This window comes from Lacerta agilis, chromosome 8 (genome assembly GCF_009819535.1).
Source record: "Lacerta agilis isolate rLacAgi1 chromosome 8, rLacAgi1.pri, whole genome shotgun sequence".
Classification (NCBI taxonomy): Eukaryota; Metazoa; Chordata; class Lepidosauria; order Squamata; family Lacertidae; genus Lacerta; species Lacerta agilis.
In genome coordinates, this window is record NC_046319.1 from 20,128,438 (window position 1) to 20,269,906 (window position 141,469).

Sequence of the window (141,469 nt, forward strand, 5' to 3'; positions counted from 1 at the left end):
TAGAAACATTTATGTATTTTGCTGTTGCCGTTGTTGAAAAGGTAGAACCATCTTGTCAAGCAGTATAAACGGTACCATGGGGGAAAGTTAACGCAACCTTTTCACATTTCGAAAACTTTCATTTTCAAAGATGCATTTCTGGTTTTTCATTTTTCTCTCCCCCAATAAGGAAAAGGGGTCTTGGGGAAAACACAGTGGGGTGTCTGCTTTGTGTTTTTTTTTTTTAATGTCATCGCTATAGTCACTTTGGTCTCTTGGATTGAAAAGCTCAGGCCCAGAACCATGTCTCTCTCTTCCCCCCGAAGGCATTACACGGACTGATCTCCCCTTTTTACAGGGGGCCTGAAAAATGAAGGGGAAATAAAAAGAGGGCTGTTAGTTTCAAGCCCCCGCAGATACACAGCAGGTGGGTGGGAAACATATCACGAGGTTGGGACCCCCTTCCCACCGCTCACACGGGCCCATCTGTGATGCCATTTTGCAGAGCTGTGGGTGGGGGAGACGTTCCAAATCCCTTCTTGTGCATGAATCTGAGAAGGAACCAAAAATAATAATAGAAACAACAACAACAACCCCTGAGATATTGTGCCTCTGGGCTTTCTAGCCTGCTTGGAGCTGCAAGAGGCAACTTGGCCCTCTCCATTCCACAGACATGTAAAGGAACCACCCGTCACTTGTCTCCACTCTTTCTTCCCTTGGGATTCAGACGTACTCTCTAGCCGTGGAAGGCTGCGACTGCCGGTAGTACTGCTGCCCTCTCTCTTCCGGTTTGGGGCAGGAGCAGGACAGGAAGGCTCCTCCCAGCACAGTCAGGCTGCCTGCTGACCACCCCACAAAGAGAGCAGGTCCAAATTCATACCTAAGGCCAAAAAAAAAAAGAGAGTGAAGATTATAACAGCAGACATGTCAAGGTGTGCATCCTGATAAACCAGCTCCACCTCTTTGTGGGAACGCATTGCAGGCGAGCTGCCAAGCCTCCCCCCTCAGTATGGGGCGGAGCGGGACTGTGTCCCACCTTATGCTGTGGAGGCCCGGCCACACCAGTTAACCAAGTAGCCAATCAGGCAGCTTGGGGGGCATGGCTGGGGTCAATTTAAACCACAGCGCAATGCTGAACCGCCCCTTTTCAGCCTCACGCCGCGGATCTCCCGCCCTCCCACCCTTTGTTCAGGTTGCGTCATTGGCCTTGCTATGGACTTCAGATGGTCGCCGTTGAGGGGCCTGGTAGGACTTTTCCCACCTGGCAAATTGGCACTGGCCACTTGGTTTTCGCCTACCTCGTAGCAATCGTCACAACTTTGTAAGGTTAGGCGGTTCAGCATTGGAATAACAATGTATGGGGGAGGGGAGGTGTGGCCATCACCTGTCCCTCCATGCTCAAGGGTATTCCGTTAAAGGAATCCGGGGGTGTGGATATCGTCCGAAGCCCAGGGAGGGGCTAGGGAACCCAGGGGATGCCCGAGTCGATCCACATTGGCGGGGCTCCCCCTACTGGCGGTTTACCTTTGCCAGACTCCCTGCAAGGCGGGCAGGAGTCATATATAGTCTGCTGGTGCCAATGCCTAAGCCAATACCGCTCACATTCTATAAGCAATAAAGTTGTGGCCTAAATTTTGCCCAGTAACATTAACCTAAATTCTGTGTCCTTGTGTCTTTATTCCCTTGGGGCTGGCTTGGGGCTTTGACACGCAAACTCAGTTGCTTCAAGATGGCAAAAAATAAAGGGCCACACAGTGGAGTGGCAGAACAACAGAACACCCGCTTTGCATGCAGGGGGTGCTGGGAATCGTTCCTTGGCACCCCCAGGTAGGACTAGGCGACAACCCTGGTCTGGAACCCTAGAGAGATGCTGACAGTGACAGTACTGAGCTAGATGGTGTGAAAATCAGCTTCCTGTTTCAGGAATTTATAGGATTGAAGTGCATACCAGAATTTGCGTTTTGCGCAATTAAAGTGGGTTAAAGTGCTGTGTTGCCCTGGTGAATTAAATCAGCGCTGATTTCCAGCAAGACCTCACACAGCGATGCCAGTAGGACATGGTGCCAGCCCCGTAGAGAGGGGTTTGAGAGTGTGTATCAAAATTAGCCTGGTGTGCAAAGGTAACATTTTCATTCATCCCTTTTCTCTTACGGTCTCTCTCCCACCGCTGGCATGTGGCCCCTCAGAAGATTGTCCAGAAGGCAATGTGGCCCTTGGACTGAAAAACGTTCCCCACCTGTGATTGAGGGGGGGATGCTGTACACAACTGGAGCAATCTCTCTGGGTTTTGAAAGGCACAAATCTGCTGCTGTGATTTCTGGTTTGACAAGAGGTGTAAGAAAGCACACTCTGGGCTGGCACAGCCACCCCTTGCCCAGGCCCTGCTCTCACCTGGCATTAACCGGCGTGCTGGGATTGAAAAACTCGTATGTCACCCGTGCTGCATACCACGAAACAGCTGTCATAGTGCACAGACCTGGGAACAGAGAAGACAACACAAATGATCCAGTTAATAGGATTGGGGGGGGGGGCAAACTACACATTACACTCATGTTCCAGGATTGGGAGTCATCATGAGAACATTCTGCTGAATCAGACGAGGGACCCACCTAGTCCAGCATTCTCTCAGTCCCTGACTGCATGCCCGTGGGAAGCTCGCAAGCTAGACACGAGTGCAACAGCACTCTCCCTTAGTTCAACTAGGGGCTGCTTGAAGGAGGACTTCCTTTTATCTGTCTTGAATCTCCCAATATTCAGCTTTATGGGATGTTCTAATGTAGTGAGAGAGGGAGAAGAGCTTTTCTCTGTCTGCTTTCTCCATGCCATGCATTGTGTTATAAACAAGGGAGGGAGGGAGGGTGTGGGAGGAGAAATACAAGCAAGCCCAGGAACCCGTTCTTAAAGTGACACAATAGCTTGAATGGAAAATGTTTGAGGGGAGGAGCAACCAAATAGAGATGGTCTCTTAGCAAAGGCAATGAGAATGGGCCCTGCAGTCCTATATGTCTTATGGCTGCTGCTGTCTTGTCTCCAATTCCCCCATCCCCGAAAGCAATATTCAGTGGTTGATGTACTTCATAAGGCTTACTGGCAGGCACAGGACCAAGGAGAAAGTGCTATGTGGCCTGACCTACTGCCCTTACTAAGCCTCAGAACAAGCTGACATATCTAGCTTTTTCCTTTACTATCTTGAACACATGCTTGTGTTCCCCAAATCATCATTTAAGCACCAGTATAACAAGAACATTGATGTGCATTTCATGCTCCAAACCAGGATGTGCGCAGAACAGGTGCACCCGATAAGCCTGTTATTGAGGAATAATCCACCTCGTTAACTTGTTTCCACAAAGTTGTATTTGTTATGAGCTGCTTCCAGTCCACCTAATAAAGCAAGGGTGGAGTGTATTTTTCAACCACATTCTCTTCTTGGCAACCTTCTGGGGGCTACATGCCAGTGGTGGGCAGCAGACCAGAATCAAAAGTGAGTGGAGCAATAAATATTACTCTCGTCTTACTATATAATGACAATGTAAGACTGTCGTCAGGCTGCAGTTCACTTGGCCACCAACAGGTGTCACTGCTCACTTCAGTGTAGTGAGTGGTGGCAGATAGGCAGCCCAGGGAAACCCTGGGGTGACAGCAAGAGCACGCTGCTGCAGCCACCCAACTCCACTGGCTCCCCCACCTGCCAGTTGCTACTGATTAACAGGAAGAATGGCAAGGAGGAGCAGAGCAGAGAGGTGGAAGATGTCCAGAAACATAGTCTGGCCTTGAATACTGCAGGAGGAACAGCACAGAATGGAAAGAGACAAGGAAGGCACTCAGCTGTATCTGAAGAAGTGTGCATGCACACGAAAGCTCATACCAGGAACAAACTCAGTTGGTCTCTAAGGTGCTACTAGAAAGAATTTTCGATTTTGTTTGCACTCAGCTGTGGCAGCCAACCAGCCTCCAGATCTGCAGCACAATCCAATTTTCACATGTTGTCACACACACATGTCTGTCCTCCATCCAGGCAAGCAGGAGGGATTATCAGAGTTTGAGGACACAACCCAGCCAGACAAAAACACCCAAGGAGAGTACAAATAGAGTAGGCGAGGGACCAGGGAGAGTCCCCAGGTCAGATGGAGATGCCCAGAGGGCCACACCTGGCACCCAGGCTGGGACAAGGCCCACAGGGTATATATTAGCCTTCAGCTTACTTACCTGCTAGTAGGAAGAAGACACCCCCCAACACAGCGATCCAGCTTTTCACCACGGGATTCTCGTCTCCGACTTTGGTGCATTTCATTCCGATCACGCTGACAACAGCCCCCACGAAGCCCAGGAGGATGGAGACCACCATGAGTGCCCGGGAAGTCTGGATATGAACTGGAAAAGAAGAAAGTGCCTTTCTTTGGGGTGTCGGGGGGGGGGGGGAGAGGCAGGTGCAATTGTATAGTTGAGTTCCTTAAAACATAGGATTGCCATATTTTGTAGAGCATAAAAGAGGTCACATTTGCTGACTTCTACTTTTAACTATGGATCACTATGATGACTCTACATGGCGGGTGGTGCTGTGATCTAAACCACTGAGCCTCCTGGGCTTGCCGATCTGAAGTTTGGCAGTTCGAATCCCTGCAGTGGCATGAGCTCCCGTTGCTCTGTCCCAGCTCCTGCCAACCTAGCAGTTCAAAAGCACGCCAGTGCAAGTAGATAAACAGCAGGTACCACTGTGGCAGGAAGGTAAACAGCATTTCCATGCACTCTGGCTTCTGTCACGGTGTCCCGTTGCACCAGAAGCGGTTTGGTCATGCTGGCCACATGGTCTGGAAAGCTGTCTGTGGACAAACACCGGCTCCCTTGGCCTGAAAGCAAGATGAGCACCGCACCCCATAGTCGCCCTTGACTGGACTTAACTGTCCAGGGGTTCTTTACCTTTACCTTTTTACCTCTACCCATGAAAAGGAGGACAAATGGCAACCCTTCCAGGAACTATTTTTTAACAAAGGTGTTTTATTTTATTTTATTTTATTTTATTTTATTTTATTTTATTTTATTTTATAAAAAAAAAGCCAATTAAGAGTGCCTTGTTCCAACCTCTGATGTCTGGGCAAAGGTCTCCCTTACCTGTTAAAGGCCTCTTTGACACATTGGCTAAAGGCTGTTTACCGCTCTACCCAATGACTCTCGCCCACTGACACATAGGCAAAGGGCTCCTTTAACACTTATACATGCAACACTTATGAAAAAGCTCTGACACAGAGGTGAAGAGCTATTTAACCTGGGTTCTACACCTTGAATCAGATCCACTGGCACACAGGCCAAAGGCTCCATCTGCTGTGTTATGCAAAGGTCTCTTTCAGCTAGGAAAGGGGTCTCCGATGCAGAGGCTAACGGACTCTCACACACTGACACATGGGCGCCATTTTGAATCCATCTTGTCAGGCCCAAACTCTGCCAATTTGGATGCCTCTGAAGATCTCCTAATTCCGATTTGGCGTGACGGGCTCCCGATAGCGAGTAGTGGGTTTTGGTCTATGTTTCTTAGATTCCTGGGGCAACACCGTGCATACTGCCAGCTAGCTAGCTAAATAAATAATAGTTAATCCTCAGCAAGCAGTTGCACCCATGCAAGAACATCACACACGCATGCGCACAGTTACTGTTTTAGATCTTCGCTCTGTTAGGGGTTGCTTTGCCCATGCAAAGCACTTAGAGAAGAGCGCTCGTAGCAGAGCGATCTGTTGAACAATCAGCGTCCCTACCGACTGGCAGCTTTCCCCCTCTTCCACAATCAAATTGCATTAGTCAAAGCTGGCCCATCCATGAGGCGAAGCGAGGCAGTTGCCTCAAGGTGGCAGGCTGCAGACAGCCACAAGGAGTGGCAGATCCAGCTGCCAGGGAGTGTGCACCATGTGTGTCAGGCTGCTTTTCCACTGCATGCCCGCCTGGCAGGCTAGCACACAACAACGGGCAAACAGCAGTGGAGAAAGCCTTTTCCACTTTGTCTCCAGCAGCAAAATGTCCCAGCCTGGCCCTGGCGTTAATGTTGGTTTTATTCTAGAAAGTCCATACACCGCTGCTCTTTATTTGTTTGTTTTTTTCTTCAATGCATCTCCAACATTACTGCATGGAGGGGTGTTCTTGCAGAGCAATGACAGTGGGACACGCCCCACCCCCATCCCCACCCTGGGCTTCCTTGGAGACAAGCCTCACCAGGAGTCAGTTCCACCCAAGTCCGCCCTGGATATTGAATACTGCAAAATAATAAAATTATCAATAATAATAGTTTGTATCCAGAGTTAGTTCTCACTCAGAGTAAACCCGCTGAAGTTAGTAGACATGGCTAACTTAAGTTCATTACCGCATTGGCCTGAATATACAGTAAGCCTCGCTTTCCCCCCAAATTCCAGCCCTGAAAATTTAAAGTGCGGCTTATATTTGCGACCTTACGCTATGCAGCCAGGAGCAAGGGGCAAACAGCGCCAGGAGTGCGCCCGCCCCATGAGTAGTCCTCTCCCCCAAGGCAGGGAAGGGAGAGAGCAAGGAAGGGGAAAGGCTGCTGGCAACACAGTGCCCCCCCCCCTATGCAGCACTTACTTGGAGGCAGCCCCCAAATAATAAATAGCCACCACTGTCACCCCGAGGCTTCCTTTGAGGCAAGGTTCGCCAGGGGTCACATCCAGCACCTTTACGTGATGCCGAGGCTCAACGTGGCTAGGAAATAGCACTAAATGTTAAACAGTAATAAACAGCCACCACTATCACCCTGAGCCCTACCCTTGAGACAAGGCTCACCAGAGGTCACTCGCCATGTCTTGATATGATGCCAAGGTTCAGCTTGGATATGAAAGAATATGAAAGCTAACACCGTTATAAAAATGAAAGCAGAGGAGGGTATATCAACGTGTGTGGCATTTTAACAGATTAACAAGAACACAGGTCTCTGCCCCAAAGAATGTACAATCCAAAATTCAATTCACTGGAGACAATGGAAGGCGCGGGGGGGGGGAGGCTTTTTCTTTTCTTTTTTAGGAGGAGAGAGAAGCAGAGCGCTCAGCCGCCACCACTGCCTAACTAAAACCCACCACACACAAACACGCAGCGCGTTTGAGTGGGAAGCGGTTCCAGACCCAGGGATGCGGCGATGGGTGTAGCCAGGATTTATAGGGGGGGCAGGACATCCACCTGTCCTCATCCTCTTTCTAGCAGATTCTGAATCAAATGGCTCAACAATACTCGTCGACCTCCCCCCAAGTACTCAGAAAAAAAATCTGTCCAAATCTTTCTACAATGTCTACTTTTAGTAAATTGCTTTTATTTATTTACTTGATTTAGAGGGGATAGTTGCCCCCCCCCAACGCCCATGGATGTTGCGCTACATCCCGTCAGGCGAGAGCCCCGCTTCCCGCACCCACCCTCAGGCTGCCTGCTGGACGCCAGCGAGGCACAACCGCAGCCCCGGCTCTCCCTGTGTGCCCGCCTTCCCCCCACATGCACCCGTGAGACGCACCGTCGAGCGAGAGCAGCGACTCGTGGAGCTTGCACTGGACCTGCCCGGTGCTCTGCGAGGCGCAACTCATCCAGAGGCCCTCGTACAGCCCGACGGCCGTGATGATGGCGTCCCCGGCGTACGAGCTCTGCTTCCACTGGGGCAGCGCCGACGAGCAGATGGAGCCCACGAAGCCGGCCAGAGCCATGAAGTAGCCCACCAGCTGCAGCCCCGCGCTGGCCATGGAGAGGAGACGACAGCGGGGAGCGATGGCAGGAGGAAGGAGGCCGAGGAAGGAGGAGGAGGAGGAGAGGCGAGCTCGCCTCTTCCGACGGGGCGATCTGCAGCAGCGACTGCAGCGGCGGCCGACGATGCCAGGGGCCGCCCCCGCGAGGGAACACGCTCTGGCAGCGGACGAGCTCGCCCGCCCGCGCTCTCTTGCTCTCGTTCTCTCCCACCCACCCCCCCGACCCCATAGCAGGGCTGGCCCCGAAGCGGGAGGAGCCAGCCCTCCAATCCAGACAGCCTGAGCTCCGCTGGGCCCTTCGTAGCGATGCGCAAAAGGCATCACACAGAACCGCAGAATGGTACAGTTGGAAGGGACCCCCAAAGGCAGCAGGTTCTAAGTGCCATGGGATGTGAGTAAATTTGTAGAGGATAAATTTGTAAGGAACATTCTCATGCACACATAGAATGATGCCCAAGGGCTTCCCCTCCACCCCACACAGATATGCATCACAAACTGGTGCATGCCAAGGGTATCAACTTGAATAAAATATTTGGGGGGCAGGCAGGCATGGGCGTAGCCAGGAATTAGGGGGGCAGGACACCCACCTGTCATCATCATCCTCTGTCTTGCTCTGTCTAGCAGATAGGAAGGACATTTCTCAACAACTGTTGTTTTAAATGACTTTATTTTGCCCCCAAGTGCTCAGAAAAATCTGTCTGAAGCTTTCTACAATTTCTGCTTTTAGCTAAGGTTTTTTTAAAAAAAAATAAATAATTTTTTTTTTTACTTGATTTAGGTAGGGGGCAGCTGCCCTCCCTGCCTCCCTGGCTACACCCATGGGAATCACATAATCAATCACAAGTTGCAGCACGCACATGCGCGCGCACACGCACAGACCCCATTTGAATGGCAATAGCCATGAACTGGGGAGGGTGGGGGGCAGTGCCAGATTATCAAATAGGAAGAGTAGGCACCGTCCTATGGGCCCCATGCTTTTGAGGGGCCCCAGAACAGCAGATCAAAATAATACTGATTTGGTCTTGAAAGAAAACTACAATCAAACCGAGTAGAAGCTTTGAGATAACTTGCGAGGGCCCCTCTGAGATTTCGACTGTCATGGGGCCTCCACAGGGTTTAATCCGGCACTGGGGGGGGGGCTCAAATATTTTAGGGGGGGTGAAGGGAGCTGGCTCCTGTGGTGCATGGGCACCATTGGAGTCAGTGTCAGGTGCCTCGTTTAGCAGGATCAGGGCCTCCGAACACAATGGCATTTGGAAAGTTTGACCTGCCCGGCTCTCATTTCTTCAACTCCTGCCCTTTGTCTAGTAAAGTAGCCCTGAGCTGCATGCTAATGAGCATAACCTTTCCCTCTCCTTGTCCAAAGGCTCGCTTTGTGCCTAGGCCCCCGTACGTGGGGGGCGCTTGGCATTTGGGCTGGAATCCGGGTGGGCTCCGTCCGTAAACAAAAAACCTCATTGACACGAGACCGTTGGGAGTGTTCGGCTTCCTGCTGATTAAATTGACTCTCCCCACCCCGCAAGTATGTGTGTGAAAGAAAGAATGCTTTAAAAATATATATATTATAATAATCCTGGTGGGGGAAAAAACCACAACCCAAAAACCACAGTCACAAACAGAATATATCTTGCAGTTCAGTGCACGCAGCCTCTGCTGCCCCCAGCGTGCATCCTGGCCCGAGGCCAGAACTCAGTTCGCGCCCTGCACATTCCTGCCTAAAGCAGTTTGGAAAATTGCTCTGCAGGGCTGCCTTTGAGAGAATTGCTGGTGCGCTCCAACAAGACGCGTTGTTTTTAGAAGTCCACAGAATTACGCACGGGGTAGAGACAGCAAAGAGCAAAACGTTTCCCTCCCTCTTCATTAACACCAGAACTCCGACAGACGCTGGATGAAGCGATTCCGGGAGGGATAAAGGAAAGCACTTTGTCATTCAGCGCATAGTTAAACCGTGGAACTCACACCCTCAGGAGGCAGTGACGGCCAACAACTTGGATGGCTGTAAAAGGGGACCAGGCAAATTCATGGGAAAATGTTATTAACGGCGGCTAGCCATGATGGCCACGTTCTGCCTCCATGGTCGGAGGCAATAGTGCTTCTGAAACCATAGAAGGGGGACAGGCCTCTTGGGCTCAGGTCCTGCTTGTTTGTTTCTCCCAGGCATCTGGGTGGCTACTATGAGAACAGGGTGCCGGGCTATAGGAGCCATTTGCCTGACCCAGCAGGTTCTTCTTAATGTTCTTATGTGCAAGAGGAAGGCCTTTCGGAGAAGCCTCAATGTGAGGCTACCCTCTAAGATCACAGAATCCTAGAACTGCAGAGTTGGAAGGGACCACGTGGGTCATCTAGTCCAACCCCTGGCAATGCAGGATTTTCTTCTGCCCAAGGTGACACTCGAACTCATGACCCTGAGGTTAAGAGCCTCATGCTCTGCCGACTGAGCTGTCCCAGATGACTTGGAAACGTCAGCTGACACAGAATATATTCATAGGCTAATAGGTGTGGAGAGGCAGGTTTTCCGAGGGCCTATTTCACATGGACGGTTCTATCGTGCATCCCTCCTGACCTGCTTGCACACAGATTATGCAGTGGTTAGTTTATATCCAGCCTTTATTGAGCATTCGTTCTGATAGGTGTGCGGGGCAGTTATGCAACAATGAGCACCTGCAGTCATGCTCTGATTTGCTTGTGGGGCACTTACACGTTCAGTCGTTGGTTCATTCCAAACTTTTCAGTGCATTTCCTCCCCCCCCCCCCCATTTCACTCAGGGTGATTTGCAAAAGGAAGGGCTATAGAGCAGTGGTGGAGAACACCTGCCTTGCATGCAGAAGGCCCAAGGTGCAATCCACAGAATCTCCACCGAAAGAGGTTGGCACATTAGCAGACCTGGGGAAGAATCTGGGGAGGCAGCAGACAAAAGTGGGCGAGGTATCATCGGAGTTGATACAATGCACACCTCTGTATCCTTCCTTGAGGGAGGGGCATAGCTGAGGAGCAGGACTTTGTATTCAGAAGGTTCAGGGTTCCATCCCTGGCATTGCCATGTCCCTTACCTGAAGCCCCGGAGAGCTCTTGCCAAACAGCACAGAGCTAGGGGGACCTGTGCTCTAACATGCTACTCTATAAGGCAATGTCCTTAGGAGCATACACGGCTCAAAGGAAGAGCACCTGCACTGAGTGCAGAAGGTCCCAGGTTGCAACAGCTTGAGGCAGCTATGTCCCTATGAGGGAGAGGGTTGTGTGCAACTGTGTGTGACAATTGTGCAGCTGGAATACAGTCTGTTGCCACATTTAGAGAGGTAAGAGTCTTATCAACTGACCTGCCCACCTTCAGCACCCAGCCCTTGTCCACCCCTGGAATGTGGCCCCCAGACCGTTCTCCACAAGGGAATGTGGCCCCCGGGCTGCAAAAGCTCCCCACCTCCTTAGAGCACTTGCATTCTTCTCCTTTCCTTTTTTTTTGCAATGTTCCCAGTCGTGAGCTTATTCCTTTTGGGGGCCCAACAAAACATCACCCACCCAAAAAAGCTGTCAAGGAGACTCGAACCACAATCCGATCCCCCTTCCCCGCAGCTGAGAAATGGCCCCTGGCCGAGAGCTGCCCTCTGGGCCCGGTCCTCGCCTGCCTTCCTCTCTCTCCTCCACCTCCAAGCTGCAAATATTTAACTCTCCCCGCTCATTAGCAATCTGCTCACGCTTTGCAATCTGGCTTTCACCTTCTTTCCTCGCAAGGAGAGCGCGGCGCGTTCGCATGTGCTGCGGGGAGGCAACGTAGACATGATAAAAAGAGGATTTTATAGAATGATGTCTGGCTTGGAGGAAGTGGAGAGAGATTCTCCCCATGCCCTTGTTCATTTGTAATGCCCCAAAGCAGACCCACCTGCTTTGCAGAGGTCACAAAGGCAGAGGGGCTGCTACTCTATATTTGAAGTGCGGTGAGGTCCAAATCCAACTTAAAGGTAGAGAACCCCGAAAAGAAATAGGAGGGAGCCTCACAGGTGCTCTCCATAGCTGGCACCTGGTCACACAGAGGATGCTTGGACAGAGTTTTCCCCTATGTGGGACACAAGAATCTGCCTTATGGAGCCAGACCGCTGGTCCATTGTTTATTATTGTCTACACCAGTGTTTTTCAACCTTTTTTGGGCAAAGGCACACTTGTTTCATGAAAAAAATCACGAGGCACACCACCATTAGAAAATGTTAAAAAAATTAACTCTGTGCCTATATTGACTATATATAAAGTAATTCTCTTGAATTTTTCAATTTTTCCCACGGCACACCAGGCAACATCTTGCGGCACACTAGTGTGCCACGGAACAGTGGTTGAAAAACACTGGTCTACACACTGACTGGCAGGAGCTCTCCAGGGTTTCAGGCAGGGGTCATTCCCAACCCTACCTGGAATGCCAGGTGCATCCTGAGACCAGATGCACTAGCCCTGACCTCTGGTCCTTCCCTTAAACATACAAGATTTTGGTCCTCCTGTTTCTGGATAAAGGGCTAATTCTGCTTTCTGCTAAACAAGACCACTGGTCTGTGTTTAGCTCAGTGTTGTCTATGTTGTTTGGCTGTGACTCTCCCGAGTTTACTCTCCCAGCCTTACTTGGGAGATCGAACCCGGGACCTATTGCACGTGAACCACTTGCTTTGCTGCGATAGCCCCTTTGTAACAGAAAGACATTGCATTCCTCCTCTCCAGGCTCCCATTGGGCCTCGTTCTTTCCACTGCTCTCTTCGCTGTCGCTGTGTTTATTGTCCTTTCTTCTGTTCACTAGAAACATCCCTTTTCTGCTTAAGAAAGCGCTTCTCTCCCCTTCATCTGCTTCTACAGTCCCTTTGTGTGTCTCTAATCTTGCAGACCTCCTCCTGTTTCGTATAACTGCTTATTTTCTGCCGCAGCGCCTTAATTACGAAATGCCGTTCCTTCAAATATCTGCACCGCTCCACCTAAAAACTACTTTTGAAGAAACCTCCTAGAACAGGGCAGTCCAGCTTTACATACCAAGTGGACACAAGAGTATTTTGGCAAGGAACCTATGAGCTACGTGCCGAATTAAATTGTCCCTATTGTAAATTGAAGGGTTTGCAATATATTTAAACTCATTTAATACACACCATGTATTTAATTAAATACACGTTTAAATACAAAACTAATAAGATTTAATTATTAAACAAATTTAATACACAGATTGCATGCGCTTCTGTTAATAGTGCATGACATAAAAAATAAAAAATTTAAGGCTTTAAGATTATTATTTTCTTGAATGTTGCCGAGGGCTGTCAAAAAGGCTGCAGGTTGAACCACCCTGTCCTAGAACATACATTTTCCTTCATCTCACTGAATCTTTTCCTTTTTTGAACTCCTTTTCCCCATTTCATGTCAGCTCATCATCTCATTTCCTTCTACCTCTACTGTCTAGTTTCCTCTTGTGTCGTGTCTGCTTTAGCCTACAGGCAGAATCTTACAATACTTAGTTTTACATAGAGTGCCTAAGCCACTGGGGGACACTCAGAATCATAGAATTTTAGAGCTGGAAAGGGCCTTGGAGGTCATTCCGGAATTAAAACCCCTTTCCTCAACAGAGGACTCAACTGCAGTGTCCCTGACGGATGATCATCCAGAATCTACTTCAAGGTGGGGAATATTTTCTTCAAGCCAAGGGCCACTTTCCATTCTAGGCAACCTTTCAGGGGCCACATGCTCATGATGGGTGGAGCAAGAGGGCGGAGAACAAATGCAAATTTTACCTCTGTATGAAGACTGGTTTCTACCCACATGAGACACTTACTTGTTCCGGAGCAGGAAAGTGGTATCCGTCTTATTTTATTTGGTACATTTGCATCCCCCTCTTCCTCCACAGATCTCAGGCAGGCCCTGTTGGGCTGCCCCTGTTTTTATCCTCACAACAACCCTGTGAGGTAGGTTAGATTTGGAGACGGCAACTGGCCCACAAGTCGCCTGCTAAGTTTCGTAGCCGAGTGGGGATTTGAATTCAAGTCTCTGGGCAGCAGAGCTACCCCTGCTACCCCAAAACTGCCTCTCCCTTACTGTAAACGGCCTCAAGTTGAACCGAAACCCCTTTAACCGCTTAAAGGGCTCTGGACCTTTAAAAAAGAAAAGGAAAAAAGAAAACGCAGCTGGCGGTGTGGCCCCCTTTGGAGAAACAGAACATGGGGGGGGGGGGAGAGAGAGAGGCAGACGGAAACAGGAAGCTTCCCCCTTCTCCAACCCAATAAAATCCCCTGGGCCACAGCAACCATATGTAAGGCACTTGGGAGGAGGTTATGTTCAGTCTTGTTTGTGTCCCGGATGAGGGTCACAATCCACAGGCAGGCAGTCCCGCTATGCTCAGCACCGTAAAAGTTCGGCCTGTTGCCGCCTCTCGGGCTCCCTTGGTTGTGTGCATTTGTGTACTGTATCGGGGTGTGATAGATTACAGCTCGTCTTTCCCTAAAGTGGCGTCTTGCTCGGGGTCTTCCGCTGGGGCTGGCGTGGAACTCTCCGCCACGATCTCCTTCTCCACCACGATCTTCTCCTTCTCCGCCACGATCTCCTCCTTCTCCGCCACGATCTTCTCCTTCTCCGCCACGATCTCCTTCTCCGCCACGATCTTCTCCTTCTCTGCCACGATCTCCTTCTCCGCCATAATCTCCTTCTCCGCCACGATCTCCTCCTTCTCTGCCACGATCTCCTCCTTCTCCGCCACGATCTCCTTCTCCGGAGGCAACTCTGCTTCCTCCGTGTTGAACAGCATCCGCACCAGGTCGTCGGCCTGGACTCTCTCCTGCGGTGGATGAGGAAGGAGACTTTGTTATGGGGGGTGGGGTGGGGAGGGTTTCAGGCTCTTGCGAAGAGCCCCGGGGGTGCTCTCATTATCCATTCTACAACAGGGGCTCCCAAAATGCACTCCGCCTGGGACCTTCTACATGCAAAGCAGGTGCTATGACCGCTAAACTGCAGCCACACCCAAAGCAGCTGCCCATTGTGCTGGATATTTAAACGCAGCCCAACCAACGGCGCATGTTTTGCCAGAAGGCGCATGAAGGGGCTGAGGCTCACAGAGTGTTCCTGCAAAATTGCTAGAGAGACCTCGCTGAGACCTCCCTCTTGTGGTCCTGACAGGAAGAAGGCATAGCTATATATCCTCCTCCCTGCCTGGGCTCATCCTCTTTCCACCCTTCTCAGTCATGAGAACACCTTCAGACTCCATCTTAAGCTAGACTTTAGCATGTTTTAGTAACCGAATTGCCACTTTAAGTAAGCCTGTCTGAACAAACCGGCTGCATCTGTTATTCTTCATGAGGCATACTGAGTGACTCGTGTTATTTTTACCCTTTACAGGACTGTGTGGTTGCTATTTTAAGGGGGAGAAAAGAGGGTAAATAATAGGAAAACCCAGTCTGCCTTAAAACATCCTGGATTGCTAACACTAAAAGGCTAACACTCGCCTATCTAAGCTTCCCTTTTAAGCTGCAAAGGGATAGCACTCTGCTGAATGCACAAATGTGAGGAAGGAGGAGTGATACAGTATCTAATAAATATATCCTCCCTTAGCATCTAATTGGTACACCCCAACACATTTCTCCACAGGGCTGCCTGGGACATTATGAAAGGTATGAGAGGAGAACAAGGTGAGCAAACTAGCAAGCCTTTCGTAGAACTGTATCATTGGTACATCCCTAAGAGGTCATCCATTCTAGCCCCCCCGTTCGTTGTGGGGTGCAGCTTCAGCCACCCAACCAGGTTTAAACACCTGCAGGCGAGGAGGACACACCACCTCCCTAGGCAGCTTGGCCTACAATCAAACAGCTCTTGAATATTTCGACCACTGGCCAGAGTGCAACATATGAAACAGCAGAGAGCATGCGAAGATAAATCGATTAAAATTAAAGCTCTGCGAACTAATACACAATAAATAATTCCGATATAAAACAGCTAAAACCTTAGTCGCTAATTTAGAACATAATTTAAAACCACCAGCCTGGTGGAACGCTCTCTCGCAAGAGACCTGGGCCCTGAGAGATTTGACATCCTTCCGCAGGGCCTGCAAGACGGAGCTGTTCTGCCAGGCCTTTGGTCAGGGTTCAGTCTGACTGATTTTCTCTTTGTATAAGAAGCATGAAGGAGGTTTCCCAGCCCGCTCACAGGTCTTTATAATATCAGTGGAAACAGTTGGTCCTGGCAAGTATTAACTGCTTTCAGTTTTAACCTGAGGATTTTCATTTGTCCAGTTTGAACTTTATTTAAATTAATTTTGGGATGCATTTTAATCGATTGATTGCTTGCTTTTATGCATATTGTATTATTTATATGATGTTAGTCGCTCTGAGCCCGGCTCCAGCCGGGGTACAAATAAATTATTATTATTAATTATTATTATTATTATTATTATACTTAGACATTGGCTATTAGGTTCATTCAAAGCTTGTCTCCTTAATCTTATAGCAGCAGCACAGAATTTAGCTGCTTTTAAGGTGGTCTCTGTTTCCCTGTCCTCGATTAAGTATTTTAAGTAATAATCATCAGTTCTACTTGCGGGTTTGCTGCGTGACTGGAGTGACAAACACAGAGCGTATAACCTTGTAGTAATGACAGCGCAGTAGGGCTTGAGTAGCATGTTCGCTCTGAATATGGTTTGCCTTCAATTCTGCCCTGCTGGTGGAAGGACATTAAATCCGGCAAGCGTAAAAAGCTCTTCTAAATTTGGGTATTTCTATTTTGGATAAACACCTCACTTTGGATAAACCCCCTCCTGTTATCTTTAATTTCTGGATACCTTGTCATTTCAACTCATGTGGCATTCCAGCTCAACACCCCCTATTTGTTGCTTAATGGTGGATTCGGCTTTTTCATATCCACAAGTTATCAGAGCCTGCAGTGCTCAGTTTCTCTTGCAGTGAGGATTTCCCCATTTTTGTTTCGCACGTGTCTATTAAAGTTAAAGGTGCCAGAACCTACCGGGAAGAAAAAGTAGTTTTAGCCAATAATGGATCTTCAGAACCCATATCCAGGACCTAAACAGCTCTTGCCATCTAGCAAATGCCTCCAAACGCTTAGCCAAAAGATCTGCTTCGATGCCGCGCCTACCCACTAGGCTTCCTTGCTCTGTCCTCTGCATAACAACCAGGTGTTTTAGAAAGCACTTCCCTGGGAGAAAGGGCGGAGGCAGAAAACTTGAGGCCGAGTCGCCTGCAATGCAGAAACGAAACCCAGCAAAGCCCCCCCTCCCTTATTTTTTGCAGAATTTTGCACACAGGCCTGGATATGGGGGCGGGAGAAAAAGAAGGGCATGGCAGGATGGAGAAGGGAGGAGTGAGGCAAAGCGACAAGACGTTCTACATACCCGTTCAGTGTGACGGGGGTCCAGGGTGAACCACAAGGCAATAGCGCATCGCTGGCCCTTGGTCACGGCTTTCACGCCATGCGGGTTTTCGGAGCCTGACGAGAAACCCACAGCCCGGCCACACTGGGGCTGAACCTCTGCCTGAAAACCAACAAAGGAGATCAGAGGACCATTTTGATTTGGACAGCACACCCCAAACTGAATTGCTTCCCGCCGGGATAGTTGTGCTGACTGGAGCTGATGGGAGTTGTAGTCCCAAACACCTAGAAGGCAGATGGCCTTTCTAGGCCAGTGGTCACACTAGGATTCATGAACAAATAATGGTGGTATCTGACTCCTAGTAAGTTAGCAAAAATGTATAGAACAGGTACAAATACATGCTGGAAATGTAAAGAAGAAGAAGGTACCTTTTATCATATGTGGTGGAAGTGTAAGAAAATAAAAGCTTTCTGGGAGATGATATATAATGAAATGAAAAAAACTGTTTAAAATAACTTTTGCAGTGGAAAACCCGGAAGCTTTATTATTAGGAATTATAGGTACTGACAACCCAAAGCAGCAGTAAAGACTTTTTTATGTACAGCCGCTCGGATGTAGAAAGAGATAGAAAGAAGGCAAACTAAGCTGAAATGGCAAAGCTGACTGGAAAACTCAGGAACTAAGAGGACAAAAACTTTAAAAAAGAATGGGGGAAATTTATAACTGATCTAGGAGACCACTACAAGAAGATGGAAACAATAGCAGGATTTTAATCTCACTTGTAATGTAACGGATACCATGGATAATTTGGACTGATATGAAATATAGAGTATAGAAAAATATGCAGTTGTAAATGTTGATAATAGGACGCATGGAGAGGGTGGGGGGAAGTCGCGAGATTCAGAGTAATATCTACATGTGGATATGCATTTGGAATGTTATGATTCTATATTTGAAAAATCAAATAAAAAGGATTTAAAAAAGAAAAGAAAAAAGGGATTCACCCACACCCTACCCCTTCTCGTCCCTCCCAGAAAAAGACAGAGATCTGAAGGAAGTGGGAAAGAGTGTCACTCCTCCAGCTTCCTCCTTCTTCCAACTTCCTCCTTCTAGGAAGGAGGTTTCAGGGGAGACAAAGCAAACCACGATCACCACCTGGCAGCTGAGGGCCACTGAGTGAGTGGGAAGGAGGCTCAGCGATCTCATGGGTACTCAGGGGGGGGGCAGCATTGCATCTGTTGGTGAGCCCCGGTATAACTGCTAACATTAAGCGGAAGAGCCAGAACCAGGACTCAGCTGCATTGGCAAAGAGAAATCGCTTTGTATGCGTTGGTTTATGCATTCTAACACTGTGACACCAGATGGCGCTGTGGAGTTCCATTTTTGCCAACCCGATTTCTTGTACAAAGCTTTGCAATGATTTTAAATGAAATGCTTCTTGGATGTGTCCTGATCCAATCATGCTTATTTGCACAACGTGTGGAAAGACGTCGGAATCCAGCACGGAAGGGGCATAGCCCCGCTGGAACGAATGAAATCCACTAACTTCAGTGGGTCTACTCTGAGCAGGGCGGATATTGGAGGCAATACAGGGCTGGCTCATTTGCAACAAGGTCACACACAGACTGTGGAGTCCAGCAGAGATGACCTCGCGGAGGATTCCCTTCGCCCAGAGACACCCGTAAGACCACAGAACACAAAGAGAAACAACCGACTCACAGTCACCGTCGTGGCGTCCAGCTCCGTGAAGTAAAAAGCTCCTCCTTCAAAGTCACCGTTGAGGTAGAGAATAGCACTAGAATTGGCAGAGGACAGGGGGAGATATTATGCCCATGCCTTTCCTTCTGGTGGAGCAGAGAAACACACAGACTAACCTTCACCTGCTTCGTTTTGAAAGTGTCCTTAAAGGACCCTATTTCCAGGGGCTGTCAGCGTTTTTGGGTCACTGGGCTCATTTGCCTTTTAAAGAGAGTGTCGTGGGCCACTTACCACAGATCTGAGACTTGAAAAGGGGCACAGAGCTGGAGGAGGAGGGAGGAAAGAGCGTCACACTCCCAACTTTCAGCTCTATGTTCCTTTTCAGGGGAGAAAAAAAGTAATTGGTCTTTTGCCACCCCATGGCCATGGGGTGGGGCCCTCAGAGGCTCTACAAGCACCAGGGGAAGACCACAGGGGCACCATTGCGCCCGTGGGCACCGCAATGGCAACTGCTGCTCCAGGCTCTAATTTGCAGCGCGTTATGGAGCAAAGGCAGACTCTGCTAAGGTGCAGGGAATATGCATCAGAACTGCCTACCTCTTCCTTCCTTCCTTCCTTCCTTCCTTCCTTCCTTCCTTAAAAAAGAGGGATTCTAGTCCTCATTGTTCAAGATGGAAATTGAAAACCCAGCCAAGTCCTTCTGAGCAGAAGGGGCTGAGCAAAATGTATGCAGATAGGTGAACCAAACATGTTCCCTTGGACATGTTGCGACCCACAGGACAGAAAACAAGGTTGTTACATCTCACTTGGGACAGCCTACTTGAAGATGGTTATATCCTATCAACTTCTCAGTCTCCTCTTCTCCAGGTTAAACATACTCAACTCCCTCAACCATTCCTCATAAGGCTTGTCTTGCAGACCCTTTATCCTCTTGGTCGCCCTCCTCTGCGCATGCTCCAGCTTGTCGATATCCTTCTAAAACTGTAGTGCCCAGAACTGGACACGGGACTCCGGCAAGTTGCTATTTCAAGAATAACCTGGCAGAGGTTGGCCATCTGTGCCTGATATGTCTTTTCTATGCTGTTCTTTTGATAGGCTGCTCTTATATTATTTTAAATGGGTATTTTAATCACTTTACTCTCATGCTGGGTAACGTAAGTCTTTGGAGCGGCTCTGAGGCCCCCTGGTGGAAAAAACCTGGGATACACACTGAAAGAAAATAAACAAGGCATGACATGAGCCCAGTCTCTCTCTCTCTCTCTCTCTGTGTGTGTGTGTGTGTGTGTGTGAAAAGGGAGTGAACTATGCAATCCTGCAACCCCCCTTGCTTACTGATCTGGCCCACCACCAGAAAAAAGGGTTCCCCACCACTGTCCTAAAAGGGAGGGTCTTCAGGCAGCTAGACCTTGCCAACTATCTTAAGAACAGGGCGAGAGACTTTTGACCGTCCAGAGGTTGCTGGACTACAACTCCCACCTCACCCCTGACTGCTGGCCATGCTGGCTGGGGCTGATGGCTGCTGCAGTAGCCCAGCAACATCCAGAGATCCTCAGGTTCCCCATCAGCAGGGCAGTCACTCATGCAGGGACACAACACACAGCCTCCTTTCCCGATGGTGCTCCCAGGAGCCTTTAGCTCAGGGATGAGGAAGCTGTGGCCTTCCAGATGTTATAGACTATAACTCCCATCTTCCGTGACCACCGGGTGCACTGGCTGGGGTTGATGGGAGTCGTAGTCCGACAACATCAAGAGGGACACAAGGTCTGTGCCCTTTCTTAAGAGGTCAAAAAGCTGTTCAGGAGCACAACCACTGCAGTGCCTTGCTGTTGTCAGTGGAGAAGGAATTTTTCATTCTCTCCACTTCCCCACAGCCATTACCTGTAGTCCCGAAATGTGTAGGCTGGCGGCTCTTTGACACACACTAAAGCCTCTGCGTTAAGGATGCAGTTGTCCACGTGAACAGGGTGGCTCGGATCCGCCCGGTCTTCCTGTTTATCTGCACGGGAGACAGGCAGCACTGAAAGTTTGCACCACTGTGGCCAGCCTGCCACACTTCGCAGCGAAGATTCAATTACCCCAAGGAAAGCAACCCTTCACGTTTCTAGTCCTCATGGTGCGTTTGGAAAGGCAAATTCCAGGCAGGTGAGAGGCCTCGCGAGAGTTGGAGGACACATTCCAGCCAGGCCAGAAACACCCAAAGAGGGTGCGAGGCGGGGCTGGTGAGGGGGTGTGGCCTGAGGCAGGGGGTGTGCGCTAGAGGGTGTGCAGAATGCCCCACTTGCCTTCAATAGCAGTGCGGCACACCAGGTGGGAGTAAGAGAAGTGCAGGGGCGTGTCGAGGCGGAAATAGGACTCCATCACCAGCCGGACCTTCTCGGTCACGTTGTAGTAGAGGTAAGCACTTTGCATGGGCACTTTGCCTTCCTGTCCCAGCTATGGAGGCACAAGAGGCGCACAGAGGAGGTTGAAGTCCCAGATAACAACAATAACAACAACAACAACAACAACAACAACAACAACAACAAATTATTTATACCCCGCCCATCTGGCTGGGTTTCCCCAGACACTCTGGGCGGCTCCCAACAGAATTATTAAAAACACGATAAAAGATCAAACATTAAAAACTTCCCTAAACAGGGCTGCCTTCAGCTTACCTTGAGTGCTTTATAGACGGTGACGCCATAAAAAGTCTCGCTGGGGGTGTGTGGGGAGGTCTTCCCACGGTAGCCGTCCCCGGCAGAGGCAGCTGCCTGCATTGGGAGAGGGTAGAGAAAGTATATATATAAAACTGAACATATATATGTGTGTGTGTTACATTTTGTGTTTTACAATGTAGAATGTTCATTTATACAACCTTAAAATAGCAATGACTTCCCTTCTGTTTCCATGGTTCATTTTACATAGCATAAATCCCTGCATATTTTATATAAACTAAACCATTCAGTATTCCATTATTACTTCCATCAATACTTAGTTACACTGTTGAATTTATCTTAATGCTGCCAATGTTTCCATGTGCACACAATTCCCCTCCCATGTATTCAATAAACATTTTCCATTCTTCTTTAAACGAATGTTCTTCTTGTTCTCTTATTCTATACGCTAGATCCGCAAGCTGTGCGTATTCCATCAGTTTAAGTTGCCATTCTTCTTTGGTTGGGACATCACTCAATTTCCATTTTTGGGCTAACAAAACACGGGCCACCGTAGTGGCATACATAAACTTTTTTGACACTTGGGAATTTCCATCTGAATTATGCCCAACAAAAAGGACTCTGGGTTTTTGTGTGTGTGTGTGTGTGTGTGTGTGTTTTGGAAAAGAGCTTTTAAACATTTTTTCCCAATTCATTATAAATTATTTCCAATACTCTTTTACAGGTCCACCACACATGAAAGAACGTACCCTCGACCTCATTGCATCTCCAGCACTTATCTGATTCAGTCTTATACATCTACTCCAAGTAAAACTGAACATTTCAATCCTCTTTTTCTTCTGGGGTTGTGCTGAAAACCCCAGGTAAAAAAAGAAAGTAAAGGACCCCTGGACGGTCAAGTCCAGTCAAATGTGACTACAGGGTGCAGTGCTCATCTCACTTTTCAGGCTGAAGGTGCCGGTGTTTGTCCACAGACAGCTTTCGTGGTAATGTGTCCAGCATGACTAAACTGCTTCTGGTGCAACAGAACACCATGATGGAAACCAGAGCGCACAGAAACGCCATTTACCTTCCCGCCACACTGGTACCTATTTATCTACTTGCACTGGTGTGCTTTCAAACTGCTAGGTAGGCAGGAGCTGGGACACAGCAATAGGAGCTCACTCCGTCGTGCGGATTTGAACCTCCAACCTTCTGATCAGCAAGCCCAAGAGGCTCAGTGGTTTAGACCACAGCGCCACCCGCGTCCCTCAAGCAGAGTCATCTCAGGCCAAATGACAGAGCCTGAGAACAGACCCCTCGTGGTTCAATCCCCGTGCATCTCCAGGGTCAGACAAGCAGCTAAGGCAGCTGAGCTGAGAAAGAATCACCCTGGACCAAGACTCTAGAGCAAGCTGCAGCCTTCCAGAGCATCCACAATGCTGTGCTGGGACACGAGGGGCAGCTACTCACATTGGTCAGCCTCTGCAGTGCCCGACACTCCTCTTCGGAGAGAAAGCCATCCACCACCACACGCTGGGAGCCGTTGAGCAGCTTGGAGTTCATGGTGATGCCGAGCCCGTCGTACACCAAGGGGCCTCCTGTGTGAGACAACAAGAAGCAGCCGAGGCGTTATGGAACCTGGAGGCCCTTCAAGATGCTGTTGGACTCCAGCTCCCATCAACCCTCAAACGATAGGGCTGCTGGGATGTGTAGTCCACCGTCCTCTGGAGGAGCCAATTGGCCGCTGGGGGCTAAGCCTTGTCCTCCCAGTCAACAATCTCAAGCTCTTGCCCTAGCTTCAGTTTAGGAGCTGTCTTCAAGGGCAGCCCCATGCATAAGTCACTGCAGCAGTCTAACCAGAGAGGAGGAGGCAGAAGCTAGGCTAGAGGCATGTCAGGGGTGTGGCCCCTCTGGATGTCACTGAAACCCGCATCATCTCCAGTCAACATAGCCAACGGTCGAGGATAAAGGGAGTTGGGAGTCCTTATGGAGGGCCGCAGGTTCCCCACACCCGAGGAAAGGGATCACACCCTGCAGTTGGGACACAAGAGCTAGAGACACAGCGGGAGCCATGGGAAGAGACCCCTTTCCCTTGGCCACCGAAAAACACCCAGGCTGCCCTGTCACCTTCTCGCACGAGCTTGTTCATGTCCGTGGACTCCTTCGTCTTCTCCTCCACCAGGTTCTCGATCTCCTTCATGAGGTTGCCGATTTCTTCTGAGATGCGGGCTGCCGTCTCGCGCTCCACCCTGCAGAGAATGCAGACACAGGGCGGCGTCATCGGCTGGAAGGTCAACAGGTAGACCTTGGAATGGAGCCAATCGCCGGTCTGGGCAGTGCGGTTGTGGGGGGGGGAGAGTTCCCATGCAGATGTGGGAAGGAGAGCCAGGTTCAAAATCCTAGCTCTGAGCTATAAGGCAGCCAGGGAGAGAACAAGCTAGGCAGAGACACAAGCAGAGAGCCAACATGGTGTAGTGGTTAGAGTACTGGACTAGGACCTGGGAGACCAGAGTTCAAATCCCCACTTGGTCATGAAGCTCTCAATGGGTGACCTTGGAGCCAGTCCCTGCCTGTCAGCTTAAGCTACCTTGGAGGGTTGTTCTGGGGATTAAATGAGATGGGGAGCTATGGGAGCCACCTGGGGCTCCTTGGAGGAAAAAGTGGGATATAAAACCATTTAAAAAGGGGGGCGGGGAGAGAGGGAGAGAAAGTCTATTGAAAAAGGTGCTCACTTCTGCTTCTCTTGCAGCCTCTTAGGTATCACCTCTTCCGGTGTCCAAGTGTCCTTAAAAACAGGGGGAGAGAAAAAGAACTTAGCACAAGGATTTCCCCGAAAACTTACAACCAGGGGTGATGGAAATCTGGGCCTGCTGAGGTTCCTGGTCTCAGCTGCCCAGTCACTGTGGTCAGAAACTGGGGATGATCTAATAACATGTAATTATCCACAGATCCCTTCCTCCTTGACTCACACAGAGCCAGCCCTGTCACCTCCCCACCTCAAAGCCCTAGGCCCCACACTTTGCACCTTCCACTCATCCGCCTTTCCTTTAAAAAAGGGGCAAAACGGAGCAGGTTCCGGGCCGAAGGAGCCCCCTCTTACCGGGTCCACGAAGGGGATCCCAAAGACGTCGTAGGCGAAGAAAAGCTGCTCTTTCTCCAGAAGGCTGCGTCTCCAGTAGAGCTCGACATCCTGAGCGGCAGGGGGAGAAAAGGAGGGCAGAAAAGTCAGAAGCGGGCCAATCAAACAGATTCCTCGATTGGCCAGCACAGGGGTGAGAAACCTGTGCTGTGATTCAGCTGAAGGACCAGATCTCCCTCTGCCTGGGGTCCGAGATCTCCTAGGGAAGCCTTTCTCTCAATAATGCCACTGTAAGGACGTTCAGTGGTTGCTCATGAGAATGCAGGCTAACGCAGAACTTCTAAAAACTAAGTTCTTTATTGTGCAGATATTTACAGTGGAGCAAAAGTTCAAACGTCCATCTCATTCCTCCACAGAGTCTGGGAATGAACCCTTCCTGCTCTTTGTCCAGCAAAAGAGGCGCGGGATTCTGAACCCCCGCCTCCCCCTTCCACGTCTTTCCTGTCTGCGAACTCGGGGTGCGGGAACCTGTCCCTGTTCCCCGCTTCCCTCTTGGTGCTCAGGCTCTGCGATCCCTTCACAGCCCCTGCGCCGACTTCCTGCTTCCAACTCCCCCTCCCCACTGGAGGAATGGTTGCTTCCTGCTTAGGAGGGGGATGACGAACTGGTGAACAAAGGGGGTGGTTCCCTGTACTGCAAGCTCTCCCGGGATGCTACCTGCCTTGGGGAGGGGGGTTTCCTGACAGCCACCCTCCCAGGCATGTTTGGTGAGAGAGAGGGGCTTAGTAGCTGCCCCACATTGTGGAACTTCTTTCCATGGGGAGCCTAGGCTGGTAGGGGTGTGTTGATTTTTTTCAACTTTCGAATTCCAAAAAAGAGAGGGGCGCTAAGAAGTCGTAACATGACATGGGAATCTGAAACATGTTTTGGTTGAATTGATATAATCTAGATTTGCTTGGTAAGCGAAACTTGTGTAAAATTGCATAGAAATAATCAAAAAATGACTGCCAGGCACTTGCAGTTGTATTTACGGTTACCTGACATTTGCAGAAGGTAAAATTAAAATTCTTCGGTTTCCCAAAAGCAGTTTATGTGCCTCTTCAGCAAACATAGACTTATCAAGGTAAATGTTGTCCAATCACAAAAATAATAGCAGGTTTGAATTCCTCACACCCCAAAGCATATTTTTAAGACCCCACTCACTGAAGAAATTTACAAAAAATAAGTTTCACTCCCTACTAGGACGGCCCCCTCTCTGCTTCCCTCTCGCTGGTAGGCAAATACTTCCTTTTCTAATATAAATTAGATATGCAGTAATAAATTAGATATGCAGTAATAAAAAGATATAAAATAAGTAACTGCAGGAAGGAGGAGAGGTAAGTTGAAGAAGATGCAGAATATGGATTGATGTAAAAAAAATATCCAGCAAATATATGTAAAATGGGAAAAAATAACATTTATCTAAAAATCCCTGTAGGAGGGGAAAGACTTTATTTTCTTGTTCAGACAGGTCTTTGGCCACTAACTGGCCATTGTGTTGTGGCAGGCCTTCTGTGTGTGTATTGTGTTATGCATCCCCCCATTGTTGTGTTTTAAAACGGTTTTGTTTGATTCTGTGCTTTTTTTTTTAATAATAAGCTCACTTATTTAGTCTTGATATTTATTGTGTGCTTTTCATTGTACCCGTGAGCCTCTGCACCCCACCCGCCCGGACACCCACCTTTCTGGGGCCTACGGGCTTGGCCAGGTTGTCCCCCAGCACAGCTGTGTAGTAGGCCAGGTTCTGTTTCATCACTTCGTCGTTAGGGAAGAAGAGCAAATAGGTTTTGGCACACTCAATGGCCTTCTCGTAGTCGCCACCTGGAAAAAGGGGAGAGAACTAGCATAAGGACGTCAAAAGAAGAAGAAGAAGACCTGCATCTGGATCAGGCCAGGCACCCACTTGGTCCAGAGGGACGGGTTATCAGATGCCCCAAGGGGGATCCTGCAAGCGGGACCTGGGAGCAACAGCAACTGCTATTCAGACGCAAAGCAGTGGAGGGAGAATGTGACCGTTGTGCCTAGGGATGGAAAGCAGACATTTTTAGTGCTTTTAAAGAAGTGTCTTACCCATCCATCATAAGAGGCTCTCCATTCTTTCCCCAAAATTAGGAGCATCCTCCATGCTGACTTCTTCCATTTTTCTGATTGCTAGACAGTGAGGCCAGGGATTGCATCCGTCAACATGCCAACCGTATGCTCAATTGCAGCTTCCCTAACATAATAACCCAGGAAGCTGCCTTAAACGGAGACAGGCTATTGGGCTCATCCAGCTCGGCGTTGTCTGCAGAGACTGGAAGCCGCTCTCTGGGGCTGTTCCAAGCTGCGCTGAAGTTGCGTGCAAATGGGCACTCTGCCGCTGAGCTAAAACGCCAACCCCAGCACCCATTACTCAGAGGTATACCACTCCTGAATATGGAAGTTATATTTAACAATGGCGGCTAACCAATTTTGACCCGTCCTTTTCTTTCATTTGTCAAGTTTAACAGCTAGGTTATAAGCAACAGCCATCGACAAGGGCTTTGGCATGAATCTTGTCCCCGTGTGAAGAATAACTAAAACCGCCGCGAGGAGCTCCATAAAAAGTAAAGCAAGAAGTTACTTGTTTCTGGGGTGGGTTGGGGTGGGGGTGGGGAGGGAGAGATGCAGAAAGAAAACGGCCCCATCTCTAAAGTGCTTTCTTTTATAGTTATATAATAAATTATGGAACGGGATATATTTATTTGCATATGTTGCTTGTTTAAGACAAAATTCATTGTGAGCCATGTGGTGGTGCATTATGCGCCAGTGTGGTGTTGGACTAGGACCTGAAAGGGACCAGGGTTCGAATTCCCACCCCGCCATGATCTTGTTGGGGGGCCGGTCCCTGACATCAGCCTATAACCTACCTTGCAGGGCTGTTGTAGGGATTAAATGAGGAGCTGAAGAGCCATACTGTATATACCACCTTTTCCTTGGAGGAAAAGGCGGCACATAAATGAAATAAATAAATACATTCTTAAATAAATTGGTGCCGTTTGCATTTGCTTACGTCATTAAGGCAATATTTACTGTGCCCCATACGATGCATTCACAGTGTATTTGTAAATGCTTTTTAAAAAAAATGGTACAGCATTTATTTATTTATTTGCTTACATTGTTTATGTACAAGAAGCCCCAACTCTACTGGCATTCCACCAGCTTCTGAACTCTCAGTTAGAGTCTCCTGTTGTTTCAATGGCATTATTTCAACTCATATTTTAATTGTGGAGATTTATGGTGGCGCAACTGGTTCTCATACTTGCAAACAGCTTAGAAGCCTCTTTGGGTGTTACGAAGTGTATATATTAACACATTATCTAGGCAAACACATTTATTGCATACCGCACAATGTGTGGTGCGTTTTAGGTATTGTATGTGATATCATGAGGGTCCAAAGGATAACTTTTTCCTGGAGAGGGAGCACAGAGTAAAACAGCTGAAGGGGGAAGCAGGCCAGTTTCTCACCACAAAAATAAGAACCATTGTGCCTGGACATTTTTTCCTCAACTTACTGTTGTAGTAGGCAAACTGAAGGTAGTTGAAATGAGATGGAAGCAAGTCCTCAATGGGCTTCTCACTTCCGGTTTGAGATGCAAGTTCTGTGACGCAGCCTTGCTTGCAGCTCAACACTTGAGTGTAGTGATCTGGCAAAAACAAACAAACGACAGACCAGGTTTCTTCTTAAGAACAGGACCAGAGAGTTAAAGGGGTTTTTGCAGGCCAGAGGCAGGGAACCTCCAGCTTGCGTGCCATATCAGACCCAGGACAGCCCAAACCCTGGCTGCCTACCCCACACCTGATGTCATATTTGACATCAGGTGTGGGACAGGAAAGGGGGTGGCTACAAGAAGAAGAAGAAGAGTTTGGATTTGATATCCCGCTTTTCACTACCCGAAGGAGTCTCAAAGCGGCTAACATTCTCCTTTCCCTTCCTCCCCCACAACAAACACTCTGTGAGGTGAGTGGCTGAGAGACTTCAGAGAAGTGTGACTAGCCCAAGGTCAACCAGCAGCTGCATGTGGAGGAGTGTAGACACGAACCCGGTTCCCCAGATTACGAGTCTACCGCTCTTAACCACTACACCACACTGGCCACCACCACAAGGAACAATCGGGTGCTTAAAGTGAGCTCCGGACTGTTCCTTTGCAAACAGGACTTGCCATTCACTGCTGACAGCTTTGCCCCTTTGCAGGTGTGGTTTGGATTTTTTTATTTTCCCAGGCTGCACTGGCGAAACAACTTCTGGCCCTCTTCACTTCGTAGGCTCCCGAGTGGTGCAGTTCACCCACAAACTGATTTCACGGGGCGCTTCAGCATTTAGAGAAAAGAATTCACAGAGTTTCTTTCGCTCGTCCACGGCACTCGGGCCGCTGGGTGTGGGGCTCACCAATGATAGCTTGGAAAAGGTCCGCGTTGTACTCGAGGTAGTTGTAGCCTTCGTAATCGTACGGCCCCTCGCAAAGGGCTCGGCACTCGGTGTCGGCGACCCAGTAGGCTTCTAGTGCTTTCTCCAGGTGCAAGATGGCCGCCTGGGGCTTCTCCTCCGTGTAGTAACTCACACCCAGGCGGAATTCTTCCTACAAAAAAATAGGGGGGGGGAGCATGGGAAGCAGTCAGAACTTGCGCGAGAGATGGGAAGCACAGATTGGAAGCTAGTCCACCGACATCAATCTTGGCTAGACTGCACAAAGCATATGCTTGGAGGAACCTTGCTTTCTCAGACTGTATTAGGGCTCATGGCAAAGACCCTTTTTATCTGGCTGGCAAAGCCTGCCAGAACAAAAATGCCTCCAGTTATCTCTGGGAAGCGCAGAGGGTGGGTGCCTGTCGGATTCCCCAGAATGGGGCCCCCACCTTGGAGGCCCTGCTGCAGGTCAATGCTCCTGGGATCTTTGAAACCGGAAGGAGATACATAAGGGAGCAGGCCATCTCTCAGGTGTTCAGTAAGAAGCACAGTGCCTTGTACGTCAGCGCCTCGAACTTGACCCGGTTGCAGTTTGGCCACCAGTGCGAATCCCACAAGCAAGATGTTATATGCTGGCAGTAGTTTGGCTCGGCAAGCAATGTAGCTGCTCTGGTCTGGTCTGGACCAGCTCACCCCATTGCTCCCGCCACTGTCAGCAAGAATGAAGCGTTCCAGCATGTGGTGTTGCCACTGATCTTGCCTGCCCCTGAGCAGAGAACTCGAGCTGCAATGCTTGCAAGAACCGGGGCGTCCCGGCAATGGAAGGGGAGGGAGCCGGCAGCAATTGCTGTTTTGCCTCAGGTGGTGAAACAGGATGGGCCACCCCTGGGCACTGGGGTGGGAATTTTCCAGTCAGGAACCCAAGCAGCTGCTGTGGAGACCTCCAGTCTTATGGTGGGAATGACCGTGTTTGAACGTTGAGGGATGCTGGAGAATTTTTTTGTATGGCGAGGGGGAGGGTTCCCCTCACAGGTGTCCCCAGGTTTCAGGCCTGGGCAGGATTGAACCCTGACACCTACTTGCTAAGTCTCCTCTGATAAGCCACACACACAGTCCACAGAAAGACCAATTTGGAGACCACATTTGTGGCTTATAATGTGGAATTTCTGTATCCCAGGCTAGATTCTGGAGCAGCTTAGGTAGTAATTCATAGGCAGAATCAGAGGTGCCAATTTGAATAAAATATTGGGGCTGGGGGCTGGTAATCCCCGCCCCTCATAATTGATCATATGATGTGGTGCACGCACACCATTTGAATGGCAATGCCCATGAACTTGGGCGGGGGTGGGACGGTCCCCTCAAATATTTTATTGGGGGGCTGAAGATCTCCCAGGCCCTAGGAGTTGGCTCCTGTGGGCAGAATATGCACTCTCTCTGTGCATGTGAGTTTATGTGTTTTTTTTTGGGGGGGGGGGAGAATCTGGGCGCAGGTGATGTACAGTGGCCAATAGCATTCTCACCATGTGCGGCTTGGCCTCCAAGTCCACAAAGTCAGAGTCTTTGACGCCAGCCATCATCTGGTAGTAGTCCAAGTTCTGCCGCATCTCCATGTGGCCAGGGTTGGCCACAAAGAATGTGTGGGCTGCGGCCACGGCTTTGTCGAGCTTGTTGATCTGAGGGAGGGGGGGGAATAAAGACGGCGTTGAGTGCATGAGATGAAACTTGGTGGACCAAAGGTGGGGAGCCTTTCACAGCCTGGGGGGTCCCATTCTGTTTGAGCCAAACCTTTGTGGGGCCGGGGAGGGGGGATATGCTAGTAAAGAGTAGTACCAGAGGCCGAAGTGAGGAAAGCATTGAAAATAATAATGATGATGATCAGGTGTCTCAAAGAGGACAACAAAAACAGACCTAACAGACATTAAGATCAGATGCAAACACACACCAGCAAACAAATCTGAAATTCTCGTTTTTAAAAATATATATATCTTGCGCAAGTTCTCCCTACCCCACTTTAAAAAATGAGCATGAAAACAGCCAAGTTACATCAAAGTGACCCTCCCAATTAAAAACCAAGAGCCTGGGCAAATAAAATGTTTTACCTTTGTATAGCAGTCCAGTTTCTACACCTGAGATTACCAAAATTGCAACAACAAGCACTGCCGTTTGAGAGTTTCAGGGCCAGCCAAAGACATTTTGCTGCCCGAGGCAGAAAAGGCTGCTCCTCCCTCACCCCCTTCTACCACCATTCAACGCCAACCAGAGAGGCAGCTGAATTTTACAGCAACGCTCCTGATGCTGCAGTCACCTTCACGGCACCTGAGGGCATTGGGCTGGCTTGCCTTTGGCGGGCAATCTTTGTATTCTGATGGCCAGCAGGTCGCACTGTCTGCCGTCCCTGAACAGCCCAAAAAACCCCCCACCAAAGCCCCTCCAAATTGCTTGTGTGGATACTGCAACATGCCATAATGCGTTAGCAGTGAATTTCTAATGGACAGTCCACACACACCATTCTGCTTTATTCACGGTTCTGTTTTGCTTTTCTTTGCCCATTATTGACGTCTGGAGGGGCAATTCTGGAGCTACAGCACATCAAAGCAGAAAAAAATGAATGAGATTTGAACTCCATTCAAGTTCGCTGAGCGATATAGACAACGAAAGGCTTCCAACGTTTCTACTTTAGAAGTCATCTTAAAGAAGCTGGCCAGATCCCTCTTAAAGGACCTCCCCTATTTCAGAGTAAAATTTTTTTCCTGTTGCTGGGTTTTCAATTGGATTTATTACTTGGAAAATGATTGATATATTTTAATTTTTAAAAGATATACATATATACTTTAAAGGGCTTTTGGAGGAAAAACCTGATTGCTGCTGTTATTCATGCCTGCCTGGTGATTTGTTGCTGTTTTAATGTACTGTGTTTTCTAAAAACAATAAAGCGTAATTGAAAAAACAAACAAACAACAAGAACCTGAACATTTGCAAAAAGACTCCAGCAGGAAGTTTTGGAACACGCATCAATTGGAAAAGAAGGCGTGTGTCTGTGCAACGCGTCTGACAGTCCTGATACCACCATGAGCACGGCTTTGCACAAACACACAATGAAAAGGATTTCTGGAGAGGGCCCCCCAAAACTAACAGGAAGACATGCAAACACCCCACAAGCAGTTCACTGTGAAGGCAGGGCAGCCAACTGGAGCACATAAATCACCCTATCCGATAGACAGGAATAGCAGGAGGATTAAACTTTGAGTTTTCGCCTTTTAAGAATGGAAAGCGCTTAGGAATCAGCCACAGAGAGAAGCCAAAGGGGTTTTGGTGGGGGAGAAAGAGAGCCTTGGCTTTTTCCATAGATGCTTTCTCAACTCCAGTTGTTGAATCGGCTCTGAAACCTGAGAACACGGAGGAGGGCCCCCCTCTTTTTCTTCTTCCTGTGCAGCAGCCCCTCTATGGACGTGGCACATCGCCCCTCCTAAGGAAGTAGGGAGGAGAGAGAGAGACGAGAGAGGAAGGGCTGAACTTCTGGCCGCAGGGGAAGGAGCAGGGAAACGCTTTCTAAGTGGCTGGAATGAACATGTGGCAGACAAGCGGATGGAGACTATAAGAGAGACAGGCCGGGTCAACTCTTCAGAACTGGAAAAGCCATTAAAGGCGAAACCCTTTCTGCAAAAACTGTCCCTGAATCCAGGCAGCTCAAACTCATCAGCTCCTCCATCCCTGCTTTGTTCTCTTCAGACATTGCAACCGAGACCCAGGGCTTTCTACAAGGCTGCTTCCTATATAAAGACAAAGTATTCCTTCATTTTCCAACTGGGCCACAGGAAATCTGGAACGACCTCAGATTTCCAGTGGCAGATTCAGTTGTCCAACTTTCCCCAGACTTCCAACAAAGGGGAGATACTTCCAGGACTCGGGCAAAGTCCAGGCATTGGTCAATGGCATTGCAACTGACCCAGTCACTGGTGCATGAGGCTAAAGAGAAAGCCCATAGGTTCATCCATGGGGGCAGCAGCAGCAGCAGGATTGGGGCTGAAATGCAATGGCAGGTCCAGTCCTAAGCATGGATGTGAGATAGATGTGATGCATGCTGGACCAAGGCTAGCGGCCCACCTGGTCCAGCATCCTCCTGTCACAGTGACCAACCAGAAGGCTCAATGGGAAGCCTGCAAGCTAGACCGGAGGGCAACAGCGCTCTCCTTGCTTGTGATTGCCAGCAATGGAAAAATGATTTCTCCGATAATGGATGCTTTTTGAGATGTAGATGGTGCTGTTTATTGCCTGCTCCCAGTGTGATTATTTTCACCCACAGCTACAGTTTATTACACAGATGCGATTATAATATGTTCAACCTCTGTATTGCACTTTTAAGCGCTCGGCGTATTTCACATGCATTTATCTAGCTGCAAACCTCACGAGCTTGCAAGATAAACCGATATTATTATACCCAATTTTGCAGTCGGAGATGCAAAAGAGAGTGCAGCTTTTCAACTCTGTCTCTTAGCCATTTTGCAATTTCTATTTTCTTTCTCTCTCCTTCCTCCAGTCTCTGTAGCTGTAGCCTGGTTTCTCTGTTTCTTTCTGTCGAAGCTCTTCAACGTTTCTTCAACCTCCATGATGCCAGGCGGCAGGGAAGTGTTTTCTCTCCTCCCAGGACTGCCTAGTGCAGAGGTGGGGACTCTTCTTCAACTAGGGGGCCACATTCCCTTCTGGTAAATCTTATGGGGGCCACATGCAAGTGATGAGGAAGACCAGAGGCGAAAGTGGGCAGAGCAACCAATGTGAATTTTAATTTCGTGTAGTAGGCAAGCATATATATTTATTTACACACACCCACACACCCCTCATCATCCATCCACGCAAGCAAGAGGCATAACTACGGCACGTCCCAGCCAAGCAAAGTATCTGGAGTGCAAAGCAGAGTCATTGAAAGGCCTGGGGAGATTTCCAAGAGCCAGATAAATGGGCCTGGAGGGCCATATTTGACCTCCTGTCCTAGCCACTGAGAGCTCTCTCTTTCAGGTCATGCTGGATCAGACCAAACTTCAACATCCTGTTTCCCCACAGTGGGGGGGGGGAGTCTCTGGGAAGCCCACCAGCAGGGCATGAAAAAAAAGTATTTTGTGGTAAACTGCCTCTGAACCTGGAGGTTCAACAGAAGCATTTCGACTAGTGGCCACTGACCTTTTCCCCCCAAAAGCCCACCAAGTGGCAGTGAGGCCCATAGGCACAAGCCCTTTCTCTCAAGCTCCCCCCCCTATTCTCTTTGTTTCCTTTGTTTCTCAATTCCATCTGTCCTAAATTATCCCATCGCTGTATCTTCAAAATAAAAAACTTTGAGGGCTCCTCTTCAAAAGAGATTCCTTGCCGAATCAGATTAAAAGTCCGTGTTGCCCAACAATCTGTCTCCAGAAATACTGCATGGAAGCTCACAAGAGTGGTGAGAGAGACTGCCATCACTATTTAAGTCCCACCATAAGAGAAGGTATACTGCTCTGAACTGGGGAGGCTCTGCTTTAGCTACCACAAATGCTCGTGGCATTTGTATTGACTTTAGGTTGTGTCCTGAACTTGCTATCATTTTAGGTCACTGAAAGGCCACACAGCTTACTGTTCAAGAAGGAAAATAATTTCTCACCCTGCATGCCTACTCAGAAGTAAGCACCACCATGTTCAGTGAGGCTTAAAGTGGCAGTGGTGTGGAGACAGCACAATTTTGGACATGAATATATCGACAAAAGAAAGTACTTCTTCAGACAGGGCATGAACTAAGGAATTCAGAGGCAGTGGTGGACTGCTTTAAAAGAGGATAAGCCAAACTAAGGCTATCAATGGCTACTAGCCCTGATGGCTATGTTTCTACCTCCAATGATGGAGGAAGCAATGCTTCTGAATTTCAGTTGCTGGAAACTACAGGAGGGGAGAGTAGACATGGATGACCCAGGGTCTGATTGACAGTTTCCGTGGTACGGAACCGTAGAATTGTAAGAGTTGGAAAGGACCCCGGTGGCCATCTAGACCACCCTCCTGCAATGCAGGAATCTTCTGTCCCATGTGGGGCTCGAACCCAAGACCCTGAGATTAAGAGCCTCCTGATTGCTGACAAAACTGCCCCAGTAGGCACCTGGTTGGCCACTGTGAGAACAGTATGCTAGACTAGATTTGAGCTCTTCTCACATTCTTAAAGGAACATTGAAACCAGTTAGGGCTCCAACCAGCAGCATCAAATCATCTCTTCCAACCCCCCTCAAACCTTTGCCAAAACTGAATCCAACTGAACTCGACGGGGTCTACTTCCCGGCCGGGTAAATACGCAGAGAGGATTGGGACGAATCCTAACCAAGCTGGATAGATCCCCCAGAGGGGCTCCCGTGACTCCTTTCCTCCCCGAGAAGGTCCCATTTGAAAACATCTCTCCCCCCCCCCCCGCCCATCCTATCTCCGTCAGTCCCCGATCCAAGTGAACAGGCTACCTTGAAATAAGCCACTTGGAGATAGTTGTACGGACTGCGCTTGCGGAACTCCAGCTCCGTCTCCTCGCCGAGCTGGTAGCGGGAGGCGCCGTCGGGGAGGCACTTGCGGAGGCAGCCGGCGCGGCGGAGGAGCTGCCCGAAGAAGCGGAGGTCGTCCAGCGGGCGCCGCTCTCCGACGGCGGGAGGCGCCGGGTGCTGCTGCTGTTCGTCCTCCGCCGGGTGAGGCGGGGTTCCGTCGGTGCTGTTGGCAGCGCAGCGCAAGCGGCACTGGATCAGGCGCGCCCGGTGCGCCTCCCGCGCCCGCAGCGCCCTCTCCATATGCAGGATGACGGCGCTCCAGTCCCCGCGGGCGTAAGCCTCCGTGCCCGCCGCCAGCAGCAAGTCCGCGGGCAGGGAGGAAGGGTCCGCCTCGGCCCCGACGGCAGGGACAGAGAGCTGCGCCGCCAGCACCAGGAGCCCAAAGAGGGGCCGCGCAAGCAGCTCCCGGGGCGCCATCGTGGCTCGCTTGCCGGCTGCGAAGGGGCGCGCAGGGAGGCTGGCCACGCCCACCCCGACGGGAAAGAGGCCCCGCCCTCGGTAGCAAACAGCCCCGCCCTTCTCCCGGAGGCCCCGCCTCCAGCACCTCACATAGCAGAGCCTCCGCCGTCTTTGCAGAGACGTCTAAGATTGAGCGTCCTGTCACTTTTATGTAGTTGTTGTTCAGTCGTTCAGTCGTATCCGACTCTTCGTGACCCCATGGACCAGAGCACGCCAGGCACGCCTATCCTTCACTGCCTCTCGCAGTTTGGCCAAACTCATGTTAGTAGCTTCGAGAACACTGTCCAACCATCTCATCCTCTGTCGTCCCCTTCTCCTTGTGCCCTCCATCTTTCCCAACATCAGGGTCTTTTCTAGGGAGTCTTCTCTTCTCATGAGGTGGCCAAAGTACTGGAGCCTCAACTTCAGGATCTGTCCTTCTAGTGAGCACTCAAGGCTGATTTCTTTAAGGATGGATAGGTTTGATCTTCTTGCAGTCCATGGGACTCTCAAGAGTCTCCTCCAGCACCATAATTCAAAAGCATCAATTCTTCGGCGATCAGCCTTTTATGGTCCAACTCTCACCACGCCGAATTTTTTAGTGCTCGGTTTAAATTATGTGTGTGTATATGTTCTACTCTCCTGCAATTCTTATGTAGCTATTTTTATTTGTTCATTGCAAAGCTTGATGCGCTGCTTTGAACCTTGAAGAGGTTTATGAAAAAAGAAGAAGACGCAAGAAATAAAAAAGAAACTCTCAGAAGCTGCTGTTTAAAACATTCAAGATTCAACCATCAAAAGGTAAAAATCAAAACACACGTCCGTGTTCTGTTGGATGGACTTGACTAAACAAAAATGTTCTTGGCAGGTGCAATGCTAAGTCCACTTACATGGGAGTAAAGCCCTTGAATTCAATAGCCTGCTTCTGAGTAGACACGGGTAGGGCTGCATAGCTATTCTGAAGGCAGTGAGATTTCTTTCCGATTGCGCTTCTTAAATGTCACAAGCGAAACAAGACCTGGATCAGAAAAAGGAGGGACTTTCTCTCGCTTGGCACTTTCCGCCCTGACTTTGTTAAGTCACAGCTAACCTTAAAACTTTGGATTTTCCCTTGGGGGAAAAGGGGGGGGGGGAGTTTGGCTGATACCCTTAATACCACTTCACAAACCTAGTGGTAGTCTATAATTTAGCAAGTCTATGCAGCGCTCCCAGAAGCTCCGCCCATTTCCTGCCTTCTACGTACCTCAAAAGGGAACAGCCTACAAAAGGGAACAGCGCCTCAAATCTCCTGAGGCTCCGCCCCTCCGCGACTCGTATGTCCACCCCGTTCCCAATTGGCGGAAAGGCTGGCTTCGCCCACTCCGTTCTGTCCCCTGGTTGTCCCGCCTTCTTTCTGACGTAAGGCGATCGGAGGCCAATGGGCGGTCGAAGGGGGCGGGGCTTGTGCCACGAGGAATGGCGGCCAGGGCGGAAGCGGAGTCCGAAGCCGGTGCCGCTGCTGAGTCTCCGGCCGCGTTGTCTCTGGAGGCGGCGCTGGTGGAGTCCAACTTCCAACTGACGCCGTCTGCGCGGAAGGCTCGGCCTTCGGACTTGGTGGCTCTAGCAGAGCAGGTGCAGAAGGTGAGCGAGGAGGGTGCCTCTGAGAGCGTGCAGAGCGCCTGTGTTTCATAAGCCTCCGGGCACATGCAGAGTGGGTTTATTTTTGTTTATTAATGCCTGATGGAATGTTCGGTGGTTGTTCCGTGGGCCTTGGCAATGGTGGCCTCTAGATGACAGCTAGGGTGAGCATGTCAGCTTGTCCCCCAAACTCCATTTGCCGGTTTCGTGTAGTGTTTAGAATGCAGGAATTGGACCTGGGACACCGGGGTTCACATCCCCATAAGGCCACGAAGCTCTCACAGGGTGACCTTCGGGCAGTCACTGCCTCTCAGCCTAACCTACCTCACAAGGTTGTTGTGGGGATTAAACTAGGAGGGGGAGAACCATGTACTCTACCTTCAGCTCTGTAGAGAACAAAACACAGGATATAAACACAATAAATAAATAAATAAAAGGTCATTACTGCTGTTCACTTATGTAAAAATGTTTGAACACACTAATGTTGGTTACACCCCCTGAGTACACACCTTGAAATTAATGGACATCACTTAACTTTTCCCCATTAATTTCAATGGGTCTTCACTGATTATAATGCATTCTTGTTGTTCATTTATGAATGCCCTTCCATGCAAATATTTCAAAGTGCTGTACAGAAACCACCCTTGAACTTTTGTTGCTTATATGGAGACCCAGACTTCCAATCTCCTTTAAAAAATATTCCTGTTTCTGTTCTTTTCTACAGGCCGATGATTTCACCCGAGCAAATGCCTGCAACAGACTGACCGTCATAGCAGAACAAATCCGGTACTTGCAGGAACAAGCCAGAAAGGTAAGTGTGGGGAGGGGAAGAACTCCATTATCAAAGGCTTGCACAGTTCTAAAATAACACACCCCAGAGAGGTTTTTTCTCTACCTCCCTTCATAGCAACGCCATCTCTAACCACTGCAGCACACTAGCCAATTGGCTGATTTGCTGGCGCCTTCAAAGCCAAGTGCAAAGAGGTCCACAAGATCTCTGCAGGCAAAAAAAGTCCCCTGAGGTGACTGCCTGGGTGATGGGCCATTAAGGGGGAACAAAGGAAAACGACTCTGTGTGAGATGGCAAATGGGTGGGCCCCCTTCCCCAGCACATGGCTAGTTAGAAGGACAAAGCCAGAGTTCAGAGTTGAAAGTTGCAGTGATGTGACTTGGGAGGAAAACAGCAAGCTTGAGAGAAAAAGCAGTATTTCATAGAATCAAATAATTATAATGTTGGGACTTTGAAGACCACCATGCAATGCAGGAATATGCAGGTGTCCCATATGGGGATCGAACCTGTAACCTTGGCATTATCAGCGCCACATTCTAACCAACTGTTTGTATCCAAGACTCTTTTGGGGTGTTGATGCTCCCTCCCTCTCTCAATCTCTCTCTGGTGTTCTAGGTTTTGGAAGAGGCTAACAGAGATGCTGATCTGCACCACGTTGCCTGCAATTTTGTGAAAAAGCCGGGCAATGTCTACTACCTGTACAGGCGGGATAGTGGCCAGCGCTATTTCTCCATGCTTTCACCTAAGGTACTGAGCCCTTCTTTTAAAAAGGGTTTTGAGTTTAGAGAAAAGGCAAGTAAGAGGCAACATTATAGAGGCTTATAAAAATAATTCCTGATTTGGAGAAAGTGAACAGAGGAAAGTTTCCCACCCCCCTCACCCTAAGACGAGAACTGATGAAAATCCAATGAAGCTGAATGTTGGAAGACAGATAAAAGGAAGTACTTATTCACAATGTGTCTATAGCTAATCTGTGGAACTCATTTCCACAGGAGGCAGCAATGGCCATCCGCTTGGCTCGCTTTAAACATGGGTTAGAGAAATTCATGGAGGGCAGTGGCTACTAACCCTGATGACTATGTTCTACTTCCACTGTCAGAGACAGTAATAATAATAAAACCGCAGGAGGGGAGGGTTGCAATTGTGCCCAGCTCCCGCTTGTGTGCTTCATATGAGGCATTTGCTGTGAGAACAGGGTGCTGGATTAGATGGGCCACTGGCCTGACTCTCTACATTCCTAAGGATCGTGTCGGAATAAGAAAAGTATCTTGTTTGTATTGTACTAGCAAAATGCTTGGCATCACTTTGTGGCAATACAGATCTCTCTGCTTACAGAATGCCCCCATTCCAGCCCCTGGCTTCTCCAGGTGATGGAGAAAGACTTCTTGCCTGAGGCTCTGGAGACCATGGCCTGTAGCCCTCTAGATTTTACTGTACTTTTGCTTCCATCATCCCCGACCACTGGGCATGGTGGCTTAGGGCTGGTGGGATTTGGGAGTCCAGCAATGTCTGCAGGAACTCAGGTTCCCAATCCCAGCTGGAGACCTTGGATCCCGGAGAACTGCTATCATTCAGAGTAGGATATGCTGGGACCAGTGTACTTGGAGAAGGCAGCTTTAGGGGTCGGCCAACATGCTTGCCATAGCATAGTGCAGGATTCTTCAGGCTTGCACCCCAGATGTTTGTGGGCTCCCAGCTCCCAGTCACCCCCAGCCAGTGTTCAGTGGTGATGGGAGCTGTGGTCCGACAACAGCCAAGGACCCAAGCCTGAAGGACACTGGCCTAGCAGTAGAGAGCATTTTGAGTGATTTGGTGCTCCATCAAGAGCACAGTGTAGACACTTTCTGCTGGCATTCTGGGGACTTGATAAGTGCTTCTTTCCTTCTCTTCCCCCTGCACCCCCTCCCACTTTCATAGGAATGGGGGGCCAGCTGCCCAAGCGAGTTCCTTGGTGCCTACAAACTGCAGCACGACATGTCCTGGACTCCTTCGGATGACATTGAGAAGCGTGACGCTGAGCTCAACGTTCTCGAGAAGCTGCTAAACCAGCAAGCGGCCCTACCCTCCTGCAGCGAGCCCAACTTCAGAGGCCTTACTATGTAATGGTGGACCTAGACCAACTCCTCCTCCCAACTCGGTGCCTTCCACACACTCAGTGGGACCACAACTCCCATCAGTTTCAGCGTTGTTGTTGTTTTTGGACTACAACTCCCATCAGTCCCAGCCGGTTCTACTTTCTGGTGCTGATGGAAGTTGTAGTCCAATATATCTGCAGGGCCCCAGGTTAAAGCAGCACATGGAAGGCTGTAGCTGCATACCAGGTCAATCTTGCTGCTGAACAAGGAGGCTCCATCCCAATATCATCACAACTAATTAAAACAAAACCAAAAACATACACGAGAATTGTCCTGCTGTATCAGGGATGGACAGAAGACAGATCAGGATTTGCTGGGAGATCTGCAATAGATCAAGAAGAGGTTCTGACTCCTGAATTACGTACGCTGCATCCAAATAAGCTATCCTCCGAACAGATCTGATGAAATTAATAGTAAATATATTGAAAATAATATGGCAGTATTATCAAGAGAACTCTTGGGCTGTATCCAACTAAATCCTATTCAGAGCTTTGAAAAGCAATTGTAAACAACAAATTACGCTAGTAGGTTTACAAGAAGTTTTGTAAGGAGGACTTTATGAAATACTACAGAAAAAAATTAGGAAGATGATAATTGGTTATAGATTATTAAAAGTAATAGTGAAATAATGAAAATACAAGATTAAGATATGAAAATTGGAAATGTTTAGACGTGGTTGATGGAAGTCCAAAAATATCGTATAAGATATGAAGGAATGTTAAATGGTGTTCGGAAAATAGTTGTAAAAAGCCTATACACACACACACACACACACACACACTTCAGAGCTATGTTCATCTTCCGTGGGTCTACTCTCAGTAGGACTAGCATTGGCTACAACTCTACGACTCCAAGGTCTTTTTTCCTAGTCAGTTGCTCCTAGTTCAGGCCCTGTCAGGGTCTGACTTTAGAGGTGATGATCTCAACTGGAGGGCAATCTTGCAGTGCAGGGTTAAAACGGGAACTCATTCTCATAGGAGGTAGCGGTGGTCACAACTTTGATAGCTTTAAAAGAGGATTGGACAAATTCGTGGAGGGAGAAGGCTATCGGTCGCAATTACTTATGATTGCTATGCTCTGCCGCCACAGTTGGAGGCAGCAATACTAGTTGCTGGAAACCGCAGGAGAGGAGCGAGCACTGGAATCTGGGTGGTAACTGCGAGGACAGGACGCTGGACTAACTGGGTCATTGGCCTGATCCAGCAGGCCTGTTAGCTCCATACATAAGGCTGCTGTAGTGAGTGATTCCTCCTACAGAACATTTGGCTGTTGTTCAAAAAGAGAACGTAATTAAGTTGTTCTTTTTGAACTAAGAAGTTCAAACTGTGATGATGCTTGGTGTTTTTTCCTCAATTAAAAACAAATGCTTGCAAAAGAGGACCAACTCCAGCACATGCATTAGGAAGTGGGTTTTTGACTCCTCCTGCAAGTTGCCTACAAAGGATATGCAACTCTCTCTCCGGAAGAGTGCTGGTACTTGCTAGGCAGAGCTGCCCCGAAGCTGAGCGACTTGCTTGGCTTTCTTTTCTATCACAAACCTTGGTCATAAAAGTGTCCTGTGGTTAGGAGGCTTGACTCCCAATGCGGATGATGTTTTACCATTGCAAATATTACAGCAGGGTAGAGAGCCTCAGGACTGGGGGCCAAATGTGGCCCCTTCAGGACTCCCAAGGTCCCATCCCTGCTTCATCACTTTTTTGCCAAGCTGGAATGTGTCCTTAAAGTGTGACCATGCCTCCTGCTTACCTGGATTGAAAGGCAGACACGTATGTTTTTGTGCATGCAGAAACCTTTTGTGGATGGAACGCAGAAACTGTACAAAGCAAGTCTTACCCTTCCTGCTCTGTGCACCACTGGCCTACTGACCCCCTCAAGCTGAAAAGGATTCCCCACTGCTGTCTTAAGGTACTGGGGAGCGAATCAAAGCGGCAGCAGTTCTAAAGCTTGCATGCTGGGAACTAAGTCTCTTAGACCCAGTGCCGTTTCTTAATGAATTAGAAAAAGAGATGTTGGCACTCATATCTTGATAAAAGTGCTGTTGGTGTGGCTGCAAAAAATGGCTGCCACGGGCAGCAAAATAAAATAAAAAAGTGACAGGACTCCATACCAGTGAGTACAGTCATAAAAAGAGCATTGTGAAGGGTTACATTTTTAAAATTTATCAATAAAAAGACACATTGATCAACTGAGATTTGACAACAATGATAATGCAGCAGAAGGAAGCAAACGATTGGTTGTTCCACTGACATTTGAGGAAGAAAGAAAAGGGCACCATGGGGACAGTGCCACCACATCTAAGAGCCTCAATCAGAACAACCTCTCCAGTACTTAGGAGACAAAGTTGGATTCATGTAACTTAATTTCTTCCATAATTGATTTTTTTAAAAAATAAAAAACCCATTTAATCAATCCATCTCTTAAGTATTGGGAGGCCTAATTGGAAAGCATAGTAGTAATAGCAGCAAACATGCTCAAAAGTTGTTTAGTGACCACTAAAGTTACATACAGTTAAGGAGATGCTTACTGTGAAGAGTGTTGCCAAGTGGTTGCCAAGAATAGGGTGAAATAGAGCAATAATACCACTTGGCACGGGGACCAGGAGGGGGTAAGAGAAGGGCAGCTGGTGGCACTTGGGTTCTACAGAATGGAGGACTGGGGAAGGTGATCTACCGGCAAGCATCCCCTGCCAAGCAGGCAGAAATTAACCTGCCCAATTTACTCTTATCGTGCTGGTGCTGTTTTTATTGTAATTATCTCTATGTTTTTAATAGATAATATATAGAGAGTTTTAATTCTATCAATGTTTATTTTCAGTGATTTCCCCTGCTATATTTCTAGCTCTTCTTAACTTTATCTGTAAGCCACCTTTAGTCCGTAACAGGGAAAAGGCAGGGTATGAATAAATATAGTAATAATTTTTTAATTTTGTAATGATAAATACCATTCGCTCAGACTTCTTCTGCCAGAGAAGCTGAGGAGGCTAAATCCTGAGAGTCATGGTCAAACTGTCTAGATCTGCCTACTTCCTAAGTTCAAGGCCAAAATTAATCATAGCCAGGACTCGGCTTGCTGCAGATTTAAACAGGCAAGCTAAACTACGGTATTTGACCGTAATAAACATGGATTCGATGGTTGCAGTTCCCAGGACTGGGACCTGGGAGAGAAGAGCAGAGTTCAGATCCCACCCCTTCAGCCATGAAGGCTCTCACCGGGTGTGACTTTGGAGTCGGTCTCAGCCGACCTCACAGGGTTGTTGTGTGTGTGGGGTATTTAATTGAGTGGGGGAGAGAACCGCGTACACCCCCTTGGGGGAAAAGGAATGCCCTATCAACGCAATAAATAAATAGAAATAGGCAGGGGAGTGGAGGGGAGTACCAATAGCGAGAGGCTGCTCCGCTCATCCGCTCCCTCCTCCCACCCGAAACGACGAAGCCTCTGTTCCGTTCCTGGAGCCCCGCCTCCTGCGGAGCGCGGTGACGTCAGCGCGCACGCCCCGGCCCTCCTCCCCCTCCTGCCCTTGCTGCCCAGGCGAGGAGACCCCGCAGCGAGCTGCCAACGCCCGGCGGAGGAGAGCTAGAGCGCCCTGCGTGAGGTAAGGCTGGTGCCGCCGAGGCGAAGGCGGACGGGCCCGGGTGTGTACGGAGAGGGGTCGCGGGTGGAGGGGGGGGCGTTTTCTTCTTGGCGGTGGGGTGGAGGCGGCGCGATGGGGGGAGACGCCGCCGCTGTCGCCCTGTTTTTTTTTTCTTTTTCCTTTTCCGCTTGATTGACGGGGGGAGGGGAAACGGTTTCCCGAGCATGGTGGGGGAGGGGCGACCGGAAGCTCCGTGAGGAGGAGGAAGAAGAAAGGAAGAAAGCGGGGGAGGGGCAGGGGGCTACTTGCGGGGCGGGGGCGCGTCCGTTAGGGTCTTTATCCGCGCCCCCCGTTTATGAGGAGACAGTTTCTCTTCTCCCCACCAGCACCATCCTGAGGGCGGACACTGGGTCACCTTTCCGCCGGTTTCTCTTATCTGCCGGCTGGCTTCCCCCTCAGTCTCCCCTCATTCCCCCCTCGGTCTCTTTTGCTTTCTTCCTGTCTCCGTCCCGTCCCCCCACATCCCTCCGTGTATATCCCCGCCGCAATCTCTCTCCCCCCCCCAGCTGGGCGTGGACGGGGCCCTCGTCAATGCAGAGGAAGGGGAAGAGCTAGAACGGGGAAAGGGCCTCCCGGGGACAGGTCTCTCTCCCCCCATCCAGGCCTATATGGAGCAGGCCTTTTCAGTCTGCTTCAGACCCACAAGAAAGAAAGGGCTCCCCCAAATGCACGTTTGGGTTAAAGCGTGCATTTGGGGAGCCCTTTATTTTATTTCATATATATATATATATATATATATATACATACATACACTGTATAAACATTTTGCCATATATATGTTTGAGTGGCGGGCAGTGCTCCTACCGGATCAGACCCCCAACCCACCACCTGGAGACCATTCGTGGCTGGATCTAAGGGGGGCCGCCACCCAAATGTTGATGTGTATAGTGAAAATAAATCGGTCTCAAAATGCATGTTTGGGTCAAAAGTGTGTCCTGGGTCTGAAAAAGGCAGAAGAGACCGGTCTCTGGCCCACCAGTATAGAGGGTAGGGTGGGAGGATCTTGTTCCCCGCTTGGAGCAGTACCCTCCCCCAATGACAAGCCCTCTTAATGCAGGAAACTGGCAAGAAGGAGGCAGGAGGAGGAGGAGGAGAGGAAAGGGGGGGAATTCCGTTGAATATGACACTGCCCCCCAGAATCTTGTGAGGGGCTTACGGAGCAGATGGGAGGACAGGTTCCTTACTCCTGGGAGGGATTTAGGAGGAGTGAACAGGCCCCTGCTTCCAGTGGAGCAGAGAGGCTGGAGGAGGAAAGGGGATCTCTGTTGGCATGCCCCTGCCTTTCTCTCTTGCCCTCAGGGGGTTTACAGAGAGTGAACCCTTCTGCTCCAGAAGGGATTACAGAGGATAGAATAGTAGGCCCCTGCCTCTGACAGGTCTGTAATGTAGGACACTGGCAAGAGAGAGATGGCAGGGAAGGGGGTCCCTGTGGAAGAGGTCCCTTCTTCTGAGGGGCTTGCAAAGGGTGACAGGTCCCTATATTGCAGTACAGAAGGAGATACGTTGAAAGGGGAAATTGAGTTTTGTAGACAGGTTGTTGTCACTGAGAATCTAGGAAACAGAAAGGAGGGAGACAACACGGAGAGGAAAATGGAGGATTGGGGGAAAACATATTGTTATTCTGTATTTAGGCTTAGCTAAAACGGGGGATGATAATAATGCTGATCTCTTAATTAGGATTGCAGCCAGTTTATGTGTAAAGTACTGTGACTTCTAAATGCTATGGATTGCATGCAGTTTTGAGTAGTTGCATTGAAATCCATGGGACAAGTTAGTCATGATTTGCCTCAAGTCCTGTTGATTTCATTGTGAGCTATATGCAGCAAACGTAGTCTGAACCCAAAACTGGTGTAATTTATTTCCCTTCTCTGCAGTATGGAAACCATAATCACTCCCTACCCACCCCACCCCCACTCCGAAGCTGGTGAATCAGTAGAGAGGTTTGGTTACTATTCAGGAAGTTTTTCTCTTCTCTTCCTTGTACTCTGCTGCCAGAAGCTCCATAGGTGGGCTTAGATAAGGCATGGGGAACCTTTGACCCTCCAGATGTTTCTGAACTACAACTCGCAAGTATGGGCAATGATGAGGCTTGATTGGCCTTAGATGAAGCTGCTCCAACCTAAGACTTTCCCCATCTGTGATATTTGGAAGAGGATGCTAATTCTTCTGGCCTATTTCATAAGATTGTTGTCAGGGTTGCTGTAAGTTAATGTATACTGAGTACCTTGAACATCTTTATTGGTATTCTCTGTCCTGCCATCTGCAGTATGTGAATTAAAATACCAGTAATTCAGTGGCTAGGAGACTGGAACTTGCTAGGTGACACATAGACAAGCCACCCTTTCTGTCTCATCCTCCCAGTCAGAGATACATTGCTATCCATGTTTATGAAAGATCAAGGAGACAGATTGCTGATCTTTAGTGGTACTATATCACTGCCTTGCGTTAAGAAGATCCTCTGACTTTAGACAGGAAGGGATCCCATGCATCTGGGTGAATAAGTGGGGAGAGGACGGTCAAATAGTTCCATTGCTGCCCCTGCCAGTCTCTTTCATTTTCATGTTGGCCATGAAGAAGGGGAAGCCTCCTTGTTTGTGGGCAGCATGGAAACTAAGCAGGCATTTTTAATTTTATAGCCTGCTAGAAGGGCCATTAGCTTACATTTTTATGCTGGCTGAGGAGAAACACAGCCCACTAGCCTACTTAGTAGGCAAGCTTAAGTAAGGCTAGAAACTTTAGTAACTTATTTATGAGGCTGTTGTTTCATGACAATAACAAGAGCAGAATTGAGGTACTTAATGCTCCCCTTGAATCTATAACTTCACTGTGCCTGGGTGTTCACATTTTTTAAACAAATCTTAAAATTTACCACACAAAACAGAATATATTACAGTACTTACACAGAATAAATTGCATGTTGCAAACAATTGGCATATGGAGCTGCCTTGTACTGAGTCAGTCCACTGTTCTACGTACAGCTGGTGTTGCAGAATGGCAGAGAGCTATCATTTGAGAGAACCCTGATTCACATTTCAGCTCTGCACAAGTGGGCCTTAGGAAGGGTACTCTCTCCTAGCATCAGTCCTCTTCTTTCGCCTGCCCCCAAATATGCAACATGGGGATAATACAGCTGCCTTAAAGCAGCTGTGATCAACTTCTGACCTATATGTTGTTGGACTTCAACTCTCTTCATCCCTGACAATGTGCCATGTTGGCTGGACTGATGGGAGTTGTAGTCCAGCAACCTCTGGAAGGCTTCAGTTTGCACACCCTTGCTTTAGAGAATGGTTGTAAGGATTATTTGAAGGACTTTGAACACACTATAAATTCTCAGATTTTATTATTATCTGTCCAGATTGGGGTCCCTGGAGTGTAGGAAAGAATTGGCCAGTGGGGTGAAGCTAATATCATGCTCAAAGATGGTGTTAAGTGGAATGAGATTTTGATGTGGGTTTTTTTTTTTTTTTGCTTGCAAGTTTATTAAAGGGGAAAACAAAAAAACAGTTTACTTTCACAATACAATAAAATTCATCTTAATTTACACACACAGTTTGATACATGTTTTCTCAAAAGGTACCAAAATGAAGTTGGTGTTTATAGAAAGTGCATTCAAATATAGCAAGGTTTTGAGATCTTCAGACTACAGTGGACGCTCGGGTTGCGAACGCGATCCGTGCGGGAGGCATGTTCACAACCCACAGCGTTCACAACCCATGCTGCTGCGTCTGTGCATGTGTGTGATGCAATTCGGTGCTTCTGCACATTTGCAAAGCGCAATGTAGTGTTTCTGTGCGGGTGCCAAAACCCGGAAGTAACTCGTTCCGGTACTTCCGGGTTTGGTTCGTTTGTATCCTGAAAACGCACAACCCGCAGTGAGCGCAACCCAAGGTATGACTGTATTGCCTAGTAGTCACCTACACATCTGTGTATGAGGCTGCCAGAAATAATTGAGCCTTATGCACAATTAATTTGAGGCCTTGTAAATGCAGATTTGTTTTGTTGGTTTCATTGCAAAGTGGGGTGGTAATTCCTTTCACTAGCTAATACTTGATGTCTAGAACATTGGCTTATAAGAACATAAGAAGCTGCCTTATACTGAGTCAGACCATTAGTCCAGCTGGCTTTGTACTGCCATCACTTAACTGGCAGTGAGTGGCCTGCCAGGGTTTCTTACAGGGATCTTTTCCAGCCCTGGAGGTGGCAGGAATTGAACCTTGGACCTACTGTATGGAAGGCAGATGTTCTGCCACTGAGCTACAGCCCTTACTATCAGTCTTACTGCTTTGTGTTAAAGTAGGCATTGAGACCACCAGAAGCATGCTTTCTGTTAACAAATATTGTACTGGAACAATGTTCACAGAAATCTTGTGATGGAAACTCCTTAGGTTGTTTGAGCCTGTATGTGTGCAATGAGATGTATGCAATATGAGGATCAGTTAGTTATTCCAAGCATGGACACTAAAAGGACAGCCATAAAAGCCATTTTACTTTGTAATTAAACTCTCTGCATATGGCTGCAAACTTGTCTTTTCTCATAGTGTGCTTGTGCATGTGCTAATAATTAGATATTGATACATGTTGACTAGCATCCAGTGTAGACTGAATCATGCAATAGTACTTTTTGGTGTAGAAAGCTCCCTATGAAGCTTTCTTTATGATAAGAAAAAAATCAAATGGTAACGTGGTACTTTCTGTAGTGGCTCTCTGTTTGTAGTCTTCTTTGGCTAGGAATTGATGCACTTAATCTGACCTTGAAGCTATGTACTGTCTGTTAGCTATAAATGAAATCCCCTAATGTATGTGTCCAGAGAAGTTAACCCAGATATTTCTTGTGTATATATGCAGACAGATGATAGATGGTGTTAGAAAAATGTCAGCCATGTTCACCCAGAATAATTCTCATTGATTACTGTAGGGCATTTGGAGGACTTTACTGTGGGTTAGTAGCCACCTAGGGAGTGTGTGGGCAAATCTCAGTTTACAGAGAGAATAGCGCCTCTTTACAATACAATTGGTTTTAGAGGACAATGTTTCTAGAAAGATGGGACAAATTATATACTGTACTGCTTTAACTATTGCAACACTTTAGCCTAGTTGAATTGTGTCTGCAAAAATTGTTGTTTACTTGTTTGCTTACCAAAGCAATCAGCAAGCTATTCTTTTCTTTTTTTTAGTGCTTGTTAATCTAACAGTTTCCTTTTCTTATTGCTTGTTACCTCCATTGCATAAACTTGAAGTTTCTATTAGAGGATGCTGTGTGTGTATTATTTTTTTTTGTGTGTGTGATTGACATGAATCTTTCGAAATTGTATTTGCAAGAGTTCTACTTGATATTGGTTTTTCCATGGAATTGTTTTCAGGTTTCCCAACCTTTCTGGGTCCTGGGAGTATTTGGAAATCTAAGAAACTGTTGTGGGCACCACAGGATACAATTTTCAGAGAAGAAAACTGGCAGTGCTCAGACTCCGCCTTCAGCAGGCAGAGAATGTACACTCCCACATACCAATAAAACACAGACAAAAGAAAAAGACTCACTATGCATACGAAGGACAGGCACCCTCCCCAAATTACAACCCCAAAGCTTAAAAAAACCCCTCATTTTTTAAAAATACCATAAAATAGAGATGGGCAGAGGGTCTTGGCAAGCATCAGTGATGTGTCTGAGAACACTGTGGTGCCCATGGGTGTTACATTCATCAATCATTTTTTAAAGAAAGGTTAAAAGTCATGTAGTCCATTATGCATATGTGGATTTTTAATTCATATCTTATCAAAGCAATGCATTCTGTTGTACGCCTAAAGTATTTAGCATGTTGTTGAGGTCTTTTATTTTAATGGAACCTGGATCCAAGTAATTGTGTTCAGGATTGCTGTCTTGGGCCAAGGGCTCAATGAGACATTCCTAAATCAACCTGTTATATTGGACTGTTAGTATCATACTTGCCTGCTTTAAAGATCTTAACTATACTTCATATTTTGTCATTTTAAGTCAGGGTTTCTCACACTTGTGAGTCATGACCCATGTGTGAATACTGACATGTTCCTGTGTGGGTCACACAGTGAATAGCTATTTTCATTTTGGGGTCTCCCCCCATTTTTATTTTTATTTTTTTGCTAGACTGACTGCTATCTGTTTATTATTTATTTGTTGCATTTATAGCTCACCCTTTCTCCAAGGAGCTCATGGTGGTGTCCATTGTTCTGCCCCTCTTCACAACAAATCTGTTGAGGTAGGTTGGCTGAGAGGCAGTGACTGACTCAAGGTCACCTAGTGAGCTTCATAACTGAGTGGGGATTTGAACCCTGCTCTCCCAGGTTCTATTTTTACACTCTAAACCAGGCATCCCCAACCTTCAGCCCTCCAGATGTTTTGGACTACAATTCCCATAATCCCTGACCACTGGTCCTGTTACCTAGGGATCATGGGAGTTGTAGGCCAAAACATCTTGAGGGCCGCAGGTTGGGGGTGCCTGCTCTAAACTACACCACACTGACTCTCTTACTGTTATGTGGTTCCTTTAAGTCAAGGGCTTGCTTTCCCCTGCCTCTGTCATGCTTAAATTCTACTCAAATATATTTAAAGATGAAAAATTAAAAATGTAAAATTTGTTCAGTGTTAACTACTGATGAGGTAGTCTTAGCTTAGAAATGTTTATGAAGAACTGCTTTAAACCAAGCTATAACAATGCTCTTTTTTCTGTCAGTGTGTGTCAAAGGAAATTAGCATAGTGAGTTTAGGAAGAGTGCAGCTGGTTATTATTTGTGTGGAATTCAGGTAGATTCTTAGTTTTCAGGGCACCAGTAATTCTTTTGATCAGTCATCCAGGGGTCTGTTGACTCTATTGCTAGGAGCTTCTGTGAAGCAAAGTATCTGCTCAGTGCTCTTCATCTCCTTGTTTCCAGTGTGTGTGTTCTGCTATTTGGAATATGTAATCTGAACAGGGTGATGATGTGTGTGGGAACTTGTTTTTCATTTCACCTCAAAATTAGGAAAGCAAATACCAGGGTGAATACTAAAAAAAGAAGAAGTCAGGATTGTATTTTTTGTTTTCTTTTAAAAATATCATCCAGTGCTTTCAGGTTTACAACAACAGTTGAAACTAATATATACCTAGTGTTAATCTCTAGAAATTCACTCCATACTTTCTAAAATATTTTTCTCATGCTTTTACATGTAATGAGATTAGAGAAAAATCTACCTTTGGGCATCAAAGCATTATAAATATGGCACAGTGTTTGTCATCTGTGTATTGTTGGCTTGTTGGCTCTAACACTAGCCCCACTCAGAAAAAGAATTTATTACTGGTGTTCAGATTTCATCTCTGGTTCACAAAAATAATCCACTGAGCCTATCTATGTGAGCTCATATTTGGACTAGATGACCCTCAGGGTCCCTTCCAATTGTACAGTTCTATGAAAAGAGGCAAACTGAAACTTACTAATTCAGAGTTATCCTCTCTAAATAGGACACTGTTATCAGAGCCAACAAATCTTCGCTTATTTGGCCAGCTAAGGGGCAGGGTCTTCTAACATTATGTTGAGCGTTGTTGTTTGCCACAGCTGAGGAGAGGAATGGAGCCATGTCCCCATTCCATTAAACTTCAGAAAGCAGCAAGTAGTCTTGTGTCTCAGGCTCAGAACAGGTCACGGACAGCCCTTACCATTTCCCAGTGCTGCTGAAGTCAGACCTTCATGTTTCTCCAAGCATCGAAGAATACTGGAGAGTCTTGCTTGATCATGGGCTCTCTCCAGAGCAAAATACGTATTTTCAGGCCACGGCAGTTGTGGATGTGGACTGTTAGTAAAGCTTCATATTTACTGTACTCGTATAGGTTAGTATAAAGGTTGTACATGTGTTTGACCACTTATGGCAGATTGTCAGTCTACACTTTGGTTTACAAAATGGAAACTTCATCTAAATCAGTCATAGCTGCATAATTGTTTGAACCAGGCCACACTGAAAATGATCAATGAATGTTCCTTTTAGTTTGCTCTTCTGATGTGAAGGATAGTATATGTAAGATTAGAAGAGCTACCTATCTTCCTTTGGTGGCTGGTATGGTGAAGTCTAAGAATGGGTAATATTCCTGTTGGTTAACTTTTGTAGGAACACTTTGTGAACTAGGTAAAATGTGACACTTGTGAGGGAAGGAAAGTCAAGAAAGCTCTACTGAGATTACATCTCACAGTAAGGTGTGGCTTGTGTTCACAGTAGGTGGGCGTGCATCAGAAGGCCCTGTTAAGTAGTTGTGCTGCCATAGCTGAGCATCAGCATAAGACTCTACTGAGTGAGGTATGCTTTGATGAGAGGGTGTTAACAAGTGTTAGCAAAGCTTTCTAAATAATGCTTCTTAACAGCTGAAGGCAAGCTAGATGTATGCCCTCCCACCTTATCCAGTATTCCTCAGTACTTTTCCAGTCCTACTTCCGTGTTGGTGTGTCTCTGCAAAAGAGATAGTAAAGCACACAGAGGAAAGGAACAAGGCAAAGTACAGTGACTCAAAGGAGAATACACCCATCAGTAGGAGGGAGCTGTGACCTCATCGTTCAGTGTGTATCTATGCTGTTAGAAGTAAGAACAATATATCTATATGAAGGAAATACAGTGGTACCTTGGTTTACGAACTTAATCTGTTTCAGAAGTCCATTCTTAAACCAAAGCATTCTTAAATCAAGGTGTGCTTTCCCATAGCAGCGGGGGACTCAATTTACAAATGGAACACACTCAACAGGAAGTGAAACATGTTCTTACTCCAAGGCAAAGTTCACAAACCAAAACACCTACTTCCGCGTTTGCAGCTTTCTTAATCCAAGTTGTTCATAAACTAAGCTGTTCTTAAACCAAGGTACCTTTGTAGCTAGCTTATCGTTTCAAACAGTGAAAATCTGGACAGAAAGGTCTTTGAGCTATTTTTTTTAAGGAAAGTTGCAAAAACAACAACACTGCCAACATGGGTTGCCATACGTCTGGATTTTCCAATACACTTTTTTGCGATTTCTACTCAGACACTGCTTCCAACTGCAGTATTCTGGGAAATTCTGGACACATGGCAACCCTAAGGTAGCTGTACTAAATGGGGCTTTTTAAAGGAAGTGGGCAGCATACATATGTATGCATATGTAACTTGCTGAAATGTTTCATCTTCAAAAAAGCGCATTAACCTCTCACCACAGTAATAGCAAAAAGAGCTGCATCTGATTTGTATTTCCTTTAATAACTGGAAACTGATTTAGAGCACCAAAGGGTGGAATTAGATGCCACGTCAAGCCATATTTTGAAGGGTTCATATTAATGTTACTGATCTCAAACAGGCCAAAAGGTGTGGTGTGAAAGGTAGTATTTTTCCTATGTAGTAGAAATTGTTTCTGAAATTAAAATATCAATTGTTTAGTGTGTGTGTTTGGTTGGCTAGGATGTCATTGTTACTTCTTGGTGTCTATTTGCAAAACAGGAAGGAAAGGGCTTGTGGTTAGAAGGCAGATTCCAGCTGTGGTACCGGATATGTAGGCTGGAGGTCCCTAGCTTGGCAAGAGCAAGACATTTAAAGCTTGCTATTAACTTTGAAACTCAGATTAGATAGAAATTGAAGTGTGTTGAGATGCATGTATATATCACATCATTTCTTCATAGACAAAATCATGTAAATTGCACATAAATCATGCATAAATACTTCTTTATTGTTCCTAACCTTATTTGAAAGCAGGGGAGCATTAATGTGTGAATACCTTTTAAATAATGTGTCAGTAACTTTTAGCAATGTTTTCTCCACCATGTAGGCCCGTTGAGTTTCCATGAAGGTTTACTGGGTTTCCAAGTGATGAGCAAATAAAACTAGAGCCTAACTTGGAATTATCCTGTAATCAATTGTGGTTCCTTAGCAGATGTTGAAAAGGAAAATAGATTCCTCTTGAAAGTCTCTTGCCTCTGAATTTTTTGTTTCAACTTTTTAGTTGCTTCAACTGTCATAGACCTGTTTGACTAAAGTTATTGGGGTGCTAATACAGAAGCTGTAATAGTGATGAAAAAATATTTCCCATTGTACAAAATTATAAAAATATGCAATTGTTTTCTTTTGTTCTTTCTAGATTAATCTTGGACCTGATAAAGTAGCAGACTTCAGCTATGCAGACGATTAAGTGTGTAGTTGTGGGTGATGGTGCTGTTGGTAAAACATGTCTTCTAATTTCTTACACAACAAATAAATTCCCCTCTGAATATGTACCAACGGTGAGTAAAGAGTAACATTTCCATATTTTTCTTTTCTGTGCAACGTGGGGAATAGGGAATCATAACCCTGTCAGTTAGATTACATATTGGTACGTGTATATCATTGGTTGATTCCTATATTTTATGTTTTTTCGCTTTTAGGGATATTGTGTATACATGATGTGGCTGTGGCATTGTATTTTTGTATGTTTTACCATGTTTCTGAATCCATATTCTGTGTGAAGGATCAGTATTTCTCCTAGCATGTAGATATAGTAATTTGCAGACTCCTTTGTTGAGGCCATTGTTTTTCAGTTCATATAAGTAAATATGTAAGTCTCTAGTTTGCTCTGTCAACTATCCATTTGTACAGGTGTAAAAGTTCTGGATTGTTTAAAATAAAATTTGAAATGTATGTAGTACTTAATCAGACTTTAAAGACCATAAAAATTATATAGCACATAAATTGTACTGTTTGGTAACAGGTGCTTTTGTGACTCTTTAAATGACAGAAGCCTTAGTTTTATTCAAACAGTAGTTACAAATGTATTCAGTATTTGAGTAGCAAGCTGATGGGGGTGGGGGGATAGAAAATCTGCAACACCAGAGGAGGCAGTGGGATAAGCATACTCATAAGCTATAATCCCTCTTTCAGAGAGATTCCAATTTATTTGCAACAGAAAAAGCAGAACTAGAGACTGACTCCAACTTAACAGGTCATAGTATTGGTGATAATTAAATATGGATGTGCTGAGTTTTGCTTTTTTAGTTTCAGAAAAAAATGATCAGCTTGAATGTTGAGTTAAATTACTAAGTAATACAGTTATAAATTTCTAATCACAGCACAAAGTAAGTGTAGTAGTAATTGTGGTCAAAATTAACCACATGAAAGCCACATGCCACTTAAAAAAAATGTTTACCTATAAATCAGGCATGGCCAAACTTGGCCCTCTAGATGATTAGGGACTACAGTTCCCATCATTCCTCACCACTGGTCCTGTTAGCTAGGGATGATGGGAGTTGTAGTCCCAAACCATCTGGAGGGCCAAGTTTGGCCATGCCTGCTATAAATACTAGTGTCACAAGTTTTTATTTATTCAGTAACAGTGTCTGAATGACACTGAAATTCAATTCTTAATTATTATTTTACTTAAATAAATTTCAGAAACTGAAGGTTTCAACAGATTGAAACAAGCCTTTCTACTCTAAACTACTCTCTTATTTCTTAATCTCGGTATTTGTAAACATAGACGATGTTTTCACTTGATGGAGAATCAGGGAATTTGAGAGATCTCTATGTTGACAGTATGCTAGAACTGGAATTACTTATCACTTACCTTAAAGAATGATTACATAATTATTGGAAAGCATTTTGATAGTGTAAAGATAAAATAGTATTTTAAAACCTTGCCTTAAACCTTAAGGCTTAAAAGTATTTCCTTCATTCTGAAAAAGACATTAGTTCAGAGGAGGTTTGTGTGTGTGTGTGTGTGTGTGTGTGTGTGTGTTCCCCCCCCCCCTATGTCTCTAATTTTCCATTGGAAAGCCTAAAGACTTTGGCAGATTATTTTTTCCCCAGTTGTCTTCCATACCTTCACATCTCTAACCCCTACACCTTAGCAGTTAATGGATCTACAGTAAATCCTTGTATTGTGTTTTTTTGTCCTCACTTACCATATCAAATCTTAAAGATGTGAGCAGCTATGCTTTGAGCTGTCTTCTTTTGGAGTTACTTTGATCTTCCCTTCAGGCTATCACATCTTGAACCTCATAATAGGATGATAAAGCAAACCAGGGCTTTCTGGTGTAAGACAAATTCCTCTAGTTTAGATAAGAGCATAGACCCCTTGTAAGTTACTGTGGACTGCTGCCTAACTAAAGGTTTATATTTAGATCAATAGGGCATTCCCCCTTCTGCCACCAAATTGGTTTCCATTTAGCAAGCATGTATCTATATAGCTAAATAAAACATAAAAGTGAGTTGCCAAGACAAAGCCATAATCTGAAGATCCTCACTTATCTCATTTGATGAAGGAAATTCTGTTGCAAGTTAGGGTCTGCAGAATGGACTACACATACACCCTACTTCATACTGAATATCATTGAAATTACAATTCTTTATTTCAATTAGCATCTGAGAGAGGCTGCTGCTGTACTGCTTCAGCAGTGAGACCAAGAAACAATGGCATGATGATACAAAGCATTATTGTATGGTTTGCTAAGCATGGAAAGCTTGTAGTTAAGATGTTCTGTTGGAAAGGATTGTGTTCTGTGAATGTTTGCTCGCACATGCATGTAGTGTAGTAGGTAAAATGTTCAGCTTTGACGATTCTGCTACACCATAATCAGAGCCCTGAACCCATTTTTCACTAGTTGACCAATGTGCTGCCTGTGTTAAGATGTAAATATTAACATAAACTGTCTATAACTTGAACCTTTTAAAGATTCCAGTCTTAATAAAAGTGGCAAATCTGCTTGTTCAGCTTTAAAAAAGAGAGAAAAAAGAAACAATTGTGCTATTTATTTTAGCTACTTGTTGCAATCAGTTTTTTCATTTGATTTTCAGTAGACAAGAGTCGACTATAGTTTTACTGTGTTGCTTACTTTATGGTTTGTACTTCATAACAGTGGCAACTGCAAATTTTGAAGAATATAATTAGTTTTTTGTAAGTTTCTTTTTATTGGCAGGTGTGCCAACTTCAATGTTATTGTGTCTAGTGGTGATAATTGAACTCAGCCATCTGATTAGGTGATGAACAGAAAGTCACGCTTTTGTTTTGACTGTTGATTTACCTGGCTCTGTATGGCTCATGTTTGGAAGGTGATGTTTTCACTCTGCCTCTTCTCTTATTCCCCAGGTGTTTGATAACTATGCTGTAACAGTGATGATTGGTGGAGAGCCATATACCTTAGGCCTCTTTGATACAGCAGGTAAGCTCTCTTTTGAAATTAAACCCATGGAGAAAGCAGGTTTCCTAGATGCTTACCTAAATTTTCAAGACTGGCTTTCGAGTTTTGAAAAAACTTTCAGCCATCAAGTATACACAAGTGATTTTTCACTCAACCATCAAGTATACCAAGTGAGGTTTTCACTCAACCATCAAGTATACACAAGTATACACAGAATTGCAGGATATGACTGTATTATGTGGTCAAAGCAGTGTTTCCCAATTGGCCCCCAGGTGGTGAAGCTCAGTCTCTTGTTATCCTGCATCGGTAGCCTCTTAGGCAGTCTTTGAGCTCAGACCATTTTGTGAGGGTGTGAAAGGTATTTAAAATATAGTGGAGAGACTCTTACTCTTCTAGTAATAGTGGCTGTTTCAGCTAGAATTGAGAACTAATATGGTAGGCACTTCTCTTGGGGGGACTAGAGAAGGAATAGAATGAAGATGAATAGGACAGTAAAGGGAAAGAAGTAAAGAGGAAGAGTAGAAGGGAGGATGTAGTATAGTTTGTGAGAATGGGGAAAAGTTTATTTTATTAGTTTATCTGAGGTGTATGAAATAGCATAGTTCATACATTGTGACTATGTTATGTAGTATGTTGTCTTAAGGATTGTGTGTGCACACTTCTGTTTCCAATCCAGGAATGCTACTTTGGCAGCACTATATTCTTTCTTGTCTTTAGGCAGGATAGACTTTGCCATTCATAGAGCTTTCATGATGTTTCACAGTATTTCTAGGTTGTGAAATTAAGCACAGAGCGTGACTAAGGCTTCCAGTTCTTGCCTGGCTGGGATGGGCACTTATGCATAGATGGTGTAGTGCATGTGAGTAAGCGCTGTGGCAGATCAGCAGGGAGGAAGGATGGTTCCAGTGGAGTTGTTGCTTGCCAAATTCTGGTCAGTGGAGAGCAGTGTCTACTTCTCACAGGGTGATTTGGCAATTTGCAATGTGCATGGCAGTAATAGGCTGCTTTTTCTCTGGATGAAGTGGTGAATTGCTGCTGCTTATCTGCCTGACATCAGAGTAAGTCAGACTCATGGCACTTGTGGTATTGGTATCAAATAATTCTTCCTACCTGGAACTGAAAATCTCAGGCTGAATTTCTTAGGGATTTTACACCACCATTCTACACCACCAAGGTGGCTGCTTGATGTGGTTTCTGGTTGATACATTGATATACTAGATGAAAATGTTCAGTTTTCTGTTGTCTGCCCATAATCTTGAGAGCAGAGTTGGGTGCAAGGAAGATAAGTTGTTTGGGGTGTAAGAAGTAGTACAGTGGTACCTCAGGTTAAGAACTTAATTCGTTCTGGAGGTCCGTTCTTAACCTGAAACTGTTCTTAACCTGAAGCACCACTTTAGCTAATGGGACCTCCTGCTGCCGCTGCGCCGCCAGGGCACAATTTCTGTTCTTATCCTGAAGCAAAGTTCTTAACCTGAAGCGTTATTTCTGGGTTAGCAGAGTATGTAACCTGAAGTGTATGTAACCATGTAACCTGAGGTACCACTGTATTCTCCCCGCCCCGCCCCACCCCCCATATGCCTGCATAGTTATCTGGGGGGGGGGAACACCACCCATTTATAAGGCCTTCCCCCTCAAGATAGGCTTCTGATGTCATTTTTTTAAATTTTAATAGGACAGGAAGATTATGACAGATTACGGCCCCTCAGCTATCCACAGACAGATGTGTTTCTGGTCTGTTTCTCAGTGGTCTCGCCATCTTCATTTGAAAATGTGAAAGAAAAGGTGAGTATGCTTTGACCCCCAAACTAGTTTTTGTCAGGCTTTGTAAAAAGTGTCCTGTGTTGTTTGATATCCTGATCTTTGCATTATCGCCATCACATTTTATCTTCTCTTCAGTGGGTACCTGAAATCACTCACCATTGTCCAAAGACTCCCTTTTTGCTTGTTGGGACCCAAATTGATCTCAGAGATGACCCTTCAACAATTGAGAAACTTGCCAAGAATAAGCAGAAGCCTATCACTCCTGAGACTGCTGAAAAGCTGGCACGGGACTTGAAGGCTGTCAAATATGTGGAATGCTCTGCACTCACACAGGTAAGGCTTCTCATTTATGGTGTTCTGCACTATTTCTTTCTTAGTAGTGTGGAATAGCTAAACATGCTCTTTGGGGAAGTGAGTTCTTTATGGTTCATTCTAGCTGCATGGGAAGAATTTAAATGTTTTTTTTCACCTGAAGATACTAGAACTAGCTTCAAAATTTATCAAGTATTCTGCAATTACTTTCTTGAGCATTTATTACTGTAAACAAATTATTTTCCTTACACATGTTTATCATTGAGCATATAATAGAATAAACACAATTTTTGTCAGGACGGATAGTTGTTGTGAAAAATGGCTAAATTATAGTCAAAGCTGTGTATCTCATCATCATGGGTTCTGATATTATGTAAGGGTTCTAGGTGATAGTGTGAGTGATTCTAATGCAAGAACACTAATTTAAACAAGTTTAAACAAGTGGACCAGTATGATTGACAATTCAAAACCAGTCCTATATAACACATACAGAATTGGATGAGTTTCTCACCTGCCTTTGATGCATAGGGAACACCTATTAATAAAAATAAACTGATATGTGAGATTGCATACTTCACAGCTAAATTTAATCATGTATGTTGGTGAAACATTAGTGGTGTTACGGAACTGCAATAGTAATTATACCTAATCAGTTGATTTTATGCATGAGAATCATGATGAACTTGCACAAATAGTAAACGGCTTAAGGTTTTGAGTTACTTTTTCCTGCATATTACTTACACTGCAGCAAAACTACAACACCTTTTCAGAAATTAGGCTTTTTCAGGGAATTGTGACTTCCCACAAATCCCTTTCCCAAATCCCAGCCAACACATAGTTGGACATGGAACTGTAATATCATCAAGCGTAGGGCTGGAAATATTTCTGCTTATAATTCTGTGGATAGCATTAGGGCTTTACCTAAGTTCTCATTATCACTTGGTGGTATACGCAAGTGGTGAAACACACTGTAGTTTTTAGCTGTGACCACCAGGTGCTCTCACCCATTGCTGCAACAGGCCCTTCTTTCTGAGATTTCATAGATTCTAACTAGAAATTCCAGCCAAAATTTTCTGCATAATTCTTCCAAGTTAGGGCAACCTTTGCCAATCTGGTGCCCACCAGTTGTTTTGGACTACAACTCCCATTCAGTTGGTGGGAGTTATAGTCCAAACATCTGGAGGGCTACATATTGGTGATAGCTAAAGTAGGGAATCTCATCACTGTATGCTGTAGCCCGCAGTTGTCTCAAATGATAATATCACTTTTGGCCTTTTAAATGTTCCTAAACCCATTTTAGGCAACAATTTATAGAAAACATGGTGAATTAAAAAAACACCTGTTTTTGTGAAATGGCTTTTCATAGGCTAGCCTGTCACATATCTAAAACAAAGTTAACAAGCATGTTAAGGTTGAGATTGTACTCTGATACTTGTGTAATGGAGCTGGCAAATGATTACAGCAGGCACTGGGATGCAGTCCCTGGTTGCAGGAAATCCCTTCTATGGCTCTCCAGAGGATATTCAGCTGAGCTTACTACATGCTTGGATGATCTTGTAGGCCTATTCCATGACGTCAAATCACTTAATCACTTGCATCATTTTTTCCCCATGAAACCTCTGTTCAGTACAAGATTGTTTATCTAAAGTAGACAGATAAATGAAAAATGGTCTTTTTTGGGGGGTGGGGTGTTTGTGCTGGTAAGATGTATATTTGCAGGACCTATTTCTTTCACTCTCTGGGCTATTGGTTGCGTATAGCGCAGTAGATTTAGGCGAGTCCAGTGTCTTCAGTTTCAGTTGCAAATATTTATCTCTCAATTTGTGACAGTGACAAATCTGTTACAGAGTTGCTGTTTCTTTTATTAGAAATCCTGTTGCTGCAGATCATTGGTTTGTGCATTGATGTGTCTGTTGTAGACAGAAACGTTTGTTCACTTGGTGTTCAGAACACACAGTTGTCTAGAGCTCCCTTTTCTGATTTCTTTTGCCTGTCTTAGTGACCCCAGGGGCCATAATTGCTGTTGTTGACACAGTAACTGGAGCATACCATTTTATAAGCTGGTGTGTGTTCATGCCGAAACCAGTGTTCGTGAGCTGCAAAAATCCTTGCTTCCCTGGACTTTATGGCAACTCCAGAGAGGTGGTGTGGAGCTGTCTTAACTTTAAACATGGTCCAGACAGTACTGATTTTTGCCATTCATTGACAATTACTGAAATATTTGTTGATAGCCAGTCCTCCCAACTGTTTGTGAACAGCACTTGAGCCTACATTTACATACATCTGGTTCTTCTACAGTTGGCAGAGCATGCTATTAAACCATGGAAGTGGGTGGTGAGTGTTTTGCTACTCGAAATTGGGGAGCAGCAAATGAATTCCTGGGACATGCCACCCTATGAGGGTTCTAACCTCACCCATCCTTTGCTGTAATATCAGTAAGTTTTGAAATAACTTAGAGGTTATATTTGGCCAAAAGTATTGCCTGTGGTGCTCTCCCTTCATAATACTCTGTGTAGGTAGGTGTTGCTGCTGAAATGAACTTGACAGCAGCAGATGGCCACCCAGAGCAAGTGCCATCAGGATGTGAAATGGGAGAGACTGCAGCTGAGCAGGGTGTACCCTTAGATGAGCAACTACCTTGTGATTTTCTTGGCAGTGGTGGTGGCAGTGCCAGGAATGAGCCTTCCTGAGTAGATTTTGTTTCATTTTGAGAGGGACATGCAACTTTGAGGTGTTCACTAACACAACTACTTTTCAGCTCTTCCTTTTAACTTACAAAGCTCCTTTTGGAAAGAGATATGTTACAATATTTCACTCATAGGGTATGAAAACATCTATTCAGGTAGCATTCTTGCTAAGCCTCTGCTGTGCTTGTCTTGTTTTCTCTTTCCCTCAAAGATCTACTTTGTTACAAAGTAAATCTGCTTTGCTGACCACCTTTATCCTGAATGCTCTTTGTATCTGCTTGTGTGAGTGTGTGTGTGTTTGTGTCTCTCTCTAATCCTCTAACCTGGCTACTATTTTTTCTCCTTCCCTCTGTCTTATAGAGAGGTCTGAAGAATGTGTTTGATGAGGCTATCCTAGCTGCCCTCGAGCCTCCGGAAACTCAACCCAAACGGAAATGCTGTATATTCTAAAACAGTTTCCTCTTTTTTTCCTTTCTTGTTGCTGCTTCCTCTGTCCTGCTGCTGTAGAAAGTTGGTTGAAAAACAAATAAAACCATCCTGATTGAAAGAAGCTGTGTCTTTACTTAACGTCTTAGAGCAAACTCTGTATTAGCTTTTGGATTGGAAACTGCTTATACAATTCGTTATGGCTATGGAACATGAACTGGACTCGCTTAAACCTTTTGCTTCTTGGGTTGCTGGATCTTTAATAGCTTTATAAGTTAGGTTGCTAAGGGACTGAAGGTCTATTTCAAAAGTTAAACTTGAGAGGAATAAGTGAAAACCTGGTTAAGAGTTTTTATATCCAAATGAGAAGTGATGTGCAATTCATTTTCTCTCTTGTGGCTCTGTTAACTGTATTTGCATGATGATTGTACCTGACATAGTGACCTGCAAGTGATGCTGAAATGGTGAAGGATTTTCTGGTTTTCCTCTGTGCAGTGGGGCTTGCTGTTGCTTTGGCTGTTTGTGCTGTAGTGGAGTATTTGTTGGTCCTCTAAGTGGGAGGGGAAGGAAGTTTGGTGTACCTGCTACTGCTTGACAGACGTCTTAACTTCTGTTTTCAGTGACACAGTATCACTTATTTTTACTCATTCTCAAAACTTGCAACTGTAAAATGTAAAGCTTTCTTTAAAACTAAAGTCATACCATTTGGCTTCTGTTATCTGAAGGAAGGAAAAGACATACAATTGTAGTTCTTTACATTTCAAAATTAAAATTAGTTGTTTGTATAAATGCCTGATGAAGCATTATTCCTGTCTGCATTCATTTGCTTCAGTTTAACATTTATACACTATAGTACCTACCTGTTCATTTCCCCATTATTGAAGTCTACTGCCATTCCTTGCTTCCAAGTCTACTTCTGCTGCTTCAGTAACACATGGTACGTCACACGGCTTGGCTGATTTGTGCCAAAGGATTCTCCATTCTTGCTTGCTTGCTAATCTAACCTGGGTGTCACTCGCCCCCTTTCCTTGGATCATTACTTCTTTTTCAATATAGGGGATAATGCATTGTCATTAGCATGTGAGTTGTAATATTACACACACACACGCACACACACACAGTCCATGGGAATTGCTTTAGTACATATACTTCATTTCTTGAAATATTGAGACTTGCTGAAAATGTCCTCAGGCTGTTTTATGGGCTTAAATGTTGGGTGCTCTGTATTATTATTATCATTTTAAAAAACTGACAAACAAGGTTCAAACACTCGGAAAGGAATATTGCTTCACTGCAGGATCTTCATCTCTACTCCATCTTTAACTTTTTCTTTGTGGGCTTTTTAAAACACGGTTTGCTTTTAATAACCCAGAAAATGAGACAGCCCCTTTCTCTTTGCCCCTTTTCAGAAAGGCCTAAAGAATGTATTTGACGAGGCGATATTGGCTGCCCTGGAGCCTCCGGAGCCGAAGAAGAGCCGCAGATGTGTGCTGCTATGAACATCCCTTCACGGCCCCCTTCTGCAAAGCTGGTGTTGATGTCATACTAAAAGCAATGTTGAAATCAAACTAAAGATTCAGATTTTCCCATTTGTTTTTGCAATAATGACAAATGTCGTGCACCCTCTTCCCATTCGCTCCCTGTGTGAGATGCAAATGTTAGTGCTCTTCCTCCAGTGCCCTTCAGTTAGTTGAATTTTTTTTTTTAAAAAAAATAATAATATTGTATTTCAGCAAACACTGATCAGTACTAGGGTTTTTGTTTTTTTGTTTACTGTTTAATTTTTTTGTTTTTAAAATTCAGGCATGCTTGTGGTGATTTTTCTCTGTAACAGACTAACTTTTAGGCTCTGGCCTCCAAGCCTTTCCCCATCATGCTAGGCTGGCGCTGCTTGGATTCTTTGATCTTCTGTGGCCAGCTTGCAGTCTAGGGTGAGCAGGTTTCAGTCCTTGGAACGTATTCTGGAAATGAGAATGTCCCAAAACTGGTGCTCCATTGAAGAGGGGTGTAGTTCATTCTCCACCTCCTCTGAAGTTGCCTTCGACCTGTTTCCCTTTCTTTTCTCCAAGCAGGTCAGAAATTCCCATCTTGTCCTTTTAAGACATGAAATGTGTAAACAAGTCTTTTGTTTATATATTACGCCAAAAGCTTTTTTTGGGTGTGTGACGCACACACACATCTACACAAACCCCACCTAACTTTGCCAATTACTAATTCTTTTGTAGTTAGTTTTCAAAACTTGACATTATTAGGCTTTAATTGAAAGGGGAGAACTGCATCTTTTTAAAGTTAGTGCAGTCCATTGGATTTGCTAAACAACCAGCCTCTCTCGGCAAGCAGAGGCTTCTGATCAGCCACAGGAGTGAGATTTTGAAACCCACTCACATAGCCTTTGCCTGCTGTAATGGAGGGTTGAGGCTAATCAGCTGACTATGCAGCAAAACGGTTTAGCATTCTCTTTGAAGAGGGGGAAGGAGACATGCCTCCATCAGGAGAAAATATGGGTGGGAAAGATGTTCAATACGGCACCTTGGGGACCAGTAGAGGAATTACCTTAAAACTGCATTGTGTGTCAGCAGCTCTTGCCTCCCCAGGTTGTTGCTTAGTGTAACACACCATGTGAGGGTCTTTGACTCCAGTGTTAATAGGGATCTTACTAGAACTATACTCTGGCTTAATATTTCTCAGTCTTCCCAAATTCTAATTCTTATAGTCTTGTTAGTGTTGAACTGATGCTTTTTTCCATGTCTAAGTTCTTTGTATATGCATTTTTCAGATGTATTAAACATAAAGTATCTTCACAAGCCCGACTGAGAATACTTTTATTTTCCCTGAATGATTTATGTCTAAAGAGTTGAATCCAGCTAAATATTACTCACTATAGACCCATTTGAATTAATGAACCTTAGCTCGTCATGTCTATTAACTTCAATGGGTCTACTCTGAGTAGGACTGAGATTGGAGACAACCTATAGTCTGTGTGTCTTTTTAAAGAAATAAGCACACTTTCCCTCTCTAAAACCTCTTCTTCAGCTATGAGTTCAGGACCCTCCCCCCACTCCTTTATATATGTATATATAATTTTTTTCAGGACTCCCTTTTCAACAACTAGTTTAAAACTTCTCTCCATGCTCTGCTGACTGGAGGCTTTTTCGCCAGTTTTGAGATTTATTTTGCCTTGTAGGGAGGATTTTGGAGATTTTGTTTTTACTTTGTGCATTCCAGAACCCTGTAGCTTAGAAGAAAATGTCCATTGATTACTTTGTGCTTGTGGTTTGGATTTAGTATCCAAATGTGGTCCCTTTCCTCAAAAGAGAAGTTTGTTCTCTTGTAAAATAACGGCAAACAAACAAACTTTTTGGGATGTCCATGAATAACCTCTTGCACTGTGAGCTTTTAGCTATTAAAGCACTTCTCAAAGCCTAGTTGAAGTGAAACATCTTCAAGAAATTCCTAGAGTAGTAGCACCCTGAGAATGGGTCACAAATGAAATGTGAGTGTTGTCTTCTAGCACCTACTATGTATTTTGTGGTAGGTTATTATGATGTACTTGCCTTATAACAGTGTTCTTTATACTTTGGACAAGTTTTGGCATCTGTTCATTCAACCTGTGAGTTGATCATCCTCTGATCCAGCAATTTCAATTCTGGATTTTTCATCTAAGTGTGCTCTGGTAGGGGCCCTTGCTAGGCCTGATGCTTTATTCCAGGGGTGTATAACATTTGGCCTTCCAGATGTTACTGGACTGGACTACACCTTCCACCCTCCCTGTCCATTAGTCCTGTTGGTACGGGCTGATGGGAGTTGGCGTTCACCATCGTTTGAAGGGTCCATAGGCTAGTCATCTGTGTCCTGTTTGGCCTTACTATAGTAGTTCAGTTTAAAGCATGCAACGTTTAGCACTGCAAGATCCATACTTCATTTAGAGGCTGTTTTGCAAAAAAGAAATTGTTATTCAATAAGCAGAATGGAAAAGAGAGGCCGCTAAATGTTGCTTTTTTCATCGGTGGATTTCCTGCCCTTGCTCCTGATTTTTGAGCATTCACTGGGCATTGTCCACATGGTTCTTTAAAGTGATTTGAGACTTCATGGTTAAAACGGAGCTGGAAAGGGCAGCCTGCCATATTCCCTATTATGCAGTTCTGGATGACAAAGTGATTACCCTTTTTTGTGGAGGGCAAGGTTCTCCAGCAACAAGTATAGCTAGTGTGTACATAATCAAACCATATACTCTGCAGATCTGAATGGATTGCCAAAGAGAAGGATGTACCTACCTGGGCTTTCTTGAGTTTCTTGCCTTCAGTCCAGGCTGAAGAAAAACAAGAGATTTTCCTCAACCACCAATCAGCAAAAAGTGTTAAAGGTGAAAAAAGAACTAGCGTTCTCTTGTGTGTGTATGTATGCAGTATCAGAATATTGCTAGGCATTCTTTCTTCTGTCATGACACTGTATTAGTACAGTTGTGTTTTGTCTTTCAGCTTGTGCTAGAGAGGATTTGGGGGGAGGTCCAGAAACTTTTAACTGCATTTATTTGCTGTCTGTCAGTGTACTTAAGGTAGCCTGCAGTTTAAAATACTGAAATAGGACAGAACAAATAAAACAGAATTTTCTCAGGCCACTAGTGGTCTCTTCAGCAGCTGATAATGAGTTCCTTGGCCTTTTTCTTCATCTGCAGCTCCCAGGAATTATTTGTGGGGCCCATACTGAATGAAAAATTAACAGAAGGCTGCTGTGGTTTTTATATGCATACTCCGCTCTTCCCCGTCCTCTGTCTTGTAATATGAATTAGAATACTTATTCCTGTGATACTGTACCCTGATCTTTGGAATCCTTTGGTCCCAACTTGGGGAATGGGACCTGTGTGTTAGGTGAAACAAAGCCAGGTTTTCCTGAGCTGGTGTCCTTTACAGTAGTACCTCTGGTTACAAACTTAATTCGTTCCGGAGGTCTGTTCTTAACCCCAAACCGTTCTTAACATGAGGCGCGCTTTTGGTAATGGGGCCTCCTGCTGGCGCGTGTCTTCCGCTTGCATCCCGGGGCAAAGTTTGCAACCAGGAGCATCTACTTCTGGTTTAGCACAGCTCATTACCCGAAGCATTCGTAAGGAGGACGGAATGTAACCCAAGGTTCCATTGTAGTTGTTGCTAGATTGCAATTCCTATCATACATAACTGTTGACCATGCCGGCTGGTGTTGATAGAGTCCCAATAACATTTTGTATTAAGTAGGTAGTACAAGAAGGTTTCCTTTAAAAAAGTAGAAGTTATTAATATTAATTGGAAAATAATAAAAATGTGTTGTTGTTTTTTTAAAAAAGTAGAAGTTAACCCAATCTAGCAAAAAGAAGCACAAACTTCGAAAAAGAAATGCAAGGTATTGGATGGCCCTGCAAGAGCATCTGCCTTGCTTGGTAGGTAAGAGTAGTTTCGGCATTCCTGGACTATAATCCCTGCACAAGATGTGATCGTATTCCACTAGTTGTTGGAAACTGTAGGAGAAAGTGCTGATGTGCTCAAGTCCTGTGGGCATCCAAATGTCTCTGGGCTACAGCTCATCATTTCTGACCATTGATTGTGCTGGTTGGGACTGATGGGATTCTAACAGCAGCTGGAGAATCACAGGTTCCTACCTCCAGTGGTAATGAAGTGTTTGTGGTATGAGATAATATTAACCCCTAGCCACTGGAATAGTTTCTGGAGAATATTGTGCACCCCTTTAATATAAAACCCATTCCCAGCATACAGCCTTTGTTGTGTACTAACCCGTATCATATTCTGAGCTGCAAGACCTTTCAGAGCCAGGTTGGTATACTTTCTGCAGGAATTTAGGATGGAACCAACCTCTGCGCACTTCTGAGGGGGGCCACTAGATGGTGAAAGTGGACTGCCTTTGCCAGCAATGCTGATCTGTTGCTTCCCTGCCCCTCCCCAGAAAGAGGGAAGGCTTCTGTTACAAGATGTCCACGAGAGGCGTGACATATCCTAGCAATCTCCGGCTGGGGTTTGCATGCAGTCATTCATGTTTCCAGCGTCTCCGCGTTAAACTCAGTGCTGGCTGCATGGAGCGTACAAGCTGCCGAGCTGTTTACAAATGTGCTCCAAAGAGATCAACAGAGATTTCACTCGAAGAGCTGAGCAGCTGGGCCCAGGCATGTTGAGGACCAGACTCTGCTCTAGAAAGTCTGCATGGTACAACTTGTGTCCGCATCCTACTGATTCGTGCAGAAGTGTTGTCTCCTCTCTGATTGGCCAGTGACTTTTTATTAAAGAGACAACGGTGTCTCCAAGTTTGCAAGCTGCTCCATGGGCAGTTTGAGAATATCTGGAGAGCTACCTTGGACAGCTGCCCACACCGCAGTTCAGCATTCCAAGTTTCACCTCATCCACCCGAACTTTCCCGCTCATCTTCCTTGAACGTGCATTTTGCCACTAGGAAAAGTAAACTAAGTCGAAGAGCAGGCTGTGGTGGTTTTTAATTTTCTCTTTTATAACCTGGGCTTTTAAACATCCTCTTGTCTAGCTGTGTGTGTTGAGTAAGATTGTTTTCCACAAGACACGGCAGGTGTGGGTGAGGGGGCAAGTAACCTGTCGATTTTTCTGCAGCTCTTTAAAACAATGGGAAAAGAGAAAGACTTGGAGAGCCTAAAGTCTTCTGAAGTGTGATACTGGCTGTATACACACCATACATTTGAAGCACGCACATGCACACACTGGAATCCTGGGAACTGTAGTTTAAGGGTGCTGGGAATTGTAGCTCTTTGTGAGTTAAGATTCAGTTTTCAGGATTCCTTGTGGGGAGCTGTGCTTTAAATGGATGACGTGTATGCAGTTTGTTGCCACCTCCAAAGTACTTAGGTGTGTGGGCTGCCTTTCAGACCACCACGCAGTTATTGTAAAGTCTGTAGAGGTTTATAAATTGCATTTTGTTGATCTCTGATAAGACAGGATTTTATTACTCTGTGTGTGTGGGAGGGGGAACCTTTCTATGTAGGGCCACATTCCCTCCTCGTCGATCTGCCAGGGGCCACCTGCAAGCAGTGGGTCAGGTGGGAGCCAAAAGCAAATGGACCACATCCGCCTCTGTTTTTCTCTTTGTGTCTTTCTCTTTCTCCCTTTCCCTTTTTCACCCCATTTTCCTTCTTTGCCACCTATTTGAAATTGGGCTGAGTGCCACAGGTTTCCCTCTCCTGTCCTTGCGGCAGGCGTGGGGAACTTATGGCCCTCCAGATGTTACTGCCTTGAACGTGTTGTTTGTTTCTATTACAATTCACGTTGCAAGTTCTGCAGCGTAATCCACGGGGCTGTCATACCACCGATGCACTCTGAGGGAAAGAGCAAGGCCAGCGAACTAAGAACTTGATGTTTCCATTCTATAAATCTGCCTGCAAGAGCCTTGTGGTTATAAACCCTGAGTCACATGATCAAAACTTTTTTCCAGCAGGTGGAGTCCAACTCTTTAGAACCACTTCTTTGTTCTACACAGCCAGCCAAGGTCCTCATCTTCCGTGAGGAAACCTGTGTGGCAACTTTCCTCGATAGATCTCCGTTGGCTGGCCACTCACCCACCCTGTGGCTTGAGCAAGTAGATGAGCGGTCACCAACTCAGCACTTGTGGGGGTAGTGGGGCTCTTCTGCTGTTCTCATGAGGCCTGTGAAGTTTCTTCACTTCTTCCCCAATCACTGCCCCCTTAGCCATGAAGTGGTGATGGGTGGTTGCCTTTTTCTCCCTTGAAAAGCCCCTAAAGGCGAAGTTAGAAGGTTGACTCTCATTCCCACTTCCTCTTTCAGCTCTGTGCTTTCCAAGGCTCGGGTTAATTCTACTAGACTTTCCCCCGTATCTTTTGGGGAAATGTGTATGTGCACATTTTTAGTCTTTCTGTCTCGAACTGATCTGAGTGTGTGAAATGACCAGAGGAAGTGGTGCCCACAGCTTCTCCAAATGTGCCCATGGGCCTTAAAAAGTTGGCAACCCCTGAAGCACAGCCTTTATGGAACTCATGGGAAGCCCACACCACCTAAGTATGCATACTTAGGAGAGGGGGAAAGAAATTTGTGTAGAAAGCAGTTCTGGCGAGTCACAACTCTGCTTGCGAAATGCTCCCGAGCAGGACACCTTGCTTTGTTCGAGCAGCTCAAGGAGAGCTGGTGCTTTCCCACTCCCCAAGTGCTTGCTGGCCTTGGGTCCTCACATTGCTGTGCTCTACTGCTCCTTCCCAGTCTGGAAGCCGGAAACGCCCTTGGAGCTCCCTCCCTCCTTCTCCCCCCCCCCCCCGGCCGTTGTTGTTTCAGCTGTAAGTGTTGAAGCAGTGTTGGCCAGCACGCCTGGGTCTCTTGCCCACACAGGTGCTGTTTGCAGAGTATTTATATCATCTGAATGGAGCTCTTCGAAAGCCGGAGCTGTTTTGAAACCACAGCCGCGGCCTTGCATCGCCCGTCCTTCCCTTCCACCTTTAGTCGTGGCAGGGGGTGTAGGGGAAGAGTTCTGCATACACAGGGCCTTGATTCCTCCTCCGTCCTCCTCTTCCTTGACCCCAGGCCCTTGGAACACAGGCTGCCTTTTTGCCGGTTGCTGAGTGGACTCGTGTGTATGTTTTTATGTGTGTGTGTGAGAGAGAGTGTGTGACTTGCTGGCCAGACCGCTCTGCCCCTCCAAGGCCGCCTCTTAACCTGAAGAAGCCCTGAGTTATTTGTGTTGTTCTTGGCAAGACCGGCCTGGCCCTTCTCAAACACAGAGGTGAGTGTGCGCAGAGGTGCCGAGTGGGAGCCAGCGCGTGCTGTTTGTGTTGGAGCTGCGGTGCAGGGAATTAGTTCAACTCCACTGCTAATTGCTCCTGAAGTGCAAGGCTCTGTGAAAACACACACAATAAGCGTGCGAGAGAAGGCGGTGGGGCTTAGCAGTGTGCTTTGTAAGCTATAGCAGTTGCCGGGTTTCAAGTTGGGATGGTGGACTGTCGAAGCACTCTGGCCGCAGCCAGAAAACCCTCTTATAGGGGTCTCAGAGTTCAGTTTGGGAGTCTATGGCCTGCCCACTTCATTGCTGCTTGGTTCACATGCAGCTGCTACCCTATGGCTGGTGCCATAGAGTTGGAAGGGTCCCCAAGGATCATCCAGTCCAACCCCCTATAGTGCAGGAATGCCAGCTACAGAATCCTCAAGAGATGTCCATTCAATCTGTTTAAAAACCTCTGGTGAAGGAGAGCCTGCCACCTTCCATCTTGCCCAGCATATTCCCTTCTGTTAGCTGAGGGCTGGGAAAACCTAATCCCAGAGGGCAAATGTGGCCCTCTGAGACTCTTTGTCTGGCCCTCAGGAATCAACCCAGGCTACACCCTCCCCATGCTCCCCCTACCCTCCTTGAAGCTGGCATGTCTCCTTGAACTGCAATAATGCCTCTTACTTACCTGGATGGATAAATTTCCATGTATGACCATTACGTAGCTGTAGTACAATGATAAGAGACACAATCGCTGCACCACCATCTGTTGCCATGTGGCCCTTCAGAGGTTGCACACTAGCAAACTTGGCTCGGGGGAAAGTTCCCCACCCCTGTTTTAGTGTATATCAGTTAGATGCTAGGTTGGCTATTCCAAGAGGCTTGAAAGCCATTCTTACTGAATTTCTGTGGCTGTTGAGTGACGGTAGACGATTGGGTGAACATCACCAGGGCAGGGAGGTGTGCAAGATGAAGGGGAGCATTTTAGATTGAACACTGTGAGCATGCTAGATTGTCTTCTGCTGGTGCCTTGTAGGTTGAAGGGTGCCAAGATGGGACCACTTTAACCTGGCTGTCAAAGGCATCAGCTACAGAGTCCTTAAAATATATATGCTTTAAAAAAAAAAAAACTTTTTTGCAAATTCGTAAAAGAAAGGAAAACAATACAAAGAGAATGACACGCATAACCTTCCTGGTCAGCTCACATTCACAATACATTTCAACGTCAGTACATCCATCTCAGTTTACACATACAGATCAATATAGATGGCATCCAAATATATAAAGCTGGTATTTATATGAAGTGCAGTCAAATTTAGCAAGGTTGTTGAGGTCACCAAGCCATTGCATTATTGTCAGTGGATATTTATCCTTCCAGACCTGAAGCAGAAGTGTCTTGGTGACCATTAGGGCACATAAAATCCATTCCTCTTTTCCTGCTGTTAATCCCTGTACAGCAGGAATATGCTTTAAAATTACTCGAAGATATGCAAATATCAGGGATATTCACCAGCTGCAAATTCGTGATAGACATACATATTTATATCCCACCTTTTCCTCCAAGGAGCTCTAGGTGGTGCACATCGTTCTCCCTGCCCCAATTTTCCCCCACAACAACCCTGTGAGGTAGGCTAGGCTCAGAAATGGTGACTGGCCCAAAGTCACCTAGTAAGCTTCATGGCTGTGTGGGGATTCGAACCCTGGTCTCCCAGGTCATAGTCCAGCACTCTGTCCATTACACCCCACTGGCTTTCTCCCAAGAGTGCTCATGCATAGAATTTCAAGCAGGAGTGGCATGTAGATCAGTATTGTCTACCTTGAGTATTTCTTAACCTTAGGCCTCCACCTGTTTTTGGACTACAACTCCCATCATCCATGACCACTGGGGGCCCAAAGTTGAGAAACACTGGTCTATACATAGGGTTGCCATATTTCAAAAAGTAAAAAAACCATGACACACACATACACACCCAAGTTGCTGAGCCTTTCGGAAACTCCCTCCAGATGTCAGTTCTGCCTTTGAAATACCGGTAATGTCCGGGAAAATCAGGACATATGGCAGCCCTACTATACCATTGGTCTTCGACTGGTGGATCGGGACCTTCAACCGAGTCATGGCCTGATCTAAGGTATATCACAGCAGCAGTACTACCACCATATCAAATGGAGTGGGTGGTAGTACTTTTACATCCCAAGGGCCGCATTCCCTTCTGGGCGACTTTTGGGGGGCAACATGCCCCCTGGTGGGTGGGGCCAGAGGCAAAAGCTGGTGAAGCAGATAACTGAAGTCTTACCTTTGTACTGTAAGCTAGTTGCTACCCACACACCTCTCTACCCTTCATCTAGGCAAGAGAGAGATACCATCAGAGTTTGAGGACATGTTCCAGCAAGCGAAAACACTCAAGGAGTGTGTGAAGCATGGCTGGTGAGATTTCAGCCTGGAGAGAGTGCCCCAGGGGCCAGAGAGAGAGATGGTTCCTGGCCCTGAAGTTCCCCACCCTTGATATAAATGTATGATTAAAAAAAGATCCATAGAATTGTAGAGTAGAAAGGGATCACATGGGGAATCTAGTCCAACCTCCTGCAATGCAGGAATCTTCTGCCCAACATAGGGCTTGAAACTACGACCCTGAGATTAAGAGTCTCATGCTCTGCTAACTGAGCTGTCCGCCCAATCCAATTCTTAAATAAATGGGTCCCTAAACACAGGTTTGGATTAGGGGTCTGTATAAGCAAACTGTGACTGGCAGTGGCACCTCTAGGGTTTCGAGCAGGGGACATTTCCATCCATGCTGAAGACTGAATTTAGGACCACCTCACAAAGCAGATGCTCTCCTCTCCCTCTGAGCTATGGCCCTGAGCTACAGAAGAATGATGCATGTGTAAACAAGCACAGCCCGTGCTCCTCCTCTTCTGCTGGAGCCTTGGAAATCAAGCTATAACTGATTGCCATTTGGAAAAAGGAACAGGAAGAAAGCAGCCTTGACATGATATTGGTCTCGAAAACAGGAGCATAACTGACAAAACACTCGTTTTTGGTCTTCTGTATCAGCAATGGAGGGGTAGAGTTTGAACATACCTTTTCTGCTTCTCTCTCTTGTGTCTGTCTATACTCATTTCTAGCAGATGGCAACCCCAGTTTGTGCTCTTATGTGCATGCATGCGCTGTAGGTGTCTGTGCCTTGCATCGACATAAACCAGGCAACAGCTATGTTGCAAGGCTGGACAGGAGGATAATCTCAGCAGAGAGGGAGAGTTGGAGCAGGAAATCAGGTAGACTTAGAGAAACAATACACACTTGTCAGGGCATTGCTGATTAAGATAGCTTTACACGCGTTAAGTCCGTTGGAGCTGGGTGATTATAATGCTCTTTGAGGTGGAGAAATTTATTAAGGCAGCACTCGAGTAAAACGATCTGAGGCCTTTGCCACCAAGAAAGGAGAAAGAGAAAGAGAGAATAGGCTTTCCGTGCTTTGCCGTGGTGAAAAGCAGAGTTGAAATGCCAGATAAAAGTGTTTTATCTGAAAACCGAGAGGCAGGTGAAAGGGATAAAAATGACATAATTCGTGGAGCAACGCAATATGTTGGAATTACCAAAGGATCAGAGATGTAATTTGGAAGGTAATATTAGAAATGGTTGATGTTAGATGAATGGAATAGAGGGAATAAGTAGCTTTCAGTGACTGCTTTTAATTTTTATGGAGGCAATCAAGATTCATAAGGAAACCTTTGCTGGGTTAGCCTGAGGAAGGGTCATAGCTTAGTGGTTGAGCCTCTGCTTTGTATGCAGAAGGTCCCAGGTTCAATCCCCACCGTTTCCAGGTAGGGCTGAGATAGAACCCTGCCTGAAGCTCTAAACTCTGGTGAGCTGCTGCCAGTCAGTGTACTGTAGACGATGCTGAGCTTAGAGGGACCAATAGTTTGACTTGGTTTAAAGCAGCAGCATACGTTCCTATGAAAGAGATGGGGGCTTCCTTGATGCTTGTAGAGGTGACTACTGGTTGCACCTTTCTGCAACCACAGATACAGGAAGCAAGCAGTTTCTGCAAGGCAGCAGAGTTTTTCAACCACAGCTCGGAGGCAAAAGTTCTAGCAGCTTTTACTTCCTGCAGAAGCGTTTTCCTTTTGTAACACGCAGGCTTTCCTGGGGCCAAACTGCTTTGCAAGTCCCTGGTAGTATGCTATTGGGAGAATAGAACACACACACACACACACACACACACACACACACACACACACACACCTCCCTCCTGTAGAAATTCATAATGCTTCAATCTGAGTTTGTAATTCATTGAAAGAGTTGGAGAAAATGAGCTGGTAGCACATTTTAAACCCTCTGTTGCGACAACAAAGTTGTCCGCAAAGCTTGCAACATACCATCCCCCCCGCCCCCGACGATGATGGTAATCTGCCTGTGGGCCAGGATAGATGGGGAAATTGAGCAATGAGCAAGAAGACCTTGAACAGCTGTCGGAACGTACATAAGATATTTGGGTAACTTTGAATTGACCACATGTTCCTTTGGAACAAAATACCTTTTTAGCTGCCCTTGTTGCACATGGATATTCAAGTGAGAAGCACTTTCCTGGAATCCTTGTGGAATTTCTGCTAGTTTTAGATAACGGTCCTTTTACAGATGTCCTCATCTTATACCCCCGAGCTTATAATGAATGTGGCTCTGGCGTAATTCAAACTGTGGACAGTATAAATATTCTTACATAGTCCTCCTTGCAGTATAGCATTGCTGGCAGTGCCTGTTACACTTAAGCTGGAAGGCCTGTCTGTGTTGCAAATCACAACATGCACATCTGTTCCCGTGGCAGGTGGATAAGCACTTGCCTTCGCATCCCACAAATCTCTTAAGGTTGACTGCTTGGGGATGGCAGCATTGGGAGCCAGCTGATGAGGAAATCTGGAAAAGGAAAGAGATGATGATGATGATGAAGAAGAAGAAGAAGAAGAAGAAGAAGAAGAGGAGGAGGAGGAGGAGGAGTTTGGATTTGATATCCCGCTTTTCACTACCCGAAGGAGTCTCAAAGTGGCTAACATTCTCCTTTCCCTTCCTCCCCCACAAGAAACACTCTGTGAGGTGAGTGGGGCTGAGAGACTTCAAAGAAGTGTGAATAGCCCAAGGTCACCCAGCAGCTGCATGTGGAGGAGCGGAGACACGAACCCGGTTCCCCAGATTACGAGTCTGCCTCTCTTAACCACTACACCAAACTGGCTCTCAGATAAAGGGAAAGACATGGTATTTCTCAGTTATCTGAAGGGGATGGAGCAGGCTTGTTCTCTGTGGCTCCAGAAAGCAGGATTAGAACCATTGATGGGAACTACAGGGAGGTATCTCTCAGTTAAATGTTAGGAGAAACGTCGTAGTGGCAAGTTCTGTTTGACAGTGGGACAGGCTGCATCAGGAGGTTGGAAGGCTTCTCCTTTGCTGGACATGTTTAAGCAGAGACTTGATGGCTATTTGTCAGGTGTGTTGTAGTTGCATCCTGCATTGAGCCCATGGCTGTGCTGGATGACCTCTTAAGGTCCCAGCAGTTATGTGATTCTCTGAGCACACTGCTTTTAAACAGCTGGAAGGTTCCTTAAAGTGACTTGGTCTTTTAAATCCAAGCTGAAGACTCAGGGGCAAGAGCTGTGGGAAGGCCAAACCAATATTAAGCTTCTAAAAGTGAGTTCAGCATTTCAGTTGTGCTCAAATGCATCCCTTAAAGAGCTACGGATTGTGCCCAACAAAGATCTATTCAGAGCAAACTTGTTGAAATAGATGGACCTAAGTTTGAGGTGCCCATTAATTCCATTTTGTTTACTCTTGAGTAGGACTTAGCACCGGATAAACAGAGCAGGTGCTCTTCCTCTGAACAGCCGCCCTTCCTTTTAACCCTGGTGGTAGCAGTTAAAAATGCAAATAGACCCTACAAGCACTAGCAAGGAGCAGAAGGCGACTTGTTGAATATACTCCCTGCTAGGCCACCAGGTGGCATTATTCTAAGCCGAGAAACGGCGTAACTGGAGCATTGCCTTGCTGGATCAGACCAGAGGCCTGTCACTGGACACTTAAAAGAGCAGATGTTTGCACAGTGCAAGGGGGGACGGGACGGTCTACCTAGGGTCACGCGAACAACTGCCAGGACCGGGCAGGCATCTTCCCGACTGTTCTCAAGTGCATGTCATGTTTGGGATAAACAGTGGAGTGTCCTCACGGCTGTGCCCTGGCCTTTCCCTTGATTGGTCCATGCTGGAAAGGAATCTTCTCTTCCCGCTGCCCCAGGTTTTGCTCTGCTTTCTGCTGGTTGTTTTCCCTGCGCACTTAGAACACGCTGGGTGCCCCATGCGCCTTTGTTCCTTTTCCTTTCTCCTTTTGTTTGTTCCTCGGCTGCGGACAACTCTGCGGAGGGGTAAAAGAGAAGTGTGTTTCTGTTTTGTTTTAATGCTCCGCCAGCAAATTATCTTCCTCTTGCATTGAGAACATCCTTCTTGTCGGTCCCACGGGGCTTCCTGCCAGGCTCTCTCCCCTTCTTTTCAGGAGAGCTCGTCTCATTCTTGCTGTGATCGCTGACACTTTTGACAAGGCGCCATGTGTGTAGAGACCCTCCTGGTGCCGGCAGTGACCCTGTCTGTTCCCGTGGGCACTGACGGGCTTTGAAAGAGGGTTGGACAAATTCATGGAGGATAAGGCTACTAGCCACAAAGGCTATGTTGAACAGTTCCTACACTGCCAGAGGTAAGTCCAGCATCTAGTTTCTGATGGTCGCTAACCACTGTATGGTAGGACCAGAGGTCTGATTCTAGTATAAATTAGCTGCTTGTTTGTATACACTTGCAAACATTGAAATGCACTGGCCACTTTTTGGAGTTTGCTCGCTTTCTCTCTTTCTGGCTTGGCTGTTTCCCTCTGCCCTCTTTCCTTCCCAGCTGCTGGGAAAAGCAGCCAAGCTCAATCATCAGGAAATGACGGCATTTGGGCAGGGATGCGCTCCCTGCTTTCTCGAGGCAGCCATGCAGCCCTTGGATCTGCTACCATTGAGGGACGAGGGATTTGCGGGACCTCCAAATGAGGTTGGACTTCAGTGCCATTCGGCATGGCCAATGGTCAGGGATGATGGGAGTTGTAGTGCAACAAATATCAAAAGTGTGCTGCATCGGCTACCCCTGACATAAGCTGATTTGGGGTCCCTACTGGAGCACCCCTAGGTGAAAAACGCAGCATTGACGTTGCTGTATCGAACAACGGTCAGCCTTGTACTCTAGAGGGTAGCCCAGGGATGGGAGACTTGGAGACCAGTGGGGTTCCAGATATTGCTGAACTACAACTCCCATAATCCCTGATTTGGTTATTCTGGCTGAGACTCATGGGAGCTATAGTCCAGCATTATCTGGAAGGCCACAGCTTCCGCCACTACCTGGAACAGAGGTGTTGCTTCTCCCACTGGTGGAATAGGAGAACCTCAGACCTGGCCCTTAGTCCTCTCTACCTGCCTGTCGGGACTCTTTTCAGTCCACACCCCCTGTGCCTCTCAGTGACCCTGTTCCCTCCCTGAGTGCTTTTGCCTGGTTGGAATGTTTTCATGAACTGTGATAATCCCTCTTGTTTTCCAGGATGGAGAGGTGTGTGTGTGTGTGTGTGTGTGTGTGTGTGTGGTAACTTCTGACTTTCACTATGCAGAGGCAAAAGTCATGCCTGATCCCTCACCCACTTTTGCATTTGACCCCACCCACCATGGTTCTGCAGTCCCCACAGATTGTCCATGAGGGAACATGGCCTCTGGTTGCGAAAAGTTGCCCACTCCTAGGTTACAACCACAGGGACTAGTCCCATGCTTCTAGTGAAAAGCTCAGATTTGGCAAACGGATATTCCAGCCTTTACTGAGCCTTGCTAAATGCTGAACATCTCCCTGTCCTTTCTCTTCCTGGCACAAGAGAAGCAGAAGAGTTCTACATTTAGCAAGGAATATAAGCTCAAATGAGCGGAACACATAATTGCCAGAATTACAGAAAAATCTCTCTCTCTCTCTCAAATGGGAAAGAACCACTAAAAAATGTGAGTCAGGCTACATGATGGAAATATTGCCGCCAATCATACAGTATAAAAACAAGGGAGACCAAGGTTCAAAAAACAAGAGTCAAAAGTACCATGTGGTTTGGAATAGTAGCATCCAAAGTCTCGCACCAGCCCAGCTTCCAAGCAAAAATTTTGTGCCACGGGGGAAACGTACGAGGGAAGTGGTCAGCCTTGGCCTTCCCCTCTCCTGAGCTGCCAACGGAGAGCAGAGTGCTGTGACAGCCAAAATGATTCAGAGAAGGGCAGACCCAAAATTGTCTGCAGCAATTTGATGTCGTTTCCCACTTGGATGGGGGGTGGGGTGGGGGAAATGCCGTCAAGGAGAGTCACAAAGGGGTTTGCGTTGAAACCTCTGCTAAAAAGAAGGTTTCTTTCCTCCGTTTTACCAGTGCCTTCCTGCCAGCGAGGTGCTTTGAAGCCCTGACATCAGGTGATTGACAGACGGCCCCACCCACCTGCCCAATGTGGCCCACAAGACCTATTCTGATAAGGATCATGTACGTAGAACCAAAATGGTCCTCCACCCTAGATTAGGGGATGATTGGCCCACTGGAGTTGCCACTACTGCAGTGATGAGGAACCCCACGCCTGGGGGGCCAAATGTCCCCCCCCCCGCATGCCTCTCTACCTGGCCTGTGGGACTCTCCCAAGGCCCCATACCAACTAGAGTTGAGCAACTCATCAGCTATCTTTCTGACATATTTTTGACTGACTGGAATATGTCCTTGAGCTCTTATAATGCTTCTTCCTTACCTTGATGGGAGTGTAGAGATATGTATGTGTAGAAACTAGCCTACCGTACAAAGGTAAAAGTCACCTTCATTTTTGCCCTTGGACCCTCCCACCATGGGTATGTGGCCCAAGAAGGTTGCCCAGAAGAGAATGCAGCCGTCCAGCTGAAAAGCTCCAACCCCCCTGCTCTACTGTGCAGTTATGGCTGGAAGTGAACCTTGACAAAACAGCAACCTCTATCAAAAGTAAAGTTTGGCCTCTGTGGGTGTCAAATGCTTGCTGTTGTAAAGGCCACCTGGACCAAATGAAGAACAGAAGTTCCTTTTGGAAGATGTCCCTAGCTGGAGGATTGAGCATGAAAATTGTAAACAGTTATTAAGAATAGGGGGTGGGGGGGAGTGGGATGCCTGCAGGTTTTATTATTGTGAGCAAGAAAACTAACTTGAAGCATTTAATTTACTTTGCATCACTTAGGTTGCTTCTGAGTGTCACATTTTCAAAGATGCTTCTTCCCACCCCCTGCTTTTTGCTTTCCTTCAAGAGAGGAAGGACCTATTTTTCTGTCTCTGCATTGTCTATGCCCTGCATCAGGGAGTCATCTATGATTATGTGGCCCATCTCCAGATATTGATGAACTACAGCATCTGTCACCCATCTCCATTGGCCATAGTTGCTGAGGGCTGATGGGAGTTGGAGTCCAGCAACACCTGGAGGGGCACAGGTTCCCCAGCCTTGGCCTACACTGATTGGCGGCAGCTGTCTATGGTCTTTACCACTACCTACCTGATCATTTATTACCAGAGCAGTGGGGGATTGAACCTGGGGCATGTATTCTGCTGCTGAACCATGACCCTTCCCCAACTGGGGGGGACCATTGCTTGGCAAATCAATCTGGTAATGTCCAGGTGCCCAATCCTGGACTCAGCAAACCCACAGCAGTGGAGAATAGCCCTGCCATTATGCTCTTACTGTCGGAGTTCCTTCTTGGTAGTGAGGGACTTCTTGGTAGTGGCACCTACCCTGTGGAACGTCCCTCCCACCAGATGTCAATAAGATAAGTACAACTTTTAGAAGACATCTGAAGGCAGCCCTGTATAGGGAATTTTTGAATGTTTGATGCTTTATTAATGCTTTTATGTTTGTTGGAAGCCGCTCAGGGTGGCTGGGGCAACTCGGGCAGAAGAGCGGGGTACAAATAATAAAATTATTATTATCATCAAGCTAAACTTCCTGAATTGCTCAAGGCTCAGCCTGCATCTGGGTCCTTTGTGAACCTTTGGCTGGAATGACTTTGTGTCAGCTGGACTCGGACACTTCGCTGTGTTTGTATCTGAACTGGAATCTGGAGTAGGAGGAAAGGAACTACACTTGATTCCGAATCAACAGCCTGTCCCTCAGTGATCCCTATAGCTCCAGGGAATCGGGATGGTTCTTATGTTTTGAGAACATAGGAAGCTTCAGACCATTGACTCAGGCCTAGCTCAGCGTTGTTAATGCCAGGGATTGAATTTGGGACCTTCTGCATATGAAGCCTATGCTCTGCCTCCGAGCTATGGAACACACTGCTTCACACGCAAAGGAAGACAGGTCTGCTGTTCTGCAGCTGCCTTGAGAGCTGCTGGAACTCCAAGGCCGGGGTTAACCTCCTACCAGGGTTAAGGAGGCGGCTAGTGATGGATGGCTTCATTTATTCATAGGCAGGCCAGCCTTGCTCTAGAGCAGTAGATTGGGAAATTGAAACCCAGCTTATCACTCCCTGTTCCAGGCAGGCTACAGCACTCCGCAGACTCTTCCAATTATCGCCAGCCAGCTGGAGCATCAGGAGAGGAGCCAGGGCCACCCAGAGCTTCCCAGCTGCCCCCTTATGTTGTGAGGCTGGTGCCTCAGCTCCGTTCTGTGCAGTTGCTACCTCTTGCACCGCAGAACAATGCCAACAGCCCATCCCACAATGTCATCTCTGGCTGTGCATTCCCAAGAAACCATTCCACTGCCCTGCTTTCTGCTACCACCCGTCACCATGAAAAGTTCTCCAGCAAAGCCCACGCGTGGCTCAAGCCTCATCCTTGTAGCCACCTTTATCTTTTTAAGTAGCTACGGTGTGCAAAGGCGCCCACAAAATGGCATTTGGAGGGATGACACCGCACCAAACCGGCCTCATGAGCTTACCAACATGACGTATAGGGTGGCTGTACACAGAGGTGGCTGGTGCCCCTAAAAGTTAATAGGACAAGAGACAAGGAGACCAACAGTAGAGGGAGCTAGCGCCAATGATAGGTTGAGCCGACCGATTCCAGTTTTGTCCCCATCCTTCTCATTAAGCTACACAAAGGCAGCGAGGAGGAGGAAGCTAACAGCCAGAGCCACCCCTTAAATTGGTTGTAAGAAAGCAGATGGGTCTGTCGTGATGAATCACAATCCACCTTGGCATGAATGAACGCCGGAAGCTACTTTAGTCAGACCATTAGTACATCTAGCTCAGTATAGTCTGCACTGACTGGCAGAGGCTTTCTGGAGTTTGAGGCAGCAACCTCTCCCAGCCATTCCCAGAGACTGAACCCAGGACCTTCTGCATGCAAAGCAGATGCTCTACAGGTAAGCTATGACCCTTCCCCAAATTTGCCTTTCAGTTTATTGAAAAAAAGCAAGTGACGTTTTTGACTAGGGGGGCTTTAGCAGCCTTCAGACCCATTGCACAGGTATTTAATCCTGTTGTTGTTTTTAAGGAAGTCATTTGTAATAGAGGCCACTGTGGCATCTTTTTCAGTGAGTAATGTAAAGCCTGTTGGGTTTTTAAGAGGATGAAGGAAGAGGGAATAAGGGATCTTTGATGCAGGCTTTGTCGAGGCTGAGGGGAGCCTCTTCCGCTCGTGACTGAGGGAGTGGGGCTGTTGGTCTGAGTCAGGATGATGCTGCAGAGCCGAAAACATGAGGAGCAGGAGGGCCAGTGTCAATGCTGTTTCATGTCAAGAAAAACAAATCCCTAAGCTAATTTCACTTGGAACTCTTTTTTTTTTTTAACAGTCAACATAAATAAAAGAAAAAAGCAAATCCTGGAGCAGGCTGACATTTACAAGGGTCACTCTTCAAGCGATGTGTCCAGGAATGCTAATCATACATGCTGATCTCGGTTGCCTTCTTGGCTGTTGTCCTAGCTGGATCCGTGCGGGAAGCCTGACAAGTGTCCTGCTGGCAGCCACATCGCTGGACTCATCCCTAAAAGCAGGAGAGAGCGCCTCAACTTGAGGAGCTGCATTCTCATACCCAGCCTGGCAGCAAGGTTTTGTGAGCAGGAAGCTGGAGCAGGAAACGGAGTGCAGGTCTATCCCCCCCAAAAATGCCATTCCGTTGAATGGGGAAAGGGGTGGCATCCCGTTGAAAACACCACTTCCTAAAGTTAGAAGCTGACTTCTACCCAGGCCAATGTTTCCCAAACTTGGGTCTCCAGCTGTTTTTGGACTACAATTCCCATCGTCCCTGACCATTGCTCTTGTTAGCTAGGGATGATGGGAGTTGTAGTCCAGCTGGAGACCCAGGTTTGGGAAACACTGTGACCCAGCTCAATATCTATGCCAGCCTTCCCCAACCTGGTGTTCTCCGGATTTTGTTCTGACTCCAACTCCCACAAGCCCCGGCCAACTGGCCATGCTGATGGCAACTGGGAGTCCAACAAAATCTGGAGAACATCAGGCTTTGGAAAGGCTGGCAGTGGCTCTCCACAGTTTCCAGGAGTCTTTCCTAGCTCTTAACCGGAGAGGCCAGGGATTGAACCTGGGATGTTGTTTATGCCGAGCACAATGCTTTGCATGAGGCAGTGATGGCCACCAACTTGGATAGCTTTGAAGGAGGATTAGACAAATTGATGGAGAATAAGGTTATCAGTGGTGTTCTACTTCCACTGCCAGAGGCAATATGCCTCTGAATGCCAGTTGCCGAGAACTGCAAGTCGGGAGAGTTGCTGTGGAACTCAGGTCCTCCTTGGGAACCTTCCCGCTGGGGCATCTGGTTGGCCACTGTGAGAGCAGGATGCTGGACTACGATAAGCCTTTGACCTGATCCGTCAGTGGCTTCCCCACTGCTAGGGTGAATGAAGGGACATAAACCTTGTGGTTGTCCGTGACTTCAAGAGCATGACTATTAAGGATGTTTCATCTCATAGGGGCATACATTTGGATTGGCGCTTAAACTGGGGATGTTCAGAATGTGGATTTTTATTTTATTTTAAGGAGAGCTAGGTTCTCCTCCCTCCGTGCCATGAACCACACAGGGCAAATTCCACAACATTTATTGCTCACCTAGTGGCGAGTCTACCGGAGGCCGAACGCCGGATGTCTCCAGACTTTAAAAAAAAAGTGCAGTAAGGAAGCATCATTTGCTAAAAGGCTTCAGATAATAGGGCAGGGATGCTTTTCAGGCCCCCTTCTTTGCACACCGACAGAAAAGAAGCAGAATTGGCTTCTGCCACAAGGAAAGAGAGTCTACAGGGAAGACTGCGGATGGGGCAGGATGTTGGGTCCAAAGCAAGCTTCTGCCTCCTTCTCCCTCCTGGCAGAGCAAGCGAGCAAAGAGGCCCATTCCGGGCAATCGGCTCGGCTCCCAACAACTGAATTTGCTGCTGTGTCGTTCAGCGGCCAAAATATTCCAGCCGGACCTCATCTGGAGCTTGTTCCAGTGACCACAGCACTCCCCCGCCACATCACTGCCACAGCAGAGACAGCCTTGAATGCGTGCCTGCACCCCCCCCCTCACTCCCTAACCTTTCCCCTCACTCTGTTAGGAAGAAGAAAAACGTGAGGCCCATAGAGCAAAAGAAAAAAGTGCTCTGCTCATCCGCCAATCCTACAAACTGCCCCAGAATCAAGCAGCAGGAGGTTGGGGGGGTGCTTTTCATGGGACTTTGTCTGCCTTATTAAGTAAATGTCCCCTAGACAAATGGGCACAGAGGTCCCTTATTGAATAGCAGTGGCAGGTAGGAGACTTAATGTATGTCTCATCTCAGAAACGAGGCCCATCAACTCCTGTGGGATTGACTCCTATGTACTTATAGATCCGTAGAGTTGGAAGGGACCACGAGGGTCATCTACCTCAACCCTCTGCAATGCAGGAATCTTTTGCCTGACGTGGGACTTGAACCCATGACCCTGAGGTTAAGAGTTCCGTGCTCTACCAACTGAGCTGTCCCAGCTTGCCCTCTGTCATGGACTGCCAACAGGTGGCTTGCGGAGATTTACGGTTGTATCCAATGCTAGTCCTGCTCGGAGTAGAACCATTGACGTGAATGACCTGACTAGGGTTTAGGCTGCTCAACAAAGATGGATCCAACCTTTAGATGGAAAAGCAGTGGTCCTTATGATCTTGCTAGACTCCAACTTCCATCATCCTTGACCTTTGGCCACATTGGCTGGTGCCGATGGGAGTTGGGAGTCCAAAAACATATGGAGGGGCCACAGCTTCCCCCAGCGCTGCTTTAGATTTTCTGCTTCCACATGGGTGCATTTTCAAGGTGGACACTGATTTCTTCATCTACAACCAAACCTTCAATCTGGTAAGATTGGTCTTCACCGGTTCCTCTCTCCCTGTTCCGCCAGCATCTCACTCCCACCTATTCATTTGTCCCATGTGGGTAGCAAATACCTCCTGCTGATCACGGCCTGGTCTGTCTGTGGCATCTTTGTTTGCCTTTAATATGTACCAGAGAAAGAAAGCAACGAGCCCAGTCCAGTTTGGACAGCAGTTCCATGGTTCTGCTGTGGAAAGAACACCTTTGATTGATTGTGCAGGGCAGGTAAGCCCCTCCCCATATTTTATTCAAGTTGGCACCCCTGACTGTAAGTGTAAGTGGGGTCAGATGGTGCCTCTCTGCATGTGCAAAGTACCCTTCCAACACTCTGCCCAGGCCCCAACCCTCACTGGCTCTGTTCTATAACCTCATCAAAGGCAGTGTGTCTCTCAACTGTGATAAAACCTCTCACCTGGATAGAAGGCAGAGAGGGCATCCGATCACACTCACTTTTGCCACTCCCACCACTAGCAGGAGACCCCGGAATGCTGTCCACAAGGGGAATATAGCCCTCAGGCTGAAAAAGGCCCCTCACCCCTGGTCTAGAATCTACAACAGGTATAGGGGAAACCTTTGGCCCCACAGGTGTTTTGGATGAACTACAACTCCCATCACCCCTGGCCATAGCCCATGCTTGCTCGGGCTTATGGGAGTTGTAGTTCAGCAATATCTGCATGGCCAAAGGTTCCCCACATGTGGTCTACACCCAGAGTCCTGGCTTAGATTACACACACACACCACAGCAAGTATTACAAATAGCCTTGGGAGTCGGGGTGGTGTGGGGGAGATAAGGAAGCTTATCTACAGGGCAGTATTAGAAACTGAGATATCAAAGCTAGGAGCTTAATGGCACCTTACACCTAGGTTATGGGCGCAACCATGTCTAGGCGCACTTTTTTATAACAAGAATACAAAGCTGAAAGTGAATGAACCGCAGCTAAAATATTATGTTCATTTTTTTCACATGGTCTGGTCCTTCCCCTGCCCACCCCCCTAATATTCTTAAGAGGGTCTCTTCTCCAGTTTTCAGAGAGTAGCTGGAAGTGGGGAAGCAGAAAAAGGTCCTCTTTTCCTTCCACTCTGCAGTTTCAATCTGAAATCTTAGGCACAGTACAGCGCACAGAGCTCAGAAACAGCTCGCACTAATGTAATTCCCTGTCACAAAATGCACCTAGAACAATGGGAGTTTCGAAAACTGCTACAAGGGCTTGTGATTTTTTGGGAAATTACTTTGGCAGAGAGAGAGAGAGACAGACTCACAGGTCGCGAACCTCATTCTGCACAAACCCCATAGAAGTGACCCACAGTGATGCAAGAGTTCATTTTGATGAGACGTGTCCTGGAAGGTGTCTTGGCAGATTGCACCCCGCGTTTATTATGTGGGGAGATGCAGGAAGGAAGGCAGACGTTGCCCTTTAGATGATCTGCCTCAGACGCCCCCCACCAACCCAACCCAACCCAACCCCAACGTCTTCCTGGTGGAAAAGCAGTTGCACCCAAAAACGTTCCATAACACCACATTTTCTTTCTTTTTGAATTGCCACCCCCCGCCATTTCCAGGATCAGCCACTAGTCTTAAACATGCATCGTTGCAAAGGGCAATTTGTTCCAGGCGTGACCTTTCCTTTCCATTTTAGGTCTGTAGGCGGAGGCAGGAGGGTCTTGGGGTGATGCAGGTGGGGGCCACACTTTCCCCCGCTGCACCATGGAGCAGAGCAAACCCCCGTCCCTCACACACACCCCCAAGCCAGGAGGAAAGGTTTCTGGTTCTGGGCAATAAATACAGCAGGCCGAAGAGGACAATGCCGACGTTGAAAAATAAAAAAAAAGACAATCACTATTGGAACTTTTAAATATTTTTCCTTAAAAAAAAAAAAAATCTGTTTCCCTTTGAAGCGTCTCCCAAGCGGGGCAACCCCGAGGCGGTCTCTGGGCCCTCCTCCGGCCACGGAGTCTGCTCTGCCCACGTCACCGGCAGGTGTGCATCTCTGCCACGCGGTGGCACTGTTTACACTTGACAAAGCAGCACCAGTGGAACTTGCAGCTGCACCGCTCCACCACCTCCACCTCGTCCGTGTGGAAGCCGCGGCCGCAGCACATCAGCTCGCAGCCGTCGATGGCCTTGGAAGTCTTGTTGCAGTGCCTGCCGCTGGTGCCCAGGACACCGTTCCTCAAGTCGTGCTCGCAGAAGTCGGGGCTGGAGTCCAGGTAGACCAGGTCCTCGTCCGTGTGGGGCTTGAACTGGGAGTTCTTGGGGACTAGCACCTTGGTGGAGCCCACCTTCCGCTGCTCGACCTCCGTGGCCCCGTCGAACTTCTCCTTCAGCACGTTGCCCACTTTGCGGAAGGGGGGCATGGCCTTCCAGCAGGTCTTCACCTCGCACGAGCCAGACACGCCGTGGCACTTGCACTCCACCCGCATGTGGTTCAGGATGGCCTTGGTGGGGAAGGAGCAGAAATTCATTTACTTACAAACACGTTCCTTTCTTCATTTCGTTCTTTAATTCCCCCCCCCCAAAAAAAAAATAGAAGAAGAAGACACGAACAACAAAGCGGCAAACGCTGACAATGAGGACGTGCCCGACATTTGTGACATGCTACTGTTGAATGTTACAGTTTAAGGTTCATTACTGTTCCACAGAAATATCTCTTTAAAAGAAAGAAGGAAATGAACTGACCTAGTTTTGCAGCTGTGGGGCAGTACGGCAGGTGATGTTAAGTTTGTACTGATTTAAGGCGTATCAGCAATCAGACATAGTATATAAGGAGGTCTGCGAACCTCTCTCAGTACCCTAGGTGGTGGGTCACTGGATGGGTCATGTTTCTGTAATGTTCTTATAGCTAATGTAATTTCTGTTATTTTTCCTTTAATTAAATCAACTCCTAGTTATGCTTTACAGTCTCCTCAACCTTTTGTTGCGCAATTGCTCAGCTTAAATATGCCAACATCTGGTTATGGGCCTAGCCACTGAGTTGATGACTGTATAGTTTTGGAGTTGGAGAATAGCTTAAGAAAGTGTTTTTTTTTTGCTGCTGCTGCTGCTGCCGTCCTGTGATTTTGAGAAGGAGAATGGTGGACCGGGTTTCTGAAGTTGAGAAGGCTTTGACGTTTCCACAACTTACTGATGAAAATTATAGTTTGTGGTCAAGGTGGCATGGCTAGCCAGGGAAGCTGAATGTTGGGAGATTCAGGGCAGGTTCATTCATCGAATGGTTCAACAGCAGAACCTGCTCCTGCAGGTGGCAGTGATGACCACCAGTTTGGATCAAGAGAGGATTACACAAATTCATGAAGGGCAAGGCTAGCAATGGCTGCTAGTCACAATGTGCTGTAAGCTGTCCAGAGTGGCTAGGGAAACCCAGCCAGATGGGCAGGTTATATATATTAATATTATTACTATTATTAAATCGGCTACCATCAACCTCTGCTGAATACCAGTTGCTGGGAGTCGCAGTTAGGCAGAGTGCTGTTGTGCTCAGATTCTGCTTGCGGGATTCCTATTGAGGGCACTTTGTGAGAATAGGGTGCCTGACTAGTTGGGCCTTTGGCCTGATCCAACAGGCTTTTCTTGTGTTCTCAACTGTCTTTAATTGTTGTTGTTTTAAAATATATATGAAATTGTTTTTATTGCTAATGGGTTTTTTGTGTTTGTGTGAAATGGCTTCAAGATATTTCATGGAAAGAGATTCGTAAATGGAATTACACAAACTGCAAACACTTTAGGATTTCGAGGCAGGTGACATCCGCTACCCATATGTCAGTGGGGGTGGGATGGGATGGGGGAAGTACTTTTTTCTGGGGGGGAAGTGGGGGAACTCAATATGAAGCTTGTTTGTTTGTTTGAGGCCCAGTCGCAGTGGCATACCTCACATACCGGTAGTGTCTGATTAATAAATTCAAGCAGACAATGTTCTGGATTAGAAATGGCCACAACTTTATTGATTACAGATATTGGTGGATTTTTGGCTTAGGCATTGGGTGTATATCCGTTCCAGTCCCCCAAACACCCCAAGTTCCTGCTTTAAAAAACAACAACCCCTGATGGTGGAGAAATGAAATATACCAAATGTACTGAGAGTAAAAGTTAGTCCACATCTGCTAATGCTTGTCCACGGAAAGACAGAAGACACCCCCTCCTTTCCCCAAACATGGCAGCTATTTTAGTTTCTTGCCGGTTCTGCAAGCTTTTTCAAACATTGCAATGTTCACTTGACCATGAGTGACATGGTAGGGCGACACAGTCTTAACCGACCTGATGCCCTGCCTATGTGTTGGACTACAATTCCCATCAGCCATTGCTGGCTGGAAAGCTTTGGGGCCTGGAAAGAGAAGAGATGACGCAGAAGCACAGAGGATGGCAACGCAGAGTGCTCATTGCTCCTCTGGCGTCCGAAAGGCTTGACCAGCTGTTTCCCACACATTCAAGTTTCTCTCTGCAGATTTAAGGGCTATAAACTTGTTCTCTTCCAAAAGCCAGCAAGTGCAGGAAGAAGTGTATGGCTGCATCCCGTCCCGGGGAAGAAATATGCACAAGCCTGCTGCTCTTACCTTCCTCCCGGCTTCGTTGTTGTGAAGGTTCATGAGCGCCCTGCTGGAGGAAGCCCCTTTGCTCCTCTCCCTGACGTCAACGAAGGACTGAGAGAAGGCCACCCCGTAGGCAATGTTGTCGGAACAGCCGGACCACTGGAAGCCTAGAGCAAGGAGGCGAAGGAAAACAAAGGGCAGCACTTATGTGGGGAGGAAAGCAAAACTCATTCCACAGCGCTGGAGCCCAATGGCAAGAGAGGGACTCCCTCTTTCTCCTCTGGGAGGCTACAGGACAGGGGTGAACTCAAATGTGCCCCCCGGCCTCTATCTGGCCCTCAGGACTCCCCCAGGCAACACCTCCTGTCTTCAGGAGACACCCCTCAGAGGCCCTGCTCTGTGCACACCTTTTGCCTGTCTTGAATGTGTCCTGGAATTGTGGCACTGCCCCTTGCATGCCTAGGGGTGATGGAAGATGCAGTCCACCAACAGCTGGGGAACCAAGTTTGAGAAAAGCTCATCTACGCCAACTTTCAGATGAAGATTATAATTTTATCATTTATATGCTGCCCATCTGACTGAGCTGCCCCGGCCACTCTGGGTGGCTTCCAGCAAAATATAAAAACACAATAAAACATCAAATGTTAAAAAAACTTCCCTAGTCAGGGTTGCCTTCAGATGTCTTCTAAAAAGTCATATAGTTGTTTATCTCCTTGACATCTGACAGGAAGGCATTCCCCACAGGGCGGGCACCACTATTGAGAAGGCCCTCTACTTGGCTCGCTCTAACCTCACTTCTCGCAGTGAAGAGTTTGGATTTGATATCCTGCTTTATCACTACCCGAAGGAGTCTCAAAGTGGCTAACATTCTCCTTTCCCTTCCTCCCCAACAACAAACACTCTGTGAGGTGAGTGGGGCTGAGAGACTTCAGAGAAGTGTGACTAGCCCAAGGTCACCCAGCAGCTGCATGTGGAGGAGCGGAGACACGAACCCGGTTCCCCAGATTACGAGTCTACCGCTCTTAACCACTACACCACACTGGCTCTATAGAGTGAGGGAAAGCCTACTTTATTTGAAAAGAAAGGCCCTCGGAGATGGACCTCCACGCCCAGGCTGAACGATTAGGGGTGGAGACCCTCCTTCAGGTATGCTGGGCTGAGGCCGTTTAGGGCCATAAAGGTCAGCACCAACACTTTGAATTGTGCTTGGAAACGTATTGGGAGCCAACGTAGATCTTTTAGGACCAGTGTTATAGGGTCCTAGCTGCCACATTCTGGATTACCGTATTTTTTGCTCCATAGGGCGCACCGGACCATAGGGCGCACCTCGTTTTTAGAGGAGGAAACAAGAAAAAAAATATTTTTCTGGTTTCCCTCTTCTAAAAGCCCTGTTTTTTTGAGGATCAGCTAAAAGTTTTGCAGCTTTTTGCAAAGGGAAAAGCCCTGGTTTTTTGAGGATCAGCTAAAAGTTTTGCAGCTTTTTTTTTGCAAAGGGGGGAAAGCAAAGAGGAAAAGCCCCATTTTTATGGGGTTCAACTCATATTTCTTCAGCTTCTAAAGAAAAGGGAGCCTTTTCTACAGTTTCCAGACAGATAATCTAATCAGCCAGTCACATGTCGCTGGGGAAACAAACAACCTCCCTCTGCAGCACATTCAACAATGGAGGGCGGGGCTGAAAGGGAGCCGGGACTCTTATCTCTCTCCCGATCTCTTGCTGATCAGCTGCTGAGCGGGGTCCTTTCAACACTCCCTTTTCTCTTTGTAAAATAAAAAGCATGATCCTCTTTTGGCCCCTGGGCAATTCAGCTCCAGGGACCACCATTCGCTCCATAAGATGCACAGATATTTCCCCTTACTTTTTAGGAGGTAAAAAGGGTGTCTTATGGAGTGAAAAATTCGGTGCTTGTAGTTTCCGAGTCACCTTCAAAGGTAGAGCGCATTGCAGATATCCTGGAATTCCAACTCCCACCTAGCCAGCATAGTCAGTGGTGAAGGCAGATGGGAGTTGTAGTCCAGTGACATATGGAGCAGGGAAGTTGGAGAATTCTAACGGAGGTGGCAATGGGGGCAGAAATTGCCAACGTTTGCTTATTTTGTCCCATATTCGGAAAGGAAATAGGTCGAGTGAACAATAGCCAGCATCTGTTGCTGCTGTTGCTTTCAGTTTGCAAAACGATGCATAATTGCTGTTCCTTTGCACATACAGGGAATGGGGTGGAGTAGCACAACAACAACGTCATTTACATAATACTGTATACACAATTTGGGCACAGCAGACAGCACAGCTAACAACGCAACTTTGGGTGGAATGGAAACAGCGCTGCGTGCAACAAACTTGGCGCAGAGCGGAAAACGTCCAGACGTCCCCGCTCTGGAGGGCTGTCGGCCGCCCACCCCTTCAGTGGTCCTAGCTCCACCCCCTGAACTCCCACTCATGTACTTACCCTGAGGGCTGACCCCATGGACCGTGCGGTCGCACCCGCATTTGTCGAGTTCCCCGCTGCTGCATGCCCTTGTCACGGCAAAGGCAACGCCAGCGGAGGAAATTGCATACACAAAGGCGGCCTCCCGCGTCCCTAGCAGAGAAAACGGAGAAGGAGAATAGAATTGTGGTGTTGGAAAGGGACCCAAAATATCATCTAGTCCAGGCTTCCTCAAACTCGGCCCTCCAGATGTTTTGAGACTACAATTCCCATCATCCCTCACCACTGGTCCTGCTAGCTAGGGATCATGGAAGTTGTAGGCCAAAAACTTCTGGAGGGCCGAGTTTGAGGAAGCCTGAACGTCCAACCCCCCAAAGAGGCACGAGTTAGCGCATAACCTGTGCTTGGGTGAGTGGAACTCAGCAGCGTTTTAGGGGACAAACCTACACGTTACACAGATCTGTTGTCTGGGCAGCCCAGGACCTCCACGCTTGTACCCTGGGAAGGTCACTTTGATGTTGCTAACAAGTCCCTCTCATGCCACTGGGCTGCTTTTTCATGCCAGCCCCTTTTCGACCCCTAGGTCTGCTTCCACTCCCGGCACAGTCCCATCGACCCGGGGTGTGTGTGTGTGAATGCCGACCGCTTTGGGAAACGAGTGTTCTGACAGTTCCTAACTCTGTTCCTTGCTAACTCTTAAACCTTTCCTTCTCTACCATGTATGGTTCCAGACCCGCCCTGTATGCTTACTTGCCGAGTCAGTATTTGAACCCGTGCAGTTCAAATTAAAGCCCAGCAAGGAAAATTAAACACACACACACACACCCCTATCCGAAACTCCTCTCAGTAGAGTCCAAACTCTGCTCCCAGGCTGGGAACATCTACCAAGCCAAGCTGAGAACTCCTCTTATTGCTTTCTCTCTGCAACTCTGCAAAAGCAGGGAGTGGAGGAATAGAAGAAGAGGTGAAGCTATGTTGGTGGCTCTGTGTGTTCTTCGGCCTACCTTCCCCCCCCTTCCCCAGTCACCCTCATGTGGGTAGGTGCATGCGGGTGGAGTTAACGAAAGAGGAATATTGGTTTAGCAGTTCTCAATTATGTCTTGCAACACTCCGTCCCTGCCAAGGGGTGGTTAGACTGGAACAGACCCTTCTGTCTTGGAAGATCCTGGCACAGGCCCCACCGAGAGGCCTTTGCTCCATTCTCACAGCCCCAAACAGCCAGCAGGGAAGGACACAAATGCCCTTCAACACACACACACACACACACACCAATTTCAGAGCCTCAACAGGAGAGAGGGGTGTCTGGAAAGGGGGGTGGGCGCAGAGAAATAAAACGTCCCGGCGGTCAGGACGGCTCAGGCACCAGAGACTCAAAGCAACCGAGCGACCTCCGAGTTAATCGAGGTTAATAGCAGGCCTAGCATCCGTGGGTTTCGCTCTGTGGCCGCCCGAGAGGGAGACGACTTCACTCGCTGGTATTTCTGGCATTTCCAGGGCGAAACCTTTGCAAGCACAAATCTGCAGCCCTTCTCTGAAGACGGCCGGAGGAAAGTTAAATAAGGAGGCACAGCGGTGGCGAGGATGGCTACCTGAGTGTGGGTGGGTAGCTGTAAGGTGGGGGGGCAGTTCACAGAGAATGTCAGAGGCCTCTGGGTTGTTGCTCTGTGTGTGTGTGTGTGTGTGTGTATAACTGAGCGTCTGAAGGATGCCCCCAAACCAATCCCAGATATTGATCCTGGACCTTTGAACCCTTGTACAAATTCATGGGAGGATGAATGGTCTGATTTGGTAGCTATCAGCTGTGCCGGTGAAACAGAACCTCCACATCCAGGTGCAGTCTACCTTGGAATTCAGAGTGCTGCTAACAAGCGACAGGAGGAGTCTGCTGCTAACAAGCGACAGGAGGAGTCTGCTGCCTTCGTGCCATGCTTGTGAGCCCCTTTTCCAGAGGACCCTGCTTGGCTGCTGTATCTGGGGCACCTGAACTATGAAACTCCTGAGTGGGGGTGGGCAGCACTACCTTGTGGCCCTGCATGTGTTGCTGGACTCCAACTCCCACCAGCCTCACTCAGCATGGACAATGGCCAGAGATGCTTGGATATTAATCCTGCCTATCTTCAACTTTGTAATGCATAATGCTGGGTTGGTTGGTCAGTTACGTATCTTACACACTTCATTGCATTTTTTAAAAATTGATTTTAACTTTGAATCACCACCTTGAAGGCGTGGTGTGCTTTGGCCCTGAAGGCCTTTATAGAAGTATGCCTCCCCCCAATACATATAAACTCCCCCCCCCAATCTTGCTATGCCCCAGATGTCTGCATCTCTCCTAATCAACTTTCTTCTTTAAAATATGATAGCTGCTGCCCGAGTCAGACCATTGCTTAGGGCTGGGTGCTATCAGCTTTTCAACATTGCGGTGCATCGCCAGCCAAACGTAGCGGTTTGGCGATATACCGCGATGTTGAAAAAACAAGACGCACGGATCTCTGCCGGCGAGACACCGGGTGAAACTGCCCTAGTTCTCACCTCAAGGCAGTTTTACCCAGGCTTGCAGGCTGGGACAATGCAGTTTGTTTGCACTGCTCAGCTGGAGGGAGGGAAGCCCCCCCCCCCAGCTGAGATAGCCCCAGTGCGTGAACGGCAAGAGCATCAGGGCTCCTTTAACTGCGAGGAGCAGCAACCACACTCCCCCCAGCTAAGCAGTTTCACAGAGCCCCCCACCTTGCTGCCAGCTCATGGGAACCAGCGCTGGGCTGGGGGCTCCTTTAACTGCTCAACTGAGGCAAGGGCAGCTGCACACTCTTCAGTTGAGCAGCTTAAAGACACAGAAGGAGGAACAGGCTGTATCTGCACCTCACCAATACAGCTTGTTTCTCCCTTTCTGTCATATGAGGGCAGAGTGCGATGGCGGTTTCACTCAGCGATATATCAGTGCTGAAACCGCCGCCACTTCCGAGTCCTCCTTCTAGCAGCGCCGCTGGAGGAAGGAACTCTAGTGGATGCGGTTAGCAGAGGGACTCGGGGAGCGGTGGCGATTTCCCCAGCGATATACCGCCGAGTGCAACCGACATTGCAGTCTGCTCCTCATGCTGGTCCTGGGCGATATATTGATATTGATATATCGCCCAGGCCTACCATTGGCCCAGCTATTTCGTATTTTCCACACTGACTTCGACAGCCGCTCTCCAAGGTTTCTGGCAGGGGACATTTCCAGCTCTACCTGGAAACGACAGGGATTGAACCCGGGAGCCATTGCAAGCAAAGAAGGTGTTTTTACAACTGTGCCATGGCCCTTCTGTTAATAAGCAAAGCAAGACGCCGGTCCTCATGATTCTGAGAAAAGCTTGCTTAAATAGGGAGACGCCTCACACCAAGGCAGACCATCGGGCCCATCTAGCTCAATGATTTGCCACAGGTCTCCAGGGTTGTCGAACAAGGGTATCTCCCAGCCTTGGGATTGAACCCGGGACTTTCTGCATGCAAAGGGGAGGCTCTGTTATTGAGCTATGGCCCTCCCACTACCCAGGGAACCTTCTGCAAGTGGCCCAATGCAGCAAAAAGGTGGTGGTGGGGGGACACACCTCACCTTGTGTTACCACTTTCCCAAAGACTGGCAGGCTGTCCAACATAGAGCAGTTCCAACGGCGGTTGCGGAACTGGAACTGGCACTCCTCAATGGCCAGCTGTGCCCCCCGGCGCACCGAGTCCATGACCTCCAAGTTCCTCTTGCACATCTGCACCTGCCGCTGGATCAGACCCTTCAGCTTCTCGCAGGTCTCTTCCTCAGAGATGCTTCCCACAGAAGACAGCTTTGCCAAATATCTGCTAGGACGATATCGGGATGGGGAGAGAAGGGAGGAGGAACAAGAACAACAGTGAAGTGAGCAGCGGATCCTGGCCACCTAACAGCAAACCCAGTAGCCTAGGACCAAACTGCAGGTTCATTTTATTTTATTTTATTTTTGCAGTGAGCATGCAGGTTTTAAGAAATGCAAATAGCAGCGGGTGTGTGTGCGCATGTCTGTGTAATTATCAGCATTACAGCTGGGGTGGTAAGATCATTTAACCCTTTCTTCCATTGCTGTGGCCCAACGCTTTGCCCACAGAAGGTCTCAGGTTTGATCCCTGGAATCGTAGAATCACAGAACTGGAAGGGCACCCCAAGGGTCTAGTCCAATCCCCTGTAATCTTCAGGGAGGAGTGGGATATATATACCCTGAAGCAGGGGCAGAGAACCTTTTCAGGTCCACGGGCCAGGACCCTATCAGGATTGGCCTCCCAAGGCCAAATCTGACAAGTGGGTGGGGCTGCTCAGCTGTCAATCAACTGATGTCCCAAATGACATCAGGTGCAAGGTGCTCTGAAGTCCTCAAGTTTTTAATTTTTGCATGGAATCTTGCGAAACTGAGCAGGATTCAAACCCCGGCCCAACAGGTGTTGAGCAATAAGGGGTTAAATCCTGCTGTGTTGGCTGCATGCCCCATCTGTTCCCTAAGGGGAAAAGGTGCACGCATCCAATGCAGGGTTTAACCTTGCCCTCCTGCCCATCAGATGACATCACAAACCAAGTCAGCTGATGGGCAGGCGAGGTTTGTGGTTTCCGGCAAATGGCCTCAGGGCTTTCCAAGATGGGCCCATGGAATGGAGGTTCCTCATCCTACTAATGGGAGTTATAGCAATAATGATCAGAATCGCAATAGACAGGAGGGGTACATAACCCTTGCCCCTCCCCTTGCTGCAATCCTGATGAAAATCCCTTATCTGAAGGTATTGCCTGCTCTGCGGGGAGAAACCCCCCATTTCCCCCTTCCATATATTCCGATAATTATCAGTATATCCCCTGCCTCATCTGATGCTGTTTTGCATCCCCCCCCCAAAAAACCTGCATGTTAAATGCTAAGGCGCCTATAATGCAGTGGCATCACAAGGGGGGTGGGGGTGGTTCACCCTGGGTGCCAAGTCTGGGGGGTGACAGGAAGACACCCCACAGTGTGCTTGCCACCACCCCCCCCCGCACAGCAGTGTGAGCAGCCATCGCACTGCAGCAGCAGCAGCATGTGGAGGATCCTCTGTTTGCAGCTGCGAGCAGAGGATCCCGCCACCGTCCGTACGGCATTTGAGCAGCACTGGTGTCAAACCGCTATGTACAACGCATGCGCAGTGTTGCACGCATGTGCTGTAGGTAGCTACGCCGCACGTGCACTTTACATAGCGGTTTGCCGCCAGCGCCACCCAAGCGCCATACGGACGGCGGTGGCACCTCTCTGTCGCTGCTACAGCTGCAAGCGGAAGATCCCTCCACGGCTGCTGCAGCAGTGAGCAGAGGATCCCGCCACCGTCCATACAGCGCTTGGGCAGCACCAGCGGCAAACCACTATGTAGAGCGCATGCGCAGTGGTGCACGCATGCACTGTATGTAGCGACACCGCACATGCACCCTACGTGGCGACGCCACACGTGTCGTATGTATCAGCGCAAGACATGCGCAGCCGGAGGTTTGCCCCGTCCTGGGTGTCGGTTAGCCTTCGTTCGCCGCTGCCATAATTTCACATCTGCTTTGGCCCCCCAACTTTTGCTATCTGTTCCATGCAACTTCATTCTCTTTAATATATCACCCATATTTTGCTCAAAGAGCTCCCCATGGTGGCTAGCCATATAAGACCATTCAAAACTCTAGTAAAATACATTGGAAATACCCAGTGGCGTCGCTAGCCTCTGCGCTGCTGGGGGCGGCGGCAGCGCAGAGGCACCCCCCTGGGGGAGGGGCACGACGCGTGCGCCGTGACGTCATCATGACGTCACGACGCATGTGTATGCAAAAAGGGGGGATTTCCCCCTTTCCGAGGCTTTTTTTCGGCGGGGGGTGCTGGTCGGGCCCCCCCCCCGCCGAAAAACAGCGGCGGAAAGGGGAAAAAAGAAGCAGAGCGGCGCTTAAACGCGCCTGCTCTGCTTCCTTTCCAGGCTTTCCCCGCCCGCCCCCGCGGTTTTTTTCGGCGGGGGGTGGTGACCAGCGAGGAGGGGATGACAAGCGTGACACCCCCCCTCGCTGGTCGGCCCCCCCGCCGAAAAACAGCGGCGAAAAAGGGAAAAAAGAAGCAGAGCAGCGCTTAAACGCGCCTGCTCTGCTTCCTTTCCAGGCTTTCCCCGCCCGCCCCCGCGGTTTTTTTCGGCGGGGGGTGGTGACCAGCGAGGGGGGGTGACAAGCGTGACACACACCCCCGCTGGTCAACCCCCCCCCGCCGAAAAAAGCGGCGAAGCACCCCATCCTGTGTGCTGCTGCTCCCCGGGTGACGGAGGGAGCAGCGGCGCGTGGGAGTGGCGGGAGGGGCCGCCGCTTGTCACCCCCACCCGCTGCTGCTCACCCTGTCACTGGGGGTGTCCCGCCCCCACCGCCCCTCCCCAGCGACGCCCCTGGAAATACCCACGAAAAGAAAAGAAACACCCACAAATCAGCAGCAGGAAAACAAAACAACAGCCATGGCTCCTCCATCTCTGACCCTGTCTCCAAATGCTTAGTGAAATGAAGATGCCTTCGCCAGCTTTGAAAAGGTTAAAATAAAAGTGTGTCACATACATCACTTTGCCCAAAGAACCCTGGGAACTCTCGTTTACCCCACACAGAGCTACAGCTCCCAGCACTCTGAACAAGCTACAGTTCCCAGGATTCTTTGGGGGGAATGATGCGCTCTAAGCGTGCTTGAAATATGTGGGGTGTGTGCAGCCGTGCAGCCAGCTCACGTTTTGCTGCTTAGCATGAAAGAACATAGGAAGCTGCCTTAGACGGAGTCATCCTGTCAGTCCATCTAGCCCAGTGGAAGAAGGAGAAGAAGAGTTTGGATTTGATATCCTGCTTTATCACTACCCAAAGGAGTCTCAAAGTAGCTAACATTCTCCTAATAATAATAATAATAATAATAATAATAATTTATTGTTTATACCCCGCCCACTCTGGGCAGCTTCCAACAGAATGTTAAAATACAATAATCTATTATTTCCCTTCCTCCCCCACAACAAACACTCTGTGAGGTGAGTGGCGCTGAGAGACTTCAGAGAAGTGTGACTAGCCCAAGGTCACCCAGCAGCTGCATGTGGAGGAGCGGAGACGCGAACCTGGTTCCCCAGATTACGAGTCTACTGCTCTTAACCACTACACCACACTGGCTCTCCAAGGTTTTGGGCAGGGGCCTTGCCCAGCCTTGCTAGAGATGCTGGCGATTGAACCTGAGGCTCTTTTGCTTGCAAAGCGGGGCCCTGCCGCTGAGGTACAGCCTTTCCTCAGAAGGTTCACCACTCCCCAAATACATGCACAGTGGTACCTTGGTTCTCAAACGCCTTGGTACTGAAACACTGAAAACTCAGAAGTGTCCCCGTTTTTGAATGTTAGTCGGAAACCGAATGTCCGATGCGGCTGTAGGCTATTGTTTCCGGGGTGCCTGCACCAATCAGAAGCTGCGCCTTGGTTTTCAAACATGTCAAAAGTCAAATGGACTTCTGGAACGGATTAAGTTTGGTGCTTTTGCTTTTGCTATTTATTTTGCGTTTTTGTTTTTGAGGCTTTTTCAGTTAATTTGTTTTTGTGACTGTGTGGAACCCAGTTCAGCTACTGATTTATTGATTGATTGATTGTGTGACTGCAGAAATGGATAAAAGCCCCCCATCTAAACAGTGACTATCATAAGTGCAGGTAATTTTGTTTTATTTTTTTTAATTTTTATCACCTACAATACTGTCTTATCTATTTTATAGTACAGTACATTGATTATTGCTTCCATTTTATGGATCAATGGTCTCGTTAAATAGTAAAATTCATGTTAAATTGCTGTTTTAGGGTGTGTGTTTTTTAAGTCTGGAACAGATTAATCTTTTTTTGCATTACTTTCTACGGGAAAGCGCACCTTGGTTTTGGAACACTTTGGTTTTGGAATGGACTTCCAGAACGGATTAAGTTTGAGAACCAAGGTACAGTCATACCTTGGGTTACGTACTTAATTGGTTCCGGGTCGCTGTAAGTAACCCGAAACGTATGTAACCTGAAAAACGCGATTTGTGCATGCGCAAAGTGCACAGAACACTTTTGCGTGCGCGCGGTGGGTTACACTTCCAGGTTACGGGAGTTCATAACCCGAAAAGTACACAACCTGAAGCGTACGTAACCCGAGGTACGACTGTATAGAAGTTGACTCAACCGGCAGCTAAATGCTACCCTCAGGACTTGCAGTGAGACGGCCTGCTCCACTGCACCCAGGCCAGCAGGCTAATTTAGGGAATAAAGGCCACACACCTCTGACTTCAGACACCAAGATGCTATTGCCTGTCCACCCCCTGCCAACACCCAGTGCTTGCATTTGCCTAACAGCAGGGCCGGCTCTGCAAAGAGGTCTCCATGGGGATGGACATCTGACCCAAAAAGATTTCATCAACTTCCCACTTTTAAAGCATTACTGTCACAAGAACAAAAGAGAAGTTCTAAAAGCAAAGATTACGATAACCACCCACCAAGGAAGCAGATCGCTGTGAAACGGGGACAATTTCTTTTTTTTACAAATAAAAAGTTGCAAACTGTTTTATTGCATTTTCCCCTGCACGGACACTGAAAAATCTCGAGCTGACACACACACAGTTCCTCCCATTTCACCCTCGCAACAACTCTGAGAGGTAGGTGAAGCCCTGAATGTATGACTGGCCCAGCGTCACCTTGGCTGGGCAAGCACTTGAACCCGGATTTCCCTGATGCTAGGATGACCTTTTGCTGATTAGGTCACCCTTGCCTTTCCCCCCTGGGTAACTGTTTCAAGGCACTGCCTGGAGAGGCCTGCCACAATCCTGCACCCTGCTTACTTGGAGGTAAACCCCACTGAACTCAGTGGGACTTACTTCTGAAGAGCTGTGAACAGGATTGCACCATGAGCCAGGAAGTGTAGCGCTTTGTGGATGCCAGGAATCTCCCCAGCAAATTGCCCTCGCTGCTCTGCTTCCTAACAAATGACACTGTCGTGAAATAAAAGAGGAAGACTGGCACCAACACCATGGTGCTCTTTTAATCCAGGGATGGGGAACCTCACACTAAATGTGGCCCTCTAAACCCTCTGTCTGGCCCTTGAGAGTCTCTGCAAGCCACACCCTCTAGCAACCCTGCATCACACTCTTCTGGAGTGTTTTCTGCCTAGTTGGAAGGTGTCCTTCAACTCTCATAATGAAAATATCACCCCCCAACCCTCTCTGTCCCGCTTTCTCCCCCCTCTCTTTCCCCCCAATGCACTCTATGACAATAGTGTCTCATACCGAATGTAAACAAACGGAAAAAAAGACTCTATGGCTTGAAAGTGGAGACGCTATAAGTACTTTCCCTTGTTTATTTGTTTGTTTTGTACCACAAATCTTTAATAAAAAATAATACTTCTTGTTTATCCAGATAGAGAGGAGGAGTGTGTGTAGAAACTAGCTTAGTGTACAGAATTATATTTGCATCCATTGCTCACCCAGTTTGGGCCTCTGCTGCTGCCCCCCACTGGCATGTGGCCCTTAAAAGGTTGTACAGAAAGGGATGTGGCCCCCGGGCTGAGAAAGGCACCTCAGCCCTTGACTGGTCAACTCATTTCACGGGCTTCATTTTACAAAGCAGAAATAGACCTAAGCTCCCTACTTCCTCTCGCCACGGGATAGTTGCCCGACTCAACTTGAGTTCAAAAAGCTGTTGCAAGCTTTTGCAAACACATCACCCCGCTTTGAGCACTGGCCCATCGCTGTTCAAGAGCTTCTTTTGCTGGTCTTCCCACCTCCCTTTGTACTTCACCTCTTTGGGTGCTAGAGGGCGCCAGGATCCCTTCCCCCGACAACCCGCAGGCCCCAGAAGTCAAGAGGTGTAGCGTTTACGTTCCACCCCAAAGCATGCAAAAGAAAGTGTATCTGCATGACACGCTACTGTCCTAAAATGCCACTCCTTAGCAATGCACACTATTCCCAACTGCACCGCTTTAAGCGCTCTGTTGGTTAGGGAGAAATTAAATTCCGTCCACATCTGAAAGTGAAGCTACTGAATTCACACTTTCTAAAAACAACACACAAAGAGAACTGTACACTTCTAATTGCACACGACTCCAGACTTTGCAGTGCAGTTCTCCAGCCAAGTAATGCGTGCAAAAATATATAGGCAACAGTCAAGTGTGCGTAAAAATTCATATATTAGTGAAAACGGCATTGAAAAAATGCATTGGGGCACATTCAGCTTAACTGGTGCACTATCAGAAGCGCTCTTACTAGTGCGGTGGGGATTTCACCTCCCCTCCCCTCCCCCCCCATATTCCCCAAATCTGCTCTGCAGAGTCAGGAGAAGTCCCAGAGAACAGCACACAGGGGAAGGAGACAGAGGATTGCTCTGCCTGGCAAGCCCAAAGACTTGTGCTAATGGAACAACCAGAGGACTATGACACTGAATTCCTCCCATTACATTAGGGGAAATTGCTTTGCAAAACACGTGTATAATTACTCAAGCTTGCATGCAAACATGTGTCCGTTAGGAGGAACCCGAACTGAGTTGCTGGCGAATTTTTCGCGAGGACCTTCCCCCCTCCATCCCCACCCGTCTTTTAATCGCAATCCCGCGTGGAAACATAAAGAACGGAACTTAACAGCGGAGAATCGAACCCGAAACGGAGAGATTTCACTTATCCCTAGCTGCTACTGTACACAAGATGTACGGAGGTATTCCCTCCTCTCCCTGCCTCTTCTCCCTCCCCCCCCCCCACCCCCCCACCCCCGGCCTGGGAGCTTGATGGTCTCCCGAGCTCAACAGCTGTCCTTTGTCTCTCCAGAATGGAGAGGGATAGGACTTGCCCTGTCAGGGGCTGAGGAGTCACAGTGTATCCAAGGGTTATTAGGAGAAGCCAAAGTGGTGGAGAGCCGGCCAAAGTCAGCAGAGCGAAGGACACTGGCTGCCACAACCCTCCCTCAGCACGGGCAGCGTTCTGATCACCAGAGGCTCCCTCAAAACCACTTCCCTCCTGAAGGCCAGGCTGAGCTTTTCCTGGCTCCCTGTTCTCTCCACAGAGTCAGGCCTTTCAACCGCTGGGGCAAGCCAGGCTGCGCCGCCAGGACAAGCTCAAGATTTGGGCAGTAGCATAGAAGGCCCCATACAGTGTGAGGCCCAGGTTACTCGAGAGGCAGCCTTGCTCCTTACAGACCCAAGGAGGTGACGGGAGAGTCCTTCCTTCAACCCCTCTGCCCCCCCCCCCCAAATTAACTCGGTGCAGGGCTTTCATTGTGGCTGCCCCATATCTCTGCTGAGATACAACAAGCTGACGCATTTCAAGACATATTTGTTTGTTCTTTTCAGCAGGCTTTTCCAGGTGGGTGGAAATGTATTTTCTGTGGTTTGTGCTGATTTTTTTAACCAGCCTTTCGATTGGGTTTTTTTTGGGGGGGGGCAACGTTTTCCTAAGTATTTGTAAAACATAACATTTAAAAAAAAACATACAGAAAAAAATTGGTGGTGTTCTTAACAAAATTTAAAATTAAATTGGCGTTCTTACAAAATGAATAAAAATTATCTTTTAAAAAAAGTATTTGTAGATGATTCTATGGTGTTTGTGTGGAGGTTGCTTTGAGACTCATGGAGAAGATTCCTTAAGCTAGTTTATTAATGAGAAGAAAGCTGGTTTGCAACAATGCTTGCGTCCATCTGGCACCATGAGGTTGGCACGGACTGGCAGTGGTCCTCTGGTATTTCAAGCAAAGGACATTCCCAGCCCTGCCTAGAGATGACCATTGGGGGATTAACCTGAGCTCCTTATTCCTGCCCCAGCTGAAGCCTTTTGCAGACTAACCCACTGGGGACTGGGCACATCCTGTGGGCTCCCTGAGGCCCCAACCACTTCCAAGTCACTCCCTCCTCTCTTCCAAGCCAAGCTGGGTGGTGGGTGGGTAGCAGCCTAAGGAGAGGCCTCCTCCATGTTTGGTTGTGAGAAGAAGCTACTTGGGATGGAATGGGACCAAGCCAGAAGAAGCCTTCAATCCACAGAGAGCTCAGTCCATCCACCCATCGACACCTCCAGCTCCTTCTGTCTGCCTGACTTGTTTGCTTTTTAAAAAATAAATAAATAAAAGTAACTCTTGGGAACCGTTGCTCTTCCTCTTGCAGCCAAACATGTAACAGAGGACAATGCCTTATACTGAGCCAGACCGTTGGTCCATCTAGCCATCCATCCATCTCAGTATCACTCACTGGTTGTGTCTCTCCAGAGTTCCAGACTGGGATCTCTCCCAGTCCTACCTGCAGATGTTGGGGATTGAAGTTGGGACCTTCTAGACACGTAGAGTTGGAAGGGATCCTGAGGATCACCTGGTCCGATCCCCTGCAATGCAGGAATATGCAGGTGTCACTTATGGGGATCGAACCTGCAACCTTGGCATTATCAGCACCACGCTCTAACCAGCCAAGCCACCCCGATGCTGTAGTCACAGCTCTTCCTCTAACATGCTATGGATTCTTCCCGTTCCAAAGCCTGCCACCAAACAGTAGCCGTTCTCTGCTGGCTCCAACTATACTCTGAACTGTGCATGGCCCACCCTAGAAATATCTCCATCCCTCGCTCTCGGTGACGGCTTTGCTGACTGTTCCGTAGCCGTAATGCCCTCCAGAAGCTGAAGGGGCAGCAGCATTCCATGCACTTCCAACTTCCCTTTTCACAGGGTCCATATCGGTCATCCTGGCTGCTGGAGGCATCAGAAATGTGTCAATTTCACGCGAGAATCCGGTGGCCTCTTTTAAGGTGGGCATACGAACCTGCCATGCTGAGCCCATTGCACACTCTCGAGTTCATCATTACTTGTTCTAACTGGCAGCAGTTCTCCATGGTCTCAGGTCACCTGCTGCTTGGCCCTTTTAAACAGCAGATGCTGAAAACTGAGCCTGGAAGACCTTCCTTCTCTGGTAAAGCATGTGTCCCTTTCTCCAAGATACAGCCCCTCCAAATGGAGCAGTTTTGACGGGAGCTGGCATGCTTTTCAGAGATATAACTCACTTTTTCTGGCAAGGGTTTTTTTCTTTCCTTTTTTTGCTGGATATTGGGGGGTGAAGGAGAAATTCAATTCAGTGTGTGTGTGTGTGTGTGTGTGTGTATGCTTTTGAATTACAGTCATTCCTTGGAAGTCAAATGGAATCCATTCCGGAAGTCTGTTCGACTTCCAAAGCGTTTGGAAACCAAAGCGCGACTTCTGATTGGCTGCAAGAAGCTCCTGCAGCCAGTCGGAAGCCGCAGAAGCCCAAGTTAAGAAAAATAGTTAAGATTGAATATTTAGGTAAGTTTTATAGTAAATATGATTTGGTAAGATGTTTAGAAATTACTAGAGATGATAAACAAGGAACGCGGGAAGAGGAGATAGGAGGAAGTCTATTACAATGTGAGGAATAAATATTAGGTATAAGATATATTTGTATGTTTTTATGTTTGTTTTTGTTAGTTATAATTGTGTATGTGTATTTTTTCTTTTCATGTGTTAAAAACTTTCAATATATATATATATATATATATATTTTAGGGAAGCCGCAGAAGCCCCATCAGACATTCGGCTTACAAAAATAGTTTGCAAACTGGAACAGTCACTTCCGGGTTTGCAGCGTACAGAAGCCAAAACATTCGGGAACTAAGCTGTTCGAAAACCAAGGTACGACTGTACTATTGAACCACATGGACCAATAAGCAACAGCAAAAATTCAGTAATATACCCAACTAAAGGCAGGTGTGGGAAACAAAAACGTATCAAATAATAACACCCCATCTAAAATCATGACATCTGTATTTCTCTAGATGACACAGGGAGGGAATTCAGTTTGCATTTAAAGGCAAACATCTCTAATTTGCACTTTCTGAAACAACACGCAAAGCATCCTTTGAAACCCACCCTTCTCGGAGTTTTGCAAGGCAGCTCTCAGGCCAAGCAGTGTGTGTACACAAATACACCTACTATGGTAAAGTGTGCCTATAGAGGCCTATTTTCGCGGGGGAAACCCATCGCATTAGGAGAAATTGCTTTGCAATGATGTGAACATTAGGCAAAATTGCGCACAAAAATTAGCGTCTCTTAGCAGAAATTCGCACCATAATGCCGGTGATTTCTCACAATTTTAAAAAATGCAAACTGAGATGGAGATGTGGAGAACTGACCTTAAAAGGGGGGGGGGATGAGAAAGACAAAGAAGTCAAAGTGGAGAGTTTTGCCCATCCATACTGTATATGCACCATCAGCAAGAAGTCACAAGACTGGACCTATGGAATGCCAAAATCTAGCTCATGGCTCTTTCAGCAGTCCTCTTCTGCCCATGACCAACCTGCTGGAAATCCCAGATGCCCCCTATGCACACGAAAGCTCATACCAAGAGCAAACTTAGTTGCTCTCTAAGGTGCTACTGGAAGGAATTTTTTATTTTGTTTTGTTTTGACTATGGCAGAGCAACACAGCTACCTACCTGTAACTGCAGCCTTCTAGACATAGTTGGACTAGCCAGCACAGCCAATGTATGACCAAAGATGCTGGAAATTGTAGGCCAAATGACACCTAGCATGCCGTGGATCCCCCCCCCCCTCCACTAGCTGTGTCCTACAGCCTCTGCAGTCCCTTTCCCAAGACAATGTTGCAAGCAGCACAAGGTATCCCCAGCGGCAGCAGTAAAAGGTGCCAGGAAAGCATGAGAGAATTCCAGTTGGCAATGGACGAGAAAGCCCGTTCAAAGGCCCAAGATATTTCCCAGATCTTTCCAGATGATGGGAGCATCCGAAACTCAAGCGGAGGAGGAGCCCTTTCAATCGCTTCCAAAACAGATGCTCCCGATAAGAGCCTTCCCAAACAAACACTTATTGCGGCTCCAGAGGATGAAAATGAAGATAAGGCGTGTGGTTTCAACGATAGAGTGGAGCGTCATGGCATCATCGTAACCAGCTCTAGAAATACAGTTGCCAGATGTTGCTCCCTGCAGCTCACAGCAGTCCCAGGGCCTCTCCTGCACTCTGCAAAAATGCCTTAAATAGGTGCCCCAGAGACTCTAATGATATCCCAGTCACGGTCCCAAATAACCTTATGTTTAACTCATCTGGTCACCATAGACGACCAAGGATTCTCTGAAGGCTAGTGTATATTGAGCATGAAAACCAGCCTTGTAAATTAAACCTGCAAAAGTTACTAGCCCAAAACCACCGTTTATTGATTTATTAACAAGTGCAAAAATAACAAAGAATCCAAAATTTAAACTACAAAGCGCCGTCGCCTGGAAGGGTGAAAGTACAAAGATCCAGCACAGCTCCTATGGGATAATAAACTCATACAAAGATTCCCTTTACAAATAACACAGATTCCATTATTATTGAGAATAAAGGTTCTATGTAGTTAAGAGAAGGTTCTGTATAGCCTTAAAATAGCAAGACATCTAAGCCATATTCATTAGCTTCAGCGGGACTACTCTGAGTAAAACGAGCATTTCCTGCAACCCTTAAAACCCATTGCACAAACCTTTAAATAGAAATATCCCTGCTGTTGACACGATCTATGAATTTTATGGCATTTATATGCCCTCATCTTAGCCAAAAAGGTTCTCAGAGCAGCTTGCAGAAGTCAGTTCTCTCAGGTTGACAATTTAAAAAGACATAGCACACGAAGAAAAAGGAATGGAAGGGAGAAGGAAGCAAGGAAGCATTGGCCCAAGTTGTTAAAGTAACAGTTCTTACAACACAAGACTTCACACTGCAGGTACTTATTTATATAATTTAAATGAGCTCCCTTGTTTTCCCCCCAGCTATTCCCATATAAAGCAAATGTTGTGTGAATGGTCCAGTATAATTTTTACTGTTTTGATGACATGCTGCACAATGCACCCGCAAAAACAAAGCCCAGTATGAAGAGATTCACAAATCAATCCTTCCTGAAGTATTTCCCCTTTGAATGAAAAACAAGCAGTGCAGCGAGAATTGTAGCCGACTTAAGTCTTACTCAGGGTAGACCCATTGAAATTAGTGAACCTAAGTTAGAACCACAGAACTGTAGAGTTGGGTCCATGCAATGCAGGTTAGTCATGACCACTGATTTCAGCGGGTCTACTCTGGGTTAAAAAAAAAAAAAAAAGAAGGGACGCGGGTGGCACTGTGATCTAAACCACAGAGCCTGGGGCTTGCCAATCAGAAGGTTGGCGGTTCGAATCCCTGCAATGGGGTGAGCTCCCGTTGCTCGGTCCCAGCTCCTGCCAACCTAGCAGTTCGAAAGCACGTCAAAGTGCAAGTAGATAAATAGGGACCGCTCCGGCAAAAAGGTAAATGGCGTTTCTGTGCGTTTCTCTGGTTCGCCAGAAGCGGCTTAGTCATGCTGGCCACATGACCCGGAATCTGTACACCGGCTCCCTTGGCCAATAAAGCGAGATGAGTGCCCCAATGCCAGAGTCGTCCACAACTGGACCTAATGGTCAGGGGTCCCTTTACCTTTACTCTGGGTAACTCTAGCACCAGATGCAACTCTGAGTTTCTTGCATGTTCTAGAAACAAGCTGAACCTGCAGTGAGCTTTCAGCCATGTGGGCAAAAGTAATGCAAGTGGGTGGAGAATAGCTTTTGCAGGTCAGTTAAGATCTGGTGCTTATGCAGGTAGGAGCAGGTAAAAGTAGGACTGTGGGGTGGGGAGGGAGAGGAGAGGAGAAATAAATTGCAGAGAAAAGGAGAGAGATTTTCAGGGGAACATTGTTTTGAGAGCAAAGTCTGTTAGTTCCCTCTAGGCCGAATTCGCTCACACCAATAGGGGGGGGGGAATGCGAGCAGCGACACGTCCCGTGAGCTTTTTGCTGTCTGACAGTTTGACAGGTTCTCCTCCCTTTCTTTACGGACAACAAACAAAATAAATGTTCTGTGGCTTCTCAGGTTTAGGAGAGTCCAAACAGAGAGAGGGAGGGAGAGAGAGAAAGCATCCTTTTCGCCTTTGGAAGCCAACTGCTGGGGCACGTGTCTTGGCACAGAACTGAACGGGAGCGTTCTCACTCAGGTTTCAGTGTCGCTCAGGTTTCCATCTGTGAAGAGCAGCTCTGCCCAGGCCTGGCACCAGCACCCTCAAGCACTTGTTGGGACCCCAAGCCAGACCCCCAGCAGGAATTGCCAACACCAACGCCTATTCTAGGCATCTTACTTGGCAGTGGTAACGGCGGCAAGCAGCCATTTAAATTCCTCACAATGGCCTAGAGCGACAACAATGCATCAGGCGCACCAGGGCATTGTGGGAAATTAAAATGGCGGCCCTCGGGGGCCAAGGGCTCCCTCAAACCTGGAGCAAATGCCCAAGTCTCCTCTAGACTCTGCTGCCTTTAACACTCATCTCCTGAGTCACCCTCTCTTGGCTCGAAGCGTGTTATCTCACTCATTCCTTCTATCCCAACTTTCCTCCAAGGAAATGGTGTACATGGCTCTCCCTGTTTTATCATCGCATCAACCCTGTGGGGCTCAAGCCCAAGCAACTGGCTCACGTTCAGCCACTGAGCTATGTGGAGGAGTGAGGATTTGAACACAGTTCTCTCCAGTTATAGCCCCACACTCTTAACCACTCTGCCCATCTTTCCCAGTCTGGTGCCCTCCTTCAGATGTTTTGGACTCTGACCATGGGCCACACTGGCTGGAGCTGATGGAAGTTGCAGCTCAAAACATCTGAAGGTCATCAAGCCAGGGAAGGTTGCACTATGCCATAATGCCTCGTTCAGGGTTATTGTAAGGTCTATGAGATCATCAGAGGGCAGGACCCAAAAAACCAATGGATTCAAATGAGAAGAAAGGAGATTCTGGCTAAACATTAGGAAGAACCTTCTGACCGTAAGAGCTGCTTGACAGTGGAATATACTTCCTTGGAAGGTGGTGGACTCTCCTTCCATGGAGTTTTTTAAGCAGAGGTTGGCTGGCCATCTGTCAGGGACTCTTTAGCCGTGATTCCTGCATTGCAGGGGCTTGGACTAAGATGGCCTTGGGTTCCCTTCCAACCCGACAATTTTCCGATTCTGTTTGTCAAGAACAGGCATAGGCAAACTTGGCCATCCAGATGTTTTGGGACTACAACTCCCATTATCCCTGGCCACTGGTCCTGTTAGATAGGGATGATGGGAGTTGTAGTCCCAAAACATCTGGAGGGCCAAGTTTGCCTATGCCTGGTCAAGAAACGATGGGATCGATATGGATTGTGGCTAACATTGTGTGGATGATGCTTCAAAAGTTGGCAAATTAAGCACACTGGATATGGAGTATGTGGTTCGTGGACATGAATTGATTCTGCCACCACCATTTGCACCTTTGCACAGCACAGTAGGGGACACAGCAGTATGAAGCTTCAACACAGGATCTGGTCATGTGGCACAATAAATCTATTGATTTATTGGTTTGTTTGTTGCTTGTACAGGGAACCAGGTAGAGGGCCTTCTCGGTAGTGGCGCTCGCCCTGTGGAACACCCTCCCATCAGATGTCAAGGAAATAAACAACTATCTGACTTTTAGAAGACATCTGAAGGCAGCCCTGTTCAGGGAAGTTTTGAAAGTTTCATGTTTTATCGTGTTTTTCATATTCTGCTAGGAGCCACCCAGAGTGGCTGGGGAAACCCAGCCAGATGGATGGGGTGTAAATTTTAAAAATATTATTACAGTGGTCCCTCGACTTACGAAATATTCGACATCCGAATTTTTCGACTTACGAACGAAAAAAGTGACCACATGCCATCAAATTTTTCGACATCCGAATGGAAATCCGTTGGCATTTTAGATGCGGTTTATTCAACTTACAAATTTTAGATGCGGTTTCCTCGACTTACGAATTTTTCTTTTTAAAACTGCTTCAATGCATTCCTATGGGGAAATCACTTTTTTGACTTACGAACTTTTTGACCTACAAATGTGCTTTCGGAACGAATTAAATTCGTAAGTTGAGAGACCACTGTATATTATTATGTGGCACAAGACTCCATGGGCATGCTTTTGAACTAACAAGCTTGGATGGTGAACAAGGCCTTCATCCACCATGCCAGGGGGCAGCAACCTTTTTCAGCCATGGGCTGGTCCACCGTCTCTCAGACCATGTGGTGGGCCAGACTATTTTTTTTGGGGGGGGGGGAATGAACAAATTCCTATGCCCCACAAATAACCCAGAGATGCATTTTAAATAAAAGCACACATTCTACCCATGTAAAAACATGCTGATTCCCAGACCATCCACGGGCTGGATTGAGAACACGATTGGGCCGCATCCCTGCTCTACGCAAACCATCTCAAGACATTGTTCAGCCACTGCTATTCCAAAGAGCGACCCCGACATGCTTGGCTTACTCATTATCAGACCAGAAAAACGCCAAGAGGCTCCCCCAGACAGGAACATCTCATCAGTTTAAACAGAAACCCAGAGTCCCATTTACGTTCACAACTCCAAGCTTCTCTTTGCAACCATCGTAATTTAATACCTAAAAGGTAATCTCAGTCCCTTATATATTAGTCACTGCATTCTAGGAGATGAATTCTGCAGATACATTTTTATCAGAAAGACCGTTCCATATGATATAGGACCGGGGCCTTCAGTGTGGTGGCCCCCATCTCTTGGAACACCTGTTAAATATTAGATGGATGATGTCTCTATTCTCTTTTCGGCACCTATTAAAGACCTTCCTCTTTCAAGAAGACTTTCAAGAAGATATTTTGATCCTAATTCACATCTGCACTGGAACTGTTTTTAACTGTATTTATATATGTGGGATTTTTAATTGCCTCTACGCTTTCTTTCTTTCTTTCTTTCTTTCTTTCTTTCTTTCTTTCTTTCTTTCAGCTGTTTGATTGTATTGTTTTATTAGTGATGCGTATGCCACCCTGGGCTCCTTTGGGAGGAAGGGAGAGATACAAATTTAACGAAGAAGAAGAAGAAGAAGAAGAAGAAGAAGAAGAAGAAGAAGAAGAGTTTGGATTTGATATCCCGCTTTATCACTACCCTAAGGAGTCTCAAAGCAGCTAACATTCTCTTTTCCCTTCCTCCCCCACAACAAACACTCTGTGAGGTGAGTGGGGCTGAGAGACTTCAAAGAAGTGTGACTAGCCCAAGGTCACCCAGCAGCTGCATGTGGAGGAGCAGGGAAGCGAACCCGGTTCACCAGATTACAAGTCCACCGCTCTTAACCACTACACCACACTGGCAAACTAAAGTGCTCTCAAAATCAAGGGTGCTTGAGTGACCACAGGCAGTTCCTAATCATAACTATAAATCCAAAATATTGATAAGCAGTTACTATTAATCTGCTTCAGTAGGCGCTTCCACATACAGTGTGGACTAGGACCTGGGAGAGACTCCCCACTCACCCATGAATCTCACTGGGTGGTGTTGGGTCATTCGCTGCCTCTCAGCCTAACCTACCTTACAGGGTCATTGTGGGACTCAACCGAGGAGCGGGACAACCCTAAATGCCACCTTGAGCTCCTTAGAGAAAAAGATGGGGTATAAATGCAATGAATGAAAAATGAAATATACATTGGGGCAGAAGACAGATTGGGAGCTACTGCTTTGTGGCTTGCCACAAAATGGTGATTTCTTCTTCTTCTTCTTCTTCTTCTTCTTCTTCTTCTTCTTCTTCTTCTTCTTCTTCCCAAACCTTCGCATCGGACAAACATTACGTAAACATGTTGCGTTATTTTGCAAACAAGAAAGAAAGTGCAGCCTTTCAGTACAGGTTTCATGAAATGCAGGGATCAAAAAAAGTCAAAAAATTTATAAAGGACATAAAACCTCTTTTGAATTCCAACTATATGCTCAAGATGATAAAAGGAACGACAAATATGAAATTGGTCTCCTGAAATGAAATGGGTGTAAAAGGGCTGGGAGTTCGGGTCAGTTCTGGTACTGAAACAACTTCTGAGGCTCAGAATGTGCTCCGACGAGGCTCTCAGCTCTTTAATTCTAACTACATGTCTTTTGCACATGGCTCCGGCTGGTTCTGGTAAAAAAAAAAAAAATCCAAACCAAACTATTTCCCACAACTCTGAAATCTACCCACCTCTGCTAAAAGGACTGAAATGGTCACGAGACAGGTCTAAGCCCCGAGGTGCTTACATATAGATCTGGGGCTGGACAGAGAGATCACTAAAGCCATTAGAATTAAATGGCATCAAATGCAGCTTTCGGAACTGCATTTTTTAAAAAGAAATGATTGCCTAGCAGCCCTTAGTGCAGAGAGGCTAAACCTCAAAATATCAAGGAAAAAAACCAAAAAAATATCGGGGGGTGTTTCATTTGACTCAGTTGCAGACGCCAAGCTGTGTGTTCCTGGAACGCCGCCCAAGTCCAGATTGCAGATTTGCTAGGTGAGTCGTCGTCCGGGGGGGGGGGGGCGGCGGCGGTGCTGCCTGCCAGCTAACCTCTGATCATGGAGCGAGACCTCTTCTCCGCTTGGAGGTACCGCCAAGCCAGGGCTGCAGAGAAGGTGCTTGCCAAACTCTGAAGAGGAGCCCTGCCTACTCCCGGCTAAGCCCAAGAGCTTCTGCTGGGAGGAGAAAAGGATCCCTTAAACCCACTCTTGTTTTTCTTGCAACACTAAAATTAGCTGCTTGCAGGACTCAACAGAGGGGGGAAATTCCTGTAGAGTTAAGTGGTAGCTTTTCTTCGGCTTTACCCTGCTGGAGCCTGCCTCCCCCTGCTCCCCAGGTCATTCGCCCTACCAGTACAACCAGACTATTGTCTACATAGGGGGGGGGAATCTTTTTTTTTTTTTTTAAGCCTCTTCGTCACCTATGGGTGCTGAAAAGACAGTGTATCAGAGAACAGCCACAAATATGTTGCAAGCCCATGCAATTCAAACAACAACAGCCCGCAGTTCAGTGTTAGGGCATCTGCTTTGCATACAGAAGGTCCTAAATTCAATCCCTGGCATCTATAGGTAAGGATTGTCCCATGCCTGAGAGCTGAAATGTAAAGTCAGTGTAAAGGTAAAGGTAAAGGGACCCCGGACCATTAGGTCCAGTCGTGTCCGACTCTGGGGTTGCGGCGCTCATCTCGTGTTAATGGCCGAGGGAGCCGGCGTACAGCTTCCAGGTCATGTGGCCAGCATGACAAAGCCACTTCTGGCGAACCAGAGCGGCACACAGAAACACCATTTACCTTCCCGCCAGAGCGGTACCTATTTATCTACTTGCACTTTGACATGCTTTCGAACTGCTAGGTGGGCAGGAGCAGGGATTCAAACCGCTGACCTTCTGATCAGCAAACCCTAGGCTCTGTGGTTTAACCCACAGCGCCACCCGCGTGTAGTCAGTGTAGACAGTGCTAAACTAGATGGATGTTTGTCTGATGCAGTACAAGGCAGCTTCCTTTGTTCTTATGTCTTAACCCCAGCTCTAAGCAGAACTGCATGGCTCTACTACGCTTAAATAAAATTGCAATCCCACACCAAGAGAAGCTTAATTGTGACACTGTTCTTAATTATAATTATTAAGTGTGGTGTAGTGGTAGAGCATGAGACTCTTAATCTCAGGGTCATGAGTTCGAGTCCCACATTGGACCAAAGATTCCTGCATTGCTGGGGGTTGGACTAGATGACACTTGTGGTCCCTTCCAACTCTGCGAATCCAACTCGGCAGACCTGGGTCCAAACCCCTACTCAGCTGTGAAGCAAGCTCTCTGCTGTTTCATATCAGACAGGCACTGCCTGTACAGACAGGCACTATCTCTGTAGTTTCTTGGGCACCTGTTGGAGACTTTGTTCTTTCAACAAGCCTCCCGAAGGGGAGGTTTTAAAAATATATCCCAATGTATATGCATTTTTAGAACTGTTTTTATATATGCAATTCTTCAATTTCATAGGAAGCGATTCATAAATCGTAGAGTTGGGTGGGCCACCGAGGGTCATCTAGTCCAACCCCCTGCAATGCAGGAATCTCAACTTGATCATACATGACAGGTGGTCATCCAACCTCTGCTTAAAAACCTCCAAGGAAGGAGAGTCCACAACCACCTGAGGGAGTCCGTTCCACTGTTGAACAGCTCTTACCTTCAGAAAATTCTTCCTGATCTTTAGTCAGAATCTCTTTTTTTTTTTACAGGTAGGTAGCCGTGTTGGTCTGCCATAGTCAAAATAAAATAAAATAAAAAATTCCTTCCAGTAGCACCTTAGAGACCAACTAAGTTTGTTCTTGGTATGAGCTTTCATCTGCATGTGCATGCACACGAAAGCTCATACCAAGAACAAACTTAGTTGGTCTCTAAGGTGCTACTGGAAGGAATTTTTTCTTTTATTCTCCTTTTTTTGTTACTCGAAGCCATTGGTTCAAGCCTACCCTCCAGAGCAGGAGAAAACAAGCTTGCTCCATCTTCCATGAGACAGCCCTTCAGATATTTGAAGATGTCTATCATATCTCCCTCTTTTCCAGGCTAAACATACCCAACTCCCTCAACTGGGTTTCCAGGCCCTTGGTCATCTTGGTCGCTCTCCTCTGTACAAGTTCCAGCTTCTCAATACCCTTCTTAAATTGTGGCACCCAGAACGGGACACAGTATTCCAGGTGTGGTCTGACCAAGGCAGAATAGAGTGGGATCTGGACAATAGATTGATGAAAATTAAAACAGAAATGGAACCATAAGGACAGCCTGGGTGCTGGATCATCCCATTGACCCATCTCATTCAGCATGCTGCTCTCACTGCGGCCTATCAGGTGCCACAACGGGGAGCCAGAAGCCCATTCTATTCCCCTTGCAGTACAACGAGGGGAGCTGGCTGCCCAGGTAACAATGTTTTCCGAGCATGCCCAGGCCAGAAAAAACACTGCACAAACCTGCTGTCCCTCCTCTGCAGACACTGTATCTCCCGTACAGACAGTCCTCGGGCCATCTGCGTAAGAAAAACATTTACACAAAAACATCCAATCCGCTTAGCAACCGAAGCACCGCTGCCTGGGCTCTTCTCTAAGTCAAGTCTTTGCCCCCAGGGCTGCTTCGCCACACACGCACTCTCGTAAAAAATAAGAGGTGAGGTGGCGCCACGCCCTCGACCCAGCCCGAGGGGCCACAAACCGCTGTCCTGCGATGCCCTTTCCAAGGCCAGGAAGGAACCAGAATGGGCGGCAAGCACCTCTCCGAAATAAGACAGTAACAGCCCTGCAGGATCAAGCCAGTGGCCCATCTAATCCGGCATCCTGCTCTCACAGTGGCCAACCAGATGCCTCAAATGGGAAGCCAGCAAGCCGGACCCGAGGGCAGCAGCAGCAACTCTTCCCACCTGCAATTCCCAGAAGCTCATATTCAGAGGCATCCTACCCTGCCTCTGCCGATGGGAAATAGCCATTGTGGGTGGCAGCCATTGATAGCCTTACCCTCCAGGATCGCTGTCCAATTTGGTGGCCATCCCTGCCTAGATTTTTGGCTGAGCATCTTCTTGACTGTACAAATCAATTGCCCGGAACAGGGGGCGGGGAATCATTTTTGCTCCGCTGAGCAAGCCAACTGCGACAGATGGGACAACCCACCTGTCAATCATATGTCGTTATTGACACGTCCTGCCCCAACCCAGTCAAACTCTATTGCACAGAATTCCTGCTGTAGCTCTTGATTTCTGCCATCAAGCAGGCTGTTTAACTTACAAGACTGCTCCCCCCCCCCCGAAAACAACAACAACAAAACCCTCTATATTGGTGGGGGAAGGCTCAAGACGTCTTTGGCTTTTTCACCTCTGTCCCCCAAATGTCATTCCTTGAAATCGGTGTAGCACAGCAGTGGAGAAACTGAGCTAGAGTTCGAATTTTGCCTCGGCTATGACATCATCAGGTGGCATCAAAGCAGGGGCTGCCCCGGCAGTTCCTCCAGATGTTGCTCAGCATCTCTCACCTCTGCCTGTGCTGGTTGGGGCTGATGGGAGCAACATCTGGAGGGTGCCATGTTGGCTACTCCTGTCTTAAAGCAAGCCAGTCTCTCTGCCCGCCCTCTGCTTCCCATTTGCAACAGGGCGAGAACCAAAACTGGTCCGCCTTACAAAGTCGTCGTTGGAACTGGAGCAAGAAAACAGACACGAAGTGCTGCAAGCTTTTGAAACTGCTATTCAGAATGCTATGCATAAAAATTTTTATTAGCAATAACCCAGGAGGTGGGAAGGGGTGTATGGGTGTGTTATTACATTCATACATATATATATATATATCTCTCCAAGGAAATTCTGGTGCATAGGATTAATAAAGGCACAGAAGAAATATTCAGTTCAACCTCACTGGTTTTTAATGATGCTTGACCCCTGCTGCTGCTCTTATCTGGGTTTCTCTTTAACTTTGCTTGGCTCCTACCGTCTTCATATTTACTGGCGATTTTATCTGATGTTGTGCATTCATATGGGTGTGTGTGTGTGTGCGCGCGCACACACCACACACACACCCCTTGCTTGCTTTCATTTTGCATGGCTTATTGTATTTTTGCAATTCCAGCGGCAAAGTTGCCTCGAAGCAATTTTGCAAACCAACCAACCAACCAACCAACAAACAAAAAGGTGGGGTCAATTTATGTATTCAGTTGTCAGATTTCTCTGCAGCCCCCTTCACCGTAAGGTCCCAGGGGTGGGTTTCAGCAACACAGTCGTACAATTAAAAACATTTTCTGAAAAAGCAAAACACAGCTTATATACAGTTACAGAAAAATGTTTAACAACGATTTCATGCAACAGCAACGTAGTATAGAATTAGCCAAAATAGAAGCGGCTGAGTCTCCTAACAGTAACTTAACTACCAAAACAAAACAAAACAAAAATTCCTTCCAGTAGCACCTTAGAGACCAACTAAGTTTGTTCTTGGTATGAGCTTTCGTGTGCATGCACACTTCTTCAGATACCCGAAGAAGTGTATCTGAAGAAGTGTATCTTCAGGTATCTGGAGAAGTGTGCATGCACACGAAAGCTCATACCAAGAACAAACTTAGTTGGTCTCTAAGGTGCTACTGGAAGGAATTTTTTTATTTTTTTGTTTCGTTTTGACTATGGCAGACCAACACGGCTACCTACCTGTAACTTAACTACCAAAGACCACAGTAAAGAATTTGGTTAGAATTAAAGAAGGGTGAATATTATTTTTGTAAAGGTTTCGCTAATGCTGAACTTGTCTAGGAAGGCCTTTCTCTCATTCCCGCCACCCTCAAAGGCGCATTTGGTGAGGACACGAGAGAGTGCTGTGCCTACATTAAAAACTAAGATTTATGATGGCAGGTATCTGGAGCATATGTCCTCATATGCAATGCTATACCCATCTGGCACAATATATGCATACAGGTAAAGAGATAAAAATTGAACTGAAAGCATTATTATTATTATTATTATTATTATTATTATTATTAGAAGAAGAAGGTGGTATGTACCTCATTTCCAACCGGTTCCACAGCTTACCATTTCCTCCTTACATGCCCATTCTCTACACCTGAAAACTGAGGCAAGCACGCGATCTTTCTCATTATTGAACTCTAGCTCACCAAAGCTTCTGAGCATCACAAATTTGTTGGGTTTAAGGTACCGCCAAGTCCCTGTGTTGCATTTATGAACAGAGCAGAGGATGCGGTTCCAGAGTATTCAGTTTGCCTAATTATTCTGCTTTAGTTTCATTCCAAATTAGAGTTTAGTGTACATTGCAAACTGTGTAAATTTGGTAAGGGAACCAAATCCTCTTATTTCCAGGTTTGAGCAGCATATAATGAAGGCACGCTTTCAGAAGATATTAGGTGGGGGATAAGGATTGCTGAAGAGAATTTCTTAAGGTCAAATCTGTTTAGAAAATGAGTTTGATATAAACAGGTGCTGAGTACAAGCCCCTCTACCCTTGAGTCAGGATTTACCAATATAAAGGATGGATACAAGTAAAAACTTTAAAATACGGAGTGATGTGATTGTGTGGTTGTGTGTGCTTCAGGATGTAATATTCCAGAGGAATACAGTCTCTTACTCAGAGATTGAAAGGGATTCCTTCCCTTTGGTGTGAACACTTCTATGTTCTCTATTGTGTTCAGGAATATCTCAGCATACACGAGCAATTAAGAGAAGCAAGAGAATTTGAGAAGTTAATAATGAAAAACAACAAACATGGATTTGCAAAGATGTTATCGGCTGCTTGTCAAACATGATACAGAGCCAGAACGAATTAGGGAATATAGGGTGAACTGAGCTTAGCGTTCCCACAAAGGTTTTTTTTTTTTGGGGGGGGTGCGGGTAGATAAAACAACAACATGCATTTCCCTAGAACAGAGGCCAGCAACCTTTTTCAGCCGTGGGCCGGTCCACCGTGGGGGGCCGGACTATATTTTTTTTGGGGGGGGGGAATGAACAAATTCCTACGTCCCACAAATAACCCAGAGATGCATTTTAAATAAAAGCACACATTCTACTCATGTAAAAACACCAGGCAGGCCCCACAAAAATAGGAAAGGGGGAATATATGTATTTTTCTATGTGTTTTTGGAGTATGAGGGGTTTTTTTTTTAAAAAAAGAGAAAAATAAAATATTTGCAGATTGTGCCTGACTAAGCTGTACTCAGAGTAGACCCATAGAAATTGCTGGGTTGTATCCCACGCTAGTCCTACTCAGAGTAGATCCATTAAAGTACATGAACATGACTAAAGTTGTTGTTTTCAGTGGCTCTCCTCTGAGTAGGACTAGAGTGGGATACTACCCTAAAGTTTTTAAGATGAGAAATAGCCCTAGATGCAGTGCTATACTTACTCCAAATACTTTTTGTTGGGAGCCGCCCAGAGTGTCTGGGGCAACCCAGTCTGATGGGCGGCAAACAAACAAACAGGGAATGTGATCTGCCAGGGGTTGAAATATGGCCTGTGAAGCTCCAACCACATCTGCCTGCCCCACACCCTAAATAATACTAATACTAATAATTAATGGGCATGACTAACTTAGGTCCATTCATACCAATGGTTCGTCTCTGAGCAGGACTCAGTCAGACACAACCCAAAACCAGGATAATTTCATGGCTAATTGAATTATATTCCTCAAATATTGCTAGAAATGTTGGTTACCGCCAAATGTACAACATGGGTTTGCAATGTTCAATTGGTTCAGGAAATGCATGATGCGTTAAAAAAATTAATTGGGATGCTTGGATAACACAACATATATTGAAATACCATATCGATATACGATTGTTACCTGGAACTATTTATTTTTTCAACAGCACATTGGATATTAATCCGGACCATTGTATGAATAGCTTCGTGAATTTTTCATTATAAACTTTTTGTAATACTGGTAGAATTACATTTTTTGCAAAAAAAAATCTTATACTCTTAATATTTCCAGAATGTTACATATAACATGCTAATATGGTTGTTGTTTTTTTAAGTAACTATTGATCAGGTAGAGAGCCTATCCTTGGCTACCACTGAGCTCCTAGACTTGCTGAAAGCAGTTTCCAAATTAATAATAATAATAATAATAATAATAATAATAATAATAATAATATATTTATACCCCGCCCATCTGGCTGGGTTTCTCCAGCCACTCTGGGCGGCTTCCAACAAAATACTAAAATACAATAATTCATCAAATATTAAAAGCTTCCCTAAACAGGGCTGCCTTCAGATGTCTTCTAAAAGTCTGATAGTTCTTTATTTCTTGACATCTGATGGGAGGGAGTTCCAGAGGGCAGGCGCCACTACTGAGAAGGCTCTCTGCCTGGTTCCCTCACTGTGAGAAGTGAAGTTACAGGACCAGAAGGACCTCGGAGCTGGACCTCAGTGTCCAGGCAGAATGATGGGGACGGAGACACTCCTTCAGGTATTCAGGCTGTTTAGGGCTTTAAAGGTCAGCAACAACACTTTGAATTGTGCTCGGAAACGTACTGGGAGCCAATGTAGGTCTTTCAGGACCGGTGTTATGTGGTCTCGGCAGCCGCTCCCAGTCACCAGTCTAGCTGCCACATTCTGGATTAGTTGTAGTTTCCAAGTCACCTTCAAAGGTAGCCCCACGTAGAGCGCATTGCAGTAGTCCAAGCGGGTTGATAGTAAACAAGGTAGCCACTTATGCATTGCCCTCTCCCTCCCAAGGAAAGAGATTTGCACAAAATGTGCATGTGCTGATGTTAGGTGTGCAATTTAGAAACAATTGCTACCATTAAAACGGAAATGCAACACACCTTCCCACACTGAGGAAGACTGGGATGGTGTGGCTGGCGTGTCTGCAGAGTCTGCTCTCCAGACACTAACTATGGATGGGCGGCCTCAAGGCCCTTCCCATTCTCCCATAAGATGAACTACGGAACTCACTGCCACAAGAGGCAGCAAAAGAGGCAACCGAGTTTAAAAGAGAATTAGATAAATTCATGGAGGAGAAGGCTATATCCATGGCTATGAGCTAAGATGGCGATGCTATGCCATCCCTGTCAGAGGCAGTATCCTTCTGAATGGCAATTGCTGGAAACTTCAGGAGAGGAATGTGCTGTTGTGGTCAGGTCCTGGCTTCTGGGCTTCCTAGAGGCACCTGGTTGGCCACTGTGGGAACAGGATGCTGGATTAGATGGGCCATTGGCCTGATCCCGTAGTCAACTTCTTATTAACTATGATCTCCTTTGATGGCTTTAAAAGGGGATTCGACAAATAGCCATCTTCAAATATCTAATGGGCTGTCACATGGGGCATGGAGGAAGCTTGTTTTCTCCTGCTTCGGATGGTCGGTCCCGAATCAATGGCTTCCACTTACAAGAAAAAAGATTATTCTTATTTAGGGAAACTTTTTAGGGTTTAATGCTTTATGATGTTTTTATATGTGCTGGAAGCCACCCAGAGTGGCTGGGGCAACACAGTCAGATGGGTGGGGCACAAATAATAACAATAACAATAATAATAATAATAATAATAATAATAATAATAATAATAATAATTTATTAATATTCCTACTAAACATCAGGAACAACTTTATGACACAAAGACCTGCCTGAAAGTGGAATGGACTCCTTTCTAAGCAAAGGTTGGGTAGTCATGGATGTTTTAGCCGAGATAGTGTTGTAGGGGGTTGAGCTAGATGACCCTTGGAGTCCCCTCCGACCCTACAATTCTATGATTTCTATGGAGTTCATGGAGACAAAGGCTTGCAGTGGCTATTAGCCATGATAGCCAAGTTCTATGTACCTTCGCTTTCAGAGGTATTATGCCTCTGGTGACCGGTTGCTGGCAATCCCAGGTGGGCAGAGTCCTGCTGGACTTAGGCCCTGCTGATGGACTTCCCAGGGACACCTGGAAGAATGGGATCCATTGGCCTGATCCAGCAGGCCTCTTCTTATGTCTCCAGCACTGAGGAAAAAATGAAACGCACGGCTGCGCGTAACGTGCCATTGGCACCGAGAATCTGACAGAACGTTCCCTTCTATATTTGATTTCTCCGAAATGCCGCGGAGTGCGAGTTCCTACAGGCTTTATTTTTACTTTATTTTTTTTAAAGGACTTGTGGGATATGGGGAGCGGGAAGGCGGGTTGGGGGGGGTAGAGAAAGAAAAACCAAAGAAACACCCTCTTGTCTTGTGAAACGCTCCCCGAGCTTAACCACTAATCCGGCAGGTTTTCTGAAAAGGGAAGACTCCACCAAGCTGCCTGCGGAGACAGCAAACACCTCCCCGCCATGCTAAAGCAACAGAGAATGCCACACACACCTGGGCATGCAGCAGGCAGGATCTGGGCCAAGCGCAGGCCAGACCCCACCGTTGGGGGGACCTCAGGTGACCCACACAGGCCTATCACAGCTCAGAATGGGACAGCAGTGAAGCAAAAGTGGGGGGAAAGAGGGGGGAAATGCTGCAAGACCAGATTCATTCCAGCACGGAAGCCGTCCAAGCATTTGATATCTCCTGAAAGTCGTCTAACTCTATGTTCGCTGGCCCTCTGGCAGTCTCTCAAGTCCTCCTAGATGTGGATTGGAAGGGGGGGGGAAGCTCTCCATCCAATAAGCCAAAAATGTTAATAAAAGCTGCCACCTGTGATCTTCTCATCTTGCAGCCTTCAAGACCCCTACTTGACCAGAAAGGTCCGATGTATCCATCCCTTGCCTCTCAAGGTCTATAGGTAGGTAGGACATTGGGAAACAAGTTCCAGGGAATGGATTGGAGAGTCTCTGTGTCAATCAGAGAGGAGGGCGGGGACAAAACCGGAATTAGTTGTCTGTCCCCGACTCTGGCGCCACCTACTGTTGGCTTCCTTGCCCTCTGCCGCACCAGCCCCAATGGGAACCAGCTGCCATTGAGCGGTCGAGATGCCTGCCAGCTTGGAGGGGACAGGTCTGAATTTCAGCTCATTTTTAGATTAACCGTCAGGAGTGCCTCAAAGGGACTAGCACCTTAATACCACATGGAAGAACAGAGCAAGAGGCTCCCAGCTGAAATGAGAGAGGGTTCCTTTTTAGTATTAAAGGGTTTGCCATTTAGTTTCAGGCAGAGGTGCCTCCTTTCCAAGAGAAAAATCTCATTCCCTTCTATTTCAAGACAAACCTATTTGCGCTTTCTGAAACATAGCCATCCTTTGAAATTTCCGCCTCTCCGAATTTTGCAAGGCAATTCTCCAAGCCCAGCAATGAGTACAAAAAAAAATGCATGTAACAGTGTAAAGTGTGCACAAAGGCACACATAATAGAATATTAGAACTGTAGGGTTGGAAGAGACCCCAAGGATCATCTATTCCAACCCCCTGCAATGCAAGAATATCTTCCTGAAAAGGACATACCAAAAATGCATTCTCTATTAGCGTGGGATTTCCTTGCAAACACAAGTACAGTGGAACCTTGGTTCTTGAACGGCTTAGTTGATGAATAAATCGGCTCCCAAACGCCAAAAAACCGGAAGTAAGTGTTCCAGTTTTCGAACTTTTTTCAGATGCCGAACATCTGACACGGCTTCCGCTTGAGTGCAGGAAGCTCCTGCAGCCAATCGGAAGCCACACCTTGCTTTTCAACCCGTTTCGGGAGTCGAACGGACTTCCAGAACGGATTAAGTTCAAGAACCAAGCTTCCACTGTATATCAGGCAAAATTGATCACCCCAAAATGCACGTTAGGAGAAATTCGTACTCTAATGCTGACATTTTTTCACGAGGCCTTGTTTTTCAGTTGCAAACCAATGTGGAAAACTCTGCTTAAGATGGGGTTGGGGGTGGGGAAGAAATGAGAAAATTAAACAGACAAAAATGCCCATCCCTGGAGCGCAGACGGCAGGCCACAAGAAGAAAAACCCAAGGCAAGGCTTAACACCCTCCGTCGCTACCTGCCGACACAGATCTGCCGCACTCAGGAGTGAGAGACAGAAGCCCTCTGGCGCATTTTCCTCCAGCTCGCACCCAGAACGAGTCGCAACAGTTTCACGCTCGTCTCCAGTAATGCATATGGTATGTGGTCGTCCCCCCCCCCCAATCTCCCTTTGCCCTGAGGCTAGAGTTTATCTCCAGGTTAGGCAGTGGAAGTCTAATGGCAAGGAGAAGGCAGTCCATTTAATCGCATCCCACCCAGTTGGCAAAACTCTCTCTCTCTCTCTCTCTCTCTGCTTATATATCTTCATTCCAAGGATAAAAAGGTAAGAAGACCTAGGCTGCTGGATCAGACCAAAGGCCCATCTATTCCAACACCCTGTTCTCAGAAAGACCAACCAGGCGACTCTGGGAATCCTATCAAAAAGGATACTGTAGAGTTGGAAAATGTTCGGAAAAGGGCAAGCAATATGACCAAGGGGGTGGGGAGTGACACCCCCATCAAGAAGAAAGGTTGCAGCTTTTGTGACTTTTTAGTTTGGAGAAAGGGGGAGCAAGAGGATGGTGCTGATAATGCCAAGGTTGAAGGTTCAATCCCCGTATGGGACAGCTGCATATTCCTTGGACTAGATCTGGGTTCCCCAAACTTGGGTCTATAGCTGTCAACTTTTCCCTTTCCTTGCGAGGAATCCTATTCGGAAAAAGGGAATTTCCCTTAAAAAATGGGGAAAGTTGACAGCTACGCTTGGGTCTCCAGCTGTTTTTGGACAACAACTCCCAACATCCCAAGGTAGCAGCAGCAGCAGCAACGGTCAAGGATGATGGGAACTGTAGTCCAAAAACAGCTGGAGGCAGCAAGTTTGGGAAACCCTGGACTAGATGAACCTCCGAGTCCCTTCCAGCTTTACAATTCTATGATTCAAAGAAGCGACGGATTGAAGTTTATAAAAATTACACGTGGCATGGAGAAAGTGGATAGAGAAAAGTTCCTTCTTCCACACAGGCAACGCTAAAACTTGTGGCCCTCCAATGAATGTTGGGCAATTCCAGACAGGTAAAATAAAGTCCTTCACGTAGTGCAACTATGGAACTCCCTGTAAGGAGGTCCCAGGGACACCTGAACTCTCACCACTTGCAACTCCCAGCAAGTGGAATTCGGTTTATGAAAACGACTGGCTGGTAGCCACTGATAGCCCTATCCTCCATGACTTTGTGTGGGAAGCTCACAAGCAACAGCACCCTCTTCTCCACTTGCAATTCCCAGCCACTAGTATTCATGTGAGGACAGGAAGTCTTTTTATACTGAGTCAGACTATTGGGCTGCCTATCTCAGTACTGTATTGTCTGCTCTGCCCGGCCGTGTTTCTCCAGGGTCTCAGACAGGGGACCCATCCAGCCCTTGCCTGGAGATGTCAGCCACCAAACCTGGGACCTTCCTTGTAGCTCAGTCAGAAAAGCACGAGACTCTTAATCTCAGGGCTGTGGGTTTGAGTCCCAGGTTGGGCAAAAGATCCTTGCATTACATGGGGTTGGACTAGATGAACCTCGGGGTCCCTCTTCCAGCTCTACGATTCTGCGTTCCAAGGAAGATGCTCTATCATGGAGCTACGGCACCTTCTCCAAAAGTTACACAAACCTCCCGCTTGCCACAGCCCTGCCATCTTATCCACAGCCTGCTGTAAATATGTAGGGATGCCAATAGCCCTTCTCGGGGATCTCGGAGGCTGTGTCTTCCACTGAGTCAGTTCTAAGCTCGGTACTGTCTGTATTTCCTGGCACTGGTTCCCCAGGATTTCGGGAAGGGGTGCTGGAGGTGTCGCAGCAGATGTGCCATCTCCATGGAGCGAGCTCCTATCTTGCTTCTTCCTGGCAGGCAGAACCACTCAGCTCCCTCCACGCACAGCTGTAGCCCCCACGCGGCCAGCTGGATTTAAAAGGAACAGGCTCGGCAGGAACTCTGGATGCTGATAAATAAGCAAGGTTCCCCCCACCCCATTCCCACCCCTTCTGAAGGACAAGCTCAAAGAACTGCGCCTGGCGAGTCTGAGTCTCTCTCTCACTCACACACACACAAACACACACACACACACACTTCGGGGGCTCCCAGTTGAGAGTCACTGTCAGAACGACATCAAAAGGACAGCTGTGCCGGGAAGCCCAGACTTAGAGAGGCCGTCCTCGCCTCCAAAAGCCAGCCCCGGAGACACCTTTCAATGAGGGCTCGTAGGATACGAGCCAATAGTTTGTCCTGCTTTATTCATTTAATTTTATTTACTTATTTATTAGCTTTAGGTACTGCCCCCCCCATCATAAGATCTCAGGGCAGCTCACAGAATAAAATAATACAGGATAAAAACATGTAAGTAACTAAAGGCACAACAGCAAAACCTCCCCTTCCAACAGACACATTTAAAAGGCCTGGCTAGAGAAGCCTTTTAATGTGTAATGTTTTATTATGTTTTTATATGTGTTAGAAGCTGCCCAGAGTGGCTGGGGCAAACCAGTCAGATAGGCAGGGTACAAATAATAAAATCTATCTATCTATCCAGTGCCTTAAAAAAAAAAAAGTTTAGAGGTACTCCCATTTTGACTCAAGAAAATCAACATTTTATAGTTCAAATTGGGAAAAATAAATACAGTAAATGGACAAAAGTACAAAGATTCACAAAATGTTTAGGGGTATAAATACCCCTGTGTCTCCCCAGAAAAAGCACTGTATCTATCTTATCTCTCTCTCTCTGTGTGTGTATCTATCATCTATCTATCTATCTATCTATCTATCTATAATCTATCTATCTATCTATCATCTGCCTGCTAACCTTGTTGAAGAGGAAATGTTTTTGCCTGGCACCTAAAAATATAAAATGAAGGCTGGCGGTGAACCTCCCCGGGAAGAGCATTCCACAAATGAGGAGCCACTACAGAAAAGGCTCGTTCTCGTGTTGCCACCCTCTGGGCCTCACGTGGACAAGGCGCACGAAGAAGGGCCTCAGAGGATGAACACAGAGTCCAGGACAGTTTATATGGGGAGAGGTGGTCCTTTGGGTTTTGCGGTCCTGAGCCGTTTAAATCATTGCTTTGACTTTGCGATTCCTGCATCACAAGGGGGCTGGACCAGAAGACTCTCGGGGTCCCTTTCCAACACTACAGTTCCATAATTCTATTATATTTTATACCCCACTTCCCCCCCCCCCCCAGATGAAAGGCTCTTCCAGACTGGTGGGGAAGCAAGCTGCAGGTGCATTCTGGAGCATGTCATTGATGCAACAATAGTGCATTACTAAGGGATTCACGATGGACTGTCCACACATCCTTTCCCTTTGTTAATTGCTCTGCATGGCTCTCTCTGCCCCCGTGCTGTCCGGAGGGGGGGGCACTCTTGCATTACAGCACAACAAAAGCGGGCCAAAAACAAAAATCAAATGAACCGGAAAGTTTTATGGCACGAAAAGGGACAGGATCTCAGCAGGGCACACAAACGCTGGAAAACGAAGCGACACATCTGCCCCGCAGGTGCAAAAACAGTATTGACAGCAGGACCGTGTGTAACTGCCCTGATACCGTCATCGCAAGTTCTCATGACTGCGTGATGAAAAAGAGGTCTGGAGGGGCCCAAAAGCTGTTCCCCCCCCAAAGCAGCCCAGGTCCATTTAAAACAATAAAATAAAAATAAGGGAGGGAAAGAGAAATCACTGGGATCCCAGAATACAGTGGTGAGCAGTAAAATGGTATTTACATCCTGCTGGACCTAAGCTGTGGTTGTCATGTATAGAAGTTGCACAGAATTAATGTTTAATTTGTGCACTATTTAAAAGCCGTTTTTGGTTGGGGGGGGGGAGGGAGATCTTAAAGTCTTGTACATTAAAACAGGGGTGGAGAACCTCAGTCCAGAAGTAAAATGCAGCCCTCCAGGCCTCTCTATCTGGCCCTGGGGACTCTCTCCTCCCAGAGTGTTTTTGCCTGGCTGGAATGTGCCCCTGAGCTCTGATAACATCTCTCACTGGCCTGGATGGTGCGTAGAGAGGGGTGTGTCAGAATGTGGAGATACTAGCCTATTGCACAAAGGTCACGTTTGCATTGATTGCTCTGCCCACATTTGCATCTGCACCCCCCCACCCCACCCCACCCAGAAGGTTGCCCCAAAGGGACTGCAGCCCTTGAAGTGAAAAACAAATAATTAAAATTCCTCTCCCTTAGAAATCTGGAAGGTGGCAGAGAGGCCACAGACAGGCACCCACCCATCCCCTCACATAGAGGGAACCTGGAATATGCCCTGAAGCAGGTGAGCAAGCTTTCAGAGCAGACAGTGGCTGACCACCCAGCAGATGCTGTAGCTGCAGATTTCCTGCACTGGCAGGGGGTTGGGCTAGATGGCCTCTGGGGTACCCCCCGACTCTGATTCCACAGTCCCAGGGCAGATAAAATGATCACAAGGAGATCTATATGGTTTGCGGTGCAAGCCTGTACAAAGCAATCCCCACACAGTTCTGCAGGGCTTACTCAGCACACTGGCTGGGGCTGATGGGCACCAGGTTGGCGATGGGCACACTTACTGACCAAGGCTGGGCCCAACCCAGTACTTATCAGCTGTCTTTCTGCTTGACTAATTGCTCGAGCCTATATGTCAGGGGTAGGCAACCTAAGGCCCGGGGGCCGAATCTGGCCCAATCGCCTTCTCAATCCGGCCTGTGGACGGTCTGGGAATCAGTGTGTTTTTACATGAGTAGAATGTGTGCTTTTATTTAAAATCTCTGGGTTATTTGTGGGGCATAGGAATTCGTTTGTTCCCCCCCCCCAAATATAGTCCAGCCCTCCACGTGGTCTGAGGGACGGTGGACCGGCCCATGGCTGAAAAAGGTTGCTGACCCCTGCTATATGTGCTTCCTCAGAAGTAAATACTGTGCTTGATAGGACTTACTCCCAAGTAAGTTTGGAGGCAGCCCCATTGACAAAGGTGGTACCTATAGATCAGATTAGAAGTGAATCACGCACATTATCTTAGAAATTCCTGAACAACAACCCTGTTGGGCAAGGTTGATATTTTTTAAACCTATATTATAGACTAAAGAATGAGACAGAGAGGGTGGCTTTCTTTAGAACCTTCCCCCAATGTCAGTGAATTCACCAACAGGCAAATCCCTTTGTGGGTCCGGGAGTGGGGGTTGGGGTAGGGCGGGGAGAAACCACACAATCTGATAGAAATAAAAGTGGCAGTATTCAGAATCTGGCAGAAAATTTCAATGTAATTCGGGATCAAAAGGAGCCATATTTGGACAGCAGAATTTGAAAGGTAGACTCTCGCGTGAAACTGCTGGATTATAACTCACCCAGAAGCTCAGCACTATTCATTTGGGTCTGAATAAAGATAACGTTTCCCTGTATCATTGAAGATTTTAACGCAATTATCTTAGCCGTGCCGAGTGAATCATCACTGGTTTGCTGCTGCAAAGGGTAACTGCGCATATTTCACATACATTTAAGCACCAGCTCAATTATCACCAACTGTACTTTTTTGTTTGTTGCTTTTGCATCTCATTGCCTTTCAGCTATCACCTAATTCAATTATCACCAGCTCAGCTGTACTTGTCTGGATCTCATTGCCAATCATCTCCCGCCTTACATTCCCCTCCTTTCTTTGTGGCCTGTCCTACCTCCAGCTGCCAGCTGAGATTTCGCTTCATCCACCTGACAACATGGACTTCAAGTCCACAAAAGCTTCTGCCACAATACATACATTGCATAGGAGCGAACTCCTAGGGACCGAGGTCACTTCAACCCCCCCCCCAAAAAAACAATATTTAAGAGGGCTGGGCTCCCCCAAAGGTGATGGGCGTTGCCATTCAATTGGCGAGTGTGCACCATGTCTTGTGATTGATTATGTGCTTACCTGCCTCTCCCGATATTTTATTCAAGTCGGCACCCCTGTACATTTGTTAGTCTGTAAAGAGGGCCTAGGGCTTGCTGATCGGAAGGTCGGCGGTTCGAATCCCCACAACGGGATGAGCTCCCGTTGCTCGGTCCCTGCTCCTGCCAACCTAGCAGTTCAAAAGCACATCAAAGTGCAAGTAGATAAATAGGTACCGCTCTGGCGGGAAGGTAAAGAGCGTTTCCGTGTGCTGCTCTGGTTTCGCCAGAAGTGGCTTAGTCATGCTGGCCACATGACCCGGAAAGTCTGTCTGCGGACAAACGTAGGCTCCCTCAGCCTGTAAAGCGAGATGAGAGCCGCAACCCCAGAGTTGTTCGTGACTGGACTTAACTGTCAGGGGTCCTTTACCTTTACCTTTTTAAAGTGTCACAGCAGGGCTCCTCGATGTTTTGCCTGCAACAGACTATCACAGCTATCCCTCTAGAAATAGTAGAATTCATGGCAAAGTGGTACCTCGGGTTACAGACACTTCAGGGTACAGGCACTTCAGGTAACAGATGCTTCAGGTTACAGACGCCGCTAACCCAGAAGTAGTACCTCGGGTTAAGAACTTTGCTTCAGGATGAGAACAGAAATCGTGTGGCTGCGGTGCAGCGGCAGAGGGAGGCCGCATTAACTAAAGTGGCACCTCAGGTTAAGAACAGTTTCAGGTTAAGAACGGACCTCCAGAATGAATTAAGTTCTTAACCCAAGGTACCACTGTATACGGCTACCAGCTCAGCTTTAAGAGTTGATCAGACAAATTCAAGACCATCAGTGGCTTTGGCTGTTTCTGAATACCAGTTGCTGGGGAGCAACAGCAGGAGAGAGCCAGGGCACTCATGTCCTTACCAGAAGCATCTGGTTGGCAACTGTGGGAAGAGAAGATGAGTCAAGCTGGATGAGGCCAAAGGCCTGTCATAGCCCAGAGTTCTCACAGGAGCCAGCCATATACCTATGGGAAACCCCCGCAAGCAGATCCTAATGCAACAGAATTCAGTACAGATGTGTTCTGCCTCTGACAGTGGAGGAAGACCATAGAGTTCATAGCTAGTAGCTAGTGATAGCCATCTCCTTTGTGAACTTTTAAGGAGGATAGTTACCTTTTGTGGGAGCAACTCTTACTATGTGCTGAGAAACTGGCACAGACAGGCCTTTGGTGTAATTCAGTGGGACGGTTCCGGTTCTTCTTCCTTATCTTTTTTTTTACTGAATAGGAAATTCTCTGTTCATTCCTCCACCTCCTAGCAGCTTTGATACACCAGGCAAGCTGCATTTAGTTCATCCAAAGTGAGGTCAAATCCCTGCCATGAGTGCTACCATGGAGAATGCCAACTTTGCCCATACATGGGAACAGAAAGCTGCCTTATACCCAGTCAGACCATGGTCCAATATTCTCTCCATTGTCTACCAGCAATTTTCCAGAGTTTCAGATGGGGGAGAGTTCCAGTCCTAGCTGGAGATGCCGGGAATCGAACCTGGGACCTTCTGCATGCAAAGATGATGCTCTAATCACTGAGCTACAGCCCCGTGCTTGTACGGATCACATCAGTTGTGACTGTGGAAGGGTGATGGGGGAGAAATAGGGGGCCTTGGTTAATCCCTGCTCAGAAAATTTCAGCACAACTCCACTGCCACCCCAGCCCAAGACCTAAACACATATCCACTCAAGCTGTTTGTAGCTGTGCTCCAAAGGACTCCAAGGAGACTTTGAACTTGACTTCTCATGCCTTGCTCTCAACCACGTAGGTGTGATCACTGCTATTTGAGACTCTACGGGGCTAACACAACGGAAGTGTTCTAGCTTGCAACAAATGATCCGTGCACTCAGAAAGCACGCATGTCACACAGAATGCACATATTAAACATGCACAGTAAACACGCCTGGCTGGTGCACGTTGGGACTGATAGGATGGAAAGGAGGGAGTCCAACAGTAGATGGCGCCAGAGCCAACAGCAGGCAAAATGAATGCATTCTAGTTTTGTCCCCATCCTTTTCCCCTGCTGAGTTCTGCAAGGGCAACACTGAGATTAAGGAGGAGAGGGAAGCTGACAGTCAGGTCCACCTCTTGGGCTGCTTGTAAGTCAGACGGCAGGCAGGCAGAGTCGTGTGAAATCACAGCGCTTCAACTCTCAGGGCCACCCCCACCCCCTTGCAGCCTTGCAGCAGGCATGCACACAACAACAACAACAACAACAACAACAACAACAACAACAACAAATGCAGATTGGATTGTTTTCTTTAAAAACCATGGGTTGGTGTTGGTAAGAAAAAAAACAGCTGCAGGGGGTTAGGGCTGGGGGAGAAAGGAGGAGGTATCTAGGACTAGTTACAACACCCAGCACCCAAAAAACTCATGCAACAAATGCAAAAATGGTACTTGAGAACTTGCAGCAGTTGCACAAAGAGCCACCTTACTGCAGGTGCCTTATTTAGCACCGCAAGGAAATTCAGCCAAGGCCCCTTGTGGTAGAGCACCTGCTTTGCATACAGAAGGTCCTAGTTCAATTCCTGGCATTTTCAAGTAGGGCTGGGGGTGTCTCCTGCCTGAAACTCTGGAGAGCTGCTGCCAGTCAGTGTCGACAACACTGGCTAGATGGACCAACAGTCTGAATCTGCATAAAGCAGCTCCCTACATTTCCATTATGAAGGAGTTTTGACATCTCTACTCCACCTTTTTCCTGCGCTGAAAATCAAACGTAAGGCGTCTTGAAAATAAATAAGACAAAATACAGTAAGACATAATACACAGCATTCCTCCCCAACCCCACAGCAGCCTAAAAATGTCACCACAAAGGCTCAAATTAAAAGAAAGCAAAGCTTTAAAAAGCATTTTAAGAGTTGGCAAAGAGATGGTGAGACATACCTCTCCTGGGTTGGAGGAGGGCTCTTCTGCTGTGTGCTACATAACTGAGATAGCTCACCTGGTAGAGCATCAGACTCTTAATCTCAGGGTCATGGGTTTGAGCCCCACATTGGGCAAAAGATTGGGCATTGCATGGGGTTGGACTACATACGACCCTCATAGTCCCTTCCAACTCTACTATTCTATGTCTTGTATATTATAGCCCAGAATAAAAAAAATAAGCAAAAACAAGATCCCACTTACAACTTTAGAAAGAGGAAAAGATTATTTCTTCCACTTGTGTAGGTTACAACCAAGTTTAGAACAAGCATGGCTGCTGGATCAGGCCAATGGCTATCTAAGTCCAGCATTCTGTTCTCCCAGTGGCCCATCTGAGCATGACAGCAACTCACCCCACCTGCAATTCCCAGAAACTGGTATCCAGAGGAATACTGGTTCTGGCTGTGGAGGTACAGCTTACCCATTGTGGCTAGGAGCCATCAATAGCTTCATCCTCCACGCATTTGTCTTTGAAAGCCACCCAAGTTATTTGCCATCTTGGATTCTTCAAGTTAATCATCAACCCAAATCAGCAATCTATGGTTAATTATGCATGGCAAACCACAAGCTGGATAAAGCATGCAAGCCAAACATTTTTGATGCTATTTCTCTCACTGCGAATAGATTCACTCTGGCTCTGCCCATGTCAGGGAGAAAACCGGAAGCCTTAACAGGTCCTCCCCCCCCAATAGAACTCCTCCCCCCCCCGGATAAATGTATTTTGTCCATTTCTGTGGCTTCTGGGATTTCACCCTTCTTCTGTGCCCACCCACTCTTAAAGCATGAGGCCTAGAAACTTGACTGATGCTTTTTAAACAAAAAGCTGAATTGTAACATTTGAGCCGTGTGCACGCGGTGAATGGGGTGCAGAACCATCACATTCCTACAGTTCTACAAAACAGATAGGCCTACGGTGCAGTTTAAAGTCCCTCAATGGCTTGCCTCAAAACAGGCACCAACCCCCGAACAAATCAGACTTGTTCACAGCTTTAAATCGGACCATTGCTAAAGCAGCTTTGAACGTTGCAGGTAGCCAAGAGTTTTTAACTAGGTAGGAAAACCCTTCCATCTGGAGAACACCAGAGGCTGGTAGTGACAGGTGAGAACCCCTTTCTTCAGTTATCTACTGCAATGCCACAAGGTGGTTAGCACTGAGTGGCATCGGGAGATAGGAGAATTTCACAGCTCCCTCTCTTTAGATCTGTTGCAAAGACACACACTAAGAGTCCAGCTACTTTCGGATGGGGTAGCAGATGCTGTTGCAAACAGCCCAAGAACAGAAAACTTCAAGCCAATGAACTGAGCCAAGTTGACTCAAAGGGCCAAAAATGGGTCTCCCTCAAAGAACATAACAACAGACCCTTTAGATATTGCCCTTGCAAACTACCAGACGCCACAGTTTCTTGCTTGGCTTCTCTTGAACGCCACACAGTGCGTAAGCACATAGAAAGAGGCTTGCCGCTGCAGCAAGCTGGTGGCTCGTCTAGTCCCTCAATGTGCTATCACAGAAGCCAACCAAATGCCCATGGGATGCCGGCAAGCAGGAGCCGACCACAACAACACTCTCCTCACCTGTGATTCCTAGGCAACACTGCTCCTGACAGTGGCAGCAGAACATTTTTCTTAAACTACACTTTGCCGTATGAGCAAGCACAACAAGGCAGCCTTCTGGAACCCAGACCTGTGAATTAAGCAGCGCAGAACCTCCGGATTCTTCAGTGTTACATCAGCACTGGCTTCCAAGTGGGATTTGCTTCTATTGACAGGGCGAAGCGACTTTTAGCAAAACTTGAGCATCGTGGGTGTTCGACGGCAAAATGCTAACAGGCTAAGTGGGGAGTTAACTCCGAAAGCTTGAGAGGTGTACATTTGTGCGGCCAAACAGCATAACCCTTGCAGTATACACAAACCCCAGGAACTGTCTGCTATTCTTCTCCCCAGCACCCAATTTTCTGCAAGCCTGGAAACACATCAAGGTCCTTCCCCCTTCCATAAAAAGTGGCATTGTCCACAATAAAGTGAACAAGAGTTAACACACTCGGAACAGCATTTAGAAACACCCAGAGGAGAAAGTGGGTAGCAGAATTCGCGTTTGGGTTAAGCAAAGTCGGAAGTACAACAGGTGGCCATCAAATTCACAATCTTATCAGCCCTGGTGCCGAACTATTAAACCAACTGAAAACAAAATAAAACCTGATTTTGAAAAACTTTTTAACTGAATTGGCTTTAAAAGCAGAGGTCTTCACTTGCAGTCCTTGCTCATTTTTACTTAAAAAAATAAAAGTTGCAGTGGATTTTATTGCTTTTAGACATTAAAAAGTTCACTCAGAGAGATTGCAGAGCAATCACTGTTTTATCAAGGATAATAATATTAACTTAATTTCGCAGGGTGTGTGTCAGATTTTCCCATGAAACCACACCCTCTGTTCCGAAAACTGCTCTACAGTAAATTCTCATTTTTGTTCAGGAGAGCCTTTCGCCAATGTACTCTGGCTAACATACATCAGGTTATTTCATGTCACAATGATCCCACAAGGTAGGCCAACCTGGAAAAAAAATATCACACCAGCTCTTCAAGTCAGGCCCTCTGTCTGCTGCCCATGTTCCAGGAGTCAAAGGCCATCAATTAAATAAAACAACACAAATCAGCTTCTGGGGCTAATGTACTCACAGCACAGTAAGCCCCTTTGAATCCAGTGGGAATTCTTCTGTCTCATTGAATTCAATGGTGCTTACTCCCAGGAAAGTGAGCAGAGAATTCTAGCCTGGGAGACCTACAGCCTTGACACCCCTTGGAGCTTCATTGAAGGGGTTCAGACGGCCAAGAACCCCGATCCTGGGATAGGGAAGGTCACGGGGGGGGGCCGCGAAACAACCACAGCAAGACTGCCCTTGAGCGTGTGCAGAAAGCGCCCTGCAGCCTCCCGGTGGAGGGTCTGGGATTGGATCTCTAGGCTGCTTCGAGTCCCAAAATACCATTGCCTACAGAAAGACGACTTTTAAAACAAAACGTGCATTTGCAGCTAAAAGCAGAGCAGCGCGCCTCACTCGCCAACCCTGGCTCCTCGAAGGGACGGAGTGCGCGCCAGATAATTCCCAGAAAGAGACCCCGTCCAGGCAGCAGAGGTAGGCAAATGGGACCTGCTCGGGGTCCCAATCCCCCTTCCCGAGCAGGGTGAAGCCAGACAACACGACCAGGGAGGAAGAGGGAACCTCGACAGCTCCGTCTCTGCCGCTGCCCGCAGTCTGGCTGCCTAGGCGAGGCTGGCGCTTGCTCCGGCTGCCGGCACCTGCTGCAAGCGAGCGCGGCGTCGGCAGCTCCCGGCGGCCCCTAGCTCTCCTCGGCCGGCGGGCCAGGCTCGGCTTCTCCTCCACCTTCCCTCCCACCCCGTCGCGGCGCCCGCACTCACAGCCAGTTGCTGGCGTTGGCCGAGAAGGCGGCGAGGATCAGCAGCAGCAGCGAGCGCAGGAAGTAGCGCGGGCTCATCCTGGACGGCGCGGCCGGGCGGGCGAGCGCGGACGGAGGGGCAGCGGAGCCGCGGCGGCGGGAGGCAGGGCCGGCGTGGGGCCGGCGGCGTCGGCGGCGGGCCGCAGCGCAGCCGGACCCGCGGCTGCCCGGGCTCAGGTGCTGCTGCCGCGGCCGCCCGGCGCTCTGACCCGACGGCTCGAGCAGCAGGGCGCAGCCGGGGCTGATGCGCCGGCGGCAGCTGCGGAGCCGGACTGTCAGCTCAGCCAGGAGCTCCCGGGATGGAGCGGCGGGCGGGCGGGGCGCGGCCCCAGGAGGCGGCTCTCGGGGCGGGACCGGGACACCCCTGAGGCGGAGCGCGCGGCGCCCGGGAGCCGCCTCGCTTGCTGCCGTCCGCGTCCCGGGCCGGCCCAGCGCGGCTCGAGGGGGCTTACTCGGGAGTAAAGCGGCGCGGGCTACTCCCGAGTAAGAGAGCGGGCGTCCGGGGAGGCGATCTTCCCCGAGCAATTCTGAATTATGCCTATATTTCCAAAGCACATTTCTCTTCTTTCTCGTTCTCTCTCCCTGCAACTAGAGCTCTGCTGGGTTATTCTGGAAATGCACTAAGCATTCTGCACTAGCTCAGAGAAGCCCTCTTCCTTTTATTTTCACCGCATGTGTTTTCTCAAAGGGGAAGTGCTTGCCTGAATCATCTCCCATCTCTCTGCCTTGGAAGTCCAAACTTCCTGGATGTAGATGCAGGGGACTTCTTAGCCTGGGGAAGGGTGAAGGTTGAGAAATGGGGCACTCTGTGCATGATTAGAGGTGCCTGGGTGTTCTTGCTTTTTGGTTCGCTTTGTATGATATAGAGCTGACAGCTCTGGCAGTGAACACAGCTTTAAAGGATTAGCCAGGGTGAGCCAGGGGAATGGCTAAATCAGGGGTCAGCAAACTTTTTCAGCCATGGGCCGGTCCACTGTCCCTCAGACCTTGTGCGGGGCCGGATTATATTTTGAAAAAAAATATGAACGAATCCCTATGCCCCACAAATAACTCAGAGATGCATTTTAAATAGCCACGTTCTACTCATGTAAAAACACACTGTTTCCCGGACCGTCTGCGGGCCGCATTTAGAAGGTGATTGGGTCACATCCGGCCCCTGGGCCTTAGTTTGGGGACCCCTGGGCTAAATGGTCTGCTTGCTATGTGAGCTCATTTAACTGTTTCTTAAGGGATTGGGACATAAACTGTACTGTACTACCTTCTTGGCTGTTAAATGTGTTGGGTGTAGAGCTCTGCCCACACAATCCCCCTCCTTCCTTTTAAAGGTCAAGTTTCCAGCCCTCAAGGCCACAGAGGGACAAGGTTGAAAGTCTGCAGGCCCTATTACCAGGGGAAACCTCAGCAGCACAGGGGTGGGGCTGAGCAGGTGAGAGTTCAGGGACAGCTGCAGCTCTCCCCTTCCCCTGGATTAGCAGAACCAGCAATTTATGCAAAATAAGCAGAGTTCCGCTAAACTGGGTATATAGCCGAAGGTAGAACAAGGAAAACTGGCATGGGCTGAAATGACGGGCAGGCCTTGACCTGTCCTACAGTGGTGGTTCTTTCTGCTTTTCAGACTTTTAAAAATCCATGCAGAGAAGGCCTGCATTCCTTCCATTGTCTCCTTGCCCAGACAGAGTAGCTGCAGTAGATGAGTAAAAGAGTGTGTGTGTGTGTGTGTGTGTGAGAGAGAGAGAGAGAGAGAGAGAGAGAGAGAGAGAAGCTTCAAATACTTGTTTTAAAGCCCGTTGCCTTTCCCCAAATGCCTCAGCTTGTGCTTGCACTAGTAATAGGATGGGGAACCTCTGGATTTCGATGGACTCCAGCTGCCATCTTGCCTGATCCTTGGCCATGCTGGCTGGGGTTGATGGGAGCTGTACTCCTGCAACACCTGCAGGGACACAGACTCCCCACCCCTGCGGTATTATTTTGGTAGAAGAAGGGTCATCGGAAAAGATGTACCATATAAGCTGCTTTGCACTGAGTGAGAACATGCTGAGCTTCTTCTTCTTCTTCTTCTTCTTCTTCTTCTTCTTCTTCTTCTTCTTCTTCTTCTTCTTCAAGTCCACAGGCCACTAGAATCATAGAATGGTAGAGCTAGAAGGGACCCTAAGAGCCATCTAGTCCAACCCCCTTCAATGCAGGAGACGCAGCTAAAGAATCCCTGAAGAGAGGCCCCGCCCCGCCCCCCCACAACTCTGCTTCAAAACTTTCCAGTGAAGAAGAGGCCACCACCTTCCGAGGGAGTCCATTATTGTCTCGAGTTGCTCCTTCTTAGAAACAATGTTATGGGCCGAAATGTGCAGGTAGCTTGAAATGAAGGTGTGATGTGGGCACGTTGTATATTTTTCCTGGTGCTGCTGTTATTTGGCAGCAAAAGGATCAGTGTCTCTCTGTCTGTATGTAATCAATAAAAAAGAGCCTGGCTGCTCAAACAGCCACTGGCTCTGGCGCCATCTACTGTCAGGCTCCCTGTCTTCCACCCTACCAACCCTGTTTTCCTTGGTATGTGTGTGTGAAACTTCTTAGGTTGCTGCTTTTGTAGTGGCTTTTGCTGCTCCCCTCCTCCCTGGAAGGCCAAACATGGGCAGGTGGGCACCCCTCCCAATCAGCAATATTGTTGTTGTTGTTGTTGTTGTTACTTGGGATTTTTTAAAAAAATCTTCTTCTTCCTCCAATGAGCCAGCAGTTGTGGTATATGTGGAGTCCTCACATTTCATCCTCTCAACAGCCCTGTAAAGTAGGTGAGATTATGAGACAGTGGGTTGTATCCAACAGCAGTCTTATTTGGAGTAGATCAATTGAAATTAATTGACCTGGATAACTTATTCCTGTTAATTTCAATGACTCGCTTTGGAGCTAAGGAAAGAATCCACACATGTGATCCACACACCCACATTTCCCCCCTTAGCTCTCTGGTCAAAGCCCAGCGCCTTTTACATACTGACCCCTAAGAAATCCATATCCGCTAGCTGGGATGTAGCGGACTACCATTTCCAAGGGAAGACTTGGAGTAGACTGTCAGCGAAGCACAGAGGTGATTTTGAGGTCTTAGGCTTTTAGCAGTTGCTCGACTAGCCACTAGAGGGAGACATGATCACATATAACTTAAGACCTGAGCACCATCCCCCTTTGGGGCTGGGCCTGAGTATCTCCAACCCCCCCTCCCCCCCCATACCAAGGTTAGAGAGTTGGACCCTCACAACCACCATTTCTGGAACAGGCTGACGTTTCAGTCGGCCAGTGCTGCAGCAACTCACGATTCCTCATCTTGTTCTGGAGAAGTGGAAGGCTGGTGGTCTCACTGGTCTGGAGAGGTGGAAAGCTTCTTGCTATGTCTGGATAGGGTTCTGAAGGCCTCTGAGAAAGGTGGTCTTCTCCCTTCTGACTGATGGCAATGGGTGGGGGCAGACCATCACGCTTTGACATGACTGGATCTGGAAACTGGTAAGTATCCCAAGTCCATGTTAAAAAGAAGAAGTGGGTCTACCCTCCTACCCCAATTTTCAGAATCTAAGACCACCTTCAGCTTGATCTCCACTGGTCCAATCTTCCCAGCTGCCTGCATCCTAACCATCAAGCACATCTGCCTAGAGTGGCAAAGGAATGACGCTCTACATACCATGCTCTGTGGTTGCATCCTGCTTCCCTGCTGGATCTCCTGCTTTTCACGGCAGTGCCGGCATTGGCATAGAGGTACCAAGGGGCTGGACACACGGAGGCTGAGGGCCAACTTGTGCCTTATAAGGAAGATGCCACAGTGTCAGGTTAGATGGTCATCTGACAGGGATTCTTTAGCTGCGATTCCTGCATTGATGACCCTTGGGGTCCTTGTCAAATAATGCCTGGTCCCCATGAAATGGGAGGTGTGCTATGCAGAACTGAACACAGAGAGCGCTTCCAGACTCTCGCTGTTTTTGAGCGGGATTCAATCACATCCAGGCAAATTCAATCTAAGCACCATCAACGCTGATTGGGGGCTCTTTTGAAACAAAGCCACTTCCTTTGCAATATGGAAAATGCTGGGATCATCTATTCTCCTCGGAAACAAATACTCATTAAGCAAGTTGCCTGGATCCGGAAACATTTATTATGTTATTGTTTTACCATTCTCCTTGGCTCTGTTATCAGAGTCTATTTATTTATTATTCAAGGAGAAGCAATGCATATAGCTGTGGGCAGGGGATTGCGACTGGGCACCACAGTTCCAGTTCTGGGCACCACAGTTCAAGAAGGATACTGACAAGCTGGAACGTGTCCAGAGGAGGTCAACCAAAATGGTCAAAGGCCTGGAAATGATGCCTTATGAGGAACAGCTTAGGGAGCTGGGTATGTTTAGCCTGGAGAAGAGAAGGTTAAGGGGTGATATGATAGCCATGTTCAAATACATAAAAGGATGTCATATAGAGGAGGGTGAAAGGTTGTTTTCTGCTGCTCCAGAGAAGCAGACACGGGGCAATGGATTCAAACTACAAGAAAGAAGATTCCACCTAAACATTAGGAAGAACTTCCTGACAGTAAGAGCCGTTGGACAGTGGAATTTGCTGCCTAGGAGTGTGGTGGAGTCTCCTTCTTTGGAGG

The 141,469-nt window shown here is 47.2% G+C and overlaps 5 protein-coding genes across 8 annotated transcripts; 2 read left to right on the forward strand and 3 right to left on the reverse strand.

Moving 5' to 3' along the window:
- Positions 1 to 213: 213 nt before the first annotated feature.
- Positions 214 to 7,721, reverse strand: CLDN19 (claudin 19). Of its 2 annotated transcripts, none has more exons than XM_033156445.1 (5): positions 7,475 to 7,721; positions 4,186 to 4,350; positions 2,371 to 2,455; positions 713 to 859; positions 214 to 342 (listed from the first exon to the last, which is right to left on the reverse strand). In XM_033156445.1, exons 1-5 carry the CDS (start codon positions 7,695 to 7,697, stop codon positions 309 to 311), a joined length of 654 nt encoding a protein of 217 aa, XP_033012336.1. In that variant the 5' UTR covers positions 7,698 to 7,721; the 3' UTR covers positions 214 to 308. The 2 variants fall into 2 exon arrangements, with proteins under 2 accessions (XP_033012336.1, XP_033012335.1); XM_033156444.1 differs by having other exon boundaries at positions 214 to 530.
- Positions 7,722 to 14,094: 6,373 nt separating this feature from the next.
- On the reverse strand, positions 14,095 to 35,897 carry P3H1 (prolyl 3-hydroxylase 1). Its single transcript, XM_033156446.1, has 15 exons — positions 35,366 to 35,897; positions 30,422 to 30,574; positions 28,884 to 29,073; positions 28,009 to 28,140; positions 26,157 to 26,296; positions 24,458 to 24,547; positions 24,090 to 24,142; positions 23,485 to 23,606; positions 22,828 to 22,955; positions 21,376 to 21,471; positions 21,004 to 21,154; positions 20,600 to 20,717; positions 18,743 to 18,818; positions 17,045 to 17,185; positions 14,095 to 14,485 (listed from the first exon to the last, which is right to left on the reverse strand). The coding sequence occupies exons 1-15, from the start codon at positions 35,858 to 35,860 to the stop codon at positions 14,135 to 14,137; spliced, it is 2,436 nt and encodes an 811-aa protein (XP_033012337.1). The 5' UTR covers positions 35,861 to 35,897; the 3' UTR covers positions 14,095 to 14,134.
- A 1,415-nt stretch (positions 35,898 to 37,312) lies between these two features.
- On the forward strand, positions 37,313 to 40,855 carry C8H1orf50 (chromosome 8 C1orf50 homolog). The gene is made up of 4 exons (XM_033156448.1): positions 37,313 to 37,501; positions 38,223 to 38,309; positions 38,904 to 39,035; positions 40,206 to 40,855. The coding sequence occupies exons 1-4, from the start codon at positions 37,337 to 37,339 to the stop codon at positions 40,389 to 40,391; spliced, it is 570 nt and encodes a 189-aa protein (XP_033012339.1). The 5' UTR covers positions 37,313 to 37,336; the 3' UTR covers positions 40,392 to 40,855.
- Positions 40,856 to 43,890: 3,035 nt separating this feature from the next.
- Positions 43,891 to 65,161, forward strand: CDC42 (cell division cycle 42). Of its 3 annotated transcripts, none has more exons than XM_033156449.1 (6): positions 43,891 to 44,015; positions 54,141 to 54,282; positions 57,120 to 57,192; positions 58,844 to 58,953; positions 59,068 to 59,265; positions 63,767 to 65,161. In XM_033156449.1, exons 2-6 carry the CDS (start codon positions 54,178 to 54,180, stop codon positions 63,854 to 63,856), a joined length of 576 nt encoding a protein of 191 aa, XP_033012340.1. In that variant the 5' UTR covers positions 43,891 to 44,015; positions 54,141 to 54,177; the 3' UTR covers positions 63,857 to 65,161. The 3 variants fall into 3 exon arrangements, with proteins under 3 accessions (XP_033012340.1, XP_033012342.1, XP_033012341.1); XM_033156451.1 differs by lacking the exon at positions 63,767 to 65,161 and adding an exon at positions 62,292 to 62,478; XM_033156450.1 differs by having other exon boundaries at positions 43,978 to 44,055.
- Positions 65,162 to 87,296: 22,135 nt separating this feature from the next.
- On the reverse strand, positions 87,297 to 136,929 carry WNT4 (Wnt family member 4). Its single transcript, XM_033156452.1, has 5 exons — positions 136,812 to 136,929; positions 95,964 to 96,199; positions 92,396 to 92,527; positions 89,976 to 90,118; positions 87,297 to 87,863 (listed from the first exon to the last, which is right to left on the reverse strand). Exons 1-5 carry the CDS (start codon positions 136,886 to 136,888, stop codon positions 87,396 to 87,398), a joined length of 1,056 nt encoding a protein of 351 aa, XP_033012343.1. The 5' UTR covers positions 136,889 to 136,929; the 3' UTR covers positions 87,297 to 87,395.
- Positions 136,930 to 141,469: the final 4,540 nt, after the last annotated feature.

What these genes read in the sequence shown, in the direction of transcription:
- C8H1orf50 (XM_033156448.1), top strand. Translation starts at nt 37,337, where the DNA reads ATGGCGGCCAGGGCGGAAGCGGAGTCCGAAGCCGGTGCCGCTGCTGAG. An exon ending in TGCAGGAACAAGCCAGAAAG is followed by an intron (nt 38,310 to 38,903) that starts GTAAGTGTGGGG and finishes CTGGTGTTCTAG; the next exon opens with GTTTTGGAAGAGGCTAACAG. An exon ending in TCTCCATGCTTTCACCTAAG is followed by an intron (nt 39,036 to 40,205) that starts GTACTGAGCCCT and finishes CCACTTTCATAG; the next exon opens with GAATGGGGGGCCAGCTGCCC.
- WNT4 (XM_033156452.1), bottom strand. Translation starts at nt 136,888, where the DNA reads ATGAGCCCGCGCTACTTCCTGCGCTCGCTGCTGCTGCTGATCCTCGCC. An exon ending in TGGGAAAGTGGTAACACAAG is followed by an intron (nt 92,528 to 95,963) that starts GTGAGGTGTGTC and finishes TTTCTCTGCTAG; the next exon opens with GGACGCGGGAGGCCGCCTTT. An exon ending in CCATGGGGTCAGCCCTCAGG is followed by an intron (nt 90,119 to 92,395) that starts GTAAGTACATGA and finishes TCCTTGCTCTAG; the next exon opens with GCTTCCAGTGGTCCGGCTGT.
- CLDN19 (XM_033156444.1), bottom strand. Translation starts at nt 7,697, where the DNA reads ATGGCCAGCGCGGGGCTGCAGCTGGTGGGCTACTTCATGGCTCTGGCC. An exon ending in TGTCTTCTTCCTACTAGCAG is followed by an intron (nt 2,456 to 4,185) that starts GTAAGTAAGCTG and finishes CTCTGTTCCCAG; the next exon opens with GTCTGTGCACTATGACAGCT. An exon ending in AGCACGCCGGTTAATGCCAG is followed by an intron (nt 860 to 2,370) that starts GTGAGAGCAGGG and finishes TTTTGGCCTTAG; the next exon opens with GTATGAATTTGGACCTGCTC.
- P3H1 (XM_033156446.1), bottom strand. Translation starts at nt 35,860, where the DNA reads ATGGCGCCCCGGGAGCTGCTTGCGCGGCCCCTCTTTGGGCTCCTGGTG. An exon ending in GTGCCGCACTGCTATTGAAG is followed by an intron (nt 20,718 to 21,003) that starts GCAAGTGGGGCA and finishes TCTCCCGTGCAG; the next exon opens with ATAAACAGGAAGACCGGGCG. An exon ending in TACACATTTCGGGACTACAG is followed by an intron (nt 18,819 to 20,599) that starts GTAATGGCTGTG and finishes TGCCAATTCTAG; the next exon opens with TGCTATTCTCTACCTCAACG.
- CDC42 (XM_033156449.1), top strand. Translation starts at nt 54,178, where the DNA reads ATGCAGACGATTAAGTGTGTAGTTGTGGGTGATGGTGCTGTTGGTAAA. An exon ending in AGGCCTCTTTGATACAGCAG is followed by an intron (nt 57,193 to 58,843) that starts GTAAGCTCTCTT and finishes AAATTTTAATAG; the next exon opens with GACAGGAAGATTATGACAGA. An exon ending in AATGCTCTGCACTCACACAG is followed by an intron (nt 59,266 to 63,766) that starts GTAAGGCTTCTC and finishes GCCCCTTTTCAG; the next exon opens with AAAGGCCTAAAGAATGTATT.